Genomic DNA, 144,179 nt, shown 5'->3' on the forward strand with positions numbered 1-144,179 from the left:
TGAATTCAGTATTGTCAAAGAATGGAGGAAAGTGTTTTCAGATAGCAGTAAGACAGCACATTATGGTCAATCCCTCACAGCTGCTAACAGAAGATAAATAATATTTAATCATTTGTATTGTGTTTTTATAGTTACAGAACATTTGTTGTCTATATATTACAAGTGAAGTGACCACATATTGACAGATCTCCCACTAAAGGATATACCCATCTATCAAATCATGCACCATGATGACTTCTCTGCTTGCAGAGCATTCATGACAAAGGTAATATTTACTTTCCTGTGAACAAAAAAATATGACCTCCTGCCATGCTGCCATGCCAGAAGCTGATGCAAACACTGTAAATTTTGCAAACATGTAAATGCCAAAAAGGATTTGGATCAGTGACAGAAATCCCTAAACACACTTTTAAATGTCCAAACATATTGCTGTATAATATAATTGATGAGTACTGTACACTTCCCAAAAGGCAGGCACCATGTTTGTTCAAGTAGTATCCAGGGTTAGAAGCCATCCTCCCAACTGTTGGTTTAGAGATTACATTGTTTTCAGCTCTCTGTTTAAAAATGTCAGAAACAATTTAGTTTCCTATATACCAAGTCACAATATTACCGTGATCATTGATCAATAATTCAATTTACAGCCCAATTTACCAGCGGGGAGGGGATCTAATTTCTTTTATCTTCCTGGATGCTAAAAAAGGTATTTTACAAAAAAGTTGCTGGTTGCTAAAAAAGTTATTTTACTTTCACATAGTTTGGATTGAAGCGTCCCAAAATAGGGTAACATACTTTTGGAAACATGGGAATCCTTCATAGCTATTCAACCACCTCCCATAAAGCAATAGATAATTTGTTCTTTTGAATGAATGTCTTGGTATGATGGATGAACGTTAAATATATGGTCTTTCTCGAGCTGTTCGTTTACCGTTTTGATTTTCTGTTTCTTTTGTTGCTACATTTCTTAGTTTGATAGTTGTCAATCACTTTTGGCTCTAGTGTTTTTATATATTGTATTACTTGAATTGTTTATGCATTCCAATGTTTGCATGCTTGATCGGCTTTAAGGAAGGATAAGTATGACAGCAGCACAGTATCCACCTACAGAAAAAGCCAGCAATATTTGGAGCCACATTTCTAAGCTGCAGGTTCTTTCAACCATGCTGCCCCAAGTAATTACCGTGCATTGGTGAAATGTCTGAAGACAAGGTACATTTCATGATCCTGTGCCATATACTTCCTTACCAAATACAATATATTTCTAAACTTCACAATACCTGGACTGCCTTGTTACAATACATATATCAGACATATATCATAAAACTGTGTCAAGGTTTAATTGGTGAGCCTGAGTAGCCAGTCTAGAATGTATGAAACCCAAAACACAAATAGGTTTAAATTATAAAAATGTCAAGTTAGTATATAAGCAGATTATAGAAAGCATTTATATTGTTTGAACTATAGGAAATGGCAAATATTTTTCAGCAACTGCAAATACAGTGTTCCTTTTCTTAAAGAATTGGCTGCCTGACCTACTTGCGGTCAATAGCCTTTAAGATGAGACTAGCAATAGCTTCAAAAAGGGAAAGATTTTGTTGATGCCTTTAGGATCTTCCTCTTGATAGTGATCTGACATGGCATAATTTTTTTTATTTTTTATAGTGATGCACATTTAACTACCTAATACCTAGTTCCTTCCTATTTAATACTAAGATATGATATGTGGAATACAATATTCATGTTCTGGTACCTGATGTAGCACAAGCCTTTTCTATCAATGAGTTGAAAAATAAAGATTAGCTATATTTTACGGAACACTTGCAAGTGTGATTTTGAGCAAATGATTCTGCAGGCTTTTACCAGGTTATTACCCACTTCTTGCAATCTACAACACAATATACATTTTCCTATGTACAGAGCTATCCTGTAACAGGAGACTGCTGTGATACACAAAAGAACTGATGCATCGAAACTCGCACAGTCAAGGGGTCTGTTACAGCAGGCCATTCCCAGGACATGCACCGTAAACTCCAGCTCCACACTAGCGAAGCAATAGAGATTCACATATAAGTTAAATACTGAAATGCATACTGCTGGAGAGAACATATACAGTGCTGAGTTATTGTCTAAAAAGTATATATAGGAAAAGCATTAGGAAGAGCCACCACAGCAAATTTTGGCTATACATACTCTTTTGTTCGCTGTAGATTCCTGAAAACCCAGGTATGAGTTAGCCTAGAAAATATACATAAGCCAAAACATTCTTTTATATTACGCCATATTATATTATATTATGAAGATAGCATTAGGCCTGTGCTATAGGCTACAAATGCTACAAGTAATTTAAACTGGATGGATCCTAAAGTCATGCTCACCTTTTAAAGGACAGGTACAAGCTGAAACATTATATATATTATTGATGATGGTCCTATTTTTATTATCTATTAGCAGACATGCTTGCGTTGCCTAAAATAGTAAAGGATCTCATGAGTTTCAAAAATGTACATATACAATCATGGTCAAAAATATTATCAGCACCCTTGCATTTGGAAAATGTACCACTTCTCTCGGAAAATTGTTACAATTACAAATGCTTTGATATTGTTATGTTTATTTATTTTGTTAGCGCTGGAAAAACACACAAAAAATCCACACAAAAGAGAAGAAATTCCACACAAAACTTCAAAAATGGCCCAGACAAAATTCTTGGCACCCTCAATTTAACACTTGGTAGCACACCCTTTGGCAGAATTAACTGATGTTAATCGCTTTTTGTAACAATCAGTGAGTCTTTTACATCTTTTTGAACCACTCTTCCTTTGCCAGCTTGCCAGCTGCCCCGGAATTCTCAGATTTGAAGGGTTCCTTCTCCCAACTGCTGTTTTTAGGTCTCTCCATTGGTGCTTTAGATCTGGACACATTGTTGGCTACTTCAGAGCTCTCCAGCGTGTTGTCCTAAACCCATTTCTGGGTGCTTTTTAAAGTATGCTTTGGGTCATTGTCCTGCTGTAAGACCCATGACCTCCTAGCAAAGACCCAGCTTTTTGACACTGGGCCCTACATTGCACCCCAACATTGTTTGGTAGTCTTTAGATTTTATAATAACATGCAGTCAAGGATACCAGTGTAGTCCATGTTCCTTTCTTTGAAGGCTTCTTTTTGTTTTCTGTAAATAGTTGAATGATGTGCGTTAGCAAAAAGCTGTTTTTTTGTCTCATCTGTCCAGAGAACATTCTCTCAGAAGGATTGTGGCTTCCACAGGTGAGTTTTAGCAAACTCCAATATGGCTTCTTTATGTTTTTTTGTCAACAGTGAAGTCCTCCTGGATCTCCTGCCATTGATCCCTTTTCAATCAGATAATAACTGATAGTGCAGGCTGACACCGCTGTACCCTGTGCCTGATGGTGAGCTTAAATTTGTTTGGAAGTGGATTGAGGTTCTTTTTTAATCATTTGAACAATTCTTTGTAACATATTTCATCCACGTCCAGAAAGATTAGCTACAGTGCCATGGGCTGTAGACTTTACAATGTTGTACACTTAAGATTTCTGGGGATAGATTTGTAGCCTTGGGATTATCCTTGTTTTCTATCATTTTGGTTCTCAAATCTTCAGACAATTCTTTGTCTTTCTTTCTTTTTTTCATGCTCAGTGTGTTACACAGACAAAAAACAAGATTGAGTCAGTATTTCTCTATTTTAACTGGTTGCAAGTGGGAATTTCCATATTAACAGCCCCTGTTAACTGCTACAGGGGAGTTGAATTGCAAATTAAAGAAGCATCACATTCTTTAAATACATTTATTTAGTACAGCGTAATTATTTAGTACAGCAGTATTCTGATGCTAAAGGTGCTAAAAATTTTGTCTAGGTCTTTTTTTTGTTTTGTTTGGAATGTCTCAAATTTTTTTCCTCTGCTTTTTAGTGTGCTTCCAGTCCCCTCCCCCCCCCCCCCCAAAAAAAAGAAAAAACATGACATTACCATAGCATTTGTAATTGCTACAATTTTCTGGGAGAAGTGGCTCATTTTCTGACATAAATGCAAGGGTGCTCCTATTTTTGGCCATACCTGTATATGTAAACCCGGAAACATCAATGTGGTTTAACTGTAAACACAAGAATGCGGTTTATGACAGCTGGACAATAAATTAAAAAAATATGGAATTCCCATGAGCACATACATAGCATGTGAATACTTTATCCACTTGAAAATATGATAAAATTTAAAAGAACTCCCCTTCTTAATTCCTGTTGTTTAGAGTCTGATCCAAGAGTTCGTAGGCCTGCTGAACTTCTTTCATTGCTCTGACACTCTCAGCCAGAAAGTTTTTTGTTTCAGGGATTTACGTCTATTTGGCATGTAATCTGCATGCAGAGCGTTCCACAATCTTGTAGAAATATGTTGCTTTTATGTTGTGTATCAGCAGAAATGTTATATAGTTCAAAAGCAGATCAAATTAGCTTGTTTTATGCTTGTAAGAATATATGTGCATTATTATTTTCAAATTATAGCCAATATTTTAACCTAATCTTTACCTGTCACAGTCCTTCAATACCAGTACTCTATAAGGCACACAAAAACCTATATTGTAATGTATGTATTTAACACAAAGCATGCAGAAAAAGATTACAAAAACCACTCCCAGCAATACATATCAGAGTTATCTTTCGGGGGTTACTTCTAGATATTTAAGAGCAAATTAGGTTGCCATGGTACCCTGGTACATGTTTCTATAATGTAAAATTAACAAATAATTTAAAGAATAAGGTGGGAGAAGCTAACACCCTCCTGGGAAGACACTGTGAGGACACCTTACATTTGGAGTCTCAGTACAAATCACTTTGCCTTCTCAAAAACAAATAATAATTGCATGCAGAAAGAGCCTTTATTAATCAAGTATATAGGCATACTTGGGCCCTCATGAGTCCTCAGCTCGCTAAGCATACACCTTAATGTCTGGTATATACCTGTCGATACTTCTTTTCCAGAATTAGGTACTAATAGTAATAGGCACTTTATATCTTTCAACCTTACATAATTTTTTTAAAGACAATACATTGAGCATAATATAAGCCTTTCCTACGCTGTGACCCCCCTTGAACTGGCCATATCCATTGCTAGTTGAGTTTGCTATGGCTATGCTCTGTACATACCAACACAGTAAGAGTACAGAATAATAGAGATTAATACAGATTAATAGAGATCCAGAAGAAACACACAAAGCACACCAAGACTCAAAAATAAATATACTCTTGTATTAAGCCTATCCCAGAGTTTAGTTTTAAAATAACACATTAACACATTTTTAGAACAACCAGAACTTTATTAGATGATATTGTCTTACAATTTTTTATTTTAATTTTTAGAAATTCATAGACACAACAACATAACATAGCTTTAATCAATTGAAATCATTAATAAATGTTACTGTAGATAATAATTTACATTTTATTATGGAGTTTATAACAAACAAAATAAACTGCTTTATTCAATTTGTGCTTTTTCAGTACATAAAAAAAATGTGCAGGAAAATAATTGCAATAGCAAAAAGAGGAGAAGAAGAAGGATTTGATTGGAAAATTATGGTTGATAATAGTCAACTAAGTGTAAACGAGGGTTTAAATGGGAACAAAACCAAAAAAACAACTTCTCAGGTTGCTTTAATGAACATCAGATACAAAAGAAGCTCATCATCTTGATCTGCAGATGAATGAAACAGAGTACATACAATGTTACTTTGTATTTCTTAATTACCTTAACAGTATATTCAAACACTATGTCACAAGGTTTTTATAATAACAATTGACAGTTTTTTGGGCCAGTGTTCCATGGGTAGTATTTCCTTTGTCCACAACTGGTTATTACTGCAGGTACTGTTTGGATTATTTTTAAAAAATTAGAAGGCATTGAGAAAATGACCCACTTTTGGTTTATGTTAGGTGGAATTTATTATGGAATTTTTTTATGTTTTCATAGGAAAGGCGTGTTCATTTATAAACCACACCAGCCAAAAGTGAATAAAGCTAAAGTGCAGCAAGACTACAAAGTTATTAGGCAAACCAGTGTAATGTAAAGTTTGATTTTGCTTACTATACAAATGTGTGTAATTAATTGTGGAAACCAGTCATTTAGCACCTTCTATTTTAATCTGCCCAGAGTTGAGAGCTCTTGACATTGCTCCAAGTCTGTACAATGCAAATATTAATGCACTTTTGTCACAGTCAGAGATAATTTTGAATCATACTCAAACATTAATTAGATTAGTTTGGAAACGTTGCTTTAACTGTGGCATATCCAAGTGTTCTATTCCTCAAGGCACATTGCATTTTTGGACAAATGTAATGGAAATTTTGATATAATATATATATAAATGCAATGCAAGCATTTGTAATGTAATGCTTTCAAAAAGCCCCTTTTGTATTTAATTATGAAGTGGCTGCAAATTTCTAAAATGTAAGATGTTGCTTTTCTAAGCTGTCAGTCTAAGGCTTTAATGCCAGAAATTTTATTTATTGCTTGAGTGATTTCATCATTGCTTCCCGAAAGTCTGTGCTGAGATCCAAGTCAAATGTCAGGCATCACCTGTACTGTGAGTTTTATTTTTGGTCAGACACGTTTAAGGCTTGTCTGCTTTGAAAGAAATTTGTGGGGACACACTAGAGGCCTTCAGCTGCCACTGAGCTGGACTTTTGGTGGTTCTCCGTACCTTTAAAGAGGAATGGGTCTCCAGACATATCTGACTCATTGGGCCTGATTTATTACAATTCTCCAAGGCTGGAGAGGATATACTTTCATCAGTGAAGCTGGGTGAGCAGGCTAAGCTGCAATGGGGAAGTGGGCAGAGTTATTCCATCATGGCGTCACTATGGGGGAGGTTTCTCCCCCTTTAGGTGACTCCCAGTTCCCCGCGCATGTGCGATCAGGAGCAGGTTATTTTAGTGGTCCGTGGGACCAAAAAGGTTGGCAACCACTATTTTAAAGGAATGCAGGCACTCCAGATTTTAACATTATGTTAGATTGTGACCTCCTTTGAGTTGGTAACATTTGTAAAGTGCTGTGTAAAGAGCTAAATAGTTGAGACATGAAATGGCTTAAAATACAACTCAAAATCCCCGGACCCATACCTAGGCATTTGTAAATGTCTTTAAAGCAGAACTAATGCACATTTATACTCCATTGTCCCTGTCTTTATCTCGGCATGTGCAGAAGGAGCTTTTGCTCTTCAATGGGGAAAAAAGAAAATGCTGATCGCGCACATGCGCAGTAAGATTTGCACTCTTTTTTTCCCCATCTACCACAGGCTATATCACCTGATCTCAAGCCTGCGCAGTGGGAGATTAGGTGATATAGGCATATAGACATTTACATTTTGTTTTCTGCTTGCAATTTAACACTCGTACAGTGCTGTAAATATATATGTATGAACACACGTAAGTACACGCATGAGTTTATTTTTCCCCTCTCACCCCTCTCATACTCATTCTTTTCCTCTCACCAGTATGTTCATTAGTACTGCGAAAGACATCTGAAGCACTGAGCAAACATAAAGAGAATGTTCAAACTCTATGTAGAATTGCTCTTATTCAAACAGATATTCAAATCTTTGTCATATTGACTCAAAGACCGGCCCATTTATAGATCACAGCAACAATGTTAAAGTGTTTGAAGGTCAAAAGTTTTTCTTTAGATATAGAGTGGGGAAGAGTTAACCCCCTCCAAAGTTTTTTTTGGGGGGGCGGTGGTGCTACCTCTCTCCTGCTAGCGTGATTTCACTTCACTTCTTGTCAAAGAGAAACCAAGAGAAATCAAAGAAAAATGGGGCAGGAGATGTCTTTAAAGTAAACAAAAATCCTTCTACTGTATGTATAGGTCTCTCATCTCATGTCACCTGAGATGAAATCTGGTGTATGTACAGTGCTTCCCTGATGTCATTCATCAATCTACCACCGTGTTTTTCAATGGAGGAAAGCACAGAGAGTTGTGGTTTGCTAGTTTCCCTCCCCATCTCTATAGAACAGAATAGCACTGTGTGTAAATGGTCATGAAAGATCATTTCCAGTGACGGTAATCTGATATCTTTACGGGGCTTTAGACGGTTGTAACAGATACGAGTGTCCTAATCAGTGGGTTTTCCATCACATCTTGCTCGGTTACAAGAAAAACTTTTTGATTTCCCTTCCCTTCTGCCCCAGAGACAGCATTTATCAGGGAAAGACATTAGGCAAATAAGGAGGGGACACAGACAGCATTAAAACCATTCTACTCAGATGTTGGCTTTGCAATGTTTGTGGCATCTTCGTGAAAATCTTTACTATTGGATCCAGGTCCTCCAATTCATAGCACTTCCACCTCCATTCATCTACACTGTATTTCTAAATTCCCAAAACATTAATTACCAAGTTTTTGAGTTTAGAAGTACAGAAGGAAATGATTAGGAAGCACCACTATGCATTCTCTTTAGAGAACAAAATGACTTTATTTAATTCCAGAAAAAAATGGAGTTTTAAATATAGCTGGGAAAGAATAGAACTTCTATTACGTCTGTATTGCTGTCTTTGGGGTGAATTTCCAGAGGTTGCTAGACACCAATGATCTAATTGACACTAATATACTGACACCAATGATCTATTTGGCTATCTGTAGAGGTGGCATTCTTCCTACTGGCCAGTAACAACCTAGGCTGTATTCTTCCTGCTGATCACCACACCAATACACTGTGAGCTGTGGATATAGTAATCATAGAAGAGGTTCACTGAAAACCTAGAAGTTATTTCAAGGGGTTGCCTCATGTTATAAAGGTCAAGAAACATTGCTCTAGATGGTTGGTGTTTAAATGTAAAAATGAAAAGAAAAAATATAGTTCCTGCATTATGTCAGCCTGTTCTACAATGCTGTAACATGACTTCAGATAAGACAGATAGGCTTTACTGCAGTTGTATCAAGTTTAATCAAAACTAAATCTTTTGAACAAATAATACTCTAGTATTTTATATTAAAAGTTTCATAAACTCATTTTATTTTATGCAAGACCTGTAAATGTCACATTAGTATCCAATAGGAAATGAGAAAGTTTTATTTTCACAATAATGTCCTTGAGATTCTGTAGCACTGATCAATCTTTATTTCTACACTTCAAAATGCTATTTTTTAATATCCTTAATTAGTATTTTGAAGGATAATAAGTAGGTGTACAAATCAATAAATTACACCTTAAGGTTCAAATTAAATCAATTTTTTTCTGAAGTATCTTTTACTTATGTCTTTTATAATCAAATGCTGACATTGGATACCCGGTTTTTAAACCCCCTATAAGTGCTTATATAATTTAGAGCAACCTTCAGAGAAAAATAAAATTATTATATAAACTTGCACATACAGTGAAATTAGTTGATTTTTTTTTAAAGGAAAAGGCATTTTTTGCTGTTTGCTGATCATTGAATAAAGTGAAGCTGTGTCTACTTTGGGTACCTAAAAATGTTCTGTTGCATGTGATTGGGTTTAAGCCAGCACAGCTTTATTGTATTTAATCAATATAAATTTATCTTATTTATTAGGCCAACAGCTTCTTTAGTCAATTACCCCACAAAGACAGGAAAAGTGAGTGTTTATTATTAAATGCAAATTAAGTGAATTTTAATTACAAAAGCTAAACATGTTTTAACTTTGAATACCCAGTTGCATGTGTTAAAAAAAAGTTTCTAGCATATGCTTTTTTTTAATAAAGTGAATATGGTTTCCTTTTATTTACTAAGATCAGTAAACGAACCTTAGCTTAGTGAACAGTCTATATTCCCTTAGTAAATTATCATACTGTATATTATGCAGCATAAGGCGAAGATCCAAACTTGTAGCATTACTGTAATTATTCCAAATGTCCATAAAACCTCCAACTTTTAGATGTAAGGAAGAAAAAGCTACAGCCCCCCTCACTCATGCAGTGCAGTACCTAAACAACAATTTGCCGGTGATGAGTGCAATCATAGGGGTCAGGCTAACACTTAAAAGACAACTCCAGCTCAGCTATAAAATAAACATTTTAATAGGTGTAAAATTAAAGGTTAACTCTTCACCCCAAACCCCCACCAACACACACACTGCCCTTTTGCACTTGTATAAATATCTAGCTGCGTACTTCTAGCAGCGAGAGGCATTGGCTCTCATTCACACGAGGACCCTTGTTTGTATGCCCCTTTCTCTTCTTGGCCAAGTCCAAGGTGCCGTGTAAATGGCCAAGGAGAAAGGTAATCTGTAATAAATAGGAGCTGACTCTTTGTTACAATTTCTACAAATGCACAATAATATCCGTTGTGAAGGGGGGGATGCTGAGAACCCCAGTAGTGATCACATTTTATTTTAAAAAAAAGGATTTATTTTGTGGTTGGAGACTTTTAATCAAACACTGACTTCCATAAAGTCAGAGATTGTAAAAGTTGTTTGCAGTGTTGGGCCAGCACAGAACACCAACACAACAATATTGGTTGTGTGGTTTTTGGTGCAGGCTATACAATGTATCTTTCACTGGCCAGTAACTAGCACTCAGGTACCATCAACACACAAAAAATGTCGAAATGTCCCTACCCTGCACATCCAATAAGTACAGTGCTAGGGGATGCAGTATCAATGTGGCAGGTGGTATCACAATATGTAAGGGGCACCGGACATCGGCCACAAATATCCGATACTTCTAACAACTGAAGTCCTCCATGAGAACAAAGACTGGATCCAGGGCTTATTGTTCTTGTATTATCATATCCTTATCATCTCTTTCACTTCCTCCATCACATGGTTCCTTTACATGTTGATGTAAATGACGTATATCCGCATGTAATGCTTGAGATGCCAGCAGGAGCTTATGTTAGAAATCCAATTTAACATACCACCTTATTAATTAAAGAGAACAGAATGGCAGCTTATTCAAAAACACCCAAAGATTACCAATTCCTCAATGCCACCTGGATCCTCAGACTTCTTTATTTTCCAATTCAGTGACCTGCTAATAAAACATTTACCTGGCCTGTTGTGATGTCCTTCGTTCCTGTTGTGTTATTGTGTTGGAGGATACAAATATGGAGGTGTCGGTGGAAAGCCATGTTATTCACATCCCACCGCTGGAAATTCGGAAAAGTGTGACAGCGCCTTGGCGTGTTTTGTACATTTCTTAGTCATAAGGCTTGGAATACACGGCACTGCAATGCGCTAATACACAGAACACACGTTAACATGCATTGCAGTACATACCACCTACAGCACCACCGCTGTGTACATGCTGCCCGCTCCACACACAGCATAGACTTCCATGGGACCAGTAGGCCCTGGAGCTCTAGTCAGAGACTTGGAGCAGAAGGGCCTCATGACAGGGCGAGGGGGGAGGACTGGTGGGGGATTGTAAGAGGGGGGGATGATAAAAAGTTAATAAAAAAAAGAGAGAGAAAAGTGCGGGAAAAATGTAGGGGGGTTTTGGGGAGGCTAGTCAGAAATTTGACCAGAGTGCTCAGTCCGGTTGGTAGAGGCGGGCTCTGGTCGACTGCTGGGTGGACAGAGGCCTTTTCTGGAAGTGACGAATCGAGAGGAACCCGGAACTTTCGGGTTGCATCGTGGGGCCAGAAGTGATGTTTTTTCTCTGCACCCGGAAGTTGGTGAAGATACTGGAGCTGCGGCTGTTGGTGGGCCCGGTGACAGGGAATCACCATTGTTTCCTTGTGCATGGAATGCCAGCTGCTAGCAGATAAATTGGAGGCTTTGAAGAAGAAGGTTCATATTGCTGGTGGGTTGCGCAAGATCCGGTTGATGGATTTGCAGTTTCTTTTAGGAAAACTGAATTTTGCCAGCCGCATCATGCCCATGGGTAGGATTTTTTGTCGCCGGCTGGCGCCTGCTACGGTTGGTGTGCGGGCCCCTGGGCATCATGTGCGGTTGACCAGGATCTTGCGGGAAGATTTGGGTGTTTGGCAGTCCTTTTTGGCGACGTATAACGGTCGCTCATTGTGGATGGGTGAGGTGGTGGACAACGAATCGCTGGATTTGGTGACAGATGCAGCTGGCGCTTTTGGTTATGGGGCTTACTTTGGAGGGCGGTGGAGCGTGGAGCCTTGGCCAGAGAAGTGGCGGGAAAAGGGGCTGGGTACCAATTTAGCTCTATTGGAATGTTTCCCGATCATTGTGGCCATGGCATTGTGGGGTGAGTTGTTGAGGGATTGCAAGGGGGGTTTTCATTGTGATAACATGGGGGTGGTGGAGGTCATTAACAATAACTTGGCCTCTACTTCCCCTGTGATTTGCTTACTACGTTTTTTGGTGTTAATGTGTTTGCGGTTGAACGTTTCTGTGCGGGCGATTCATGTGCCGGGGTGCAAGAATGTAATTGCGGATTCTCTTTCTCAGTTCCAGTGGTCGCGTTTCCGGAAATTGGCGCCAGCAGTGGACGAGTGTGGAACTCCGGCGAGGCTTTGGCAAGTGGTCTAGGGGTTGTTACTGATTTAATCCGGAGGTCGGTCTGTCCTGGAACGTGGAAAGTGTATGTGGTCACTTGGCAGGAATGGCGTGAGTTGATTAAGGATCTTAAGTTTGATTTCCTGCGCCTGTGTTCCTACTTTCCAGGTACTGTGCTGGTCTGGTCCGAGATTGTGGCTAGGTTAGCTCGGTGGGATGCGCGATCAGTTGACAGTCTGAGCAAGGCAAGGATTAAGGTACATAGGGAGGTAGGGAGGTTCCTGGCGCAGATAGGTGGTTTAGTAGTCAGGCATGGTGAGCTTGAAAAAAATCCTGTTTTGTTTTTGTGCAGTGGTGGAGTGCATCTGAATGCCATGGGGACTGACTTGTGGTGTTTGGGTTTGCAGGAGGGGCTGCAGAGAGCTATGAGGGTGTGGGGTTGCTCACAAGAATAAGGTTTTACTCTTGCAGCAGGTGGTGTTGGGGGGTAGGTCCATGAGACCCGCAATCTGTCCCTGAGTCGGTGGGTGAGCGACTGAGGGCCTGGTTATGGTAGCGGAGTATCATTTTAAAGGATAAAAGCAGGGGATGGTTTTTCATGAACCCATTACTGTACTTGATTTGTCATTCAGTTTGCACTTTAATTGGTTAATGTGATTAATATATGGTTAAAATGTGGTAATGTTATTTGTTAATAAAAGGGGGCTGCTATGGCCAATTTAACCCACAAGATGGCGACAGTGTTTTATTTAAAAGTTAAAAAAAAAAAAAAAAAAAAAAAAAAAAGGGTGGTTGTGGAGTTAAAGAGGATTGGTTATGGCGGGGGTTAAGGCAGTCTTCCTCAACTCTGCCATGGTCATGAGACAAACCACCATGGACACCTCCAGGAACAGCCTGCTCGTATGCTCTCTGCTCTGTACCCTGCACCTTGTTAGCGCCGCCAGGCCGGGGAAACAACACCACCGGAGCTGCCCCAACCCATGTGTGTGTGACCAGGATGGGGTAATGATGAGGGTGGACTGCTCCGACCGGGGGCTCAGTGCCCTGCCTGCCAATCTCAGCATCTTCACTGCTTACCTGTAAGTACCCCTTCACCATATGTCACCGCTACACAGGAGGGCATGGGGGGCACAGACAAGGCTCATTGCATTATACCATATAGGTGCTATGGTGCAGCCAGGTCCTATACACATCCCAAGATTATGATATACATTATTTGGTATTATATGTTATTATATATATGTACATTATATGTTATCTGGAGAGCCCCTGCAATCTGCATTGCTGACGTCTTTGTGTGTGTATATAAATATATTTGTGCAAATTATTTGTATTATTGAAAATGCAAGATTTTGGGATAGTTCAGTGTTTTATTTTTATTACATGAGCAATGAGCTGTTTGTGCCTTTTTTGTCTTTCTGATACATGAGTGGCAATTTTTGTCTATCTGATACATGAGTGACATTCTTCTCACTGGCAAGCAATGTAATAGTTATTCTTCCCACTGATTGTCACACTAATGTGGATTTAGTAATTAAAGCAGTTCACAAGACCCAAAACTTATCTCAATGGTTCGCCCTTGTTAAAGATTGAGAAAAGCTGGTGTAGATTCTTAGATTTCTTTTAGCCTTTATATACTTTGTTATATAAAATTTGCAGAATATATCTAATGCATCCTGAAAGTTAATAAGTTACCAAGTAAAGGGATAATTTGATCTAACATCCTATAAGAATCAATTGCTAACACATTTCAAGACTTTACTTCCCCTGTTCTCTATATATATCTATACATGCTAGGAGCTTATTGCTGCAAAGGTATAGATCTACTAATATTTTTTTATACATCACAATGAGATGTATTGTACAGAAGGACACACGGCTACGGATAAGATTGGTGCTTGCCCATGGCTTGCTTAAAAGAATCGCTGTCTGGGGTAGCTCATGGGCACCTTAAATCCACATTCAAAAAGTGTTGCTAGCTGTTTCTAATAAATTAAACAAGTTAGAAAATAAAGGATTTTTTTCTTTCTTCTGGATCACCTGTGCCCTTATAGTTTTATCTGAGATATGCTGGTTTATTTATTTCCCTAACTATATATATATAAAACTATATTTTTAACCTAACAATATATAATGAACTTGTATGTTTGGTTGGATCTCAGATCATTTATTTTTTTTACAAATATCTATTTAATTGCAGCACTGAGTCAGTAATGTGTCTGCCTTTACACATCATGATGTTCAGACGTATTTCAGTATCTTCTGGTTTACCTATGTGTGAGTGACGGGTATTCTGCAAAACTTAGCATGGACACCAAAGCCATTATTATAAATCAAGGGGGCATATTTACAGCACAACAAATGCCTGCTGTAAGACAAGATTCACAGAGCAGAACCAGTGTGTGTGATTCTACTAGGAACCACAAAGTGTGACTACAGGAGCAGTCTAGTTGTAAATCAGGGATGAGTCAGTAAGATCAGAAGAACACTGCTGCTCTGGGGATGAGCCAGATAAATCAAATCATCATATTAAATAGCAGTAACTAGGTAAGTTATTTTACCGGGGTCAAGTTCAATAGCAGTCCCTGCATAAATAAAAGTCCATGTCTCAGTGCTTCTGAAGGATTCTTTTTTATTCTTCAGCATATTTTGTAAAAGTGACTGGAAAAGGTTTACGAGCTGTACAGCCAGTTTATAATTTACCGTTTATATTTTAGAGAGTTGTTAGGAAACAGCTCTTTCTATGTTATAAAGATCCCAAACATATTCTGTGATAGCCATAACTTTCTTATAGGAGCACACATTGCATCTGTCTTAATGATGTGATTTAAAATTCTCTTTATTCATTCCAAGTGATACATTACAAGGAAGGAAATTAATGACTTTCATGTAAAGCAATGTATGTGAAAATGTAAAGAGCACACACATAATATTCCAGATTCAATATATAATACAAATCAATGACAACAATGGGATGGCTGCCCTTCCATTTCAGCCGGGCGATGGCGGTTTAGCGTACAGTAACCATAGAACTTCTACATGGTGCAAGCAGGTAAAGCCTGGAAGGTTGATATGACAGTGTTTGTTCTAGTAATGTTGATCCATTGTGAAGTTTCCCGATGAGCCGCATTCCCTCCTTGTCAAGACTAATAAAAGCGAGGCGAGTGGAAATATTGATTACAGTTGCAAAAGGTTTATCTGTACCTTTGGTTTATGCGACATGTCTTTGAAGTGTGCGAGTAATCTTTAACTGGAGAAGGAAAACAAAGTATAAAATCAAGGCTCCGCACAAGTGTGCTGGAGTATTTACAAGGAAGAAATGTTGCATGCCACCTCATTCATAAAGTACAGGTGTACAGTGTGTAAAGTGCTTGCTCACAATCAGGTTTTGTTTTAGATTTCATTCTAGATACGATGATCTTCTTTCTTAACAGTGTGAATGTTTACTGAACAAGTAAATCAAGTTCAATGCATTTGTGTGTGCATTGCCTCTTTTGAGCTATATGGATTCTCTTGTCCATGCATTCTGCTGAGTTTGGAAACACATGGCAACACATCCAAGCATAAATGTAGCACTAAATCATAAATTTCAATGGTTATAATTATGTTATATGGAAAACCAACTGTTGTAAAACCACAAGTCCCAGCATTTTTTCAAATCATCACCAAGCTCATAATACATACACTCATTTATACCCTCAGTAATATATGAACCACATGTACATCAGGAATCAGCTTTCATACATAAATCCTCAGCCAAATGCACAGTTCAATGCACAGTGAAATGATGTGAAAAATGCAGTAACCTATAGCAACCCATTCACAAATTATTGTTTCCGACAGTGAAAGAAAAACCTGATTGACTGCGACGTTTGCACTCTTTCATTGCTCTTTTGTGAATAGTTATGTTGTGAGCTTTCACAGCCAAACATCTGACGTTGCCATATATTGTCCAACCAAGAATTTGCAGTATTTCCGACAAAATATATGTTGTTCTGTATCAAGTAGTGATTTTCTGTGGTTTAGGAATAGGATGCAGACCAAATGTTGGGCTTTGGTGTTAAAAGAATATAAAATTCACATTTACAAATACATTTGTGTTATATATTTTCATAACAGAGCTTTTTGCTGTGCTTTGTTTTACTTTTGTACAGATGAAAGCATGGTTATCGGACTCACTTCTGAGGAAATATATTTGCATAAGAAAACTAGAGCCCTTGATTTGGTTAGTAAATAAGACTGGATGTGATTGCATGTGTGATCAGCACAGGTAGAATACATAGAACAAGCTGATCTCTGTACTAAGACTTGTATGTGAAGAAACTTTACAGATTTAGTTTGTTTGTACCAAGAGAAACCCAGTGCAGGGCTTTGTCACAAACCTGGAAATACAACAGCGTAATATTACACATACTATTTCCAGACGTAAAACGATGTGTGTATATACTGTGTAAAATGTATATATATATTTATATATAATTTATATATATACTAGATTGTAAGCTCTTCGGGGCAGGGTCCTTTCCTCCTGTATCACTGTCTGTATTAGTCTGTCATTTGCAATCCCTATTTAATGTACAGCGATGCATAATATGTTGGCTCTATATAAATCCTGTTTATTATTATTAATATTATTATTAATAATAATAATATATATATATATATATATATATATATATATATATATATATTGCTCTTCGGGGCAGGGTCCTTTCCTCCTGTATCACTGTCTGTATTAGTCTGTCATTTGCAATCCCTATTTAATGTACAGCGATGCGTAATATGTTGGCGCTATATAAATCCTGTTTATTATTATTAATATTATTATTAATAATAATAATAATAAAATATATATATATATATATATATATATATTGTCCAAAACAAGTTTTGGTTGTTTGTGTATAGAGCAGTGCTGATGGCTTCTGATACATGGAGAAGCGGACAGCAGGTTATGTGTTAGGTTTACCGGGGCTGTTTATTACATTTCAATCCAATATTTGATAGTTGCATTATTTCACACACTTCCGATGAATACAGCTTCTCTATAGGCAGCCAATTGGTAATGTTAAAAGAAAAGCTTTCATCTCTGTCTCTATGCATGTGTGGTCGCTCCCAACATCCTTTTTAAATGTTATGTGTTTATTTTGATGCTGTAATCCCTGTTTTCTTGTGTGAACAACTTAGAAACCTCCAGATGCACACTGGCTTGCTGTTGACACAAGTTTATTTAATTTCTGTTTGGAATTCTTCTCCACAGATGAGGTGCTATTAAAGCTGTGCAGGGTTTTCATTTGTTAGCAGAAAAACAACAAGGACTTGAGTAAATATGATACCTTTTTGGCTGGTTACTTCTATTTAGATCAAAGCGTCTAAGGCTACTAAGGTGTCTCCTTAGAAATTCTGCTTCACAATTTTATCCTGCTCAACAATGATTGCATTGTCTAAATGGATCTTTCTGTACTGACACTTTTCTAAATGAATGGCCCATATCTTTTTTATGTAATAGAATATATTTATTGCTAATGTGTCCTTCTTGGAGCGTAATCTTTTAGGTGTAATCCTGCAGCTTGTACAAATTAATTTTTGGTGCCTGGAGCGATTTGAGACAGAGTGATTTGCCAAAGATGACAAAAAGCTGAGTGGGATTGTAAAACTTGTTTAAAGTGAAATAATCCTCACAATAGACATCTAGTTTCATGCGTCTTACTATATTGTTCCTTTTTTTTATTTTGTCTCATGGTTAAAGCCTACGGACCTGGGAGCTTGTTTATGTTGTAAGAAAACTCTGATGGCTTGATTTGGTTTCTTTAGCACTTCAGGTTTTGACTAGATCCATTCAGAGGATATTGTGGATATTTCTCATATGCTGCATGCCTTTTTCAGAAGGGGAACCTTGGAAAAAATGTAGCTGTGCTGCGTAGAATTTAGCAGCAAACCTAAAGAAAAATTATTGAGAGCATTGTGTGACTTTCAAACAAAACAACATAAACAGCGACAATAATATAAAAGAAAAAAAAAAACACCAAATCTTTATTTACTTACATTTTTATTATGTAAAGTATTTGAAGCATTGCACTGTTATGTCTTCCACAAACAAATCATTCATAATATGTGACAGGTAACTATTCCGGAAGGTTAGATCAATGTATGTTTCAGTGCTTTACTGTCAAGTATCTGTGAATAATAGAATCACATAACTTACCATGTAGGTGGAACATTTTGCAAGGATGAAATCACTGACCTATATAAGTTTAATCAGGAAGGCAGCGTAGGGAGGACAACGTGCTAAGTGTAATAACATACTGCAACCGATAAGCTTTAAATTGGCCATTGATATGCCTCAAAGCTTGCTAACAAGCTTGATATTCTTAAAGTTTTTGAGTTAAAATGTATGCCGAAATAAAATTTTGTTCCAGATTTGTATAGAGTATAAAAAATGTGAATGTCTGGGTATTACTGGTTGCTGGGGCTCCAAAGATTTCCCTTTACTTCCTTTTCTGAGTGTTTGGTGATGTTCTAACCAGGGAGAGATTATGGAGAAATCTGCAACAGAGAGACAGACAATACAAATCTGAACAGGGTTATTGCTTTCACCTACTTTTCTAAAGAAAAGCAATTTGATTTTTGTCTGTTTGGAGTTACTCTCATTAATTTACTGATCAACTAGAAAATCTCTAATCTAACAGTGCCAGATAGTAGTAAAGCCTGACAGTGGTTCTTGTCCTTTCCATACTCTTTCTGAAACTCTAATCAACTTCTAAGTGAATTATTTTCCCTTTCCTATCAACTCTAGTATACTTTTTACATTCTTTGCATTGAAAGGGTTGTTAGTTTGCACATACCGTATTACATGTTACAACAGTATATTGTGCAAAGTTACAATTCCCTGTTTATCATATGCTAAGTAAGAATTATTAAAATGTGGAAATGTTGGTGCATGTTTAGCACTGCTAATCAGCCTTTGTCTCTTCCATAGTTTTACTTTGTTCCTAATTCTAATAATTCTATGTAATATGAATTTATCAAATGCACTAAACATTATCTCAGTAAATTGAATTGCAGGTTAATATTATCCTAAATATAATGATCTGACTTTAAGATGGAGCACTTCTATAAAATCCCATGATAGGTTTAGACAATAAAATGCTGCAAGACTCCCCTTCACATGTGGCTTTAGCAGTCATCTCACAAGCTCAAAGCACATACTTGTTGCATTAATGTCAGCGCTGGCATTTTTATGGTAAACATTCTTGTAATATATCAATGTCTTTTCTCCACAATGTTCAGTGGATTAACTTACTTACTTTAAATGGACTCAGGTTCAGAGGAGAAAACCTCCATTTTACTTTCTCATACTGTAAGGAGGCAGAAAAGGTTAGAACGTAGCAGGAACAATGCAATCCAACATTAATGATATGTGATATTACTTCAAAGAAGGTAAAATAGGAAGTCTCAGTGTGACAGCTATTGTACTGTGCCCACACCTTTTTAGCAGCACTTTTCTTCCGGCTACTCCATACAAATGCCTTTTACTAGCAGAGTCGGCTGCTCTATTTATTTATTTTTCTGAGCAACTGTTGGTGCTCATAGTAAAAAGTTGCATAATCATTTACTTTGTAGTATTTTCATGTGGCTGTCTGCAGAAAGGAGAGGCTGTACACAGTTAATAGAGCCAAAGAGATTCATGTTAATGGATGACAGTTTATTACTCTGTATTAAGATTATTTTTTATATGGTCTTACAATAGTAGAATCCAGTTTAGTTTTTCCACATGCGACTGAGCGTCCTAGTGATTGGGTAAACATGATTAAAAAAGCTTGGGTATATTCTTTAGAACCTGGAAATAGTAATATTGCTGGGCAGATATAATAACTTTTATTTACCTTTATATCTTTGTTGAGCAGTTTCTTTAAAACTGAACTCCAGGCAGATAAAAATACACATTAAAGAAGATCTGTGGTCAGTAAAAAAATCGTTGAATGTGTTTTTTCAAAAGCAAGCAGTGTACACATTTAAATTGTCATCATCCATTTACAGTATCTGTACAGCAGGGTTCAGAAAGAAAGAAGAAGCATGAGGTGCCAATCAGTTGTTGAAATTAGAGAGCAAAGGGACGAAGCTCATCATTTTGCTGCTTCTCCTTTCACTATCCATTCCTTCTAATTATTTGCAGCAGAAATAAATCCAGTATCCTGTACTGCTAGACAGGGCTATGCTGTGTGAAAGAGCTGTGTAAGTTAGGTGTGACATGGGCAGAAATACAAATTCCTTGCCAGGTAAACCAACTCTCAGGTGTGAAGCTCTGTTTATCTTGAGTTCAGCAGTAACTGCCTCAACCATCTCTTTATTGGCTTAGCTTTGTGATCGGCTGCTTTACTGACCAATAGGAAAGTCAGGGTGATAGGACAGTGCAAAGGACCTGATTTTATTAAAGCTCTTCAAGACTGAAGAAGATAGACTATTGTGGGAGAACCTGGGTAATCCAGCAACCATGGAATAGAGTTCTTAAGTAATTTGCAGTTAGTTGGTAAATGATTTCAATGCTGGCTCAGATCCATTTCAGGTTTGCTGGATCGCCCAGGTTAACTTATTAATATCATTATTGATAATGATAATATAATAATAAACTGTATTTGTATTGTTCAAACATATTTATTTCTTCTACACACATTTATATATATTTGTGTGATCACCTAAAAACATAATAAATATTTATAGTATTATAAACTTTGTTACTATATCAGTTAGATTTTATTTCTACATTAGGAATGGTTATAGTTGCTTATGCTTGCTGTACTTCTTCCATATTAGTACATTGTAATGATACATTCTCTTTTTGCTTCATTGCTTCATTGCTTTTCCTATATATGTACTAGAGGGGGAACTGACAAATCTTTATACAAAATAAAAATTCCACCGTTATTCAAAGTATCACATTTAATAACCAAATGTTTAATTCTACTATACTGGAATATAATTGCCATTTATTACCTACATAATAATATTCAAAAATTCAAAGTACAATTTTGAACCTAAACCTTTGCAAGCAGGTTTTTTACATAAAATATAAATAAATGATATCTGATGTTTGTTATATCTATGAAATCTAATAGCTAAGTTGGGGCTACTAGTTTGTTTTTTATACAGAAAAAAAACTGTTAGTTTTGCAAGAAATCCAGTGTCCTTGTAACTTAATGTTCAATGAACTGAAGTATTAAACAATATCTCAAGCTGTTTTACATGAATCACAATGCCTCTATTTTAGGATGAGGAGGTGCCTGTAATCTGAACCAGAAAAAAATGGCCTGGGGGTCAATGCTGCTTCTCTATACATCCAGTACAGTGAGTGTTGTCACCTAGAGCCAGTGTGTTACTGGCAGGATCACTAGATGAGCAAAAGGGAAAATGCCTGAAAGACTTGCATACATACGTACATGTACATGTCTAAGAATTAGAAAGCTGCAATACAATAAATGTTTGCTTTTGGGTTCAGATACACTTTATTACATTAGAAATGTTGGTATTTAAGACAGAAGGACTCCTTACAGTGTACATTTCAATTTACCAACTTGGCATTCTTTGGCTTTATCAATTAACATTAATCTATAAGAATGTGGGTGTTATTATGGGTCCATATTGGATCACTCTTTAACCCTTTCAAATTGGACAAATTTCAAAGTTTTTGTTTTCACTTGAAAACAAATCCTACGTTGACTGAAATTTAGCATCATTAATAAAGATTCTGGAAACATCACAAATGTTACATATAAAGTCATCTATACCAAGTGCAATCTCCATAAAATTGTACTTTTTCAGAGTCATACGAATACAATGAAAAAAGTCACCAACGCACAATATAAGTAAAGGATAATAGAAAACTTACTCTAGCACATGGAATTCAAGTTTCAGTATTTTAGATGACAAAAGTATCTCCAAGTCAGTTTTGAGGCCTGAAGTGCGGATGACAATTGTCTTGGCATTGGGAGTCTGCTTCCAGCTGCTAACGCGTGCACCAAGCTGACCTTTTCAGTTTACATGCCAAACTAGATTAAACTCTTTTTTTGAAATGTTCCTCGTTAACCTAGCATCACTTCCCTATGGTAAGCTTGTCTTTGACATCTTCACTTCTTTTCTTGTATGAGTGTTCTGCTGGGGATTTACACCTGCTGTGGAAGGATGCATTGTGTTTTAGGACCTTTTCTTCCCTCTGCCTCTGAAGCCATCGCTGCATCAAAGAAGAGGAGGAAGAAATTAAAAGATATCTATTTCTAACCTTCTGTTTCATTTAGACATTGGGGTTAAAACTGCAATTTTTTTTATTTGTCTTATTAGGGTAATTTCCTTTTACATCTTCTCTAGTAGACCAAACAGTAAATAAGGTAAATCCTCTCAAGACATTTGTCCCCATTGACAAATTTGTTTCTTGTTCTGGTGGCATCACTAAACTTTGGATTTACCCTTACTATAATTCCGTCACATTGGTAATCAAGACAATTAGATAGTAAATCTCCCCAATGGGGACACATAATAATAAAAACATGACTAGAGTTCCTCACCATGCTATCCAAATCTAAAAAAAAGTTTAGACTTTAAAAAATTCACAGTATATTTATAAGATTTTGTTTTATTTTCTTGATCAAGGAATACTATATTTCCCATGTAAAGTTTAAGAAATTTTTAGTTGTGTCATAGCACATAGTACAGCTGCCCTTTGTTTATGAGGGTTTGTAGTGAAGATGGCTTGGACAACATAAATTGCCTAGTTCTAAAGTGATTGGTTTGTTTGCACCTTTGTTTGGTCTGTTCATTTTGCTTCAGCCTAATGATGACAATCTCTGTGAATTATCAGGTAACTGCTTTCCCTTGATCATTGATACTCAACGGTTTATTTTGATTTTGGAAAATTATTGTTTGTTTAGCCCCAGGGTCATCCACTAGTGCCATGATAGTAAATGGGGGAGAAGATTTGCTCCCTTAGACCCGAGGCTAATGGATTGCACAAAACTGTCCGACCTTTACCTTTTGATGCCAGCTCCTATATCTGATTGAAAATAAATCACTTGGAGGTCAGAGCTGTGCCACATTACAAAAGTAGAGTGAGAAAACGGCAGAAGCCTTGGGAACGTCTATTAAACAGCCTTGTAACTGCTGGTCAGGGACAGTCTGAGAAGGGCAGTTGTGCCATTCAGCAACAGAGCACCAGTAAAGAGGTTCCATATGTTGTTGTTAAAAAGAGAAAAACATTAGGATTAGGTATTGTATATTCCATTAGTATTACATGTCGCTGCCAGTTTTGTCATTGAAACATCCCAAATATCCTTAATCTGATTTCCAAGTTAAAGAAATAAATGACATTCAGAGGTTGATGCTACAAAGGCGACATCTGTACTCAAAATATTAAAAATTTTAGTTTGTGCTTTCCGTAGAAAAAAAAATGAATCTGCACGGTTCAAAAGTAAATCTCTCTTTAATAGGCTTAGTGTTTGATCAGTTTTGACAGAGCAGTGTGCTATACATGTGGATGTAATATAATGATACAGTATTCTGCTTTCTTAGTCCACCAACACTCACCATTGAGGGTGGCAGGAGGCTTTGTAGAAGCTGACAAGTGTAAAGAGAATATTTTAAGTACAGCGACTTGTAGAAAAATAGTAATTTTCAGTTCAAAAATAAATTCACAAATACTATAATTTATCTCCAAATATAACCAGACTTGCTAGACACTGGATACTTTTCCTACTTGGGTTTCTCCCTAATGCTCTCTAGCAAAACTATTTTTTTCCACTGGAGAAAGTACGGCTCACTCTTTTTTACCTAGCTGTGTCCGGTTTTTCCTGGCCATTTTTATTGCTCTCTGTTAGTATGTAATAAGTAGTTTTGGAGTCAAGGGAAAACTTTGTGATTCATATTTTTTATTCGTTATAATGTTATTATACATAAAGGGCCTTCATCTTCCAAGGAGCTGTACAGAGTACAGTACAGACAATTGCTGGTACCATACATACTGTACTTACATAATTCATTGACAGTACATTATGAAGAATTCTTTTTCTGTTATTCAGGTAATTACATCTATACGTGCAAAGCTAGAGGAGCAAGAGGAGAATAGTGCCTAAACTTTATTGCATTGATGCTCTTATTTTGTTGCCTTAAGTATTGATTTAGAAATGACACAGCAGCAAGGTTCTGCTTGTGTAAATGAGCTGTAAGTAATGAATATCATGGCTAGTACTTCTTGGCTAATTACCTTTTATTTTCAAATGCATTGTCACTAATTCTCTTTTATTGCCATTGTTTGCTTTAGAAAACACACAAAGTGAACTAATGAGGCACAGTTTAACAGAACTGACAAATTGCCCTCTATGCCCTCCATGTTACAGAGTGTGAGTGACACTGTTAATGCTGCTTAGTCAATCTTGCCAGAAGCACTTTATATTGGGTAACAGAAACCAGCAATGATTTTTAGTAGGAGTGGTACTGACTACAGTTAGAACATTTTCAATGTACGCACACATTTTCCTTTTTATAGTGGTAGAGTATTTGGAACAAATAGGAATTGTTTGGAACTCCTTGTTAAAGATTTCTTTTCAAGAATTAGTAGAAGGAATCTTGCAAGTAAATCATTCGGAGTAACATTAACCGCAGAATGTGTTTACAACTGCCTTATTAGCAAGTAGAACTGGAACGGAAGTGCAATGTGTTTTACTTTTTCATCAGAAAACCTTCAATAACAATGTCACATTAAGTTATGGCAATATTACAGAGATCAGACATTATATGCATAAAACAAATTGCCTGATTGATGACTGTTGGTAATAGAGCTAGAATGCCTGATATTTCTGTAATTTGTTGTAGTTTCTGCAGTCACGGGCACTGCAATAAAACTATGGACCAATTTAAACTGGTGCATTGTATAAAGCAGTGACAAAAAAAATTGCTATGCCGAGGATCTGTGTTTCATAGCTGTCAGTCATGGAAGGATTAGTTTCAGCTGCTGGAAGACTTTGCCCACTGTCAAGATCTAAAAGTTGTTACTTGTTGTAAAGTGTTACCAAAGTTATTCTTCATACAGGTTACTTAAAAGAAAAATGTGATGCTTTGGGCTACTTTTGAATGTTTTAAATTGGTTGGATTTGGGTTGAATTTTTATAGAATCTTTCTTTAAAATTAATTTTTTTTAGTGTGCATCCATTACACTGTTGGATAATATTAGAGAGATCGCAGCAGTCTCTGAAGCATTTTGCTTTCAGACCTTTACATTGATTTAAAGTCTTTATGAAGCTGTAGATAACAGAAGTGTTTTTGGTGGTTACAGAAGATTTGGTTCACAATACAGGTGCCACCACCCACCTACGATTTCTTCCCAATTGGCTTTAAAGTTAATCATGATGAAATAAGCAATGTCCTCTTGATTATATCAGCTCCCTGCAGTAAAGAAAAAAACAAAAACTGGGGCAAGGATTTCAAAACAATCTTATTTTCAAACAACTGCTGACGTGGGCAACTGTGGTGATAATACAGTTTGGGGACCTTACAACCCCATATGGAACTCAAGCCCTAAAATCGTGTGGACTGCAGTAAACTGGAGCTAATATATAGGATTTATTTAATAGAAAGTGGATCATCTGTCCCTCTAATAAAATACAACCAGATCTTTGCCTTTGTCCCAATGCCAAATGCTGACCCCTGAGGGAACTAGTATAACCACACCCTGACATATGTGATGGTTGTGTAAACCTGTTTATACAGATTAGTGATCTGCATCAAATTTTGCTGGCTGTTAAATAGTGGAAAAATACAACAATTGAAAACATATTGCTGTAGTCTGCCATCATATTTCCCAAAATGAGAAGAAAGACATAAGCCAGACATATTGCTCAGTTCCCAAGTTGGTGTTAACATAAAATTACAAAAACTTGGGAAAACAAGCTTAGCATGTGTGGTCCTTTTCATCTCTCCTCGTGGGTCAGCCAAGGAGTTAACAAAGGATCAACAGGTGACAAAAGCAAGGACAGAAGAAATGACTGAAAGCAGCTCTGCTTCTCGCTGGTGCAGAGGATCATGTAAAGGAATGTTACTGCAATTAGCCCTTATCATTATTGTGCTACAGATGGTAGAGATGCAAAAGATTACTTGTCCTAGTGCAATATGTGAAATCACTGGTGAATTGATCCTTGAGTAATGTTATTTATGTCTATTTAACCTTGCCTTCTAGGCATTTTTTACTGTACTCGTAACAGTCAGTGTCACTGTACAAACGAAAACTTACTAGAATATTAATACTATACTAACATGTTTGCTGCAAAAACAGCGTTTATAAGTTTTACAGCAGGTGCCTCTAAGAATATGTACATTTCCAAGTGAATCAATTTAACTTTGAAATACATATGTATTACATAACTTACACACATATTATTACACAATATTTATGCAGCACCAACATATTACACAGCGCTTTAAAAAGTCCATAGTCATATCACTAGCTGTTCCTCAAGGTTGTCACAATCTAATGTCCCTACCATAGTCATATGTCTTTAATACAGTTTAAGGTCAATTTTGGGAGGGAAACCAATTACCTTACTGCGTGGTTTTGGAATGTGGAAGAAAACCGGAGTACCTGGAGGAAATCCACGCAAACGAGCGTAGAACCTGCAAACTCCATGCAGATAGTGCCCTGGCCGAGATGCAAACCTGAAACCCAATGCTGCAAAGGCCAGAGTGCTAACCTCTGAGCCACCGTGCTGCCGGTATGAGGGCTGATTTACTAAATTGTGAAGTGAAGCAAAGTGAACTTTGTTCATTTAAACATGATTGAGTTAAAAAGAACACTTGGCTTTCACTTTATCCTCCCTTTACCTCACACTAAACTGGTAAATTACATCTATTATATTTAGTATGTCATACATATCAATGGCATACCAGTGATCTACTAGATTAATTTATAACCTGATCAGCTATTTCAGTGAGAGCTGGTACCTTAATCTGTTAATACTGTAACAAATCACATTAGCTTCAATAGATTTTTAAGTTGTAGAAAGAGACACCTTTATATATAGAAGAGAAGGAGGTATGCTTGTAATTGCTAAGTAAACAAACCAGGAAGACTTTAACAGATGAACTGACAGTCAGCAGCAAAAGTTTATTCTCACTTGTACAGCTCTCTCTCTGAAAAGCATATGACCCATTACAAATGGCTGCTCCCACAAGACGTTACTTTGGAATAGGGGCAGGTAGGAAGGGGGTAAGGTTTTATGGTATGCCAGATTGTATTCCTTTTTAAAATCAGACATTAAGGTAAATCCGTCACTGAGCTAAATAATTAAGGAAAAGCACCACATGCAGGAAAAGCCTTAATACTCTCCTATCCTAACACGTATCCCTCTGATCTCAGAAGTGTGTTGGAGTCCATTTGCTGTTCCAGAGGGAGAAGACTAGAGGAAAAGGCTGCATGACAGCTTGGGATAAAGCCTCATCTTTGCAATTGCTGCTTTGTACAAGTTTTTTTTATTCTTTGACATAGCTACTTTGAACAAGTTTTTCCTTGGGCTTTGAGCAAGCCTCAGTTGCAGCTTACTAAGGCCTACCAGCTACCAGATGAATGTAAAAAGTACTCTCATCAATGTCTACATTTAACCTGGAATTGATCTGGTTCAGGAGAGAAAACATTTCCCAACAAAAAGCAAATTACTTTTAGGAAATATATTCCAAGTTTGCTGAATCACCGAGGTTCATTGATGAAGGTGTAACTTCTCTAGCTTTGGGGAACTTTAATAAAGCGAGAAAAAGCAAGAAGAAATTGAGGGTTATGAACTGGTCTAGTTGATGTCCTTATTAGAATTTCATTAAAGTCCAGCAGGGAATCAAAAACAGGCAAACCAACAAACTTTTTTGTATGAAGGAGTTGTCCATGTCACTGAATCAATGTACTGGTAGGCAGTTATGAAGACAATTTAGCTAAAGAGTTTTTATATGTGCCTAGAGTCCAAGGATGAACTCACCTTTTCCATTAAATCTATTAATATTTTTGTTGACTAATTGATGGAAAGGAAATCATTTTGTTTAAGTATATCCCCATCATCTGTAGGCATTGTGTGAATAAAGATCTATGAGTCTGTTTATAAGATAGTGTTTGTCTCTATATAGTTCAATTTAAGAACCATAGTAAAACCCAGTTGTACATATATTTTCATTGGACATTTCTCTTCCTAGTGACTGTCATTCATTTAAGTTACATAAAATACATCTCCAGATTGCTCTAGATTACACCATTATATTTGTTTGTACAGAGAAAACATACACGTAAGACATTCAATCATGGTCTTATCATTATATTATAACTATATCAATGTTTAAATCATTGTTAAGATTACAATATTTCTAGTGTGACATATAATGTTATGAAAAAAGAACATTTATGCTTTTCATTTATGGAATACTTTATTTTTTGCGTGTTATTATTTATATTTTTGACAGTTATTCAAAAAGACTTAATGTGTTTTTTCATCTCCAATACTCTGCAGGTAGCCTTAGATGTCTATTCGGTTTGTTAACATTAAATCAACAATTTCTAAGCTCCTTACAGGCTGGAGTAATGGGCTTTGGCAGCTCTGTTGCAGTGTGCAGTACAACCGCTCACTGGGAAAGCGAGCAGGCTTGACTAATTCCCAGCGGTGATAACTTCATAACTTTATCTTCTGCTTTCAAGTTTAAAGGTAATGGCTTCATGCTGTTACCTTTGGTTGTATGATACTACAGAGAGGGATCAAATATTACTTACGTATGCATAAATAAACAGATCCGATTAAAAGTGTTCATTCAGCAAGACTTTCATCAGATGAAGCCCGTCTTTTTGAGGTGAGGAAACCTCTAGGAATATATTACCTAGCAATCAAAATACAGAATGGCTCTTTTGTACATTTAATGAATGCATATACACAGTTTTTACATTTTAAAGCAATTTAAGTGTTTTTCTGTTAGTATCGTTTATAAGTATTTGTAAAATTTCTAAAATAAAGTTCATCCAGTTAAAAGGAAATACATACAAATATAATTTTATTTGTTACATAATGGCAGTACCGATTGATGTCATGTTTATTGCTTTTAATTGAGATTTTTTTAGATGAGAATGATGGAAAGTTTTTATGAATTGCTGTATATAACTGTGCACAAGATCGATCATTTAATGTTAATTTTTTTGTCTTTTGTATTATGTATATTAAAAATATTAAAACATTTAAATAGAACTTCATTTTAAAAAAGTGACCCATTTTTTCTCTTTTACATAACAGTATATACAGCATTTTCCTAATGTACAATTAGTGGGAAACAGACTGCATGGAATCTGATTCTAAAGCATTTCAGACCCAAGTGGCTGGCCTCTGAGTTAGTCACTTCTCTCCATAGACTATAATTTCATTTTGTTGCCTTCCTTCTTGTCTTCACAAAAATGTATTGTATTGGTATCATTACCAAAGACAAGATATTGGACAACCAGCATGTTGACTTGAATATGATTGTTGTTTCAGATTGGTAATAAAAAATATACATATCAACAAAAGTAATGACAATACATGGTTTACCCAAATATTCAATGACATACTACCCCAAATAACATTACAATGATTTATTCCTACCGAGTAGACATAAGCAACAATAACAACACACATAAAACAAAAGATCAAAGAAGGAAACAAAATGAGATAAAGAGACAGTAAAAGAGCAATTAATTCAGTATCTCAATCCGTTCAAAAATCTATCTCATGAAGCTCAAAGTGAGATTAGTTCACTTGTATATGGGGACATTTCATTGCAAGGTTGCAGGCACATATATGTGACAACATTTTTACACCTGCTGTGTGCAAGGAGGCTGCTAATGTGTTACTTACTGAGCAGCATGATAAAAAGTTTTTACAGAGTTTCTGTGCTGTATACGGCTAGTCGGAAGGATCCTCCTGCATTGCCTGGTTACCATATTTCATGTTTATTATAACAATTTTATGATGCTGACATATTACACAGTATTGCACAGAGCATATAGAAACATTGACATCAGCTCCAGCCTCAAAAAAAGCATATGCTCGCCATAATTGCCATGGTTAGCTGATTTATGTCTGTCCATCATGTCCATCAGTGACCCTGTCTATCTTAATAGAACTCAGTGAGTACCACCACTGGTAAAGAGGTATAGTAAGCTTCAAATGCATTTCACGGCGCACTGCCCACTTTTATGCACAAAAATACTCCAACACACAGCAAATTACAGGGTTTAACCTCACAGGGGATCAGTGTCATTACAGTCCTTCACAACATAAACTCAAACCTCCTGGCCCTCTCCTTCTCTTTAGAGGTATTGGTTCCACAGATCTAAACTTTGGGAGACCTCCCAGGCTCCCCCAGCATACATACTGCAACACAGCCTGTCCACCTGAGCCATGTGGCCTCAGGCTGCAACTTCCTCAGTCTCAACTGCTTCCTTTTATTATTATTGGCTGGGTGCTCCAGAGTCATCCTCAATTTCTGACCTGGAAATAGGGATGAAGTATCGGGCCCACCCAGGTACCCTCCGGGCCTGGATACCAAATAAAATGCTGCAATTCTGCAGTGACACAATTATACATGGCTCTATCCTGGTCCTTTAATCCTTTTTCCAGGCGAAACTTGGGTAGATGATGCCAAATATCATATGAATTTGGCATCACACATTTTCTTCTTCACAAATATATATACTGTATGTCTACGTGTGTGTTTTCAGTGTAAAGTTTCTTTACACAGATAAAAATTCATAGATCAAAGTGTTGTGACAATTGCCATTTTGACAAGAAAACCTTCCCTGTAAAATCTGACGAAACCAGTAAAAGAAATCTTGGCAGGCCTCTATTCTTTGATTCCTAATTAACACCTTTAGTCTAGGAAGAAGAATAACAGAAATACCATAAAATGTTGCAGCTGCATTGTTATTCCGCTTGGTTGGTTTGTTAAAAGTCGGCAGCTGAAGTAGAAAAGAACTCTCAATAGATGTTTTGTGTTTTTCCCAAGGAGGTGGAAAAAGGCAAGCATTTTATATCCAAATAGGCAGCTGGCAAGATTGTGTTAAACACGGTTAAATGTAAGATTTGCTATTAATTTCTAGTAATTGATAATAAATAAAGATTGGGTTAAGCTAGCTTACTACCTCAAAGTCATTGCACACATTCTTTGGCACTGATATTTCTGCAGAGGGCAACTATTTTTGTGGGTGTTTTATTGCATGAAATTCTGATGGCAAGGGGAAAATTCTTCACTTATAAAATTATAAGGGTCCTGTGGGTCTCACATAGTAAAGCCAATCATTGCAAATGCATCGCTTAGAAAGGTACAACGAAATAATTGTTTTTTCCAGCCTCATGTCTGATCACCTCACACAAATTTTTACTGAAGAAAGGAAATAGATTTGTAGGAAGCTTCTATGAGAAGTTACAAACTCTTTCAGCTAGTGCACTTGAGTGAGAGAAGAAAGGGAGCTTTTAACTCTGAGCAGATAAATCTTACTCACATTCAAAAAATGCAATTAGAGAAATATGTAAATCTAGATGGCTCATGAAATGCTGGCTAAGGGGTTACCAGTTCTTTGCTCATACAATGACTGAACTATAGAACCTTAGTGTCTGTGTAAGCACCATTGTCTCAAAGGCAAGGCTTGCTGGAAGCAGAGTCCGCTTTGGCCGTGGGAAATACCTATATATTTGACACAAGGCCTGTTTCTAGGAGAAAAGCTAGCAGAGCCCAAAAAAAGTATGGAGATTTTTACTGTTACGTTCTAATCAGCCATGATCTGTGTCATTTGCTTTGATCAGGAAGATAAACTAATTTTCCTATGTGCAAGATCAAAGTAATTAGCAATCCAATGCTTTTCTGCAACTTGAAGAAGAAGTGCTTAAAAAGAGAAAAGAGATTGAACTGACAAGAGTAAAGTACATGGTTTTGGTGCAACAGAGGTCATTGATGGCTGGGAAACACACGCGGATAAAAAAAGAGGCAGCAGACGGTTTTAAAAGGAGGTTCTAAAAATAGCCCAGCTTTCATTGAACATTTTTTTAATGTGGTTTTGGATATCATTTTAATCCTTACACTGTCATGGACCTAAAAGAAAGTCCATGACTTCCTCTCCTAGTCATTGTAATAGTAATTGGTATTAGTACTTTATTATAGAATTATTTTTCAGTTCACAGTCCTACTAGTAGTTTCAATTTGGGCTCAGTAATTTACAAGTAGTTAGAATTGAAAGACAAATCCCTATTATGCTATTGTTGGAAATAACGGTATAATGGTTTAGTAATACTTTCATGAATGGTGGTGGGGAAATTTTGTGAAGAAAAGGACAACATAGTTAAGTACTATTAGTTAAGTCACGACAAGCTTTTGTGGGTTGTGGTAGGGACATTTGGTGTCCTACATCCCATGTAAAATTGACATATGTTTATGAATCCCCACAGTTTTGTAATTTCAATTTACAAATTTTAGGATATATATATATACACTGTTGGTGTGGGGGTCCTATGGGCACACCAGTTTCATCCCAAAAACATGGAACTTGGTTCCCCCTCCAAATTGGCCTTAGGCTATGTTTATGACATGTGAGTATAGTAGGGATTTTAGATTGTGATTGAGGGACAGTTATGGGCTGTGTAAAGTGCTGTGTAAAAGGCTGGTGCTTGATAAGTACACATAATATTAGTAATGATAAAAATAATAAATGAAAGAGACTAAAAATTTGAGTTGTCGCCATAAGTAGAATCTAGGCAATGGGCCTGATTTATTAAAGCTCTCAGAGACTGATGATACACTTTCATCAGTGAAGCTGGGTGATCCAGCAAACCTGCAATGGATTTCTTCAAATATGGTGATTGTGAGACATTTCCTCGTCTATCCAAAACTAAAAAAAAAATTAAAAAAGGCTTTAGAATTAGTTTAATTTCAGTCTGATGCCATACTGAACCTTTTGTTGTATTTAAAAAATCCTTTAGTTGGCTTTGCATTATAGTTGTAAAACCGGTTATAAGTATGAATGACTTATCGTGCTATATTCTGATTAGAGTATTTACACAATCCTGGTGTGCCTATTTACTATTAGAAATACTAATACAACATACTTTTTCATTCTGTGCTTTTAATAGTAATTGTGGCTGGATTTATTGTATTTTTATATTTGTGAAAGAATATGTATTTACATCTCATCCAAGTTGTTGTAAACACAGCGCGAAAGTCTATAGAGTGGGTAAAGTTTAAAACTCTCTTTTTGTGTTCACTGCTATTAGGGATTCTTTTTGACATGATGTTTCCCTTTTTCTGTCCTGCTGATAATCTTTCATCTGACAGGAATTAAAGGGAAATTTACAAAAGCAACACAGACCGAAATAAAATCATTTTTAAGAAGCGGAAGACTTAGTATCTGTGTCATATTTTTATTGATTCATAATAACCACTGTCACTAGTGTGATCTACTGCAAATACTGGAAAACTATCATCCTAATGTAATTCTTACACAATTGCTCAATTATAAAGTTAGTGACATGACTATGGACTTTGTAAGATACTGCGTAATAAGTGTAATACGCTATTGTGTAATAATAATAATAATAATAATGATTCTGCATTACTGCATCAAGCTCCATAAAAAACAGTTCTTTGTACACAAACTTAGTTTAGGAATATCAGCTATAGAACGTTCTTTAAAAGTAATATTGTTTTTCCTATTTTCTTTGTATTAATAATATATATATATATATATATATATATATAATATGAGTTCTGCAAAGTACAGAAACACTTTAACTCCTTCACAAGTTTAAAGTCACCACACAATGATGACATTCTGTGAAACAAGTTGCAAGCTCTTACATCTGTATTTGTGCCTAAACCTATTTAGTGTGGAGGATCCAATAAAGCTTTGTTCCCAAATACACTGTCAGATCCTGCCATTCCACAAATAGGCATTGTCCTTTATTACTAGCCAACATTGAGATGTCCATCAACTGTTAATTCCCCATTGGGCCAAGTGTGGCTGAATCTTCATTTGGCTGTTAGTAATAGATACAATGAACCATGGTAACCTGCCTCCCTATTTCAATCTGTGTGTTTGTTTTTCTCCTCTTTTTAAATCAGATTTCCTTATTTTGTAAACAGTACAGAAGCCATGGCATACTTATATAAGGCTAGCGATGAATTGTTTTTAACCGACTAGCAATGCTAGTCAGTAATTTATGTTAGACTTTTAGATATATAGATAGTTAGATATTAGTCCAGTTGATTTTAATGCACTGCATGACATTGTGCCACACAGTGCAAAATGTCTTCTTTACATGTATATGTGAGATAGATTTTTTTTATACCTTTATTATTGTTGAACTCAATTGTTGTGTTTTTATTTTTCAGCCTTAGTAGCTTTGTTACTTCTATACATACCTGTAAATAGATACAGGCTTATATCAATAAGAAGGACAAATCTAGGCAGGGAAGCAATGTCCTTATGCAGACAGTATCCATTCTTTTGGTTAGATTTACAATGATTCAATGAAGCAAAAAGAATGCTGAGGTCAGAGCTCTTGGCTGGTGGCAGTGCCCTACTTACATTTCGACCCACAATTTTCTCTTTATGAATCCATAACATGTTTCTACATTTTTTTTCTTAGTGGAACAGTGTCTATATACAAAGTGTCCATTTAGATTTACAGACCTGTTATTTTAAGTAAAATATGCTTAGAATCCTAGATGCCACTGTGCACCCCTTTCCCTCTTTGTTGAATGTTTTGAAACAAAAATAATTTTAAAGGATTGTTGGGATTTATTTGAAAACATAATAAATTTGCATGTTCTATAGCACATCATGAATAAATAAAGACCTTTCGTATCATATTGTATTCATATCAGAACATTATTTGATAAAAATAAAGGTACAGATTAAATTCAAACTAAATCTTTTTATTTCAAGATCTTGTTTCAATTCCTTGCCTGTGAGTTAAAAATAAAAACATAAGAGATGACAAATGGGGAGGCCAGGTTTTACCAATTCACAAGAGAATGGTCCTTCCATGCCTTTGTAGCTGAGTATCTTGTTTGCAACTAGGCCTTCAGTTGAAATAACAGCCCATGGATGGCACTGGTGAAATGGCTATGTACACAAGACGAATGCAAAAGTGCTCATGCTGAATGGTCCTATTAATCCAGGCATTATTCTAGCTTTGAAAAACTTTGCAGTGGCCCTATGTACAGATTAATGGGAAATGCCAAAGCTCAAAGTTGAGCTGTTTGCTGAAACAGGTTAAAAGATCCACTGATGGTTGACGAATGCTGGTTGGCTTTCAATGCCATCAATATCCCACTGAAAAGAATTTGATGGGATGTCCTCCCACTGTTGAAAAACTGCTATTTTCTTTTTTTGCTGGCTATCATCCTAGTGCAGGCATTGAAGCACAAAGCTTAGAAAAAGAGAAAGGCAAAAATTTTAGGAATTTAGGTTTTTCTGTACTATTTAAAATAACACTATATGTTTTGGGCAGTGCTAGAACTTTAATACTATGTTTTAAAAAAAAAAAAATCCCAACTATTCCGCAATTTTTTTTCTTTTTAATACTATCATATCAAAACAGGATGCACATTGTCAACAATGCAAACAAATTATCTTACTTGCCACTCCTCGGGTAAATATTCTGTTTATGGTCTTGTAAAATGCATTAGTAAGATATGATGGATTTAACTCTAAAAATCTTTTTAAAGGCCACCAAAGAAGTTTTTTTAGTTAGCTTAGTAATGTCATGAAACATGTTATCAGAACTGGACAAGTTCAAAAGGAAAAAAGCCAGTGACAAAACAAGTTGTGCGGATATTTCCAGGACAAGGATATGTGTTTTCAAATAGTACAGTATAGCACACAATGAACAAGTGCTAAGAACTGTGATATGTAACCAGTGGAGCAATATATCCTTTACAAACTCCTACTTTGTCATAGCACATTTATATAGCCTGGAAATAGCCATGTTTTTGTCCTCTTACAAATGCCAACCTGCATGATGGGACTTTCTGATAAATAAATAGTTTGTCTTCCCTTGCATATAATTGTAAATTCTAAATACTGATCTGTTGATCCTCATAGTAGGTGCAAGTAGCTGTATATTTAAGCAAAGTTTAGGACACCAGAAACATTAATAAAAAGGATCCAAAGGGGAGGGGAGGGCATAAAGAAACTCTCCTGCTCCTGCAAAGAAAATATGCTGAATAGATGCGGTTACTCACTGCTGGGTTGGAAAGTTACATAGCAACCAGTTTTTAGTGTGCGTTACAGAAGAATAGAAAGACTTTTGTGTTTAGGGTTGTAAGGCCAGCCGTTGTTCTTGCCTCTCACTAGTGATGTAGATTTTTCTAAACCGATTTGGAGCGGGTGGGGAAAGGTTACCCTTAGTCAGGATTTTATTGCTGTCTGTGTCATTGTTAGGGATATTTCCCTCACTTCTGTCATGCTATAATTTGTGAGCAGAGTAGGGAGTTTTAAATGCATTGTTAAGGGAATATTCACCTCGCTTACTTGCAAAAGTTTAGTGGGATAAAAAGTGGGTAAAATCCTTCAAATGGGATCACAGATTTTTTTCCTAAAGCGTACCTAAACTCAGAAATTTCACTTTACGTAAAAGTGTACACAACTCTTTTAGGTAAGGTAAAAATTCTGTTTGTTTAGGTTTTTTTTAGGTACAACGCCCTTTTTTTTAATAAAAAAGGTGCAGCACCAGCCCCTAATTCTCGATTGCCTAGGCGATCAAGAATGAATGGGAGCGCAAAGCCTCCCGGTATACCTACGTCACGCATCCCAGAAGGCTCTTGGGTGCTCCTTCTGCGCATGTCCGAGCATCTCAGGCATGCGCAGAAGGAGCCTTTTAGTGAAAAGAGAACAACGCATGCACAGTGAGATCGGCAAGTTTTTTTTTTCAACCTACGTCACCCGATCTCGCGCCTGTGTCGGTTGACGGAGGAAGAAGAACCAGAAAAAAGAGGCAAAGATGGCGGCACCTGGAGCGCCGTCTCGGATACGAATGTCGGGACGACGCAGGACCCGATGGTAAACACCAGGATCAGACTACCCAGTGGGATTGAAGGTAAGTGTATTTTTTTTTTTTTTGTTTTAGGCACTTTTCAGTTTAGTTCCTCTTTTTAATTGCTAAACTTACTATTTATAACATCTAGTGGCCCAAGTTTTATACTTACCTTTCTGAAATTTTGAGAGATCTATGCTGCGTGAATGGGAACAAGTCTTTTGACAGAAAAAATGATTATTATATTTGTATTTCAAACTGTCTGTTTGTAGACATATGAAATACAGATATGTCTTTTAGTAGTAGTTTTCTTTTTAGGCTTTTTCTATAGAGTTGCTTTCGCCTGGTGTTTATGCCACTAACACATTTCCTTTCCTGGCAACACTTACCCTATTGTTTCAGGACTACATGAACAGGACTACAGAAACTCCTCTCTACCCAGAAATAACTAGTAACATTTTAACAGATCACAAAGGGACCAGATAAGCTAATCGTTAGTTTGCATACCTTTTAACTGAAATTTCAGTTTTCTTGTTTAAAATTCACTTATATGCATCTTAAATACATTTTCTTTCTTATGTGTCATACATATGTTTCTATTATATGCATTTGAATCCATGTAAGTAAATGTCTCTAGTGTAAGTATAACTGTCTATAGTTTGAAGAAAAAACATTTCTTTATTTGCTCTTTTTTAGTGTCTTGTGTTCCATTCTATAATATGCACTGTCCTATTTGGCCAGTAAATATCTGTGATAGGTCTGAATCTAATAGTTGGATATATTATACTTGTCATAGTGTGCTGTGTACATATGTTCTACCACACAGGGGCTATCTTTGTGAAGTTCATTAACAACAAAGCAAGTGATGACTGATCAGGTCCAGGAATGGAAATGATAAAGGTATATGTTGGGAAGCCAATATTTTGTTGATGAGACATTACACTGACTTGTGTAATCTTTCCCTGAGCTTTCATGTGTGCTGTGTGAGAGTAAAATGCCTCAAGGGTTTGCATATGTCAAGGATCTGGCAATCTAAAGATAGATGATCTTAGGAAATGGAGTTAGAATATGTGTGTGCCTGATTTGCTAGGGTTGAACATTTTGATCTATTACCCTTTGCTGTTTATGGTACACAAAAAAACTCAATTATCCTCCATATAACTGTTGAACTGAGAAACATGAAAAGACTTTTGTATGATTTTTTCATAACATAGGAAAAATGCTGCTGTGTGTAAAAGAAATGTTTTGGACCAGTCAGTTCATGCCCAAGCCACCCATACAGTCCATCTATAGTGTACAGCTGACATGGATTCCCTTGTCTGATCACATGATGTGACTTCATTATCACATTTGAGGGTGTTATCATTTTTACCATTTTATTTAAGAACTGTAACTAACTTCAGGAAATAAGTTTTCTTTCTGCGATATTCCTGTAGCTTTCCTCCATTCATTAGCTAAAGTCCCCTATCACAAAAGATAACTGGTGATCATCTTCACAAGACAAAATTACTGGCAGAATTGGGAAGAGCTGAAAAAAAAACTTGTACTAAGTGTACGTGAAGGCTACCAGTGCTGAACTCCCTTGATCAAAATGCTTGTTTCCCGATTAAAATGCCTCTCTAATGGTTGTAATGCTTTCAGAGACACAGATATGGAACAGGTATGCAGATCAGAAGTTCGCTCTGACTTTCTTACATACAAGCTTGTTCTGTGTCTTGGAACACTCTGAAGCCAGAGATAAGCAATTAGCATTTAAAGAAGGTCAGCAATAACAGCTGTTGTATTTCTCCTCATACAGGTTTCCTTTAAAACGTGCAAGTGTTTATTGGTATTGTTGTTTTTTTTTGTTAGTGGTCAACTTACTACCTGTATTACTAATAGAGCAGAATTCAGCCCAAAAGCTGTGAGCAACCCTCATAGTATTTATACTACAATTTCCGGCATCACTCGCGTCTATAGACCTGCCTATGCGTAGCCCCGCACTGGACTGTAAATAATGCCAGGAATTTTAGTAGCAGCGCTATTTCAATGAAGAGGGAGTTTCAGCAGTGGGCCACACATAAGATTTAGCTCCGCATTGGCCGCGTCTGGCATCTCTAGCGCTCCCCCTCAGTTGTACTTTTCCTTGCTAATCCAAGGCATGGACTTGCATTGTTGGATTTTCATAGACGAATTTTGGTATTATTGTTAGCCTGTGCAAAAAAGGTTACCATTGAAATTTAACTCAGAAGGCTACAAATAGAGAAAGAGGCATAAGATTTTTTCTTAAATAAAATTAAAATTTTTTTTTATGCCTCTTTCTCTATTATAAGCTTGTTCCAGATTGAATGTGAAACCTCCTTGTTTCCATATGAAAATGATTTATATCTAATGAGAAGAAAAAATGTCCTCAATTTTTTTTCAGTAAATTTCAAGGTTGGTCCGCGACTTTGTCTAAGTTTTTAATTTTGGCCCTCTGTGTAATTGAGTTTGACACCCCTGATTTAGGGGTTACATTTATGAAAAAAAGTTTAAAACGTTTAAATCTATTAGACATTGGACACCAATTGCAACTACCTGCCAATCAGGTTTACATACATGCATCAGGTTAGGCAAACCTGTCCAACCCTGACACACAGCATGGGTACCAAACACTAGTTTGACTAGGATTAAACAAACGTAATAATATTAATCTTCAATGCCAGACATTCACTATCCATGCAGATGTCTGTCATTTTTAAAAGTCAGGGATGTCAATACACAAACATAGGCAAAAGCAACCTTACTCTTTGATGATATTCACATGAAATTGTTTGGGTATTTGGGTTCCTGTCAAGTTCTAAAATGTTTTTTTGAAATGGGATGTTTAATAATTTTCAAAACATGATCAAGAGAATTCATGCATTGAGGTACCAGGAATATATTGAATGTAATCTTCATTTTGGTGTGTAATAAATATTGGCTTTGCAGGTCACATATACTGTATGACACTGAATGATACTAAACATAGAACATACAAGATATTTTGTTTTACCAGTGGTTAAAACGAAGTTGCCTGTAAATCTCAATGCATATATGATCACTAGTATTGGTGCTTGTCTTTTTTCTCTGAAACCATTTAATACATGGTGAATAGTGCAGCTAGTATCAACTGTACAGTACAATAAAAGTGTATTTAAACCCAAACATTTAAACCATATTTTTGCATGTGTTTCTTTAATGCTATAAGGAATTTTGTTCTTTGAATTTAATCATATTAGCAGGCACTGTCCTGGGGTACCGATCTGTGTTCACCTGCAGCATCTTCACACTGTTCTGCCCACTTACAGGCGGACTACAAGCCATGCCAATATACAGTGCTTCAATACATTCTATAGTAATCAGCAAGTAGAATCGAGATGGTCGGTTGTCAGCGGTTGGTGCAGATTCACAAGAAATACATACAAAGTGTGTGCAGAACGTGCGCAGTGCAAAGGGAGAAATTTTACAAGCCTCATGTAATGGAAATGGACAGAGAGGTGTTCTCAGGATTATTAGGTGACAAAATCAAGGAAAAATAAAGTATAAACAAAGCAAACAGCAGCCACTTCATCTAAGAACTGGCAAGCTGCAATGTATTACTTTTTTTTGGGGGGGGGGGGGATTTGAAATACACTGAATAATGTTGCATTTGCAATTCTGTCAGAAAAAAAATGGTAAATAAGAAATTGGTAAATCTGGTAAATCTGCCACTAAAGGTGCGTACACACTTCCAATTTTTATCGTTCAAAACGAACGACGAACGATCGATTGGGCAAAAATCGTTCGTAAAAAAAGTAACCAACGACGCCGACGAACGAGGAAAGTCGTTGGAAACGAACGACCGGACCGGCGGATTGGACGACGATCGTTGAACATCGTTCGTGTGTACGATCGTTCGTTGATCGTCCATGGTCTGAGCATGCGTAATGAACGAACGTTCGTTCACTTTCCTGTCGTGCACATAGTTCCTCTATCGCTCAAACGATCGTATCTATTGTGTGTACAATATCTACGAACGATCGTGTCGTTATCTCTATGTGCAGGATCGGTGCTATACGATCGTTCGTAGATATCGTGCAGGAACGTTCGTCGTTCGTTTTCCAACGATAATAATTGGAAGTGTGTACGTAGCTTTAGCCTGGCATTTGCCTTAGTGATGAACGACTAGTTCTTTGTTTTACAGATAAGGCAAACATGTGGTATGGTTAATGAGATCTTTTTTTTAACTACATTCTGTTTAATTTACTTTTGTAATCTTTTATTTCTTTTTATAACTGTTTGCTGGCTCCCTCTGCTGGAGTCCTGGCTTAACTGAAAGAAAGTTTTATAAAGATTAACCAGTTCGGTAGTGTTTGCTTTGCAAACAGATCACACGTCTGCTGAGCCCTACAAGTTCTTTGATGCAAATAGTCTTTCATGTTCAAAGGAAGTGTTTTTTTTCTTTCCTTTTTCTTTATAATGGATTTTACAAAAGGTAACCTGAGCAATCCTCTGCACAGGCAGACAGTTTTACTAGACGTCTTTGGATATGCCGTTTCTATCAAAGTCTAGAAAACATTAAATATATGCCAAGTGGAAGGAATTCAGGCTCAGTCCAAAAGTCTTATGCTAGAAAAAGCATTAAGGTGCAGCCACTTGGATTTAGTGTAAAAGTAATCTTTTGTTTGCATTCCAAAAGTGAAGATCACATTTTACAGGCAATTTATTGCTGCCCATTTGTAAGCTGAATAAATGTAAGCCCCTTTTCATGAGTGTATGTCAATCACATGCTGTATGTGTATGTGAAAAAGTGTTCAAATTATTTATACCCAGAAAATGTTCTCTGTAAAACTATAGTATGTGTCTTGTATATTGGGGGTATCCATTAAGGTCTGCTTATTGTTAGCATAACCCAAGCCCATGGGAGCCAGGGATAGCAGGATGCTTATGGTTACCTTCTGGTATGACATATTACTTCTAATGTTTTTTGAGGCCAACCTTAAACTGGTGGTTAAGGAGTCACTACATAGCTTTGTTCCTTAAGTTAAAACCAGCTAGAAGGCTGAGGAGCTTCTGGTCATCACCATTAAAGTTGGTCAAATTGATCACTGATAATGAAAAGTGAAAATTATTTATAAAACTTACCTTTACTGCAAGCTCACTTTTACCAGAACATCTCAGTATGGCCCTAATTAAAATAAACATATATAAATCCAAGAAGAAAATTGCATTTAATAGAGCATAAAGTTCAAATAAAGCCCCACTTTGGACCTAAGCGATTCAGGCAGGTGGTTATTGCAGAAAGGGACAGTCCATGCTCAGCAACATTAACTTTGGTTGCTGGGAAAAGCTAGGATTCCAGGCTTCCATTGCATGTTCAGGGATGGATGGATAGGAGTTACATAACCCCATTACACCTAATTAAAAGAAAGTGCAGAAAAGGAAAGTGCATGTAATTCCCATATATATAAATATATATTAATTTAAGTCTAAACAATACACTTAAATTAATTTTAATGCACACAACCCCATTTCTATAAACTATAGTCTCACTTCAGTGTTCATGGTGACGTTTAATATATTATGTTTACAGTATTCAATAAAAAGTAACAACATATCTAGGAGTGTAACCTAATTTTGCGCATCTTTGCAGTATATGTATATTTTTTTATGTTTAGCCATTTAAACATGAGGTACAGAAAAATAACTGTTCATGTGCCAGCAATATGGTATGCTCCTTCCTTCCTTTTAGACAAGACAGCACAGTGTATTTTTACCATTGTATTCCATAGCACATTGTCGGCCAGGCCTATTAATTGCTTATACATTATAAATACAGACCTTATGTCATCTCCTTACCCCTCAGTATACAAAAAATACTTATCAGCTCACAAGAGCTGGCAAAATCAGGTATTTTATAAACTTATGAAAAATAAAAACACTTTCAATTGTATACCAAGCACTTCAGGAGACAAAAAAAGATAAAAATCATTGTTAGATTTATATACACCTGTATACAGAAAGTGTACATGACCTTTCCTATACAAGAATGCCTTGGGAAGATGACCTGTTCTTACACATGCCACATAATAAACTCTTGTTCACAAACCTGGATTGCAGGTGTGTACCTAAAGAAGTGACATCTTATGATACTGTGCTAATTCTCACTGTTGTTCTATTTGTTCATTTTCCGATGTATTGTTTTAGTTTGAATTAAGTGAGAAGGAAAGCATGAACAAGATGTGGAATGAACAGCCCTGCTTCTCTGTTTAGCTAGGGTGGGAATATCATCTCGAACCATTGTCATATTAGGGTGTGAGACTATTATTTCCTATTATTCTCAAATGAGAATGTGCAGTCTATCTGAAAAGCACAGCAACCTGGTTCTCATAGAACACACAAAATGTTTCCTTTTGTAAAAGGTAAAATAGGATGGAGAAAATGCCCTCTCCTCCGGATGTGCCTACGTATTGCTGTTGTATTAGATTTCGTAATGAAGAAAGACAACGTATATTACTAGGTGGTGGGAGTGCAATGATATGATGCTTACTTTGTTTAGGATATTGTTTTCAGTGAGACCCAGGGCATTTTAAAGGCTTATACTGACACCGCCTAAAGTACATCCTTTTCAGTGAATAGGAACTTCCAGAAATAAAGCGGAAAGTGTATGTATAACTTGTAGTGCTCAGAGGTATTGTAGTGCCAATGACATCCATTCTTCTATTTGAATCGATTCTCATTTAAATACATCTGCTGGATAATCTTATTATATTACCTGTTCTGAAAAACAATACTTTAACTACATGCACAATATATAGTAAATCTGTTATCTTTGTACTCCCCCATTAACTTGTATGAAAACATATCTGTAATGGCAAGAGAATGAAGGTAATACAATATATCACCTATTTACTAACCTTTGTGTGTGAATGGTTTATAATACACACGGCAATGCTTACTAATGTGTTTCTTTAGTGCTAGCATTATAGGAATACACTTTTTTAGAGTAAGTAGTTATTATTGGCCTTCTGTAATGCCCATTGACTGCCACAACACAAGAAGTACTAACAATTTCAATCAGTTATTCCTTGGCAGACTGAATTGGCAACAAATCATGCATAAAAGCTATTATATCTTGTTATTTGGTTGTAACCATGGATGTATGGTTCTGTACCCTGGTCCACCAAACACAAGCAGATGATCATGACTTTGCTGCAACTGCTCAGGCTTTTCAGCTCAGTATGACATTTCATGTTCCTCAGTTGGGAGTTTATTTTTGAAATCTGTAGCCTGATTTGTGTTTTTGTGTTTAGGGAACAGGGAATCAGAAATTGTCACTAATAGACAGGTAAATAGATATGCAATATATTTATAGACCTGTTCCAGAGATGAATCGGGGGTTGTATTGATGGATTCTTTTTTTTTTCCGAATGCTACTTTCTGTCTCTTGCTTCATTACTTTGATAACTCCAAACTGGTGTGCGTATTAGAAAGTAAACTGAAGTCAGATCTGCATGCTTTAGAAAGTACTAAAGCCATCAGAGGTTAATGGCAGTCAAGTATTTCCAAAATAAGTGTCAGAAATAACAGCCCCTATATGGCTCAGATGCTTCTACTGTCCAAAACCAACAGAAGTCAACTTTTTTAAAAGGATTTATTACCCTGCTATCAGGTCAAAAAAAACTTGTTTGTTTTTTCTAAACATTCAATGAATTAAAAAACAAGTCATAAGTCATCAAAAAGGTCAGATGTATACACATTGGGCCTGATTTATTAAAGCTTTCCAAGGCTGGAGAGAATACACTTTCACCAGTGAAGATGGGTGATCCAGCAAACCTGGAATGGTTTGTGTCATTTGCTATTTGCTAGCAAATGCTTTGAATTCAGGACCAGATCCATCCCAGGTTTGTTGGATCACCCAGCTCCACTGGTGAAAGTGTATTCTCTCCAGCCTTGGAGAGCTTTATTAAATCATGGCCATAAAGTCAGGTTTCATTAAAATAATACCAGGTAATCCTGCCATGAAGGTCTTTGCTTTCTATAAAATAGGTTTCACCCTTGTGTGCCTCCTTTTTTAATTTTCTTATTGTTTAAATAACACAATATTAACATTTTAACATCTTTGTCATATTGTAAAACCTGGAAGGTTGAAGTGTTACAATGGATGGTGCCCTACCAAATTGTTTTTTTTTCAACTAATGTATACCAAAATAAACAAGCCTGTAGTTTAAAGAATATTTGCAACATCAGCTAAAAAATATAAAATTCACATAACTTTAATATTAAAATCTTTAGCCTCTATTACCAGCACACTCTGTGCCGGAGGGATGTAGATATATTATGCACAAAAATGTGCTCATGTGATGCTGCTTTCACCTACCATGCCATGCCAATCAGTTGCAGCTGGAGACACAATTCCATGCAACCCCGGGACACTTTAGTTTGCTATCTACTTTTATAAAGAAATCTTTTTATTATGGTATTTCATAAAAAAATAAGTGAACCAACTAACTGCACACTAATGACGTGTGCTACTTGCCTAATAAGTTACATTTAGTAACCTGTTTGGAAAGAGGAGTTCACATATTTTATACAATTTCCTCACAAAAACAGAATGTTTCTAAGTAAAGCTATCACGAAAATACAACCTGACATGCCACTATAAAGCTCATTTCCTGCTACAGCCCTGACTGATATAGAAGGATTTGGAGTTTTTGGCAGGCACTTGTCAGTATATATTATTAGACACAGACGGATATCAAACCCTGTGCATTATCTAATCTGCATTATTCACCTGAGCTCATCATGTTCCTCCACACATACCCTTACCTATCATTGTGACAAATTAAAATGGATCTAAGCCCTAAAAAAATGGGAGTCTTCAGTGTAAACAATGCTAAATAGACCCCTAGATTTATGTGTCAATGTTTTCCTTTTATTAAATAAAAACATGTAATTTTCTATAAATGAAAGTTGAAATATAGTTAAAAAAACAGATTTGTATGAAAAAACTATATCATTTATTTTTTCCACTTATACCAACATGCCTCCCCGCAATTCTGTTCAATTACCATTTGTCAGGAAGCCTTAGAAATACTGCTTTCCTGTCCATATTTTTACTTGGATTTATTTTCTCTTTTGACACCTTGACCCCAACCCCTGAGCAATTTAGGTGATGATACTATTAGTGGTTTAGCTGTTACCATGATATCCTGAAATGGTGAAAATTAGCATTATTTTCTCAAGATTCCAAATATTTTCTCCACAATCAAATTTTTTATGGCAAAAGTAACTTCTGCCTTTTCCTAGTCCCAAGTCTTCTCTTTGTGTACAGGAGCCAGGGTCCATCTTTGAATGTGTAAAACACTTCCTATTGGCTTTCCAGCAGTGGGATCTTCTGGAATACTAAGCCTTAGTAATGATGTCAGCATGCAAGGACTGCTAATGACTGTGTAGCATGAGTACATTTGCAGTATTTTGCTTACTTGCTGCATTTTTAATTTCCATAAACAACTTTTATTGGTTTACAATGTACCTCTGAATTTGTTGGGCAATTGACACTCCAGAAAGTCAGTTCCCTAGCACAGCCTTTGCCACCATGGTCCTTCCCTTTAATTTGCTCTAATAAGTGCAGATTATTTTCAGATCATGGCCTTAAGAAGACCCCCATTACATTAATGTTCACACACTTACCTGTAAGTTATCTGGTCAGAATACCACTAAACTATGCGTAAACATACATAAAGATATTGCATACAGTTTTTTACCATACAAATTATTTTCACATCTTTATATAATATGGTGGGAAGAACTTGATTGTAGCTAGTAATATCTGTAGCTACCATTATACAGTACTGGTAATTTCTTTTTATCTAAATCTGCTTAGTTTTCTGTTGGGAATGTCATCACATGGGAAATGGAAAGCCTATAGAAACTTGTATGAAATATATACACCCAATTTTGAAATACAAGGGATGGTTCAATGGTCAGAACTTTTGCCAAATAAATAGTCTTACTATATATGGCAACCTTAACCAGAAGAGTTTATTCTTCTCTATTATGTGGTGCAAAACCATGACATGGCTGCCAAGCTTCTATGTTTAGATCATAAAGACTTCATAAAGGGTAGCAGTTTAATCTCAGTTACAAATTAACTTTCTTTTGTTTGAGGCTTCCTCCTTTCTTCTAGTGAAATGTTACCTGGTCAATTCCTTCCCCTGTCTTTTGTAAGAAAAGGTGTTGCTCAAAGAACTTAATTTTTCATTAGTTACCTATTAACAAAGATTTTGTTATGTCTGTAGCCAGTGCACATGACTGTTTCCGAATATACACAGCAAGTGTTTAATAAAGGAAGCAGCTCAGTTTAAGCAGTACATTTTGCTTAGGTTTATCACAACGGATTGTGTGAGCCGTAAAGTTATTGCTTATGTTACAAGGCAAACACTGTGGGAAACTTTCCAATAAATCAGGAAAGGACTGAGATCTTTGTTCGTGGAACCAAGTCAAACCCCGAAGTTGATTGAGCCCTGTAGTCTCTTGGCTTCCTCTGCCAGGAACTACTGTGCAGCCCCATTAGGAAATGTTCTCCACTGAAATATCTCATTACACTGCTATTTTATGGGTCATTTCACATATTTAATGTGTTTAAAAACCTTCAGAAAGGTGAAAGTAGAAATATGTTTTATTATACTTTTAATACTTTTCTTTTTTACACATACGTATATTTTTATTTAATGGGCCACTTGCAGGGGCAAAAAACAATCTTTAAAATATGCAAAGTGAAGTCAGTATGTAGAGTAGAATTGAGTGTGCCAATAATTTTACAACTACGATAATGGATAGGCTTCTGCTTTTACTGGTGGACTGTAAAAACGTTTAACCTTCTGGCTACCAATTGAAGGACTGGACAGTGGGTTTCTTTTGTTCAACTAAAGCATGGAATTTCCATTATGAATATTGCACGTGCTGCTGTCACAATGTTGAAAAAAAATATATATAATATCAGTTGCAAGTTTAAATCTTTTTACTCCTGTTTTTCTAATGGGATAATTAATCATCATAGTTTCCATTTTTATGCAAAGCTAACTTCTGCTGAACTATAAAGTGTATTTTATTGATGACGAATAGGTATTACAGAGTCTGTATATGGCCCTGTTGTATACTCAGTTACCTGACCAGAAGGTAAATAACATTTTGTTGTGTTATTACTACAAAAGAAGATGTAGCTTGTTTGTTGTGGATTATTTTGAGCATACTTGATGATGGATGGCTCTCCATTGGTCTGGATGGTAATCGAATCACCAGTTCTGCTCAGTGGGCAAGATCACGCCTAATTGGAGCTGCCAAATATTACATTATGTTCTTGGGTTTTTTATATATTTTGAAAAAAAATTACCTACTGGATGTCATTATGTTGACCTTTTTGAACTAATTTGCTTCAGTGACCTGTAAAAAGTAAAAAAAATGAGGATTAACGTATCCAACAACTGGCTTTTTTTTAAAGGCAGTAGTAGTCGAAGCCTTTGCATTACTACTATGTTTGAGTTGACCATATTGTAAAGACTATACTTTTACTTTAAAAATGCAGATAGTCTTTTGGATTAGACTGTCTGGTTTCTGTAATCTCCATGAATTTATCCAACTTCTGCTTTAAATATTAAAGGATGATGGAAGTTTTAATTACTATAGTATAGTGAGCTAATGTAATGTGTTCCTTTGGATCCACTGGCAATATATATGTGAATTTTGATGTTGAATTATATTGTGAATTTTTTGTAATGCCCATCACCATGATAGAATTGCTTTAAAACCTGACCTCATTCTTTACAACCATTTCCAAACACTAATTCCCCATATGTTATATATTCTGTGGTATCTGGGAAAGACATCAGACACAGGAAAACATTTAACTTGTATAGTCAGATAGCTATAACAATAAGAATCTTCTATGGCAGTAATAATTTGTTAGCAAAATATCTATGACGTGTTACATTTCAGAACCAAAGCATATGTCTCAGAAAAGCGTCTGAAAGAGTTTTGTTTGACAGTTCTATTTTTGTTATTCTTATTTAGGGCAAACATCAATGACTCCTTTGCCTCCATGGTGAAACTGAGCAGTATAAAAGGAAATTATTTTTATGATATCCATTTAAATGAGGTCTATATGCCAGTATGAATTAAGTGCTGTCAGATGTTAAAGTAGACCTGAATTTAAAAAGTGAAGTTTTGCGTTGTTGTAGGGAGCATCCATAAATGTAAAATGTTCCTAGGAAGTACACTAAAAATACACCTTTTGTAGGGAACTCTTTCTAATTATTAGCACTCCTGGTATAAGAGGATACTTACATATAGCTGTATCTGCAGTGTGAGATCTAAGGCATTGCTGCTTTATCATTGAGTTGAAATCTTTTGCAGTCGTACAAAGCAGCTTCATTGAAGGGCACAAACATGATGGAGCTATGCAAAGGTTACAAAACAAAGGGACAACCATGTTACCATTTTTGTATGTTAGAAATTGCTGACTGTGTTTCCTTTTTATACTTACAGTGATCTCAGCATGAACAATATTACCAAGCTACCCTCGGGTGCCTTCCATAACCTGCACTACCTTGAGGAATTGTAAGTATGTTCTTTAGTGATACTGTCTAGTGAGAGCCCTTGCTCTTGTCTTTGCTGTGGGAATCAGATAGAACTTTTCATAAACTATCAGCACTGACAGATTTATATGACTAGTGGGAAGCATTCCTTTAAAAATAATAATTTCTAGTGATTTGTAAGGAAAAAATATGGAATGGACCAGGATATAGATTTTTTTTGCAAAGAGCTCAATGATACAAATATAAAGTTAAACTTAAGCTGGAAAGCTTCTTGGAAATACTTAAGCAGCAGGATATTAAAAATTTCAGTGCTTGGTCATGTTTATTACAATGGACAGTTAAGCTATAATGAAAAACGGTTGTTCGGGTTTGATTGTGTCAGAAACTATGAAGAGCAGGTTTTATGACAGCATTACTCAAAGTAATTGCTTTTAATAAAGACTTTTCTCTCCATAAACATAATTTCAGTAGAGCCCCACGCTAATTTTATATAGATGTGTGCACTTTTTAAATTTATACATTTCTTTTGAGTAAATATCGGTAAGTTTAACCTATTGAAACAGAATAATATTAAAATCCTTAAAAAATATCTAACAAATGTATACTACAGTATATTGTTCTTCTCATCATTTGCAAAGTGTTTCAATATTATTATGTATTGTACTATTATAGTAGTATATATTTCATTTTAAACCATCCGTATTTACATTTTTTATTTGAAGAAATGTTTATTTGAAAAAAATGTTAGGTTTCAGAGAAAAAAAACCCTGGTAAAGTTTAATGACTGTTAACTTAAAAAATAAATAGTTAACAAAGGACTATTAACATTTTATTCATGCCGTTGAATACAATCAGCTGTGTGTGTCTGTTGGGGAGGGGGGTCCTGTATTCGTTACTGCTTCTACCAGGTATGTCTAAATGACCAATGAAGGGCAAGGTAATGACAGGCAGAATCGGTGGCTTTCCTTAATGTTTGCATCACTGTATAGAAGTATAGGAACTCCAGCCAAATGCAAAGGGGAATTTGCTTACCCAATTGCAGGAAATGTTCTATTATTGCTACTATATATAAAATGCATAAATAATTAGTAAAATATACTGATTGTATCTGTGTGTTAAAGAAATAGCATTCTGAGCATAGTTTTCTCAAGTTTTAGAAAAGTAAAACACATTCACATCATCTAATGTATTTAGTTTGTATCTGCGGTTAACCTTTTCAATATGAGAGTGATGTCTTTTAGATAATGTTCATATTATTGTTTTATGTAAGAAATATCCTTGAGACTTGTTCCTCCCCTGTCAAGTTTTTGAGAAATGATAGCACATAAGGTTGAATAAACACACCATTATAGATGAAACCATGACTTATTTTCTGCTGCACTGATAGAGATTATGTGCCTGTAGCATGTAGATCAACAGATGTGTCCAATTTGGAATGCTTATAACTTTTCTTTAACTAGGTACCAGAAATAATACACATGCTTGTGTTAGCTCATGAAACTATATTAAAAGTAAGTTGTTAAAATATCCAAGAATTGTGCTTTATCCAATATTATTTTGACTATTATTTTCTTGTTTGGACTTGGTACAAGTCAGAGAAGCTGGAAAAAAGCTGTAAAGGCTGAAAAAAGAAATAATAGACAGCTATTAGAGGAAAAAAATGTATGACCCAGAATACAAGAACTGTTAGCACTTTTAGCAATGAGTTTACCCAGTAAGCTGTAAACCTTATTTAGAAATTTCCTGGCTATGAATGCGGGCATATTCACAATGTCATGCAGTCTTCTCTTTATGGTAGACTTGGATATTGATACGCCTACTTCCTGGAAAGTGTTGTTCACTTGGTTGGCTGTTGTGAAGGGGTTTCTCTTCACCATGGAAATGATTCTGCCATCACCACCACTGTTGTCTTCCGTGGAGGTCCAGGTCTTTTGGCATTGCTGAGTTCACCAGCGCTTTGTTTCTTTCTCATGATGTACCAAACTGTAGATTTTGCCACTCCTAATATTGTAGCAATTTCTCAGATAGGTTTTTTTGTTTTTGCAGTTTAAGAATGGCTTGTTTCACCTGCATGGAGAGCTCCTTTTCCCGATCTCCAGGCATTTTATCTGCTTAATTGATAATGACATAATGAAAAAGCCTTTGAGTCAATTGTCCTATTACTTTTGAGCCCCTAAAATGAAGTGATTGTGTAAAAAAAAGGCTTTAGTTCCTCACATTTTTTTGCAATCTTTTTGTTCAACCCACTGAACTATGTTATTTATGGACCTAACTGTATTTATTGTATTCCTTATGCCTGTTGCAGTCAGAATAGGCAGGGTTTCTGCAGAGGGCTGCAAATTCTTCCCAGTGCGCCTTGTACATTGATCCAACCTCCTATGAAAGTCCTCTTGAACACTGAAATGGCAAAATGGCAAATGAGAGGTGTTCATTATTTCTGATTGCATGGTCAGATCCCAAGACACATAAGTTTTAAATAGGTTAAATATTACGATACATATAGGTAAAAAGGGCAGTTTAGGAACAGTATGAATTTATAGAATGGTAAGCCTAGAAATCACATTCTAAGAATTAGAGACACTGTTACAGATTTAATTCCCAAAGCCTTTGCATATGGATCTGGACCTCTATTTTCAGCCACATGATTGTAGATTTTAGGTTTCATGTTCTTGCACTTTTGTAGTGTACATGTACTACTAAGTTTTATGTTGCATTCAGACATGATATTCAGTATTGTCCAACAAGGAGACAATAAACTGTTTTGCCCTTATTATGAGGACATTTAAATATAGGTATGAGCAGTTACGGTGCCATTTGTACTTGGTCTTGTTGAGTTTGCTGACCTACATGATAATGGTGCTGCTTTCCTCCTAGAAAATCATGCTTTGAGTAGCAAGAAACTAATTCCTGAACTGACATTTGACGACGGTGCAAAATTAGTCTGCTACTCCAGGTGGTGATTATAGATATCAGTGTTACCTGGCTCACATTACACAGGAGACATCTGTTTGATCTCAGACCAGGCAAAATAATTTTTGTGCTATGCGCTTTTATGACACCTTTTATTTAGAGTTTCATGTTACTTTACTTAATGTATATATAAATGTAACTAGTAAATGTACCTTGGCTATCTGCATACATAATAGGTAGAGTAAAACAGAAAAAGTGCCCTGAAGTTTAGTTATTCTGGCTCTAGCACATTAAAGGATAATCTTACTTTAAGAAAACATTGCTGTGATGAATTAAATATGATACGTTTTGCATTAAAGGGTTTGTTCACCTGTAGAAAATACCTTGGGAACTCATTAGCAAGAGTAAAATCCATTCAAAATGGCCATAGCAGGTGGGAGATTCCACCTGTAAGGATATTATGATAATTGAATTGGTCTTTTTGATACTCTGAAAGGAAATTAAGGGATGAAAGTATAAACTCTGCCTTTGTAGGGTGTTTCTGGGTTTACAGAAAGTAGAAAATGCTTGCTTAATGTTCCTGTTGGAGACAGGCCTGTCTTTGTGATGTTGCATGGGGACTATTTGGAAATAATTTCAAACAGGAGCAAATACATTTTGTTACACCAGTTAAATGCTGGACTTATCTGGAAATTGTTCAGAGTAAATGGTAAATACAAAATCATTGATAGCTGTTTTATTTTCCTGTTCATTAAATGACGGTATACATTAGGTATGCAATTATCCTTAAGGCAGTGTGTTGCAGTCTCTAGAGCCAACGAGAGGGTATCTATGTGAATCTCAGATTCTATACAAATCTGTGTTTCCTGTGTTTAATCAAAGCGTAGATATCCTGCCCGATAAGAAAAGCATTGAGAGAAAATGGCTGTGGAAACAGGCAAGGAGTGTTTCTGATAGTAGTAACTCAAGCTTTCAAATGGTGAAAAACTTAACTAGGTGAATAAGAGTATCTGTGAAGCCAGTGAAGAAAGCCAAAAGAATATGCTGCCAAAAACAGTCAATCATTGTTCATAGCGGGACATATCCACTTTCTTTGAGATATTGAAGAGTTTGTTCTGCGCACACAAAGGTAGGGCAGAGCTGGCAGCACACCAAGCCATTCTGCGTTCCTCATCTCCATTGTGCAGCCAGTGGGAGCAGGTGCTTTCACAAAACAAAGGGGAAAAAGTGAAAACACATGCTTGTAGTGGCTCTAATAGGTAGGTGTTATGGATGATCCTAGTACAAATTAGCTTTAGGTCCACAAGTCTTCCTCTAAATTAAAGGAGACGAGAGGCCTTACACTTACTCTGTACAGAATGCAGGTGCAGAGCAATCAATTTTTTCATGTATTGTTTAATGGAACATATTGTTTCCAGGAATATTTTGGAGATTATGTATATGCTTGCTCTCAAAGATCTGATCTCAATGTATTTGTTTTCTACACTGACTGGCCCCTTAGCTTCACAAGTCACTTAGGAAACTCGGTAGTTGGACAATGCGTCACACAAGAAATGGTTCATCTTCTAGGTAACTGAAATGTCCATCTTCATCTTTAGCACAGACCTGCTATTATATTGACAAAAGACAATTTGTAAATAAATTGCATTTCCACATTGATTCAATGTTCTGTGTATGATAAAAAGTGTGAAAATGTCAAATGGGGTGAATACTTTGTATAGATTTTCTATCTTGCATTCTGTTTTTAGTAGTAGTAAGTAGTGAATCGGACATTCACTAAAACATTCTGTGCTGGAAAATTTTCCAGCTCTATGTATTTCAATGGTAGTGATTGTTTCTCCACCAGGGAATATTTTAGTAAATGTATGACTTACTGCATTATAAATAGACCCCTAGGGTTTTTTTATTCTGTACTGTTATACCCTGAGTATGGTAGAAGTTGCTTGGATTTGTGGACGGACAGGCTGAGTATCTTTCTAATAAATGTCCTCTCTTCTAGAGCCTTTGTAAGCATTCTGCCTACCTCCTGAAACCACTCCATAGCTACTCACTGGTCTCCGGGCCGGTCCTTTTCTCAGGACTGTCTGTTTATTCAAGTAACCCGGAAGCAATTGTAGTTTCTACGATTGCCAATCTCAATAGGAAATCCATTTTTCTCTTAGCTGTTTCAACATTTTCCTACAGGAGAAGTGTCTATCTTATTGTTTTACTAGTCATTGTGCTCCAAATATTGCAAGCAGTATTGGACTCTGGAGGATCCTGTGCAAATAATACTCTGGTATTTCTTTAAATTTTAATGTTAAATGTTTGATGATCTCTTTTTTTACTAAAACCCACAAACAATGGGGAACATAAATATGATTTAGGATATATATATCATTGATACCTATTATAAACAAATCTTTTGTATAATGGATAGTTGACCAAAGCCTAGTTACAGTTTTGTAGTTTGTTGCAATACTTGAATTTTGCTTTGTCTTACCAGGAAGTGATTATTCCATACTGTGTCATCCTTCTTCAGATTTTCATTTGCTTTTTTCTATAAAGTTTCATATAGTGTTCGAATCATTAGGATGTATCTAAACTAAATTACTTAAATCTTAAGATTTATGATTTTAGAGTACTTTCAAAACTTGTTTTTTAATAAGCAACAAATGTCTAACAATCAAGTTTCTACCTTGTCACCTTGTCACATGCTGCCGGTTAGGATGACACGTACTTTCAAAACTTGTTTTTTAATAAGCAACAAATGTCTAACAATCAAGTTTCTACCTTGTCACCTTGTCACATGCTGCCGGTTAGGATGACACACACTGTGCAGACCATCCATCATTGGGCCTGATTTATTAAAGCTCTCCAAGGCTAGAGAAAATACACTCTCATCAGTAAAGCTGGGTAATCCGGAAAACCTGGATTGGATCTGGCCCAGGATTCGAAACATTTGCAAAATACTTTGAAGAAATCTATTCCAGGTTTGCTGGATCACCCAGAGCTTTAATAGAAAGAGCTTTAATAAATCAGGCCCACTGTCACTATCAGGATAGCGGGGCCCAGGGCACTGATGCAGAGACTTCAATGGAGTAGGTGCAAGCAGAAAGTGGTAAAAAAGGGGGAGGAGATCAGCAGTACTTACATATAAACTAGGAGGAAAAGTATTTTTACAGAAGAAAGTATTACTGTGTTTTTTTACTCCACAGTCCAAGTCCAAAGGTATTACACATGTAAATATCAAACATTGTTTTTCATATCTTAGAGATGCAGTCACAGCACCACAAAGCCTTATTCTTTATACATATTCATATTTTTTTCTATATACAATATCGCCAGATAGGATATATGAGGTGTCACAAGAGAAGCCATCATCTTGAAATGACACATCAAGGGCTTTTTATGTCAAGAATCTTGCAGGGCTGTTGGACGCTGAAAAATATGTTCCAGATAGTTGGTGGAAGATGAATGAAGCACTTTGGATTCCAGTGTATGACTTCATCTTTTCAAGCCAGCATAGAACGAGCAGATAATATCTCACACTTAGTGATGATAAGTGCTGCGTTTAGGATGTCCACAGCTTTATCCAGCTGGATGTGACCTTTTTTCCCATCGCAATTATTCTTTGTCAGTTTGTAATGCAATTACGGGAGGATTATTTTCAAGTGCAGCCCTTGCACTATAGAAAGATTTGAGAGACTGGAGGACTACACATGTTACATGAGGCATTGATCACTTTGTAATAGTTAACGTCTTAATTCACTCCATCAACTCCTAAAATCACAGCATAAAAAACCATAAAGGCATTTCAATCCTAAATTTTACATAATAGTTTTACTAAAAACTTTGGTAAAAAAGTTTGTAAACCCTAACAATATTTTTGGCCTCCTTTCGTCCTGTTTAATTTGGAAGCATTGTGGTATACCTGATTGATAAATTTAAAAAAAAATCAGCTGGTCTTGGCAGAAAGTCAGAAATTCAGAACTGTCCTGTGTCCTTTCCACACTTCTTGTCTTATCCTAAAGAGCCTTTCCAGTTCTTGTCTTGGATTACAGAATAATTAGTTTTATGTTGCATAGATCTGCAAGTGGGGAAGTTTGAATAGTTTCAGACAACACTCAGCCCATATAAGAGCTTAGGAACTGGGTGTTTTTTTTAGTAGATTCATATTTGTTCTGTACCTGCAGAGTTTTTACAGGGATAAAACACCTGGAAATAATCACATATTGTATTCTATTTTTTCACCCTCTAATACATTTCAATGTTGCAATATTTTAATCCAACATTATTTAATTTGTTTTGCTTCATCTCTCCCTTTGACTCTATAAACATGAATGTTTGTGCTGCTGGCTGCCTGGATGTATTTATTGCCCATCTTTAGAGAGGTACAGTCACCTTTATCATTTAAAGTGGTAGTGGCTAATCTATGAACATTCAATAAAGAAGAGTATTCAATACTAAATTCAGCCAGTTACTAATGTCAAATGTAGTATTGCAGCAGGAATTGGCATTGGGTTGCATTAGGCCAATAATGGGTGGCTTTAGTGGATCTTTGCAGGCACTGTCACTGTTACTGTGTGAGTATAATCCTGTAGAATAAAACCTCTTCAGAATATGTGCCTTGATAAGCCACATGGCACAGCTACATAGCAGGCAATAAGCCAGACTCACATCGTAAATACTTTAGTATGGTGATGATGCAAGGGCTGCTAGTGCCTGTTTTTAAACAGCGAACCTTCTGTAGGCATTCATATCTTCTGACAACAAACAGTTCTTTAGAGTTTTATGGAGGCTTCTTTTGTAATGAGAGATCACTTTCAATTATTACAGTCTTTTAAGTGTATGTCAAGGCAAAATAATAAAAGTATTTAGTACATCCATTTTGCATATGCACGTTTCCCCATTTAAATACACTCAAGTACAGAAAAAAAAAACTGTTACGATGGATTATGTAAAACACAGACCCATTCCCCAAAAATGTATCCTCATTGTGCACAGGTGGAGAGCACAGTAAGATTACAGCCACAGGTTATTTTCCTTTTATTCAATAATACTTCATTTGCCTAGAAAAGTGAAGGGAAGCAGCTCTGTGTAAGTGCCAAGTTGCTTTTTTAGGGCTGGAACTTGTGCAAGGCTTGGAACTATCTCCAACCTTGTGTGACAACACTTGGATGCCCAGCAGCCAACCTCCAAGCACTAGTTTTATTGCATGGAAGAAAGGACAGTAAAGTCACGTCCTTCCCCATACCTGGATGTAGTAGGATGTCACCTAACTTCTCACAGACCTGTGGGAGAGTAAAGGGAATGTTGCATAGCATTATAGTGATATATACCTCGCTGGTCTGGAATCTGTATGTATTCTGTGATGTAAAGCAAGATAATCAATTTGTTTATACAGATATTTAGATTTTCTGTAGGACATCAAAGAAATGAACTTGTCTGTTGGTGTAGTTACAGATTGTTGGTCTTTTATGGCATGTCTGGTTGTTTTGTTTCAGTTTATGACCCATCTTGCTTATGGTTTTCATAAGGCCATTATCCTAATTTAACGAGTAGTTAGTATTGTAGCAGCAGCTGAAAAGATGTATGGCATCAATCACTGCTTAGTTCAATAAAAGCCTATCACTTTGATATTTTGTGTTATGAAATCCAAGATGATGGTTGTAAGTTGTCTGGAAGAGGACTGGAATATGTGTGTATATATATCCATGGCCCTGAGACATAAATACATTGAGACATTGAGCAGTATGGGGCAAGGTGCTGTAAACATCCAAGCATTTGTACAACATTTTTTTAAACATTTTAGTCAGCATTTCTACAAAAAAATACTATATGCTATATTAATCAACTATTGACCGCACTGCATTAGTTCTAATAACCCAGCCAATATTTAAAATGATCACTTTGTTCTCCATTCACCTTTTGGTGATGTGACTGTGACAGGCTGTAATCTTATTATTTGCCTTTTGATATTTCATTTCTTTCTACTGCCACAACTTTTTTTACTGCTTTAAATTAATGTTCAAACATAGGTAAGCCGGTTTTCATCTGGATGACACAGTGCACCTTAAAACTAAATCATCACTTGTATAAGTACATAAAAGAAAAAAAAAACTTCCAGAACTTGGTGCGTATGTTTTCTTATTAGGCGGATTGACACAGTACAGATGTATATTCAGTAAAGTGTTTTCTTTGATTAGAAATGTAAAACAATGAAAGTGGATTACAGCATAGGTCCACATGGGTGCTGCAACCTTTGCTTCTGTAAGTACCTTCAGGAAATACATCTGTCCTGTTTTAATGACTACTAGCAGCCATTGTTTACTGGCATGAGGTGTGTAACACTGTGACAATCAAATTGCAGGCTTTTGACAGTTTTATTTACTCCACTGTTAACCACCAGGCTGAAACAGCTTGAGAATGCACAGAAGCAAGGATGATTGATCTCTCACCATCCAACCCTTGGAAATATATTACTATATATTACTAACAGACTTCAGGAAGGCAGGGGGTGCTTCAGAGGTGCCAATGGAATCCTAATATAACTGTATATAAAACATGTTATGTTCATCCAGTTTTATTTGTGATCCTGACCTTTAGGACCTTTCTTTCCTGAAAATAAAAGGGTTAGAACAGACTCTTGGTCTATGATTGTTCATTTTTCATCATTTGTAACTTTTATATTCTGTCACTATAGCATGGATGCACTAAAGTGAGCAGCTGTTTCGTCCAGTCTTCCCTCCTATTAGCTAAGGTCATTTTAGGTTGAAGAAAACAAGATGTTTGGTCTAGTTCCAAATTACCCTGTGTCAAAACCACTGGAATTTTATAAGCAATCCATGTGGCACCAAAGGATTTTTTTCTCCTCTGTATTCATCTTTTTGGTCTTTGGTCTATCCCATTTTGAAAATCAAACTGTCATTCAAAGTGATGAAGAGGGATTGAGGAGAACGATAAAGTATGTGGAATGGTGAAATCCCTCAAGTAGCAGACAGCTCCTACGCTGCTTTCCCACACTGCTTTGACAATGCACATCAGTAACTGACCATCAAGACCTCAGCAGCACACCAGCAGAGAATGCCCACTACCAACTACATGCCTTCCTAAAATGTGCTGGAAAAAAAACAATGCTTGTGAAATGATTTTACCATTCAATAAGGTACTGTGAGTCATTCAGAGAATGTCTTTCATTCTGAGAGATTCTGGAAGACTAAATACTTTCATGGGGATGTCATTATATAAAATGTTTTCATTACAAATGAATGCCAGCTATTGTAATTATTATTTCCAAAATCATTAAGCATACTTCTATACCTTTAGTAAAAGGCACAAAGGTGCTTTCAGTGAAAAACTTCTAATAACAACTTCTATGTATATTTTAGATAGGTAAAAGGTACCGTATGTAGTCCTAATGATATTATCATGTGTGCTTGTGTTGGGCAAAAAAAACTTTTATCTGGGTATAGTTTGAGATTGTATTGTACATTGGGCCAGCTAATTAACCCCTAACATTCACAAATTCTGCTTGCTGTATTGCAGTACTGCTCAGAATTTGCACAGCTCATAGTCAGCCCATTAAAATCATTACATTTCTTGTCTGGCAGATAGGATATCCTAACATTGTCATGATTATTTTAATTTGAATGTCTGCCCCATCCAGTGGTTAATTTAGAAATCGCTATTCTAATAAAAAAAATACATAAGAGAGGAAGTGCAAGCAAGAAAAAAGTTGAAAGTGATATGAGAAAATATTGTACTGTAAAATCTGAAATACTAATTTAAAAAAATAGAAAATAGATTATACTTGTCCTTTGAGAAGCCGTGGCTTTTCAAGGAATTAAACTATTCAACCTTGCTGGATCTCCGCTGTTTTGTCTCTCTAAGTTCAAGTGTTTGTAATGGCTTTATGAACTGCCAGGACCGTCATTGCCGTCAGTGACCATTGAATCCATGTTTCAGGATTATTGAAGTTGTCATTCCTCTGCAAAGTCTCTGCAAATAGTTTGTTCAGTGGTGAAAGTGACTTAAATATAAATTACACAGTTCTTGTCCAAGTCACAAGTAAAATCAATAGTCAATTTATAATACAGTAGGTGTTTTTCCATTTTCATTGTGTAGAAAATTACTAAAATAAAAATCAAGCATGTTGTTTTAAAAAAGAGAGTAAAGACAGAATGATATAACTCAGTTGTGAGGGTCTGATACCTTGGTACCTTCCTGAAGTATATGGAGCAAAGTTCTCACCTCTTTTCTCTGTGTCTCCTTGAATTTGCTACATTAAGGGCTACATTAATAAATTTGTACTTTGTATTTTGCTTTTACAACCAGTGTGCAGAAAGTCCAACCTGTGTACATAAAGTGCCAAAATGCTACTGATGTGACCTAAATATTTATGTAGCACAACAGGACTTCATCTTTTGGAATGGCTGTAACACAAGAATCAGGTCTGCGTTTATATTGTATAAAAGGCAGTGATGCGTAAACTTCTTTTACATCTTGAAAAGGTGTGTGCTGTTCACTTAGCTCTAATTGTTTAGTGATGTGGCTAAAGCTTGTACTCTTCATTATTTAGTTGAAAAGAAAATGTTTACCAGTTTCTGTACACAATAGCTGTATTACCTCAGCATTCCTGAGTTATCTCTTGCAGCTGCATGTCTCAATTCTCCTCTGGCACCATGTCATGGCAATCACTGTGCTAAATGTAGTTCAAAATGAATTGGAGCTGTGCATTATGCGGGTCGTCGCCACCTGGTCTGGTATAAAACTTCTGCCTAATAAAGTATATAGAGGATGTAAGGACACTTAGGAGATTGAACATAAAACTTTGATCACTCTTTTGGCTATAAACCCAGAAAAAAATATTTTTACAGACCAAAACAAGCCAATTGTTCTGCAAACAATCTATGGTTATATCCCTGAAAGTATTAACTTAATAAGCTCATAGTCTAGTTATGTAAGTTTATTATTATGTCATCCAGAGGATACATACTTTTTTCTATTTGTGATATTACTGTTTCTGCTGGTGTTTTCACATTGCCTGCTTCTAGCATCAGCTGTAGAAGGGGTGAACTGTCCTGGTGCCACTATAAAATGTGCAGTGTTGGTGAACTGGGTCTGTGCACTAGACCAGTGTTCTCAAAGCAGTTTTACAACTTTGCATAAATATCCATAAATCTTTGGACAGAGACAAACTTTTTTCTAATTTTGGTTCTGTACATTACCACAATAAATTTAAAATCAAACAACTCAGATGCAGTTGAACTGCAGACTTTCAGCTTTAATTCAGTGGGTTGAACAAAAAGATTGGATAAAAATGTGAGGATCTAATTCACACCTCACTCCTCTGCCACTTTTTCCCCTCTTTCCTTCTATTGACTAAAAACATGCCTACACAGGGGGACTCAATAAACTTTTTAGTTATGGGGTAACTCAGCAAGTAAATAATGCTTCTCTATGATGGGAAAGCACATCTCATCGAACAGTTGGCTTGATCTAATGTTTCACTCACGAGAAGATCTTGCTCCTCACCTCATCCGACTTCTTCCTGATTACTTTCCCTTTCTCCCAATTAAGAGCTCCTACGTAACCATATTATAGGCTTCTGCTACCATATTATAGGCTTCTGCTAAGCCACATGGTGGGTAAGGAAGAACCCATTTATTGTTAATGACAACTTGAAAGTGCAACCTAGGTTATGTATTTCATACGTTTTTTTCCAAACTAAGTAACTAAGTTAGGATTAATCTGTTTAGAAAACATATGTCACCTGTGCTATTGTCTACTTGCACTTTGCACAATAATCATTGATCATTAAAGTGCTTTATGTATATGCATGCATATATTTAGTGCTTTAGTAATTTATGGCTACCAAATTACAACCTGAGTTTTTTCTAGTCTAGTTTTGTTTATTAAAAACATTGAAATAGATTATTGTATTTTTTAGATAATTATAGATAATTATATCTTTACTATGAGATAATTAGAATATAAAATGAGAGTCTGGATCCTAGTATTGGCCATTCATCTGGGAGACTATTGTGTGGTGACTTACTGATGTCAACTTCTCAGTTGGCAGATAAATTGTGCAAGTTGCTGCATATGTTAAGATTGAAACATTTACTTTCTTCAGTTGTTGCTTTTATTAAAGGGGATTATTTCTATTTATTTACTTTGCGGTGTAATAGTAAGATGTGAAAACTATGCTTGGCATGTCTACTGAAGCAATAGATCTGAAGCACTTTGATGAACCTTGTTTAAATGTGATGAATATGAATAGGAGAAAGATTTACTTGTGTATTTTTTTTCTCTGCAGACGTCTTGCAGGAAATGATTTGACATACATCCCCAAGGGAGCTTTTGCTGGACTCAACAGTCTCAAAGTTTTGTAAGTAGAATGAGCATGTGGAGTATATATTTCCAATTACTGTTCTCAACTCCTTCTAACTACTCTGTTGCATCTGAAATTGTCTTAACATTGAGAACATTGATTATTACACAAGCAGGTACATGGTGGTCACAGAAGGGTCCTTTGGATGAAGTCCAACTAATTTTTAGCCTCTGTGCCATAATAACAGCATCTAAAGCACCACATGTTCCAAAATCAACACATACTGCAATTAGCAAGCAAATGAAAATAAAGAGCAAAGTTCCAGGGCTTAATTCTACAAGGTCATACTTGATGCATAGCATCCATTTTACGGCGATTATTCAGAAGAAAGAAGAAGAAACCTTCCATGCATTTCCAAAAATATGTTTTGCTAAATGCAACCCAATAATTCTCCTCATTTCCCATACTGAAGACTTAACAGTTTGTGATGGAAAATCTTTAAAATGGAAATGCAAACAACTCTTTTAAACTCTAATTGGCATATTAGGTATTTAGTGACTGTCATTAAAGCCAATCTCCAGACAAAACTATTGTTTTAGAAGTTTTGGAGAACGTGGGGAAGGGTGAGAACTTCTTTTAAATTTTAATTGCATTCTGTCCCTTTATTTGCATTATTTTCCTTTACTTTCTGTCTATTTAATGGGTGTTAAAGGAACACAAATGAGGGAAAATTTCCCCAACAATGATGCATGTATGTATTTTTCTAAATGGTTTTAAAAGCAATTTTAATTAAATTTTTTTGTGCTGGTATTAAGTTGATATTTTCTAATTTCCCGTACATGTGACAGATATTAAACTGAACTGAAAGAAATCTCCTCTATATGGAAAGACAGTTTATTAAAAAGTATGACGTGCCTTTCTGGGGCTGGGCACTTAGGGTACTGGTATGCAGATGAACGGAGAACAATTTTAATATAATTCCAGGCTGTAACTTCAGATACATTACACATTATTTGCAAACAAATGGTACAATAACACTGGGACACAGACTGGGAAATTGCTATTATGCAGCAGTTACTTAAGAATATTCTGCTTTGAAAATGCAGCTGAGTAAATATGTCTATATGGTGTGTTGTCTTTGCCATTGTGCTTCTGGCATGAGCTCCTAAACACATCTTCTAAACAGGTGAGTGCCTGCTAAACTACAGGAATCTGCCTGTTAATGCACCCTCCTACAGTTTATCTTTAGCTTCCAGGACCTTACAGAGAGTTCACAGACTGCTGTTTAAACAATTAAAGCTGGGAATGATCCTATTGTTAGCTTATTGTTCTGACCTAAATATCATGGTTTGGATAATGAACATAAAGAAAGCTACAAAGGCTTCTGTTTGCATTATTGTATAGTAATTTAGGTAAATGCTTTTTTTTCTTTTACAGGATGTTACAGAATAACCAGTTAAAACAGGTCCCAAGTGATGCATTTCATAATCTCCGTAGTCTCCAGTCTCTGTAAGTATAACATGATTCATACTCTGTAAAATGGATAACAATTAAAATACTTCTCTAAATTTCTGGTTTTTGTTCCCCGTTGCTTATCACATATTTTGGCATCCAGAGCAGACATTTTAAAGACATTTTAACACTGCTGTCTACATTTATTTATAATGATAATGTAATGATAATCTACTTATTTATAGAAATGGTGCCTTATAAATTCCCCCTTATTACATTATGTGTTGTACAGCACCATGGATGATGGCGCTATAATAAAACGGAACTAAACCCAGACTCACCTGTTCCATTGCGGACACTACTGTCTCCTTTTCTATCTTCCTCATTCAGATCCTTTGCCATCCTATTTGGGCAGGCCAGGATAACATAAGGGAGTTTATTCAGTCTCAGCACCAACAGGAAAAGCCTAGATGTGCCGGTTATCCTGTCAACCAACAAGACATACCCAGCTCTGTGAATTTTGACAGCTGGAATGGCGATCAGGGAGATAAGAATTCTTATTGCAGAAGAAGTATCAACTGTTTCTTTCTGCAATAAAACCCTACAATATGCCAAATTTTTTAGGTGGAACTTTAGTTCCACTTTAAGAATTGTATTACAAATATAAATTTAAAAAAAATCATGTTATATTTTTAGAATTTATTCACTATGTTTTACTGATTGTACTCCTTGCCTCAATGGCACTAGCCACCCAGAAGAAGGTGGAAGAAACAGCCCCAACTTTAATAGTGAACTTCTTTTACTTCCTCCTTTTTAGTCTGGCAAATATTTCAACATATCATATGAGATTGTTTTACTGTTCATCCTCCCAGAAATCCAGTTAGTGTGTAAAAGTACGATACAGTGGTATCAGCACTGTCCATTCAACCTCTGTAATATACGGAACACCGTTCATCCTTGTGATGGAGGAGAGGGGATGGTATGTAGTCTTTACCACTTCTTGTCCAAGTGTGACAACTTTTTGCTCTTCCACAGCACAGTATGGTAAGTATATGTTGTTCATGGGATAAAAAGTGTTTCATTGGCATGTGCACATATAAAAATAAAGGAAGAAAATTGTAGTCACCACATTTATGGACAAGTAAGCTGAATTATATTTCATTCTTGTTGTTGCTTTTAAATTCAGTTTACATCTGTTTTTGCTTTTTTTAATTAGAAGAGCTGAATATACTTGCATATATAGTTTCAATTATATATTCTAAACCTACTGTATAAATTAACAATTTAAACATCATAGAATTCTTAGTAAACCTCAGTAGAATGTATTCCTGTAAATAGTGTGCTCTTGTTTTTACAAAAGATTACATCTGCTTTTTTTCCCCAAAGTCCAAGGGTGTGTAGTGGTGAAAATCAGTAGGGATGGTTAAGGTCTCTTATTAAAGGTAATTTAATATATCTTAGGTTTAGCAATCCAAATGCCATAAAGATCCCATGCCTGGAAATCCACACCTCCCAAGACTCTTTCACCAGATTTTCTGATTACTTAGGGTTCCTTACACAGAGTTGTATCATATCTCTATATCACTAAATGAAGACTCACCATTGGTGGCATAAAAAGCATGGTGTCCAATAACTGCATTACGGAAGAATGACAGCCATCAGTGGGAATGTTAAACAGCTGGGGAACAGCCGTGAGATGGAACGATAAGGCTTAGAACAGAAAAGGCACTATGGCAGAGAAGGAATATTGGTTAATTCAAGTTGGACAGTGCCCCGCACATAAAGGTGTGTGATTTTTAGTTTCTTGTTTCATGCTGTTCACCAGGTGTCTTTTGCATTACAGATTTGCACAAGGAATGCAATTTCTGGAACAAGTTAAACAATTAGTAGGACAGTGGATGGGGTTAAGAGCTTTAAGGCAACAAAGTAACCTTCACAAAACTTCCGCCCAAATGGATGCTTTTGTTAGATTGTGCATTTGAAGTTGGCATGGTTTTGTGTCCATTGTGTAGTAGGATAGGAGGAGATCAGGTAACTCCCATTTAAAGACAAGAGCAGCTGTGAAATGGTAAATGGTAAATGGCATTTAACTCACTATCTCCTCTGCTATCTTGTCTTTTGTTGCTCTGAGAAGTTAGCTGCATTTCTCCATTATAGAAACATTCCTTAGTGCCACTGAGCTCTGAACTTTCCAGATACATTGTAGCCTAGAGAGAAACAAGTGTAAGTGATACAGCAAAGATATTTTCCTGTTTGCCTTCATAGGTTTGACTTGCTACCCAGCAGCCTCTTGTCAATTTATGTACACATCAATATGTTGTTTATAATAAATATTTTCAGTAACAGCAGAAATATGTTTGTATTGTATCCCTATTTAATGTACAGCGCTGCGTAATATGTTGGCGCTATATAAATCCTGTTTAATAATAATAATAATAATTGTTACATTGATTTTAAACAAAGCTAGTTTACATGTAGAAACAATACCCATAAAGGACAGGTCCATCTGAAATGTGTTACTTCAGTCAGTCTGTGGTTCAGGAATTTTATCAGTTTGCAAGAAAAACATTAGTGACTTCAATATCTGCCATATTTGTTGCAATAACAATTAAACAAATAAATTAACCCTTAATTGTTTATCTGCTACATAGCACCCACCAGTAATATTTCCTCTGTCCTTTTTATGTACTCACTAGGCCAGTAAACGAGCAGAGTATTTTTAGTGCAGGCAAAGGCAAACAGATGATTTCCCCTATGTTTCTTTGTAGCAAGTTATGTGAATTTATTTTTCATGCTTCTAACATTTCACTGTGTGCAAGGGCTGCTTTCTTTTGACGTTCCACATAGGGATTGTTGTTACTGGGAGCTTTTGTAGGTGTTGCAGGTTTAAAATGGTGTGAAACTACAGCAATTCATATATATATATATATATATATATATATATATATAGATATAAAGCACTGGTGTTCACATAAGATTCATGGTGGATGAAAAGCAGGTATCCACTCTGAACATTTAGAAGCAGATTCTTACATTTGCACATACAAAAGTAAGTTCTATAGTTATCTATCGCTGAAAAGCTTGGTAAAATATTATTCAGTTTCTAGGATTGATACACAAAGCTAAAGTTTTTCATGGTAGCATGTGCAAATGGAAAACTCTCAATGCTCAATCCACTGATCCAAGGTTCATCTGATGGAAACATTTAAACATTTCAGTCTGTCCTTGAGCATTTGTTGAAAGAACATTGACTTGTTTGGATTTATAATCTGCCATTTCACAGCAAACTCATGTCAAATTTTTGACACCTGATGTTTTAACTGTTACAGAGACCGACTGTCATTCCTTTAGGAGTGTATTATGTGAGCTCTCTTACCAGATAGGTTTTGTGCATTCATAAGTGCTTGGACCACAGTTCTGAATCAATTAGTTGCTGTTTCAATTACAGTTTTAAAAACCTCTATGATATGTTCAGATTATACAATATGGCTGTTTTACATAGATATATAGTAAGTAAATTGAGTATTTTTGTAAAATATTGTAGAGGCAGAAAATATATATAAACATTATTTAGTGGGCTTCACTAATAAAATTTATTTCTTTATATTTGCTGTTTAACAGCTGTTGCTGAAACAAATCTTCAAACCTTATGGATTAAGAACATATGTTTCAGCCATTCCTAAACTAGAAAAAAAGTGACCAGGACAACCTGTCCTAAATCCTGTAACCACTTTGCAGCCCATCATCTCCCTGTTCTGGCTTTGTAACCATAGACCCTCCATACAAACCTAAAATACTTATACATTACATGTTTTATGTAAGCTTCTAAAAAAGGGGAAGCTGGGGGGAGCTCAGTCCCAACATTCCGTTCCATGCCTTGTGCTTGAGTATATATGAATGGCAACTTAACAGTCTCTGCTGGGAAGAATCCCCCCTATTTGTCCTGGGGATCATTCCAATACATTCAAACTCTTATCCTATTTACCCCATATTCTGGAGGAAACTTCTCAGAATTCAGGTTAGGGTAAATTAAGTGAACTGTCTTAGCTCCAGTATGTACTTAATCTAGCTTTTCAGCAACATTCTCCAGCGGGTCTAGGATGAGGATTGGCTTCTATGAAATGGATCATTTAACCTGGAAGAAGACTTACTCTGGATTTATTAGTGGATTAGTCTATGGGGATATCTACAGAAATAGGGTAAGTATTGCAGACAGAGTTGCTTTTTTATTTTATTCATTTTTATTTAATTTAAGTGCTTTTTTGCCCAATCTGGACTTGGGCTTTAAGCCCAAATAAAACAGTAGTTATCCCTTGAGCAGCTTGAAGTAAAAGTGCATTTTGATGAAAGAAAACACATGTCTATAAATGTGGATAAGGTGGAATGCACATTTAAACATTGTATGGTCTTCCTCGCTGCTTCTAAACAAATAGGCAGTTAAGCATCTGCCCACGTTTGAAGCTGTAATCCTATTCATTTTGTTTGCTATTCTCCTTGGCCCCCCGGTAAGATAACATCAAACCATGGGCTGTGTTGGGGAGTCAAAATGTTTTTGTCAGCTTTGGAAAATGTCTTAACTAATTGGCTTCTTTACTTTTATATTGTCTTTTACTCACAGAGACCTATAGTGGGTACTTATTATTACAGATTACTCCATGCAAACAGAAATTTCATGAGTAAACAATTATTCTGCCATGTGTCAGTGTTTATAGGTACATATTTGCAATTTAAAGTCTCAGTGGCCAGAACACTGTGTGGGTGTGTACATTTTGACTATTTTCAATTCCTAGCTTCAATGATTACTACACTAAGAAAATAGTTTTACCAAGAGACTGACAGAATTCTGGAGCTACTATTGATAATGCATACAGAAAATGGACGTATGTATGAAGCTGTTCAATCACCACATTTGTTACCATAGTTTGTGGCTTACTGTTGTCTTTTAGTGTCTCATTAGCTTTACCTGCTTTTAGGGTATGGTATTTAGCAATGTAACCAAACTCAAAGCAAATCCTTCGTTCTGATAATATTTATGCCAACAAATCATAATATTGCTTTAGTCTTTTTTTAATGACATTTGAAATACTTTTTGTCTCTGTAGGCGCCTGGATGCAAACCACATTAATTATGTGCCACCCAACAGTTTTAATGGTCTTCTTTCTCTCCGTCACCTGTGGCTGGATGACAATGCTCTGACTGAGATTCCAGTGAAGGCTTTGGAAAGTCTGTCAGCTTTGCAGGCAATGACCCTGGCATTAAACAAGATTCACCACTTACCAGACCATGCCTTCAGAAACCTATCAAGCCTTGTAGTCCTGTGAGTTTGTTTCATCCTGTTTCGGATTAAAAAATAAATACTGAACTCTAATGCTCAAAAGAATTTGTTATACCAATATAATGTTGCTGTCTGATCTTCAAAATGACTGAAAGATTACAACTAAATCACTGTCATTAGGTGTCTAGAATACCATTGGTATTATACTCACAATACTATTAAAATAAGAAATATTACATATGAGATGTCTTTCAAAACACTATTTAATTTCTGTTTATTTTTGCCTGTGTGCCTCAATTCCTGCCCAGCGACTCTTTTCGCCAGGATCTTTTCATGTTTAGGCATACACATTTTGGCTGACTATATGACAGGTAAAGTTTTAAAAGTGATACCAATCAGTTGCCTTTTCCTCATATAATTTGAAAGCACTAGATAAAGACACATTCTCTTTTTGTTATTTTATTTTATTTAATTATGTTTAAAGAAAAGGAGAAAACCTTGGCAACAGCTAACAAGATGTAAATCCGAAACAGAAATTTATTCCAAAGGGGCAAGTCCTTTGTTACACCACCAAAATCAACATAGACCTATCAGATCCATACTAAAAGCTTATCAAGAAGAAGGGAGTATTGGCCTATAACAACTGCAGTCTCATATACATTGTTATCCAATGTTAAACATTCTTTAATAAGGAAATACAAAGACTCTTAGCCCTATGTCTCTGTAATTTGTTGTTAAGTAGAGAACTCCTTCCGTATCCTTATTAGCTTCAAGGAAGGTCATCTCACGAGTGGTCTCTGACCTTGTAATACCAAGGCCTTGAGTTCAGATCTTGTAGGTAATATTAATCTTCAATCCAGATATTTCATCCACAGTATCTTTTCTGCTTATAGATGTTTTTAGTTTGATTGTTGGTATCATTCACCCATTTCTTATAAGCTCAGTTTGTACTAGATGCCCCAGCCTGTTACTGTCACTGAAAGTGAGGCAGCACAGAGATAAGCTCACCTCTAATGTATTCACGTCAGATGATTCTCGGCTAATAATGAGAATCTAACATGCACAGAGGCTGTCTAACGTCATTCATGGATCTATCCCTGGCGGCCAGGACGAATTCATGAATGACAGAAGATGAGCGAAATGAGAGCGCAACGTTGTCCACTTGCTTGATCCCCCCCCCCCATAAAACAGAATGCTTTATGTATGGTGCTCGTTCCTTCATTTTTGTCGTGAAATATCGTTTCCAATGACAATAGTGAAACACACTGCTTTCCCTTCTGCTTGATACCTGAGGTGCTATCATTTAAAAAAATAAATTTAATAATGTATTATAATTACATTGGCCAAAAAATAGAATAAAATGTACTTTTTGTGTACACTAATCAAAATAGAAAAAAGTGTCTTATTTTAGTTTTTCTATGCATAAAAATACAGTCATGTCTGCAAGACGGATGTCCTCAAAATGAAACCTTATTTTTTGTAAATTTATATATATACATTTATATTTATGCATCACATTATTTTATTGCTGAAAGAGGATCTGTTTTGACATCTTAAATCACAATTCAAAATTTATGCTTTTTCCAAGCAAGATTTTATGTACCATGGAGTACCAGTAGTGTGAAAATTATACATTCAGGAGACTTTCAGGCAGTAAAAAGCTGTAATATTGAGTGAAAGGCTGGAAACCATAGAAAACAATCATATCTTTTGGTAGTATGAAGCTGTTAGAACAAGAACACTTGTAATTGTGTCACTGAAGTGTTGCTTTATTACATGCACCCTTAGTTTCTTTTCTCTATATATGTTAAAAGTATTACTGGTTTTAGAACAAAGAATAAGCTGTTTGACTGTAATTATTGGATTATCTTACAAAATGGCTGCCAGTTTACAGGTGCTCTTACAAATAACACTTAATATTAATACTACGTACTTTGTATTCAAGTATTAATTTTCCTTTTTCCTTTTTTAAAATGACTTTTAAAAGGCAGAATCCATCCTGTTTGGAACATGTATGATTTCACATTATACTTTTTGTATTTTTAATACAACCTTCAGGAAATTGTGTGGCAGCAGGAATTTCCATCCTTCTCTGGCGGAAATATTTGCTTAAGTAAAATGTGCCGCAGGCAGACGTTACATTGTTTTTCTTGTTGCAAGAAGCCTCAAGAGACACATAAGACCATGTCGCTTATTAACATTCACTTACAAAGTTTCTTCTATATGTCCTCGACTTATTGAGTTTTTTTTTTTTACTTTCAAATTTAATAAGTTACTGGTAATATACATGGAATTTTTAAGACTGACCTAGTTTTATGGGTTTATGGTTAAATTTAAACTTGAAGACAGTTTACATTGAAAGGGTAATGGCTCTAACATATTTTCCTGTCACAATTTACTCATATTAAAAAACACCTGTCAGTATTATTGTAGCAGAGGACATGTAGGGGTATTTTTTTAAAGAACGATTGGGAACAATCAGATTCTTTGTTTTTTAAAGAGACCCTGTCATCAGACCATCCTGTTTAATACCATTCTTCTCATGAGAAAATAATGTGTATTTAACATGTTATGCATTATTAATTTAACAGCTAATAAGTTTAAAATCACATTACATGTGATTACAAAATCATTTAGGATCAGGAATTATTTTTTCAAGTAAGCATTTCAAGCCTTTACTTGTTCCCTTTACCCATAAAAGTGTAGGGCTGGCCATACATAGGCTAGTTTTTCTGTTTGATGCAGCAGTTCATGTATTGCTTTACACAAGCTACAATAAATCGATTCTTTACTTCTGAATTTGATTTAGTGTCCCATATTGAGCGAAAAATAAAATGAACCTCAAATAGGTTGGAAAATTTCCACTAGTCTTTGCCTGACAGGTTTTGGAGTCCTCACATTTCTATTTGAAATAATTTTGTAGCATGAACACATAAAAGATACTTCATTAGATGTGGGATCGATTGAAAATATAGTTTTAAAGAATCAACACTAAAAAAATGACTTTTTACCAATTGAAATGTGATAGTATGGTCTATTGTTGACATTTGTATTAAAGAAGAACATAATGCATCAAATTAAGTAATATATTATTACTTTAGGTCTCATTGGTAAAACAGTCCTTGGAACCTTTTGTTTCTAAATATTTTGAGCCATGATTGATCCCTTGTATTTTACAATGTGTTTTTTTTTTTAGTTTGTGCTCAAGGTAATAAAATGTGTGTGCCTCATAAACTAGCAATGTATGGAGGCCCCGGGAAAATTGATGCAAAACAAAGTACAAATAAAACAGCACATCTTCAGTACTCATTTGGGCTTCTAAAACAGCTGCCAATCTTTTTTGAAGGAAGAAAGTGAAAGCTTCAGGAGCATGCCCTCCAATAAATTCCTTGGCACTGCTTGACTTGTATACAATAAGTGCATGCTCAAAAACACGTTTCTTTAGAAGCGCTTATTGAAGAAGTTTGCCTAGGTTCACTGTGCGCAGTGTGTTGTCCTGACTGTGCTTTTAATGTTCCCCTGCAGACATCTCCATAACAATAGGATCTACTCCCTGGGAAAGAAATGCTTTGATGGGCTCCACAGTCTGGAGACTTTGTGAGTTGACCTCCTATTTGTTTCAGTCTTTTCACTGTTTTCATTGATATTCTAAAACGAATAAAAATAGCTGAAAAGCCAAACATGCTTTTTGGCTTGCCTAATTGCCAAGTGTTTGGCGCAATTGTTCTTATGATGACTGTATAAAACAGATACTGTATGTAGGAGAAAAACTCTGAAATATGCTTTTTGGATCTATTTAAACCATGATTAGTGCTTAAAAAGACCCTGGAAAAAGTTTATACTAATTTATCACTTAGAATGATTTATAATTCTTCATATGTGGCTTTTATGTATGTAATTCTCCATATCTGACATTTTAGATTATCTTTAAGTCTGTGTAAACCCTTACAATGATGATATCCTATTTGGTCCCTTTCAGTCTATAGAAAATATTTTGTACTACCTGTTGAAAAAATGCAAAAATTACTTCATTTCAGAATTCTCATCAGTGGATCCCTTCCTGTACTTCCTGTTTTCCTCCTATCAGTTACTCCCAGTTATCTCTGAGGACTAGTGAATCTCATCCCTCTGTAGACCTGACCTATGCTGACAACACTGCTTCCATTGATATGGTTTTGTGAGTGTTGTTACCTAGGTGCAGGAACTGTAGTACTGTAATATTAAGGGAAAAAATCCTGAAAATATGAATGCTACATTACATAGAAGGACCAGTAAACTGCTATATATTTAATTTTTTTGTTAGGTTTAGATATACTTTCAATGCATGTGTTGAACTTTTTGCAGTTATTTTACATGTTAAGCATCGTATAAGAAAATAGATACATACATCTATCAACAGCATTTTATTTGGGGTGTTTCAGAATGGATGTATTGTTGTATGTTCCCCTATTGGAAAGATTTTCAATCACTTGCTCACACCTAACAGATCTGTCTTAGGAAAATGTGGATTGGTTGAGTTTGCTTTAATTACTTCCCAGAAATGTTGTATGTCCATACATACATCTATCATCTATCAAGTCACTTCTGATATTCTTTCAATTTTCCTTTTTGCAGTTGCAATATCTCTTATAATGCAAATTATTTTATTACATAAGTATGTGTTTATTTACAGTGCAAAATCATTATTCTTCCTATATAACTTGTACTGGTAACCCAACCAGGCAATATTTCTACTTTTAAAGCTAAATTGCAAAAATTGTTACTTAGAGTATTTAAAATAATTAGAGCCTGTCCAATTTCCCCAAATCTTACTATAATTGACTTAATGGTTAACTTAACTCTAGGGAGGAACTCATAAACATACTAAGCTACAGGCGATTGCTGAGCATTGTCTTTCAATGAACAGTATTTTCCTGTTCTTTCTAGCAGACTGATAGCAATAAAACACCTTCTACCGGGATTGTGTGACATGGAATTTATCTGCCTTTTCTCTCTTCTAGAGATCTAAACTACAACAACCTAGATGAATTTCCCACTGCTGTCAAAACACTCAGGAACCTTAAAGAACTGTAAGTTAAGCAAATGCTGCAATATGTGTCTAGAAGTGAACCTTAAAAATGTAGTTCAATTTTAGGGGGCATGAAGCTTATATTTCTTAAGTCATAAATAGGTATTTTCTAGTTTAATAAATGTATTAAACAATATTGCCTTTGTTATTTCAATATACGCAATGGAGCGCTAAATTCAATCCTAAATGACGTTGGTGAGTGACAGCTCACCTTTGCAAAGCTAATACTGAGGACCTCAGCATAACTAACAGCAAAAAAGTATTGTAGGGTTACAATATAAGTAAAAAAAAATGTATAGAAATAAAATTTTTATATAGCCAGCCAGTAAGGATGAAAGATGCAGTACATACAGCTCTGATCTGCTGTATGGACAAAGGAAGCGAGAAGTAACTGAGCGTCACCCCGCTGTGCTCTCTCCCATTCACTTGCTTTGCGGTTGCTTTTACATTCCCCTAATTTTGGTTTGGTAAAGGTTGTATTTGATGTTAGCTGAACAAGTTTGATAGTAATATAATAATATGCAGAGCAGAAATTTATGCTCAAGAATGCAAAAGGGTTTTATAAACTCTGTTGCACTAATTTTTGCAGTACCACAGTTTTTTTTTTATTTGTTTTTTTTATTGACAGAATTTGTATATTTATTTTTATTAACATCTTTAACCTACACATATAACAAATAAAAACAATAGCATGAGAGATGAAAAAGACCCTGTCACTTACAGTCCAAAAATGTTAAAAATCTAAAACTGTGTAAAAACTAATCTCCATACAGATTTATTTTACACTTACAGGTAACATGCATAAAAATGCTGCTTTCTAAAATGCTTTGGGTTTTAACACAGTAAAAGAAGACAAAGAAGACATATACAATTAAGATATCTAAAGTTTTCTTAGATACTTTCTACTATATAGTAATATTATTATACAGTATTTATATAGCGCCATCATATTACGCAGCGCTGTACAAAGTCCATAGTTGTGTCACTAAATGTCTCTCAAAGGAGCTCACAATCTAATTTCCCTACCATAGTCATATGTGATTAATGTAGTCTAAGGTCAATTGTTAGGGAGAAGCCAATTAACCTAACTGCATGTTTTTGGGATGTGGGAGGAAACCAGAGTACTCGGAGGAAACCCACGCAGACATGGGGAGAACCTGCAAACTCCATGCAGATAATGTCCTAGCTGGGAATCGAACCTGGGACCAAGAGCTGCAAAGGCTGGAGTGCTAACCCCTGAGCCACCGTGCTGCCCATGGTGGCTGATAATAATATTAATAATAATACTTCTACTACTACTACTACTACTATATAGTATGGGTTCAAAATTTAGCCAGCATGTAATAACTTTAGGAGATTATACTGCAGTAAAAAATAAAATGTTTTTAAAATAATTTGTATCCAGATTTTTATGATTATTTTTATTTTATTTTTTAATTTTAGGGGATTCCATAGCAACAACATCAGGTCAATCCCAGACCATGCATTCATTGGTAACCCTTCACTTATCACCATGTAAGTTTACAATTCTTTTAGAAATGTGAATATTTCTAATTACTTTACTCAAGCATCACTAAAATCTTTTGAACATTGCACCATCTGTATTCTACCAGCAATTGTATACATATTTTATGGCTGATATTTTTTTTATATAGTTGTAAATGGTTGTGAGGGAATTGGCCTGCAAAATTGGAGGATTCAAAATACATGCATCAGATTTGCTTTATCCTTAAAGATCTACAACACATAATTGTATGTTTTACTAATTGTCATTAATACTTACAGATCAGGCACGTCTACATGCAAATATTCAGGAAAACAAATGATAATTCCACAATATTTCTGGTTCTGTTTGTTTCTAATTATAAAATGTACAAGTGTTGCTTTTAGGGATGGATCACAGCTTAGGAAGGCAATTGATTTATGCTACTAAAATGTAACAAGTAAAGTAATACATATAAAATACCAATTAATAAATATAAATAACAAAGTAAGTTTGCTATGTAACATTTTGCTGCTGTAAAGATCTTACCTGGTGGCTTGATCAAAAAATCTAAAATTTGAAGCTTTTGCATTGATTGCAGTAGAGTATAGTAAAAATGGAAATGCATAAGAAAATTGACATGTTCCAGCCTGACATAATCTCATTATATACAAGCCTTATACTAAGAATGATGAGAACTAAGTGTTGTTCCAAATGTTAGGAATCATTAAATGACAAAAACAAAGTGTTACCAAAGTGTGGCTCTGTAATCTTGTAACCAAAACCACATTCCACAATGGAATGATTAGACAATTGAACAAGACATAAAACAGTTCACAGGGCTGGTAAATCAAAGAAAACTGTTACAATTCACATGCCAAATACACAAAATGTTAAACATCTAACCCGTGGGTCAGAACACCCAAAATATACAGTTTATCCCCTTTGGTAATATAAACATTCCCTACAAAAATTGTATTTGGCTTTGATTAAATGACAGCAAGTTCTGGGCATTACCTCTAACAAATTTCATTTTTCAATTAACACCTAGTGAATGTCTGTTTTCTGCAAAGGGTAATCACATGAATAAAGCCAATTATGGTTAGTCACATCATAATGGGGTATAGTGGTTTTTCTGATGTTTCTCTGGTGAATGGTGATTATGTTACTTAATTAACCACAGACATTGCTGTTCTCATGCATATAACACAATAAAGGTACCTTGAATATGCATAAGTACAACTGCACAGGAAAAACTATTATATGGTAACATTTTCTTTCAGTGTTTTTTATAGTTACCATTATAGTGATTCACTATATGTTTTTCCCTTTATCTAGCAAACCCATCTACTGCGTAAATATAGTGTCATTACTTATAGTTGTTTATTCTTTAACATATTCAGTTCATATGTGCAGCGAAAGTTGAACTTTTATTGCTGTTTATTGCACAGATACATTCCATAGGTATGTAGTGAACTAATTTTTTTGAGGTAAATGTATACTGTATGATAAATGATGCAGCAGGAGCCATGTTTATAGTTCCACCTATAGCCTTACTTGTTGGTACTAAATATGCTTTTATAATTCATGATAATCTAAAGCGATGTCTGAACCTACCGAAGGAATACTTAAACTTTATTAATGTGACATGAATGTTTTGCAGTGAAAAGGGGATTTACTATAATTATGAATATGATTACTCATGTGATTTTAATGGTGTTTCATTCTGTTTTTTGCAGACATTTCTATGACAACCCAATTCAGCACGTTGGGAGATCTGCATTTCAGCACTTGCCTGAGCTCAGAACTCTGTGAGTTTTTTATCAAAACATTAAATAAAAAGACTGTAAATGTAGCACATAAGTTTGTCAGAAATGTATTTCCTTAGACAAGGCTGACCTCCCACATACCCAGGATGTCCTTGTATAGATAACAAGTATAATGAATAAGGTTTGCTCACTGTTGTCTGAAAAAAGAAAAAAGGTGAATGAAAAACTCCAGGCATTGAATTCTAAAATACGTTTTAGGATGTTTTTCCTACATACTGTAAACACATTACCTTATTTTTCTGTTCTAAAAGCTCAATTCATTTAGGAAGTTTACCTGCAGCCATTTATTAAATGGACATAACTTTTACAGCTAGTTCTTTTTTCTTTTTTTTTTAAGGAGGGGGAGTTACAAAGGTCTGTGTAATTTGTTAAAAAGAGCATCATGAATGTCTGAAAAAAGTTTTGAAAATAATACAAATAAAGTGTATTACCTTTGCAGAAATTGTTTCTGGTAGGAATAAGTTTAGTGTTGCAGTGAAATCTGGTATATATTATGTTATCCAACATCCATTCTGTCTGTGTTTAATCTTTGCCTCTAAGAATAAGTTAACCTTTAAACAAATTTTGTACTTTCCAACCCCCAATCCCTTCACTTTACCAACTGAAAGTACCCCACTTTTTCCCTCCTCAGATATATATGTATTTCTACCCAATCGCTGTGGCGTAACAAATGTATACATCCTCCAAAAAATCTTGTTTGTGCTGGCTGTGCTTGTACTGGTTATCACCACAGATTTCATGAAATGATATAAATATTGCCACAGACCTTAGGCAGGGAAATTAGGTATGTATATATCTAGGAAGGTGTAGGTTTTATTCTTATTCATATTCTTGAAACCTCTGTTGCAGACAACTGCCTCTTTTGACATATTCCATTGATCTCAGGGTGATAATAGTTTTCCTTCTATGTTTTAAGAGGCAGCACGGTGGCTCAGGGGTTAGCACTCTGGCCTTTGCAGCGCTAGGTCCCAGGTTCGGTCCCCAGCCAGGACACTATCTGCATGGATGTTTGCAGGTTCTCCCCGTGTCTGCGTGGGTTTCCTCCGGGTACTCCGGTTTCATCCCAAAAACATGCAGTTAGGTTAACTGGCTTCTCCCTAACAATTGACCTTAGACTATAATAATCACATATGACTATGGTAGGGATATTAGATTGTGAGCTCCTTTGAGGGACAGTTAGTGACTCAACTAAGGACTATGTACAGCACTGTGTAATATGATGGTGCTATATAAATACTGTATAATAATAATAGTAACTTGGAATATCTCTTGACTTTTGGAAATTTGATGCAAGCCTAAGGATATATAAGCCTAAGGATATATAAGGTGATAGCCTAAGGATATATACACACAAAAATCACTGTAGTGCACACCAGTCACTCCTGGTTGGTCCTTCATCAATCTACTGTGGTGGACTAATAAAAGACCTTAGGAGACCGCTGTACACGTCATATTATTGCTTGAGACAAGCACCAGTGGTTCATCTTGAGCAGCATTCATGTGACGTGTGTATGTGGCCTAATTTGAATGTACTTCTGTGTAAAGCTAATATATAGTGGAACACCGGTTTATATTCACATTCTGAAATCATTCAAGACTGATGTTTTCACTCAACATGTGTATTCATTCATATTGCGAATTCTCAAAAATATATTACAGTTTATAGCATAAATAATGTGTCCTTAGGAGTTTATTTTTACATACATAATATAGTGCCCAAAAAATTATTGAATATAGCAATTTCTAGATTGTCTTTATTTGCATTACGGTCAATTGGCATTTGAATTGATATAATTTTTCTTCCATGTAGAATTCTTAATGGAGCCTCTCAAATCACTGAGTTTCCTGATCTCACTGGAACCACAAGCTTGGAAAGTCTGTAAGTGCTTAGTAACTGTGTTCAGTATTAATGCCACTTTAGTTTTTATTTAGTGTGATTGAAATGCATTTACTTTATCTGTTGTTTTTTTACAGAACTTTGACAGGAGCCCAACTTGTCAGTCTTCCCAGTGTTATCTGTGATCAGTTGCCCAATCTTCAAGTGCTGTAAGTGTTGCTGTTTACTACTTTATTACTGTATGACTTTGTATGAGAATAAATGGTTATATTGCAATTTACACATGGGCAGATTTCACTTTTCAACACATCCTTGTTCAGTGGTTGCTTTGTGATTGATGTTGCTAACTACAGTGGTTTCAGAAAGCATTCAGACCCCTTCCCTTTTTTCAATTGTGTTATGTTGCAGCCTGATGCTACAATCTTTTAATTTTTTTTCTCTCATTAATCTACACTCTCCACCTCATAATGACAAATTGAAAACAGAAATTTAGACAATTTAGTTAATTTATTAAAAAGAATAAAAACTGAAATATCACAGTAACATTAGTATTCAGACCCTTGAGGTCTAGGTGCAACAACACCTAAAATTTAGCTCAGGTGCCTCCCATTTTTCTTGATCGTTGCCATGATGTTTCTGCATCTTTATTGGAGTACACGTGGTAAAAAAAACTAATTGGACATGATTTGGAAAGGCATACACCTCTCTATAGACGGCCTCATAGCAGTCATTGCATATCAAAGCAAAAAACAGGCCATGAGCCTGCAGAGGTCACAGACAGAATTGTTGAAGGCACAGATCTGGGAAAGTATACAAAACAATTTATGCTGCACTGAAGGTTCCCAATAGCACAATGGCCTCAATCATTCCCAAATGGAAGAAGTTTAGCACAACCAGGACTCCCAACAGCTGGTCGCCTGTCCAAACTTAGCAATCGAGGTGAAAGGGCCTTGATTTTGTCACCAAACCCCATATTTAGTAGTTTTTATTTGTTAGTATGTTTTCCTTTTGGAGAGACTCTGTCAACTTTACTTCCTGATGAAGCTCCCCAAAGAGAAGACAGACAACAACTATCAACAAAACTTGTCTCCAAAGCAAAAACCTAGAAATACACTTTAAACCCAAGTAACAGGATGCATGAACAATAGCAGCTGGACTATTTAGCAATATTGGATGGTAGTTTGGAAGATACATGGTAGATACAGGAAATAGCACAGTGTGCAAAGTGTTGCACAGTTTTGACCATAATATTACCACTACAACAACAGGTCATTAGCCTTTTCTTTGACTTTAGTGTAAATATCAGATATCTAGAAGACTGGGCCAGATGCATTGGCTAGTCCAATCTCATATTGGCTATAATATATAACTTACAGGATATGTACAATTAAAATATAGTGGCTCTCTCTTTAGCACTTTCCTCATCAACTCTTTCTGCAGATTTCACTGATGTCAGTTATTACACAGCTACACAAATCCCTTCTCCCTTGTTTGCTTTTATTCAAATATTTTTTGCCTAAAGCAAAGATCAAAAAATTGTCTTAGATTAGCCACAACTCTACATGATCATTATAATGCATGCAGAAATTCATTACTAAAGGAAAAGTATTTGCTACCAATAAAAACAATAAATCATGAGAACCAGAGCAGAGTTTGCCACGAATATGACACTTGGTTTGATCTCATTGTTGGCTTGGCAGTTCACGTTGTGCGCACAAAGTCTAATGGGAGAGAGAAAGAATCAGATTTCAGTGCACATTATCTGTACACTTTACAAAAGAATTTAGCAGTTTTTATTTTGCTGGAATATCTGTCCTACATTAAATCCTTCATCCAGCTCGGAACATGCAATGTTTTACCAAAGGGAGGGAGATATTTTTTTTTATGGAATCTGTCTGAGCTTGTTAAGTTACGGTTCAAAGGTAGTGAATGGTCCAAGGAATATTGAGTGCAGCCATGAAAGGACAAAGCTTACTCTATCTTCCCATTAATTAGAAAAAGGAAAGGCAGCAGCACTGTAGGCAGAGAACTGAACTGCTGCTCATTTGCTGGAGGCATATTGTTTGTCTATGGCTCATTGTTTATTAAAATCATTGACTGCAACAGTGTTTTCTACATACCATAACTTTTTCTGTATGCGGTGCAGTCATGTTGTTGGCTGTTCACATTTACCAATTAGTATTCACTAAGGACAAAGATTCACAGCTGCACTCTGCCCAGGAATCTGGGCACGTCGTCTCCCAGTATGTTCCCAGGCTCAGGTCATGGCATTTCTTGCCATCCAAAACTGAGATGGTATTCCTCTTCCTTAGCTGCAGCCGCAGACTTGTTACATATTCTTTTATGCAAGTGGTAAGCTTTGTATTGGATTGGATTTTATACTGAATATTTTTCTAACAATAAGTGCACTTTTTTATTGGTATTAATGCCAGTGGAGTAATATAGGCCAATGACTATACCAAATAAAACCACTTGGTCTGTTAACTGGTAAAAATCAATATAAAAAATAATAAAATATACACTTTTTTAAGTATACAGTTTTCTAAAAAGACAAAAACACAGCTCCACACTGATTAGGAATTTGAACGTTTGGTCCCTGTAATCTGTCATCTAAACCAGTGATCCCCAACCTTTTGGACGTCACAGACCACTAAATTTATGGACACCGAACCACGCATGCAGTGTGTCACTCCAAGGGGAAGTAACTTCCCCCCAAAGTGATGTCATGATGCCAAAACCCGCCCACTCTCCCATCGCAGGTCTGAGCCTGTGTCCAGAGACACAACCCACCCACCGCCCTGAGCCTGGGAGGCATACGGGAGACATGATCCACAGCTCTGGCCTGTGTGACCCCCCCATGTGGTCCTGACCACCAAAATTTGCAGACCACAGGTTGGGGACTGTTGATCTAAAGTAGTCCATTTTATAATCCATCATGACCCATAAGTGGATCTTAGCTTGTCTAGTACTCATCCTGTGGTGTCCTGTAACTTACATGTCATATTTTCTGTATTATCTACTGACAAAAAATTTCTAGTCAAAAAACTTTTTGGGATTTGGATAAAGGGGGGCATCCAGTTCCAGGACAAGACACTCAAGTGCAAAGACCAAAGTGTTTCCTTTTTCTTTATTAGGGTATGAACTACTTAATTGGCAAAGGTTTCAGGTCCTGCCACAAATACCTCTCTCCTTTTAGCTTAAGCTCCCAGCATGCCGATTTCTTGTGCCTATTCCTAAGGCTGACCCTGAGATTTTCTGTAAATGTGTTATTTCCATGTCCCTATTGGGAAAGTCATCTTCTCTATTTATCTTCATTGCCATCACAACAGACTGTAATATCAAAGTCCTATTGTTCATTTAAATGGAAAAGAATCTAAAACATCAGTTAAGAAGGGAGCTGATTGTTTTAAAGTTTACAGAATTATGCTGAGCTTTAAAGATGCATGGCATGAGCCATATGACTCATCATATTGGGCCTTAGCAGATATAATAACCAGAGTTTCCTGAGAAGGGTCCAGATTGAAATTCTGGGGTCGGTCAAAGTTTAGGTAAACAAGTGGGCATCAGAACGTGTCTAATTTTAACACTACATTGGCAGTCTATATGCAATTTTTGGCTGGTCAAGGTTTAGCAGTTTTTATTTTTTACTCATCTGAATTAAATACTAAAACAATTTAAAACAGAAACTGTTTTCTGATCTTATAGGTAACCCTGTTACTAGGAGTAAAAACTATAAAGTATAGACATGTAACTATTTACTTTGTATATTCATCTATCATTGCATGAATTTGATAAAAATGAGACAAGCATAGGTTAGCAGTAAAATTCTCATTCTGTGCACTGATTTATATTCTTCAAAAATGCTCTAAAGAAAAAACATTTATGGCGAAAGCTTTTATGAAGATCATGGTGTATGTATTTAACATTTCTTCATCTTACATATATTGTAATACCACTGATAGCAATGTATTGCTTTATTTTCCTTTTGAGTGCTGTAAAACATCTACAGATATTCCATCCATATTTGTTTAAAGGGGATAAAAGTAGTAGTTATAGAATCTTCATGTTGTTTGGTCTATAAACTTTAATGTATGTCCAATGAGCAGAATCTAAGACCATGTTCTAAATAAAAAACAAACGTTCACACTAAAATATTGGGCACATTGTGATATTACTTTAGCCAACAATGTGGAGCATTTACAAGGGGAAAATTATTAGGTGCAGATTCTGACTATATTTATTATATTCATTATTTTACTTTGTTATTAGCATTTGGAATTTTACCATCACTCTATTGATAGAAGTTTGTCTTCCATAAACACTTAGCAAGATTAGTGAAAAATACAGACCGGATAACTATATCAGAAGATTTTATTTCTTTCCAGTGTTTGTCTACCATCCAGATGTCATGTTTTATGCACATGCCTTGTTATTCCCTAATGTCCCTTTTTATAGTATTGGATAAGGAAAAGCCAAACACTTCCAAAAGCATTGTATTTTGAAGTACATACAAATACGTAACAGACTGAGCTAAAGCTGGCCCTAGACAGGCAGATTTCACAGGAGACTTAATAGCAAAGTTTTATTGAAATAGTCAACAATCATTAGATGTTTAAAAACTTTTCCTTCTGGTCTCTGTCATGCCTGATACATGGGCAAAGGAAGAATTCATTTTATTTTGGAAAAAGTATTGATTAAACGATTGGAAGGGGAAATTTCTAGTCGTGCTGTAAAACCTATTTAAGGTTCTTGGCATTACTTCATCTTCTGATTTGCCCAAATAACTCCATAAAGCCCAGACTGATCACATTGCGATATTTGGCACGCTAAAGTCAATTACTAGTCAAGTACAAGTAGAACTTTGATAATTTACAATGTGTTAGATTTTTATCAGTGCGGACCAGTGGTTTGAGAAGCCCCATTTAAGGCAAAAGAAACATTTTAGGGGTTCAATTACCCAGAAACAATAACCATTCGTAAGAATTGTTTAATACAGTGCAGCTATACAGGGCAGTATGAGTGGTGTTTGCAATGGTTTATTCCGAGATTGAACCTGTGACACCTCATGTCTAATACATTAATCTGAGACTTCCTTGGTCCCACTTTGTTGTTGTGCTTGCATGGGCTACAGAAAGCGATCACTATGATCATTATTCATGGAAAGTCTGTATCCAGCAATTTAGTCCACACATTTAAAATGATGCTATCATCATACCACAGCTGATAAGAAAAAGGAATATACAATGACACAAAATCCTTTAGATGCTTATTACACAAAATAAAATATAGGTCTATGTTTGAATTAAAAATATGGTAAATATAAACCATGACAATGGCACTCTTTTTTGCATTGTGCACCTGAACCCACCCGCTAATATGACATCTGAGAAGCCAGCAATGTGTTTTTTTAGCAGGTTCAATGTAAAGCAATCCAGATGTGCGCTAAATTGTTACTTGGCTCATGACCAGTTTTCTAGAACTGTGATTAATTGGGAATAATAATATTTATTTATCTGCTATAGTAAATTTTCTGCTATGCTAGGTAGCATAAGAGCACTTAAGTGGAAATGTAATACTCTTTGAAGATGCTGTAGAAGCACAGAATGCTTTTCAACTAAGTCAGTGGGAGTTTCTGTTGGATGAGATTTCATTGGCTGCTTTTCATTTCTCAATATTAAATTACCAATTTGAATTTCACCTTTCTTCTTCATAGATGGGTTTCAAAAGACACAGTTTACCATAATATTTATCTAAATTTTAGTAACAGCTTTATATATCATAAATATTCTATATTTTAAATGATTGTGAACCTTTAATGCTCAAAATAATGTATGAACACACCAAATGTACAGTAGTTATGTATGAGAAGGAAGCACTAATTAAATGTCCTGAAACATGTATGTTTGAGCAGGACAAAACAATTAAAGCAGGTGATTATTCCAATTAATCCAGCAAGATAAGTTTGTGAAAAACATTGTATGCACATTTTAGGGAAGAAATGTGTTTTTTTAAATGTAAATTTAATTGTATATTATAATTGCAGATATCTGGTCCACATTATAAATATTTTATAGATATAATCTTTTTATGAAAGGCTTATATATGATTACTTTTTATATATCAGTGTTCAGCATAAAGTCTGGTGTTAAGGGTAAAAGTCAGTTGGGCATGATAGAAAAAAAATTGAATTGATCACTACTCTTCCCCACTGATAACCTAGACATAGATCCTACTACAAAATACTCCCTTTCCACCATTTCTCCTCCAAGAGAACCTGTTTTTAAACTCAGCCAAGCCATAAAATACTCTGTGGGGTTCTGCGGAATTAGTGCATGAATGCATTAAAATCATGTCTGCACATCCAAGTGCCCTTTGATGTTTATGTACTAGCTTATTTTTTGGAGATGGTCACATCAACATACTTTTCTTTAGTACTAATGTTGCAGTTTGCTCAGTCATAATACTTCCACATTTCTTGAGGCATCCAACTACTTATGTCAGCCCAGGGCTTTTTCTTTATCAGTATTCTGTTTCTATGTTGAAAAGCATAGTTCCTCTTTAGATTAAAAGAAGCTCATTGATCAGTTTGTTAAATTGACAACTCTCCTTGCTCATGATAATGTTCAAAGCCGCTGACTTCCATTAAGTCCATTATTGGCATGTTTTTGCTTTGCATTAGTTTCAAAATTATCCAGTTATGCTCTCTTTTTTGTACCTCAACACACCGTTTATTATTTCAGAGACTTGTCATATAATCGTATCCAGGACTTGCCAAGCTTCTCCGGGTGTCAGAGACTTCAGAAGATGTAAGTATTTATTACATATGCAGGTGTTTTATGCCTAAGCTTTCTACACCATATCACTTAAAACCTAAAGTTCTTAACCCCATTAACTGCAGTGCTTAAAGGTGATCTGATGGTAGAGAAAGGTTTGTTATGGAATTTCATGCTTCTGCTATCCACTTATAATTTTTGTGTCTTTTCAGAGACCTTCGTCATAATGAAATCTATGAAATTAGATCCAGCACCTTTCAGCAGCTGATTGTCTTGCGATCCCTGTAAGTGCTCTGCAAATCTCTTGCTTGTTTGATCCTATTTTACTGTTCTGTTTAATGAACTATAATTAAGAAGTAAACCAAAAGCCCTGTACAGTGAAATCCCTTTCTATGTTGTTCAAGAGACCAATTCATTGGTGTAACCTGGGCTGTACAAAATGAGAGAAAAGAAAAATCATATGGAAAAGTTTACTAATCTGCTGTTATGCAGTTTAGATGCCTCTAAATATCATACATTAACATAAAATATAAAAATGTTGTAAGAAAAATGTTTGAAACTCGAGAAATAATTTCCCTCTATCCTACACATAAACTCACAGTCACGGTGCCAATTGTTATCACTAAATGTAGAATAAAATGTTTGTGTCAGATTTCTGTTATATTCACACACACACACACACACATATATATATATATATATATATATATATATATACTTTTATCCTTTTGCTTTTGTGAAGTAATTGAAATTTTGGATTACTGTTCAAGTATAGAATGATGTAAAAGTTAATGATGAATACTTAACTTTTTGTGGTGATATATTACTTGTTTGGTGCATCATCAAATCACAATCTGCTACCTGTTTGTAGAAGCTATGCCTATTTAATGTTACATTTCAGTAAAGTTTTTGAACATTTTATCTTAAATGTCACTATTAGCAATCATAGAAAGCTTAAGCAACACAAATATTAATCCTAATACCATGCACATTGGCTGAGTTTTTTATTTTTTTTGCAGAGACTTGGCATGGAACAAAATAACCTACATTCACCCTACATCATTTTCTTCTTTGCCGTCTCTCATCAAGCTGTAAGTCATTTATAAATACATTGTAATATTCTGTAACAGTTTTGTCTGTAGTAATTTTGGTTCACACCTGCAGTTAGGTTGCAGTGCTTCCTTATGCCAGGAACTGCTGTCTATTTATTAGACGCCACATGTAACATCTCCCTGCAGCAGTTCCATAGTGAATAGATAGTGGTAGCAGTGAGTGGTACCAGTACCACTGGTTGCCATCAGCTCTTAAATGTGCTGTTGCTGATTCTTTAAGTCCCAGCTCTGTCAAGCGAGTGTTCGATTCGCTGGCGCAATGCTAACCACAGGGAGCCATGCAGGATCATTTGATTTAGAGGTAGGTGTGAACCTTCCTGTAAGTATTCTTATCTATTTATAAAAGCTTAAAGGGTCACCAAAGGTTGATATTATACTGCTGATTCCTTCTGCTACCATCACTATATTCACTGCCACAGAGCCAGAGTCAGACTACTGTAAGAAAAAATAGGAAATACTATGGAACACTTCTTGGTCCTTTAAACCTTGTCCTGTAATTTTTCTTCTCCTTCTAATATAATTGAGAAATTGAGAGAACTTGGTCTGGCCTTTACTGGTACAAGTGCCTTTTAACGACAAAAGTCAGGAAACCTTTATGTATCTACAGTTGTTGCTGGTTGTGTGAATAAGTGTGGACACTGGCTGTAAGGCTTGTCTTGTTCTTGTTATTGCTTGTCTGGTTCTGCTATTATTGTAAACCAACACAGTTGTCCAAGGTGATTTAGTCCAGGGTCTTAACTAGTCCACTTGGTTAATCAAAAAAGCAAAAGTTCTTACAAGCGTGGCAGTTCCTATCACAGATAGTACAATTTGTTTTATACTTAATAGAAATGAGGGAGATTGTCTGGGTTTTGTGAAATGGATATTTTTTTATTATAAAATCATATAAACAGGTACTTGCAAAGATAAAAATATATATTTGAATTGAATTCATGTATTTCCGTTGGAAATAGCAGAACTGTAAACATCAAAGTTCTGAGTGACAGGTATAGGTACCTGGAGTCAAGTGGTCATTTTCTGCCTTGGAATTCTTCAATAACATGAATACATACACTTCATGGGGAGTGCAGCCTATTGTAGTCGCTGTATGCTTATTTTAAATCTTAGAAGTGGTGTATGCTCCCCTACATGATGTTTACCACCAAAGTGATGAACTACGTGACTTTAAAAAGTGTAGTAAACAACAAAATCAACAAAAGAAAAACTTCCCAAAGGAGTGACTTTTTCATGAGGGTCATGCAAGGCCAGCTATTTGGCACTAGTTTGCAAAAATGTGAAAGTCCATTCAGCCCAGTAAGTTTCTATAGGCAATAATTCAAAGTAAATTGACTCCAGTCATGCTTAAATTTCACACAAGCTCTCTGCTGTAATCATGCCATTTTTGTTTGGCTTACGCAGATGTAAAAGTACAATAGGTACATGTTTCAAAAAACTGTCAGTTGTAAAGACAAAGACAAGGTATGCCAACCACATTCATTATCTGAGCAGCATGAGTTGTTATAAACCCGTAGACAAGTGCTAGGCTCACAATGATTTCTTGGGAACCCACATGCAAAACATTATTTGACTTGAGAAAAAAAGAACAAACAAGTTTGTAAAATTGTAGTAGAATTGCAACCTTCTAAATTTCGTATTTCATTTAGAAAAAATTATACTTTATACAGGTAGATGCATCTACATAGCATGGCATCAAAACAATTCTACCTTCTAGCAATGTTTTCAATTAATTCTGTATGTTGCTTTGATAAACAATATCTGTAAAAGCATGAGCAGTGTATTACTTTACTGTAGCTAGGTACCTGTGGACAACCTAGCAGGCTATGTTGGCAGTGAAACCAAGTAATTTATAAAGTGCAGCTATGATACAAGTCCTGATTTCACATTTCTCTCTGTGTATACAGAAGCCATGTGGGTGAAAGAAGTAGACAAAACACTTATACATAACACTTGTATACTTTAACTTGGCTAAGAGGGACTGTTTTTTGGCAGGATTTTACTACTACCCTGACATGCTTTTACCGACATTAGATGTCAGCTGTCACTTACTTTGTGGCATAACATTTCTTTATTGCAAAATATACAAACATTAAATAATTGGGGTGCCCTGAAGGAGAAATGACATCTGTAACTCAGTGACTTCTAACAACAATTTATTTTAAACTGATGTGTGTATATTAATTACATCTACAGTCCAGAATATTCTTCTAATAAAACAGAACATCATAACAACACATAGTTGGTGTTTGTTACTGAGAAGTAACATTCACATTTTTACAATCACTATAAATTGTTTAAATAGTTTTTACAAGAGAAAAAATTAGGATGGAAAACTAAAACTTTTGTTTTGATCCAGCAAGGGGGTTTACCTTAAATGTGGTTTTAATATCTAGACTCATTGTTGTAATTTTATTTAAATGGAGAAGTAGCCTAAAAAAGTAAGGGCTGTGTGCCTAAATGAATTTATTCTGAATGAGCAGGAATTTTTGGAGTTTTAATGTAGCAGGCTTTCTGAACCCTATTCAATGGGGACTAACAAATTACTTTTTTATGCTTTCAAGTTGTGGCACAAGTAGCATTACTTCCCAAATATTTTAACTGTTAGCTTCGGAAGGTGATCTGGACTATGATGGTCCTTGAGGGTTGACTGAGCAAATACTGTCCTGTAGAAATGACAGGTGACATGGTTTTTACTTCTCTTCCCCAGAGATCTCTCATCCAACCAGCTGACGTCCTTTCCTGTCACTGGGCTAAATGGATTGACTCATTTAAAACTGACGGGAAATTCTGCCCTTCAAGAACTGATCCTATCCGAGCATTTTCCAAAACTCAGGTAAGCACTTATTCTTTATTTTTTTTATTCATAGAAGAAAAAAGACCAACAAGAGATGTTCATCTTCACTTTTGTCCTTTTGAAAGATTTAACAAATGTTATCACTTTCATTTATTTGATTGCTGTTTATTTCTTAAACATAGTACTTGAAAGAATAAATGTGATAAACCTATAAAAAAATAACGTATAGAATTACCTGATATGTGGAAGATGAACTCATTAGAAGTGTAAAATTTGCCAAACTCCTTATCTTTTTTAATAAAACTAAAAGCACAAAGACACCTTTGAAACATGAATGAACTCAGGTGGCTCAGAGGTTAGCACTTTGGCCTTTGCAGCGCTAGGTCCCATGGCCTGCATTGAGTTAGCAGGTTCTCCCCGTGTTTACGTGGGTTTCCTCCGGGTACCCTGGCTTCTTTCCACGTTCCAAAAACATGCAGTGGCAAAAAACATGCTTGACTATATGGATAAAAATAAATGATGACATAATAAAAACAATCATCTGGTTCCTAACATGTTAAAAAATTATGCAAATCTAACCGTAGGTGTAAAACAACAAACAACACATTCTACGGTGTAATTTTTTTTTATTTTTCAAAAATGAAGCCAAAATAGAGAAGTAATGTGTAATGTGTGTAAATTACACCTCCTGATTTAACAGCTTGTAGAACTTCCCAGCATCATGAATTTGAAGTCATTATTTTCTGTATGAACATCATTATCTTTTGACTATCTTACATCACTGTGGAGGAATTTTGGCCCATGCTTCATTACAGCATTTATTCATTCATTGAGGTTTCCGATCATTTGTTTATGCAGTGGTCTCCTAAGGTCCCACCAAAGCATTTTGAATTAGTTAATGTCTTGTCTTTGACTGGGCCACTGCAACACCTTGGTTCTTTTCCTTTTTAGGTTAATCTACTGTAGATTTGCAGGTATGCTTGGGATTGTTGTCCTGTTGCCTGATCCAATATCATCAGCCAAGCTTTAGTTATTGCATAGATAGTCTTACATTTGACTCTGAAAATACTTAGGTATTCAGTTGTGTTCATAGTCGATTTATTGACTGCAAAGTGCTTAGCTCCGGTGGCAGCAGAACAGGCCCAATAATCACCCCTCCACCACCATGCTTGACAGCTGGTATGAGGTTTTTTTGCTCATATGCTTTGTTTGGTTTCAACCAAAGGTGGAGCTTTGCACTACGGCCAGACATCTCCATTTTGGTCTCGTCTGTCTAAAGGTCTTTTTTCCAGAAGTCTTAGGGTTTGTTCAGATGCAGTTTTGCAAACCTAAGCCTTGCTGCCATGTTCTTTTTAGGGAGAAGATGCTTTCTCCCGGCAACCCTCCCAAAAATACTAAATTATTCTCACTGTAGATTAATGAACTTCAAATTGCTTTAAAATGGCATTATAACCCCTCCTAGATTGATGGGCAGCAGCAATTGCTTCTGTAAGGTCATTGCTGATGTCTTCCTAAATGCTCTAGACTAGGAAACTGCCAAAACCCCAAGTGTATTTCATTGGCAGCACCTGATTGCTACTCACCCTCCTAATTCATATGAAAGTTGTATACATATTTCACACACTGCTTCTTAATTTTAGATTTGTCTTTGTTAAATAATGATACAGTGTAATATAACATGTGGTCTGTTTTTTGTATTTACCTAAATTTTAAACCTTCCAAAGACCTAATGAATTATTACTTTGCCTAATACATAAAGTTTATCAACCTTTTAAACAAGGGGGAACCCCTTGATATAACATTCAGGTCTTCCGGGACCCTCTGCTATAATTACTATATCCAAAACTCACAGTATATTTGTGTGGTGGTCAGAAGGAAAAATGCCTCTGAAATTGCTGGCCAGGGTGAAGACTGCCATCCTTACAGATAGCCAAAAAGATCATTGGTATTTGTTGAACTGACCTGAGAGGCACAAATTGCTCAAGGAACCCCTAGTAACCTCAGGAGGAACCCTAGTTGAGAAACCCAGCCTTAGGTGTGTACTTTCTTTTCTATATTAAGGTTTATTACCTTTCTGGATTTATTTTGTTCTCTCCCATTTATTATATTTCTCCACACCATCTGTCCCTTAGATACAACAGGAAGCAAAACAAAATATCTTCAAATTTAAAGAAATTCCTCCTGGGACAGTAGTCACAGTCTCTTTTAAAAATTTAGCATCAATTCCCTTTCTGGCGATAATTAAACATTTTTGATCTTCTTTTAATTTTACTTAGTAAATTAAAGGCCTAAACAAATCTGCAATTTCTGTGTTTTCCCCTTTAATATATTTGATATAATTATTTAAGGAGTTGACCACTAAATATTTTTCCAGACAATTGAATTCATTCTCTTTTCTTTCCCTTTATACCTTGATAATTTATTTTACAATACTCATGTATCTGGTGTTTTTTTTATCTATACATCTGTGACCATATATTAATGATTAAGTGTAATTAATCATAAATTTCATGGACTTAAAACTGTGTTAGAGCACTGTTAACACAGATGTAACAAATTGTGAACTGTTGAGAGTAAGTTGTTATAATAGACCTGCTGAAAAGTCTGCATTCCATAGAAAGGTGTAGGTGGAATATTAGGGTGGAAGTGTTGCAGCATTAAGAATCAAACAGATACCTAACAGGAATGGATTTTCTATAGAGAACCCTACAGCTACAAAAAGTTAAGGTTTTAAGTTTACCCTACAGCCACAAAAAGTATTAAGTTTTGGAAATTTAGTTCAGTTGGCATTTTTGTAGCTAAAGTGTTAGATGGGATTTTGATAATTGCCTGTTTCGTTCATGTGTTTTACAGCCAGCACTGTGGTTTGAGCTTCTCAGGTTTTATTAGCCTAAACTAGTACAAAATGGAATTGTACAAAAAACAACAGTTTATTTCATTATATTAGGCTTGTCAATACGTGACTTAGGAAAATCCTATATATGATACATATCATTGTAACTGTATAAATTGGCTCCTTTTGGTCTTCCTTAATTCATTGTATGAGAAACAATATTATATCTAAGTTTAACCTACCAAACAATTTCTGTTCACATTGCCCATGATGTTACACCAATTTCCATGTATAAATAATGTTATAAAAAGGAGGCTTACAAAAGGGAGAGGGGAGTGCTTGTTAAAGCAGAATAATTGTTTCCTGTGTTCATTCATTGCAATTATCTGATTCTCCCATAATTCAGAATGGGAATGCATTGCTTGACACATCCCTTCTGTTCCTTTGTATATCTAAATAAATAATAGGGCTCTAAATCAGCCACTTGCTGAAAACATGTAATAGATAAGCCAAGAGATTTATATGAGTATGGAGCTATAATTACAGGAGTTCTTAAAAGAAAAGATTACATAAAATAACTGCAATTAGAGAGGGCAAATAAAAGTCACATAGCCCGGAAGATTCAAAGAGGAGGCAGTAAAGAATTGGTTTGGAAGACACAAACACTATATGCCTAGAGTTAGAAAGCCACATTCCATGTAGCCATTTACTTTAAACTCCCATTGGTGAAGAAAGAAAATTTTCTATTCAGCTTTTAGCATTGGCATATATAACGGCCGTCTGAACTTCCACAGATAGGTTAGGGCAACGAACTAGCTGGCGGCACACTAGCTCTGCATTTTGTAGTTTTCAATGTTAATGCATCATAGCATTCATAATTACACTCAAATATATTTCTAGCTTATATCAGTGCTTCACTTCACCAGAGTATAATGGGTTTCAATGGCTAATAATTATAAAGTATACAAAGTAGATTTTGCTACATGTATACACATAGGTGAAAAGCATGCTATCAGCATATTATTTTACTAGCATTATAACAAGGATAATTTTGCCCAAATTAATATTTTTTGTGAATTTGTGACAGAGTAAATTAGTTGAGAAACCTCATATGAGGTTGCCATTCTTTTGACTCCTAAGATGCATACTTAATTCAGTACCGCGAAACCACATATATTTTCTGATTCCTTTTGTAACATACATGGGTCTGCCTACCTTGCAGGCAGAACAAATATGCACTCTATGAATTAGAGAGTGGTAGGCTTTTTGTCAAGGATCTCACAAACGTTCTACTCATCCCATTCCACCACATACCCAAAGGTGCTGTATTGGATTGAGATCTGGTGACTATGGAGACCATTGATTACTGTGAACTCATGAATTGAGCTTTGTGACATGGCAGAGTATCCTGCTGGAAATAGCGATCAGAACATGGGTAGACTTTGGTCATAAAGTGATAGACATGGGTAGCAACAATAAGGTAGATTGTAGTATTTATTAAATGCCTAACTGGTACTAAGGGGCCCATAATGAGCCAAAACTTATCACCCACACCATTACACCACCACCACCAGTCTTTACTGTTACAATGCAGGATAGATACATGCTTTCATGTTCTTTTTGACAACCTTTGTCCCTATCCTTTAAATGTTGCAGTAGAAATAAAGACTCACCACAGCAGGCAACAACCGTCTCTTGCTTCATTTTGGTGAGCCTGTGCAAATTGTAATCTCAGGTGCCTGTTCATGCATAAAATTGCTACCATGAGACCGACTGATTAAATATTTATAGAAAAACTGAAGAGTTGTGAGTGAATATGTATTAATCTCCTTTACTAAAAAATCCATAAATAAGTTTAAGTCCAACAATTAGGTTTCACATATTTGGTTGATTAGTGTACATCTGTGTGCAATCAGTCAGGTTGTCAAGTGTTACAAGTGGATATATGGCACAATTACAAACCTGACAGATGCCCACCAAAACTCATAATTATTATTATTATTATTATTATTAATAATAATAATAATAATAATAAACAGTATTTGTTGGCGCTATATAAATCCTGTTTAATAATAATAATAATAATAATTTATATAGCACCAACATAATATGCAGCTCTGTACATTAAATAGAGGTTGCAAATGACAGACAGACCATAACACAGGAGGAGGGGAGGACCCTGACCTGATGAGCTTACAATCTAGGATATCTAATTCATGCACTTCTTTATGATCTCCAACACTCCATAGGGCAGGGCTTTATGGAAGAGTAGCTAGAAAAAAAATCCATTGCCTAAAGTAAAAATGAAAGAAGATGCTTGTAGAGTGATGGAAGAAGGTTCTTTGGTCAGAGGATACTAAAATTGACCTTTTTGTATGAAAAATGTATTGTGCAAACACAATATTTACCATCACTATGAGAACACCATACTCACAACGAAGCTTGGTGTTGGTGGCAGCATCATGCTGTGGCATTTTCTTTTTTTTTATTTGACAACAGGAAAACTGGTCAGGATTGAAGAAAAGATGACACTAAATATATTGCAATTCTTAAGGAAAACGTGTTTCAGTCCAAAGAGATTAAAAGTTCACCTTCCAACAGGACAATATCCATAAACATACTGCTAAAGTTTCACTAGAGTTATGTAAAGGGAAACTTTAAATGTCTTTAAATTACATGCGACCCATGTAAATTTAACAAGTTGAATCAGTTTTGCTTTGGTTAATAATCCAAATACCAGAAGCTAGGTGTGCAAACCTAATAGAGACCTACCTCAGGAGTGTGCATGTGTTTTTTTTAAATGCCTATAAATTCCTATACTTCCTTTCAATGTGATTTTTATGCTTTTTTTTAATAAAAAGCCAAAAGCCAAAAATTATGGGTTAAAGGAAGTGTTTATAAATACTTATAAACGCCTGTAAATGCTTCCTTATTTTTAATGAAAACATTTACAAACGCTGGCAAATGCCCCAGTTGAAGCATTTTTAGGTGGCTAAATGTGTTAAAAAGGTTTTACAAGCAATTAAATTTGGAACGCAACAAGGAGCGTTTTCTTTAGTGCTCAAAAATGTGCCATCCGTAGTTGCTCTGGTGTGGACTGGCCTATTGGAATGAATGGAAATTTCAAATATGAGTGTTTGAACGCTGGGGGAAACAGTCCGTGTAGGCTTAGCCTTACTTTGGGAGTGAATACCTGTCACAAATGATTTTTGTATTTTTCTGAGGTAATTATTGTTTGTGTCACAATCAAAAGTATTTTTCACCTACAAAGTAGTAGGTATGTTGTGTAAATCAGTTGGTGCCCCCGCCATACTTTCTTAAGGTATTGTACATTTTTTGCTTTATGTGGATTTAACACCCTATTATTTTGTTTCACTTACCCTATTTGATTGCTGCATGGCAGGCTTAATTTTAATGTAAGATTTTGAATTAAATTTATACTGAAAAGAACTTGTTACATTTAATGAACCCTGAAAATCTTCCAAAGAAGACAGTGGAATTTGATCCAGTATCTAACACATTCCTCATTCCTTCAGCAAACTATTATTTTACTTGCATTTCAAAAAGTGTTTATGGCTTGATTGTCTTCTCTGCACTCATAAAATGTCTGCAGATATCTGATGAGTACATTGAAAAGGTCTTCCAGATTTTCCATAAATTTGTTGATGGGTAACAGGAATAAGTGATGTGTCATGTCAGAAAAACAGATGTGTATCCTTTCATGAAGAGCCTCTTTATAGCATAGTCCTTTACAATGCCTGGCTGTTTGGACATAGTAGTAATGAAATGGTATGGACGGACAATTTTACCTTTGGCACGGTTGTCATATAAGTAATACCCCTACCCTTTTAAGTGCATCGTACCTAGTCAAATAATTACAGTTTTTCCCAAATTCAGTGGTATTCACTATATGACCCTACCAGGCACCACATGGGTTCAAGCCAAAGTGTCCCAGTGTCTTCTAATTTTGTAAATCTGCACTACTGCGTAAATAGTTCCATTAGAGGACCAATATTCATGAGAGCCTCCAGTGGTTCAGTGGAGTAGGGTGTTCCTATACAATTAAATAGGGTCATAGGCAGGTAGGAGCAACATAATGAATATCAATGGTATAAGAAGGAAGGTTAGTAATATTAAGTTGCAATACTATGGCTGCATACATATAGGGGTGGTGGTTTTAATTTATGGACAACTGTTGCAAAGATACAGGGCTACTGAGGGGTGTATTAAAAAGGGGTTCTAATATGTTTTTGAGAGGCTTCATTTAGCCTTTAATGGCCCCTAAAGAAAACACAGAGAGCAAATCATTAAACAACTGGAATTAAATTAAGTTATGTAATTAGAACGCAAAGGTTTTATTCATAGGGAAGGTGCAATGTAAGCAGATCAAACCTCATTTATTTATTTTTGGGGGTTTTTTTTTGTTTTTTATGGAACATCTTTGGATCCAACATTTTATTGATTTCCATAATTTCAATACAAAAGAAACAACATATAAAGGAAAAAAAGTATAAAGAGAAAGAAAATACAAAAAGAAAAGTACTCACATAATACGAACAAAAAATTATAATATTGTGACCTTACATTTCAATTTCTATTACAATAATAAATATATATAAAAAAACATATCTAAAATAAACACCGTGTATCAACTTTTCTTATCTACCCAATAACTTCCAATAAACCACCAAATATCAATAATTTACCTCCACCTATTTAATTATTTTCCATTTTCTATCACCCACGTTGAATTTTTCAAGTGATTATATATATTCATTTTTCAACATTATTTAACACTTTATCAATAAAAATGTGCCATATCTTAAAACCGTGTTACTTGTTTATCTTCCAAACTTTCTTCTTCAAACCTTTCAGTGTCAAACACTTTTTTAAGAACAGTGATTACATTTTGTACTGTTGGAATATTTGACTGAATCTGTTCCGTCAATATAATTCGACTAGCTGCTAGCAAGCAGATAGTTATCCACTCCTTATTTTCCAATCTCTTTTTTGGGGCTATCACATTCCCCCAATATCCAAACAGGCACAGAATAGGAGATAATGGTATATTTTCTTCTGTAATATCATTATTAAAATTAACCATCTCCTGCCAAAAATCTATAAATTGTGTAAAAAAGTAATACCTTCTTTCTGAAATTTCATACAACAAGATCTGAATACTTTCCCAGTATTTAATGTAGGAACTCTGGTGACCTTATATGCTCGATGTATCAATTTAAATTGAGTTTCCCTCCAAATTTTATTAGTCACATATTTCCTTACCAATATATACCCCTGTAATATGTAATCAACTAGTTCCGGGACTGGAAAATCTTTTTGCCAGTAGTTTATGTTTGTTAAAGACAATGGTTTCAAAAACACTTCTTGGCAAAACTGATAGTATAAAGATATCGATTGAGGGGACTTAGTAAGCAATATATCAGGAGGATGTGATTGCAAGTATGGTGTTATCAATGAATTATAATAATGACATATTTGCAAAGAATATATTGGATGTATCATCCAAGATAGAAGATCATATTTACGCTGTACAACCTCTCTAGGGTAAAGTCGAAATGTATCCTCTTCGACTTTATCCATCGAAGTTTCAATGCCCTTATCTCTCCCTTTATGAAATACCCAATTCATTTGCGCTGGTAAAAAACTAGGGTTTCCCACAATAGGTATGAATCTAGAAACACTGGTAGATAAATTCAGCCTACGGCCAATTTCTCGCCAAGTTAGTATCATATCTCTTATTTCTCATTAATACAATTATTCAGTTCTCTGTACATGGAGCTGGAGGAGTTAGTAAAGGCTTGTTCCATTGGACTTTTACCACTTGATATGCAAAATCTGTCTTTTGTTTGAGTATAGGTGCACCTTAGGTTAATGTCATCATGAATCCATGATCCATAGAATCTAGAACTTTATCATCAGAAAAGTATGCAACAAAAATATACTGGTAGGTAGTGTTGATTGAACCAGCCTCTGTTCATTTTTAGCCAAATTAAATGTTTACCAGTCAGGGATGGGGCCATTTGCTGGTGGTGTTAGGGGCAGTCCTGCCCATTGATGACTCCCAACCAATTAAAATCCTCACCGCCATTTTATTGACAGCAGGTTTATAGCAGCACATTGTCTACTAAATGTTGTAGTCGCAGTGAGCAATTGTACACAGTTTGTAGTTGGCCTCTGTGTTCACTTAGCTAACTTCAAGGAAAATGTTCTGTTGTATTAGAACCAAACCGAATGTCAGATGTGCATTCTCAATCTGAACTACAACACAATTTGTAGCTTCTTTCTCTATTGGCCTTATTGTGCACAGTTGTGTTGCAAACACTTGTTTGTGCATTTTTTAAACAGGTACTGACATGAATTATTTCAGGTACTTTGTAAAGTGCTGCTTAACAGTTATATGTTGCATAAAAAAAATGAAACAAAATATTTACCATTTGCAAAGGTTCTTACTGCTTTGAAATTACATCTAAAAAAAAAAATAACCCCTATTATATTGTGATTATCATAGGGTCATGGAAATGCCTTACGCCTACCAGTGCTGTGCTTTTGCCAGTTGTGAAAATGCTGTTAAGCAATCGAACCAATGGAGCAAAGAGGACAACAGCAGCACTGATGAGTTTTTCCGAAAAGAAGCAAGCATGTTACATCTACAAGGTAAGAATCAACTGTCTGAGAATCCAAAGCAGACATTCCCTATTGTGGGCAGACATGTTATCAATGTGCAGAACCAGAGTATTACTTTAAGTCCAGAAAAGCTCAGTAGGTTGTAATAACAGTCACTGGAAACTATTTATTTTGTTGCTGTAGGTTCTTGCTTGTTTTCCACACAGGAGATCATCCCATACTATGGGTTGTGTAATTTTGTCAAATTGTGATGATAATTGAAATTGAGGGGTGATTAGAGTTGTACATAAGGATTTTTATTAAAGTTTATTAACAAAAATCGTTAACCTACAGATGATCGTGACTTTGAAGATTTCCTTCTGGACTTTGAAGAAGACCTAAAAGTTCTTCACACTGTACAGTGTACACCACCCCCAGGTAAATGGTAAAGTTTTATTACACTTATGTAATTTACATTTATGTAAATAACTCATCCCAAATCTGCTGTCACTATAGGTATAGGTGTTTGTTTTTTTCTGCTAATTTCATATGAATGTTTGAAATGTGTTTTATGAAAAGACTCATAAAGAAATAAAAATGTATATTTTACACAATTATATAGATTGAATTTTGCAAAGGTAAAGTTAACATATTGCTAATTTACTGTCCCCTCTGTTTACTACAGGACCCTTCAAACCTTGTGACCACTTGTTTGGAAGCTGGCTCATCCGTATTGGCGTGTGGCTGATAGTTTTCTTAGCTTTTATCTGCAATGGTTTAGTTATTACAACCATCTTCCGTCATCTCTCATACATTCCGTCCATAAAACTTCTAATTGGTCTGATTGCCATCATGAACACTCTAATGGGCCTATCAAGTGGTGTGTTGGCCACAGTTGATGCTTTGACCTTTGGAAACTTTGCTCAATATGGGGCTTGGTGGGAAAGTGGAATAGGCTGTCAAATAACAGGTTTTCTGTCAGTTTTTGCTGCAGAATCCTCCATCTTTCTTCTAACAGTGGCTGCTCTTGAGAGAGGACTGTCAGTGAAATGTACTACTAAGTTTGAATCAAAATCCTCATTTATTAGTGTGAAACTCTCTGTTGTCTTTTGCTTCATTCTTTCATTGGTCATTGCAGTGTCACCTCTGCTAAGTGGTAGTGCTTATGGGACATCTCCATTGTGTTTTCCTTTATTTTTTGGCGACCCTTCCTCAATGGGTTTTATGGTTGCTTTGGTCCTTCTGAACTCATTCTGCTTTCTTGTCATGACTGTTGCTTATACAAAACTCTACTGCACTCTGGAGAAAGGTGAACTAGAAAACGTATGGGACTGCTCAATGGTGAAGCATATAGCTCTGCTGCTCTTCACTAACTGCATCCTCTACTGCCCAGTGGCCTTCTTGTCATTCTCCTCACTTTTAAATCTTACATTCATTAGTCCAGAAGTGATTAAGTCAATACTCCTGCTAATTATCCCTTTACCTGCATGTCTAAATCCTCTCCTCTACATCCTATTCAATCCTCATTTCAAGGAAGACATTGGCAGCCTAAAAAATACAGACATGTTGTGGAACAGATCTCATCAAACAAGTCTGGCTTCCATCAATTCTGAAGACGCAGAAAAACAGTCTTGTGATTCCACTCAAGCCTTGGTAACCTTTGCAAGTTCCAGTATACCCTTTGAGCTACCAGTCAGTTCCTCTTCCTCATATCGAGTGACTGAAAACTGTACGCTATCATCTGCAGCATATGTGCCTTGTCACTGATGATGCAATTGATGTTACCAATGGTTTTTCTTTATTTACAATGACCACAAGTCTCTTTATATTTGCTGTCATTGGGAGAATGTCAAATGCCTTTATTTAAAAAGGCTAACCATAAAGCTCAGTAAGCTATAGCATCAGTCAAACATTATCTAGTATTGTTCTGACTATATGAAATGACAAAAATGTTTAAATCTGGTTAAAGAATACAGTTCTGAACAGTATGTTCTCTTTTCCAGCTGCATCTTGTTAATAATGTGATACAAAAATAGTAATGTGCAGTAAACGGTGCCAGCCAATTGCAGATACGTTTTCCAAAGTTCATTGTAGTGAAATTTAAGAAAAGGTTATTTATAAATGGTTGAGGTGGGTACAACTTGTACATTCCTCTACACACTTATCAAAAACAGTCAAATACCTTTTTTTTAATTGGAACCATAACAATCAGTGCTATTTTAGCTGGACATTCTTTAAAGGATGAAGCTCTGGAATTAGATATAATATTACATACAGTTTTCTTGTATTCCAATCAAAATGATCTCCTTTATTAGATCCAAAAGAGCCCTGACTGAATGCCTAGGAAATACATTGTCAGTTCCCAAGTTATCTACAATTGTAAAAAGCTTTCATATGAGGCAATTTACAATATTAACCATAATCCAGAACAAAATGTATACACAGTGTTTGTGTAGAATGTTTCATGTTAAGAGATATTGTCTGCTACTACAGCTATAGTATAATGGAAGTGTATCATGAATAGTTCTATACAGATTAGTCTAGTGGGTTACATCTGCCCTGATTTATTAAAGTTCTCCTAGGCTGGAGAGGATACACTTTCATAAGTGAATCTGGGTAGCCCAGCAAACCTGGAATGAATCTGTTCCAGGCTTTGAAACATTTGCTAGCAAATGACTTTAAGAAATCCATTTCAGGATTGCTGGATAACACAGCTTCACTGATGAAATGGTATCCTCTCCAGCCTTGGAGAGCTTTATTAAATCCGGCTCATTGTCTTAGCCTCTGTCATATGTGTACATAGAAGTCCAAATAACTGTTTCTTCCATTACAGCAGTCTCTCTCAACCTTGAAATAACTTTTAGGTTATAAGGAACCCCTGGTATAATTACTATACCTACAGCACATAGTATATTCGAGTGGGGTTGTTAGCGGGAAGAATGCTTTATTTACCTTACCAATTAGTGTCAGTGGTAACTGACCTGAGAGGCACAAATTGCTCATTGCTCAAGGAACCCCTAGCATCCTCTTGGGTTCCATGAAATCCCTGTTGAGAAACACTACATTACATGAGACAGTTGTGTTTTCAAGTTCTGAAAGTCACCAATTTTTTTTTAAGTTTTCTGCCTTGTAGATTGCTACCTCTTTTATACAAGCCAAGGAGGAGTAAACCTAATATGGTTTGTAAACTGGCTGTGAAAATATGCTTACAGTTGTGTTATCCCCGCTGTGCTGATTTGTGGGAGGTCAGGAATGTCTGAACTAGAGATTACAAAAATAATTTCATACAGTCATTTATTGCTTTAGCATATCCCCTTTATACTTGAATGGGCATATTCTAATTGTGTGAGAGCAAGCTGAATCCTTTTCATTTGTTTTGGCTCACCTGGATGACCTCAAAGTATGAACACAGAGATAAATGGGAATATTAAAGCCAGCTCAGTGGTTATCTTAATCCTATATCTATGGCAGCTCCCTCAACTAGGGTAGCATGCCTTCCAAGCAGGATTCCATAAACAATTTTAGATTAAGTAAAGGCTCAGTAGAGCATTTTACAAATGTATTACTGTTTATTTAGATTGATTTTAACTGGCTTCATGTGTAGAGTAATGCTCAGTATAGATTCTGTTTTTGTTCAAGTTTCAAGTGACTCATATATATTTATATATAGTTAAGGCTGCAGCATTGCTTTTCTCCTTTTTTTCAACTGCTACTGTACATGGGTACATGAAACCCTCCATGGTATTTAAAGGTATAATTTATCCCACAAGAGTCTGATCATCCGGAACCACACAAATCTAATTTCCAAAAGTTCCATAGAATCTGTAAAATATTTAGAAGCTAGTTTCAGCAGTCCTTTATTTATTTAGGAATTTGCACTGAAGATCAGAGCTAAATAATTAGTTTTACAGCAGAGAGCCATCCTTCAATTAATGGTTAACACATGAAGCCCAGGACTGGCCAAGACACTTTTAGAGAAAGCCACAGATAGAAAAACAAGTTATACTGAGACGCTGGATTATGGCTATTAAGTTGTAACACAACCTTTCCAACAGCAGCTAAAGCATAACAGAGAATGGCATTCACTAAGTCAGTGCTGGCAGAGACAAATGTAATTTTACCGACTGCATTGGGAAATCCTGTTTTATTAACTTAGATATAAGGCAAAATGGACAGTTTTAGCCATTAGAAAAATGATTTTCACAAATGTGAAAACTGTGCAACATTTCCTGTGAATGATTGCAATCATTTTAAGAAGCATTTCATTTTGGCACCAAGACTAAGCTCTGAGCTTTAACAAGTTAGGCCAACCTATTACTTTGCCTAACATTGGCAGTGCTACTTTGAGCAGTCATACAAGTGGATCTTACACTTTGTAAAGTCATAAGTGTCTGTAAAGAATAAACAATACACTAAATATGTGTGTTTGTATATATATATATATATATAGATATACAAAGGAATTACTTTGCTTATATTAGTGTTTCTCAACCAGGGTTCCATGGTTCCTCCATAGGCTGATAGAGGTTCCTTGAGCAATGAGCAGTTTGTGACTCTCAGGTCAGTTTAAGTGGCATCAATGATTTTTTTGGATATCTGTAGGGGTGACATTCTTCCTACTGACCTCCCTGCTAATGTACTGTGAGTTGTGGATATAGTAGGGTTCCCTGACAACCTGAAAGTTATTTCAAGGCTTCCCCAATGATAGAAAGGTAGGAATGATAGAAAGGTCGGAAAATACATTTACATATTTACTACCCAATTCTGTTATTTTGGTCAAAAATACATACAATAGGTTGGCCTATCCAACATCTGTGTATTTAAAAACCAAATCTCCAACAGTCCATATTGATGGGTAAATCTGATCAATACCAAATGTCTATAGGACATGTTGGAGAACCACGTATTTAATGATGTAGCCTTTGTATGGCTGTACTTTACTTCTGAAGGGCCAAAAATGATAAGGACTGTTCTTGGTATATATTAAGATGATGTAGCATTGGTATATATGAATACATATAAGGTATTAGTATAAGAGTTACAATCCTGTATGTAGCCTGGCTTGTCATTTCCCAGTAGCCTGTATGTTCATGCATTTAAATTGACATATCACTCATCCATCAAGCTGATGTTTTTGTTTTTTGTTTTTTTGTCTTACCATATAAAGGGTGCCTTGGCAAAGTAAATATTGAAAATGTGGCAATTTACGAAAAAAATGAAGTAATATATTTATTGTCAAAGAATTATTTCACAGTCTTAATTTAGACTTAAAAGTGAAATTGTTCCAGTTTCTATATCAGGAACTACACACTAACACAACTTCACCAGGTTTTACAGGTGCATTCATTAAACAATTGACCTTTAGGAAAAATGTTACAAGTCAATGATAATTCTCAATGAATATATATTCTGGCTATTTATTTTAATAGTCAGACCGGTTATAATAAATATTGTTGGTCTCCTTAGTTTAAAGTATCTGAAGAACTGTTTTTGTCCATGGAAAACAATCATTGTTTTCCATATGCACAGGGGTTTGTATAAAATATCATTGCAATCTCAATAAGAGACCCAGAGGTCGAGCTGTAACCAAAAGTCAACACTTTTAGTAAGAGTGCTGCTTACCCACCTTTTGGGTACAAGCGGTAGCAAGGAGAGAAGGGGTGGGGGGTTGTAAGGACAGCTTTAGTGGTGTGTACAGGGGACCTGCATGGCATCCATGGGCTTTGGTGGGTAAACTCCACCAATACTTCCAATCATGAACCCAGTGCAGTGTGGAGGGATTGAAAAATATTCTGGTTGCATCAGCCAACAAGAATACTTTTTCCTTTAGATATTTCCAACAGGAGATTGGCAAATTAAAATATTAAAATGATGAGGTAAGAAAAAAAAATCTACCCATCAAATATATTTTTTTAATAAATTCTCACGTCACAGCTTGAAATTCTTATTTCATCATAGCTGAGTGGGAATGGTTCCTTGTCTGCAATGAAGTAGTTGTAGCCCCACATGTTGTCTGATGACCTGCCATTGACAATACTCAGTACTGACATACAATTACCCAATACAATACATGTTTAAAGCACATAGAACAAATCATGACCACAAATCATTTTACTTTTCTATAATCATGTCAAATTCAATGCAGATATTTGATTATTTGAAATTAGGGCAATCCTGTACTAGTAGTACATTGTATAAAATAGCTACTTGCAAGCTGTCATATAAATAGACACAAGGTTTTATTTTTATAAGCATGTTTAAAATATTGTGATTACGGTAGATGTTTGTAACATTGAAATAAAATGCATAATTTTTTATGAGATTTGTAAATATAGAGCTGTATTTATTATGATGGTTAAAGTAAAAACAAGAAATGACAAGTTGAAACGCTTCCAAATATGTATTCTGCTCACTTGTACTGAGGATACTATGTGTATATACTGTATATAAAATCTAGTGCCTGTATATAGGTGATGCCTGCCTGCTTTTTTATTGGTGTAACAAATATATGCAGTTTGTAATAAAATTTGCAATGAAATAGATGTCTGTTTTCTGATTACCTTATAATATGCATAAAGTCTGTACACAGGAGCACCTAACAATCTTATTCTGTATATGTGCATACCATTTTGTTTTGGTGCATAGACATTGAACGTACCAAATCATAGATTCTCACTCAGTCCACTTCTCTTGGGCTTTATTTTAATAAAACAACACAAATCTGCATTGAATTGGCCAGTGTACAAAAGTAGTGTTGTGTCATCACAAGGTTTTCTGTACTGGGGTGGTAGCTTTACAAAATACTAAATTGTGGGATTTGTGTGCTCTGTAATACAAATATTAAAAAAATGATCTTCTGAGGAATTTGTAAAGCAAGTCAGACTTTATCATGGGTCTGAATAGCTGGCCAAACCACGAATCTGCCTTTTTATGACCCGCCTGAAGGGTTTGTAGCACAGCATATGCTTAGAGATTACCTTAATGAATACCACTGCACAGTGACAATAAATACTTATTAAAATAAATTTCTTTATGGCTGGGGAAAAAGACAATTCAGTTTAGTGAAACCACACATCTGCAAAGCATTGATGATGTTACACACTGACATCACAGACATCTGGATGACAGCAGACCTTCAAAATTATGAATTGCTGTGGTGGGTTAACCAGATGATTGACACATTATGATTAAACTCATTGGTTAATTACTTCAGGCTTTTTCTTGTTTGTTTTCAGATTTTCTGACACCAGAGTTGACTTTAAACAGCTACAGTCCCAGTCTAGTACCTATTTGATAGATTAAACATTGAGCTAATCATCTTTGTGTTATTTTGTAGTCTTTATGTTATTGTGTTGGTTGTATTGTTGTAGTGTTAAAACACTGCTTGTTTTTTTTCACACATTAAAGCACGCATCTACTTACTTCTATACACTAACAACATAGAAGTTGAAACAACAACACTTTAACCAATGAACTGTGGTCTAAAAATTCCTAAAGAGGAGAAGAACAAAATATTATTGGGACCTAATAATTATTCCTCTTTATTATTCTACCCTAATAACCTCCTCCTGATAGAAATAGAATAACAGATTTATACATAAAGTGAAACTGCAGATAGAATGAAGAAAGGTAAGGTTAAGTTTTATTGCTGTGATTATAGTGAGACTATTTTTCTCCACTTCTCTTCTTGCAGGAGATCTCTCTAACAATAAAATAGTTAGCTTTTTTTAGTACATTGGAATAAGGCTAGAACTAATGTCAGATTGTGATTGCCTCGTCCCTGTCAATTATTTTCTCAACAGGATAGAAAGTGATGGAAAATTTCTCCAATGAGGACACATTGGATTTACACTTAAGATGTCATTTATTGTGGCTGATCACAAACTTCTAAGTCTTGTTCTTATTAGTAGAGTCATAGGTGGCTGTCCATAGGTGCTCCTAGAAGGTGATGATCACTAATCAACTTACATGGCTGATACTGTATTAACCATTTACTGAAAATGACACATTTACTGAAAAAGATGAACAAAATATGAACACACTCTACTGATCTACATGATGTGTGAATTCTATTAAAAGGTTAAACATAAGGGAACGAGAGTCTATTTTATGTTACAAAAGTATCATAACAGTCCAAGTTTCATTACTTGTAGGTTGCTTTAAACAGATATACATATGTTGCTACAGACTAATGAATATAAATGCTGTAAGATAAATAATTTTAATATACATTTGTCTATTAAGGATATTGTTATAAACTGCAGAATAGTCAGAAAATGTATTCTGTATGTATATATTTTGTATGGCAGTACCTTGACATTATAAAACTCGCCTGTGATGTACACAAAGCTTGTCACTAAGACTTAACTCAAACAGGAAAAGAATCTGCTGTGAAAACATAAATAACAATTTTCCTTGTTTTGATCTATTTCACAGAGATAGTAATCTAGATGTTCCTGTTGTCAGTGATTCTTGCCCTGGAGCACAATTTGCATTACTATGGAATTTAAAAAGGAAGTGGAAAAATGGAGCTTGTCAGGATATATAATACTTTCTACAAGCATGTACAAAGCCAAAGCTGTCTCTGACCATAGGAATAGCAGATCTTCTTTTTCCAAACATCAAGGTTGTGATCACTGAAATGTATGATATCAAAGGATGGATCACTAAGCAGATCAGTGGATTCATAAAGTGGCCAGTGTAATTTGAATGTTCTTGGCACAGGGAATTGCATAGTTATCCCCCACCCACTGTATAAAGTCATGAGCCCTAGTGTGTACTTTGGAGCATTTATAGGAATAAATGTGTAATTATAAAAATATAAAAAAACATTTTTTTTTAAAATCCAAATGATGCTATTTATGGAATGTGGTAATTCCTGTACTGGAGAAAAGAAAGGAGTCAGCACTTTTATTGTAATTTTTAAATTAGGCAAGGTGCCATTCGTAATATTATCCCAGCATTGCCAGGCTTGGATTATGAAAAGCTCCAACACACATTATCTCACTTGTGTGTTTATGACCAAACAATGCTATATCTTTACTGATTATGTACTGGTACCATGCCTGGCTCAGTGTGCCATTGGGTTATTGATATGCAACGTCTTTACACTAATATGACAGAACTCATGTTAAACTTCTCAAGAAAGCTAACACCAGCTCTTCTGAAAAATGTTGGAGTTGCCAGATTTTTAGTCTGGCTCCATTGTCCAATCTACCTAAAGAATGGTCATGCTGAGGAACCTGCAAGGTAAATTCAGGATATGGGCTACTGACCTGATAATAGTTCCACATACAATGACAATACAAAGTATGTGCCACATATCCATCAGCTAACAAAAATCTGTGACCATAAACTACAAAACAAAACCCCCACTATATATTATGTATTCAGCTTATCAGGGACCTTTGCAGCTTTTCAAATGACTTTACATTATGTATAAATTTATGAGACAACCTACGGTACTTTTGTATTGTGTATATGCTGTAATTACACAGATAGTTACTGTGACAGCTATTTGCCTTTAGAAACCTCCATCAGTATTTTTATAGTAACTTCTACAATAGTAAAATTCAATGTTGTCCGCATATTGGGTTTTTACTAAAACACTGGCATTACAGGATTGTCAGACAGCTCCTTTGGAGGTCTTAAGGTTCATTGCTAAACTTAAACACTTAGATCATCCAAGACAGAGGTGTCAAACTCAAATACACAGTGGGCCAAAATTAAAAACTTAGACAAAGTCGGGGGCCAAACTTGAAACTGAAAAAGCACGGCTTCTACAATTCCCTGCATCTATAAAACAGTCCAATGCGGGCCACGCATAGACAAAGAGGCCGCTGGTCTATAGACGCGAGTGATGCCGCTACTACAATTTCTGGCATTACTTGCGTCTATAAAACAGTGCAATGCGGGGCCACACATAGACAGAGAGGCCGCTGGTCTATAGGTGCGAGTGATGCCGGGAATCGTAGTAATGGTGCTATTTCAATGCAGCGGCGGGCAAGCTGCAATTCATGTTTAGGATTCCTTTGGTGGCCCGCAGGCAAGAGTTTGACACCCCTGATCTAAAAAGAAATTATGCTTTGGTTTGGAAGATAGTTCCATATGGACACTGCTGTCTTATCTTGAAGAATAGAATTAGCAGTACCTAATCTGGATCGCTCTTTATCCTGGTTGAAATATAATGACCTTGTTGTCTGGAAGACTATATTCAGCTCCAGGATACCCAATTAAAATAATATGCCATGTTATTAGGAATATTAACCCCTACTAGTTTCATATTATGTGATTTATATCAAATAGTTTTGACTCTAGTCTGATCTGAGAGTAGAAAATGTCTTACATTACATGTGATTTTAAAGGTTATTCTCTGACATAAACAGACAAGGACTAGTCTATGTAAAAGATTTTATTAGGAGTCACAAGTGGATGAAATGATTAAGTTTGACTCCCCCTGTATCACCACAGCCTGCCATTATAACAATGATTGTAAGCTCTTGGGGGCAGGGTCCTCTCCTCCTGTATCACTGTCTGTATTAGTCTGTCATTTGCAATGCCTATTTAATGTACAGCGCTGCGTAATATGTTGGCGCTATATAAATCCTGTTTATTAATAATAATAATAATAATAATATATTGATAACACGACCTGGCTCAGTGTTCATGTTAGGTATACATACATACATATGAATTCAAGTAAACTCCTGCAGATGACCTCTCACAGGTATCTCATACCTTTCATTTAGTTGTAGTACAGACACTTTCCTTCACCAATCTCTTCTATATAAATGTGACAAGGATACACACACAAATCATTTCATTTTGTTAGATAATTGAACATGATCCTTTTTATAAGGCAAATTATTATCTGTGAGATTGGTCTGATTCTTCTCCACCGGACCAAACACAAGTTGGGTAGGGAGCTTGCACACTCATTCCTGAAGGGATTTTAAATTCAATTAAGAAAGCAGTAAAGTCAGGTTTCACAATCCAGCAGCAATATACAGCAGTTACTTATTGGCACAATTTAGTGTTTTTTGAGAATTTGTTAATGTATTGTTATAAATATTACGTACTCCTGTGGTACGGACAGCAAAATCAACATAAAACACTGCATCACAGAAATTCTAAAAATAACATTAAAATAATTTTATTTGAAGCTGTAATACTGTGCAAGCGACACGTGATAATATTTAGGTGTCTACATAGTAGCCTGATTGAGTAAAAAGGGGGCACTAAGGAGATTTATTTATTTTTTCCACATACAAAATAAGAACCATCTGGAAGGTATTTGGTCATCTTTAAAGGATTTGTTTTTAGTCGAGATTCAGTTTTAAATTGACAGCTGTCCATGTCATCAAATTGCAGCTGCAGATGGAACCTATTTTCTTTTCTATATAACTGGTAGGAAAAAAAAGCGCAGAATGTTAACGTGAACCTGTGCTCAGTGTTCTAGTAACACCCACCATCTTCATCTTATGACCCCATTTTATACATATGTAATAAAAGAGCAATTTTTTTACCACCTGCTACAGGAACCCCCCTACCTGACCTGAAAGGAGAACATAAAGGTAGAACCAGCCAATCTCCAGAGTCTGAACCTCACAAAATGGTCATGACAATACTAGCGTTTGCTAAACCTGTAGGACAGAACCTCTGTCACTAGAAGTAACACTTCTCTTCCAGAAATTATTGGTTACAGTAAGCATATTCCTGATTTACTTGTCCCAATATGGTTCTCCAAGCTCTCCAACACTGGAGAACATAGACTGTCATGGGAGAACCTGGGTGATACAGCAAACCTGGAACGGGCCTTATCAAGGATTAAAAAAATATACCAGCTATTGGCAAAAAAAATTTTTGAAACTCATTGCAGGTTTGTAGGATAACCCAGGTTCTCCTATGATAGTCTATCTTATGAAGTCCTGGAGAGCTTTATTAAATCAGGTCCTATTGTGTATAAACAAACTGATGGGATCATTGCATTGCTATTATTGATAGGAGGAAAATATCAATAATATTATTTTGCATTCTTTATTAATAAATAACTTTACAGGAAATTTGTCTTTTATAGACAACCATCTACTGTGAAAGATGTGTGTGTAATATCCATTATATGTATATGTAACATGGAAATATGGTATAGTAGGCATGAAAAATGGCATAACTATAGCCATAGTAGACTATGCAACAACTATAGGCCTGAAACTATCTGGCTAGAGATTAATTTAAGCATGTTGAAATATCTGGACAAATACATTTAAAAGAAATAAATGTAGTACATTGCTTAAAGAGGAACTAAACTTAAAAATGCTAAAAAAAACGCACCTTCAATGCCGCAGGGCAGTTCGATCCATCCAGGGGTGTTTTCCATCGGGTCCCGCGTCGTCCTGGAGCCAGCGCCGCCATCTTTTCCTCTTCTTCCTACGTCATATGATCTAGCGTCTGGGTCGGGTGACGTAGGAAGAAGTTGAAAAAGAAACTTGCAGATGGTTCTGCATATAGAAAAATAAAGGGTATATATGAACACTGGAGATCTACTAAACATTGATAGCTGCATATATATATATATATATATATATATATATATATATATATATATATATATATATATATATATATATATATATATGATGTGGCACATTGGCAGATTTCCTTTGTAAATTACTAGTCCAGAAATCCATCATATTATGGAGGTGAACATTGGCACAATAAAGTCCAGACTGTATGAGAACCATGTAAAGACAGAAGTTATTCACATCTTTGCTATACAAAAAAAAAAGGCGAGGAAAATGCAGCCTTCAGGACTGGTAATCTGCAATGTTACATAATTAAATACCATAACAGGAGGTTTTCAGAGCTGTTATGTCTGATTAATAGGGAAAAAAGAATTTCTTTAAGGAACGATTGTTCTTACTTGATGCTCCAAGCTTCTCCTTGCATTCTCAGATATGCCGACAAAGTAGGTCATATTTAAGTGGATATTTGGTTGTTAAATGAGGCTTTTTACAGGCCAGAGAGGTTTTTAGTGTCTTGGAGCAAAGAAAATATGTGTTAGTGTGGATGAAATGGGTAACTTTCCATTTGAAAGCTTGCCGTCAGCTGCCAGAAGATAATGGCTTTATACAGTCCTATCAAAATTCTTGGTTCTGTGCCGCACGGCTCAATTACCTATTCAGCCAGGGTTTTTACAATTGGTCCAGATGTCTTTTTAACTTTATCACATTCAGGTGGAGTAGCCAGTATCATAATGCACTTTGTTCAGTGTTAAACCTAAATTTGTCATTTTTTAACCTTTTAGAATTATTATGTCACTGAATACACCATTTCCTTTTTACCACCAAAAGCCATTAAGCCAATACCAAAAGATCCAATGCCTCGCACTTGATGTTTGCAGATAATCCATATTCATGGGAAATAGGCAGGGCTGGATTCATATCTCAGAAGACTTTAACACAGAACCTAGAGCTAGTTTACCATCTATTGCAGTGTTCTCAGCATTTTAAAGAGCCATGAGCAGCTACTGGTATCTTGCAAACACTGCAGTAGGGCTAAAGACAAAATAATTTCATGTATATAGTATGAATCAAACAGTATTCTGAGAGTGGTTCTGTAAATCTTTGGATATGTAAGGAGCTCCTAGAATATCAAACCCAGCTCATAGAGCTCACTGACTCCAAGCTAGGCAACTTGAAATGATTGTAGGCAGCTTGAAATGATTGTACTCAGAAGCTGACGCTTCAACAACAGATGATGAACTTAAGAACTTGGTAACCTTTAAGCAAAACACTTTTTGTTGCAACCTTTGTACTGCAGATATGGAGGATTGGTGTTGTCACACTTAGGACTACTAAACAATTTCTCCTCTCCTTCATATAAGTGAAGTTTTACAGCCCCAAGAGAATTAGAATGGCTGCCAAGTTCAGTAAAAAGAAACAAGTAGGTTGCAGTAATATATACAGTACACTTCCCCAACATATTGCATATCTTATCTTAACCATGTGTACACGTTAAGATTGTAGATTTCCCTTTGTGTTTTTATTGGTGTGTGTATCAGCACTAACCATCACATGCACAGTCCATTTGACCATTTTCTCATTTGGTATCAAGAGTCATACAGTCTTCAGAGAAGCTTCATCATATCTTCCCAGATGTTTCAGACCAATGCTGGAGGTGTCAGACAGAGAAAAGGTTCACTTCTCTATATATTTTGGAGTTGCCCCCCTCATGAGGAATTTCTGGGTTACTGTCGGATCCATTGTTCGGTAAATGAAGGCATACAAAAGTTCAGTTGTTAGGCACCTCATCATGGCCGCTATCTTCTGTATAGCAGGCAGCTGGGGGGACCCTAATCCACCTACAATTTGTTTATGGCTGTGGAGAGTCAATGACATTCACTGCATGTAAGATCTTACATCCTCCACTCGAGGCACTGGCAGGAAGTTGGCCAATACTTGGTTTTACTGGTCGCAATTCATGACATCCAATGAGTACCATAATTACTTTGATCTCCCTTGAGTCCTTGCTTTCCTACCTAATCCACTCTCGCAGCAGCCCCTGTGTTTGGTAGGCTTTTAAGGGCTATGCCTATATGGATCGCCTATAGGAGCAACCCCTCCACATTAGAAATCTTTTCACCCCTCCCCACACCACCCTTCGAATTTTCTGTTCCCCCTGATCCTTTTTGTTTTTCTTTTTATTTAAATGTTTTCCAGAATCATTTTGCATGTTCATTTAGTTTTGGACCTGCATATTATGTCTAATATAACTGTTCTTGAGTACTTCACTACCTAATGCAAAGTCTACACATTTATGTTCTCTCATGATGCTGCTCGCTCATGATCTTGTTTCCCCTTCTCTTTCTTTTTCTGTACCCCCCTGAAGTTTTAAATAAATAAAGAATGTTTAAAATAAAAAAAAAGTCATATACAAAAAAATCTCTATTGAGTAAGAAAAAAAAAGTCAGACAAAAATTTTTTTTTAAAAAGTTTAATTATATTTAAAATATTTCTATAAACAGTTTTCATACTACACAAGGTAGTACCACAATACAAAACATACGTTTCCATGATATACTGTTTAACTTTATTATAAATTAAACTTAACAAAGAAAAATTGCACATATTTTGACCACTCTTAGGTTCTGATGCTCTGGCATTTTGCAATAGTATCTTTTTGTCTTCAAGTTTTAAACAGTCTCCACTTTAGAGTCCAAAACTCGATAAAGGGGGAGAAATAAAATTAAAAAAAAAAAAAAAAAAAAAAAAAAAACCAGAAATTGAAAAGGGGGGGGGCCCTCAAATGCACTTAGCAGACTGATGGCCTTGCTTCCGCTGAGGACCTGCTGCTGCTTTTTGACTTAGCTATAGAAATGAGTCGGTTCCCAAGAGATCTCTTTAAAAGGAGAAGAAATTAGGTAAAGATTAAGAAGACTGAAGAGAGACTGAGTGTTCCTAAACCGATTGTAAACAGCAGTCTCCATAGCTAAACACAGGTTCTCACAGGCATCAGTGAGAGAGTCAAGCAAGTTAGAAACAACACAACAAATGGGGATTGCAAAATAAAATCGAGGGTGAGAGGAGAATAAACACAAAAACAGACAGAAACAATAAAACAGCAGTCACTTTAACTATACTTACGGACAAGAGAATCTTGTTGGGCCTAGAAGCAGGCCAGAGTTTGGAATTCAACTCTTCAGTTGATGGGCAGTAAATTTTGTATTCCCAGTTACAGAAAGCATTGCCGACTCAGAGTAGGTCTGGCTTTCACAGGCTAATCTGAATCAGAATTTTCAGGACCATTTTGGCAATTTAGTATAGGACTTTGGCATTATTGCAACCAACCAGTGTTCAGTGATTCTTGCTTTCTGTTTTTAAATTTAGGAGCTCATCTAGGCTGACTCCAATCTCTTGGCACTTGGAAACTAGTTTTCTCAGGTTATCAGTTTTACCTCCTCCTGATGCTTCAAACAAGAGTTGCTGCAAAAGACGGGGGAAGCACAAGTGGTAAGTCGTATGTACTGCACACATCTACAGGCATGGTAAGCACAAATCAAATAGTTATAACCCCAACAAATAAAAATCAGATGAAAACATTACATCTTTCCAGAGTTCAGCACACAGAGGCAACTTCTGAACTGCTCGTTCATACAAATGATGGGCCTGCAGAAAAGGTACATTTAGGAAAGAAAGGGAAGAGAAAATAAAGATGGGTCACTAATAATTACATACTTCAGAAAAGTCATCACACACATACACTAGCTGGCCAATTCTCTGTGGGTGGAAACCGCTAGATTCTATGTGAAGGCAAGTGTATGTAATGGAAATTTATCTTTAAATATGTATATAGTGAGGAAGGGATCCTCTGTTAGGTCTGTGGTTCTAAAAAAAGAGATTCACCATCATAGTGATCATTGTCAACCAGACAGAAATGTGAATGAAATCAAGTGTGGGATAAAAACTTTGTACACTATCGATTTCCTTATTTTCTGTGCATCTTACGAACAAAAAGTGAATTCTCCCTAACATGATATGGGTTTTAACTGATCCCTGCTCAATTTGCAGAATACACAATACAATATCATGAAACCAAACTAATACCGGTAATATCTGCCTGCTCAATCGATAGCAATTTATAGTTACATTTACCTCTTTCTGTCCTTTCAGGAAAGTTTCCGCAGCAATGGCTCTAAGAGGATCAAACAAATGGATTATAATTAGATTGAAAGGGATTATATGTACAGCAAAAATTTCTGTCAAAGGGTTAAAAAAAACATTACACATGTCTCTCATATAAAACAATTGAATATTACAAGGAAGCCAACATAAAAAGCAGCCTAAAGATCAAGAAATGAATAAGTGGTGCCCACAGGCACTTCCTGTAGAAAGTCTCAGAACATAATATGATGTCATTAAATAGGTCTCCTTATGGTCACTATTTTTCTTGACTTAGAACATACTACTAATATTCAAACAACAAATCATATAAAAAGGTACCATTTACCTGCACATTACATAAAAACACAAAAATATTTGTACATTACATTTTCCAGATGGGCAGGCACATTGGGAAGTTATACGTAAACATCTTCGACTGCATTTTCACAGTTTGCATATTGTTGTCCTCCAATTCTTGCTTAAGTACCCTATGGATGGAAAATTACAACATACACACTGACTGCAAATGTGACAGCAATACAATATAAAGCTGCTTGTATAGCTTCATCTATAAGTGCACAATCCAGTTTGTATTGCCACTTCTAGAATTTATAATTGGATCTGTTTATGCACTTAAGATATAGTTTTCACAGTCCAAGTTTTGGAGATGCCTGGAGCTTTAGGAACAACATTTACAATTTTGTAAAGTACAGTAAAGAGAATCCGAATTTGTGGTAATTCAGCCTTGCTTACTAGAAATACATGCACCAATACTTGCTGTCAGAACAATGTCAGCTCAGTGACCTGTCTGAAAGCACAGCCCCGAGTTCATAAAACACCCAACTACAATTACATGACAGACTACGACAATTCTAAGAAGCAGACATGAGACTGCACAAACTTTCATTCTTTCTGTTCTGTCATGGAGAATACAATTAAAAATAAAATGTAAGTAATCACCAAGTAATATTTTAAAAACGTGCTTGCGGCAATTTAATAATATTGCCATATGTAAGTGGGGGGGGAAAAATCCAACTGGCTGCTAATGACAAAACATCTCACTTATAAATTACAACAGGAGATAAATACACCATGTAAAGGTTTCCAATTACTGAGTTTGTGAAGGGGAAAAACAAAACAAACAAAACATTTAGCTAACCTGAGTGCAAGTCCAAGATTTGCAGGCATCATGGAAGAAAAGCGCTCCATAATCTTAGAATGCTGTGCCTTGGGAACACAGCTCAAATAAAAGTAAATAACCTGAAAACGCAAACAAATAACTTAATCGGAATTAATATATTGTGTATAAAGTAAAAGTCTGCAGCTTGTTTAACAACACACAGGAAATCACCGCAAAGAAAGCAGCTCGGGGTAGGTGCATGCTGGAGGTCACAGTGGCACCCATTCTATGCTGCTTTATTCACCAATCAAGATGAAACTTTTGAGTATATCTGACCAGAAGCTGTAAGGCAACACTGAACAGTTCTCACTATTATTAATACTTGAGGGAAACTGAGCCAGTCATGCTGCACTGATGTCAATGGGTTCAAGCTGAGCACCATAAATCAGACAACCCTCACCAACACAGTTTAGTTACTGCACTACTGACCGTGAACATGCATTTATAATGAGGTTACATTTGCCAAAGCCCTAGACTTTCTTCTGGAAATGTTTAACTTTTTATAGACATGGAGGTCATACTAAATAAGGTTTCAGGTAGAATGCCCAAGTCAACTGGCATAAAACTTGCTATATGGAAAAAAAAATATCGAAAAAAGCTTACTTTAAACATATTACAGAAATTAAAATGAAAACTTACTGAATTGTGAAATTCATAGTTGGTCCAATAATCAGCAGTGCTAAAAGGAGTCAGGTGGCGTGTAGGAACAGTCATTAGACATCTGTTAACTAAATCTGTAAAATGCTTACTATCTTGGACTTTATTTCTGGATCCCACAAGTTTGCTGTTAGTAAAGACAAGATAACTGAAAAGAAAAGAGTCAATAAATATAATGACAACTATATCTGTGAAATGTTTCCTGTGAATCAATAAAACAATATTTCTACTTACTCCATCCAAAGCTTCTGCAGAATATTCTGTTGCATCACAGCACCCAATGCAGCTTCATATGCATCAATTGCCTCTGCTGTGCCAGCGTGAAGAGACTGCCATAGACTGCAAATAAAACATAAGAGCATGACATAGTAGCATTCGCTGGTTATAAAGCGATAGAATATAAAAACATTATGTACACTTATAGTTGGAGACAAGGCAAAAGTTGAAGGTACACTGTACTTTAACTTTATGCCCTGATATAGTCTTAAAGAGACATAAAGCTGCACCCAGAAAAGGAAGCAGTGGGACCAGTGCTAGTCACCACTGTTGCCCGTGGGTTCCTGTAGTCAATCTTTTGCCCTTACCTAATATACTTTATTCTGCATGGTCTTCATAAGAAGGTGGCCATCTTGGTAAAAGGAAGGATTTTGCTTTCTTATGATGACATATCAAGTGGAAAGAATAAAGAGCAGCACAAAACCAGCACCACCACATCTCACTTATGAGACAAGCAATCAGTGCTTGCGATCTCGCACTGCACAATGTTTTATGTACAGAAGTGTGTAGACATCTTCACATAGCACTTCTAAATTTTCCGAGGAAGAGATGTTTTGGAATACAATAGCACAACCTCACTTTTTGAGTTCAGCTTTACTTTAATGCTTTTTCAGGTAGGTATGAAGCTGACAGCACTAAACAGCTCACCTAGTAAACCTATTTTATCCAGCAGAAACGATTAAAGAGTAGCAGGAGGAATAACTTACCAGAAAACAAGCCAGAGATATGAGGTCTGCAAATCCGAAGCATTAAAACGTTCTTCTCCTTTGCATTCTGGTGCTTTGAAATCCATTGGTACTGAGAAATTCAGTAGATACCTGAGAAGGAAAAGTAGCATTCTAAATAACTTGGATTTACAAGTATCACAAACAAATCACGGGACTTTTTAGGCACAGAATTTTAAAAAAAATGAAACTAACTTATTTTAGAAAGTTTAACACACAGGTAAAAGGTTAACAATAATTACTACACACTATATATAAATACAAATATATTTACACATTATGGCAAGGTCTCATATAAGTCGGATGGGGTCTACACGTTTTGCAGATTTAAACCCGCTTCATCAGAAAATTATTGAGACCTGACAACATATACGAATTTACAGAATCTGGTTTACAAATATTTCTATACAATAATAAATGTTTTCAAACAGGTATTTTACATACCAATTCTTGGAAAATGTTGACAACAACACTCTAAGGAGGGTATCTGCTCCAAACAAAAAGAGCACTGATTTCAAGCCAGGCAGAAGAGTGTCATAGGCTAGCAAGCAAGGATTATCTCATATCTTCTTAACAAGTCACCTAAAATTGTTTACAAACAGTTTTTAGAGTATTCACATTTAATCTCTAAAAGTAGGAATTACAAAACTTGGTCATTATATTACTATTTTCTTTCATATTAGGTAATATTTCAAGATGTACATAGGTGCTTTTATCAATTTACTAAATAATCAATTAGACATTTCAATAAGAGAGCTGGTAAGCACCAAACCAATATATGATTAAATAGTTTGTATTTGCTTATGATTGAAGTCACTATTATTATGTAGCTTCTTAATTAATGTTTTGAAACAGACAAATTTATTCTAAAGTCAACTCTATTAATATAACATAAGCTGTCACTACTTTATAATATTCCAAAAAAGTAGCTGGTGATTTATATCCGTTGTGAATACATATTTCTAAAATAATCCCTCATATATGAAATATACTAAATTACTTATGTCATCATCATTAACTACAGCCATCCACAGTTTATTGAAACGTCTAATTTTTTAGGAAGTTTCTAAGAGCACCTATATAAATCTTGAAATATTAACTAAGATGAAAGACAATGGTAATATAATGACCAAGCTTTGTAATTCCTACTTTTGGAGATTACCGTATTTTTCGCCATATAAGACGCTCCAGAATAACAGACGCACCCAATTTTAAAGGAGGAAAATCTAGAAAAAAAGATTCTGAAAGATTATTCCCCTTCTGATCACTCACGTGCCATTCATACCGATATTCCCCTTCTGATCACTCATGTGCCATTCAAATTCCCTTTCTGATCACTCTGTGCCATTCAAATTCCCCTTCTGATCGGCAGATTTTCGCCCGATAATTGGCCGATGCCGATTATCGGGCGATAAAAATCTGATGTGTGTACGTAGCTTAAGACCTTGCCATGATGTGAAAATATATTTGTTTTTATATATAGTGTGTAGTAATTATTGTTAACCTTTTACCTGTGTGTTAAACTTTCTAAAACAAAAGAAATGAAATGTCCGTCCTGTGGTTTGGAACCACACATTCTATGTATGTGCTTTACTTTGAAATAAAAACACAGCAGTGGCTCCCTCCAGCAGTACAAAAAAGTTCAAGTTCAAAAAAAAAGGTGTACAGAGAAAATCTTGTTAGCCAAGCAGAGAAAGGTAATTAGGAAGAGCACAGTCAAATTGTTAATAGCAATAACAAAATAGAGAAAGGTGGGAGGTGAAAATATTCACAAAACTCTGGGTAAAAATACACACATTGTTTAAATAAACCCCTGGGCAAAAGATTTTTCTGGAAAAAGTAACTGGCAAACTGCAGAAATCAAAATTTATCCCCAAACACAATGCATAGAATTCACCAGAATTGTTAATACAGAATAGTATATTTTCACTGTCGCTTTTTGAAAGCTGTAAGCGATTTCTTATACGGCCAATTTTTTCAGCTACGCCACAAAAATTTATATCTGACAAAAAAACAAAACAATTCTGAGTCTTTAGAAAGTTTTTGCAGCTCAGTAACCCAATGTATTGAAGCCAGAAATCAGCAGGATCACTTACAGCAAGAAGATTTTATAGAAAAAGAGGTCAGAAATGCCAGAATATCAACTGTCATAGGATATTGTACGTGAATGCACATTAACGCTGACCATATCAGTTACCTATTTTACAGAAAGGATGACTATATATGAAGAGAACATGTATGAAGAGTGTGGGAAAGTAACACAAACAATTTATATTTACATACAGTAATATACAAATATAGCTTGCCTCAGAAGATCTGCTGGACTGTATTGATCATTGACATTTTCAAAGAAGGACTTAATGAATTCATCCATTAACACTGGAATATTCTCAAACCATCCCTGCAAGATACAAGATTTTCTTGGGACCATAAAATAGAAAATGAAGAACAATCCTTTTTCAGGGTCCTGAATAAATATCCCAGTACATTACAACTTACAAAAGCTGGAGATAAATAAACTTTTTAAAAAGATGAAATAATTACCTCTTTTAAAATTGTGCGTATCTTTTGCTAACAAGGCTGGCAGTTAATTTAGGCCATATATAAAAAGATACATTGAAATACAAGAAACAACTAATTTCTTATGCAAACAATACCATAGTAGTTACTGAACTAAGAAGCAGTATGCAGAATACTAACATACTAGGAAGCTCTTGACACCAAAAAATGAGAGAGGTTTACCTGCTGTACTAAAAACCTGCAGACATTATAAAAGATTTGTGTGTTTCCAGGGTAATTTCTGAATGCAGTCATCCAGACTTCCATGCCATCTTCTGGTTGCCCAATCTTAAGGTATACAGAACATAATGCCTCTAGGATGTCACAGTTATCACTCCAACCATCAAGCAGCTGTTTGCATATGTTTACTGCTACAGAAGTCCTACAAAAAAAAATCTGCAATGTCAAAAGGTGTACTATGGGAAGCACTTGCAGTACAATATAGTGTAAAATTCTTACCTGCTTAACATAAGATTTATTAGAACCATATTTTTATAAAGTGGTAGGCAAACTTCAGTACTTTCTTTAGTGCTCAGGTTTTCATCGGAGCAAGAAAAGACAGCAGCTAAGGGTGTAAAAAAAAAAAAAAAAAAGAAAGAAAAACAAAAGTAGTGTAAATATTCCAATATTCAAGCACCATTTATGCAATGAATAAAACATGGAACTTTCTTTTTTCCGGGTTATTTTTTTTAGCTGAACACAATGATGGCAAAAACTTGGCATTATAGTAATATACACCCCAGTGCAGGTAATCTATCAATCTTTTTGCCATATTCTAGGCATTTCATTTCCTGGGTTAATCCCAATTTAAATCCTCCTCTAACAGTCTGGTATATATCAATTTACAATTAAACAACTAAACAAATTGTAGCCCATACAAATGTAGTGAACAAAGGCATTGCACAAGTTTCCAAAAGACATTTATGTAATCAGCACAATACACACATTGCTAATATATATAAAACGCATTTCTAAGTGATAGGGAAATGTCTACCATAAGATTGTGTCTTTTTTGTTGGCCTGTATGGATACAGCTTATGAATTCTGTCTTTCCACAGGGAACTTTTGCCACAACAAACACCCCTAATTCCAATCTAATTTTATTTCTGCCTTGAGACTTTGGTATTTTTCCTTTTTCTCTTTGCCACAGGGCACCTCTCTTTTAGCACCGAGGTAATATCTGTCCACATTGAATGAGATAACATAACTTATCCACTTATGTGGGAGATGGAGAGCGTAGTTACATGTAGGCAGGCATGGCATCTAGACTATTGGCTTCTATAACATGATGAATGTTTATATACAATGATAATGTAATAACTTCCACTTATATACAGACTAATACTACTGTAATAAACAATCTGGCAAAACCTTTGCAGTACACTGGAAAAGTTACAGAAACAATGCAAGAAGAAAACATGCAAAATTTGAACTCTGACACACCTTCAAATAGAGCAAGCAGCATGACAGGATCAGTCTTTACACTTTGAGAAATCAGACATTGCATAATAAATGGCTCCTTGTTAACTATCCTGGAAGGGTTTGAAACTGTTGGGTCATAGAAATGTTCAGGTAAAGTATTGTACTCCATAAGGTGAATGTAAGAAAGCCATGCTAAGCAGCGGTCCTGGGGAGTAAGGTGATCTGCTACACTCTTCTCACAAGGAGACTTTAAAGCATTCTGTGAAGCATATTAAAAAAAAAAAATTATTAAATCAAGTTAGAGCCTGAAAAATACAACTGTTTCATGGTAGCTATACATTTTAAATCACAGAGCTAAACTTCAGGTTCAAAAATGCAGCTATCATAAGCACCCGATTTTGTCCTGAAATCAGCCTCTTGTAAACCCCTAAGCAGGACACAGACTGGGAAGGGAAGAGGAAGAACGGACAGCCAGTCAGGTGTGACATAAAAAATATGCTGACAAAGAATATGGTGATTAGAGGAGAGACTCCCATTAATCTCTAAAAAGCCTGTAGTTGTACCTGCTCTCTCCAGAAAAGGGGCCTGGAGGTGAAAAACAGATGTAAATATTGTCTGCTGCATTTGACAGCTACATTTGGATAAAATACTTAGTAGAAATAAGGGAAAATCTGTGCAGGGCTTTTCAGTTTTCTAAAATTCAGACTGCATTGGCTTTTTAACAGTCTGGGATCTCATTTAACCCCTAAACTGGCTAAGGGCTATACAAAAGGAACAAGGGGCAGCATGCAGACAAAAAAAAGATTTACATGGCTGCCCCAGAGCAAGCGCATATTTGTTATCTAGAAACTATTCCTAAGGTTTAATTCATGTCACATTCAAAAAGTACTTGTACCCATTTAACACTTTTATAGGTCACTGAAAATATAAAAATATATATGCACATTTGCTACATTCTTCCATGGTCTTTACACTCCTAAGAGAAATGTCAGCTTTAGTAAATAAGAAATCTGCTCCAAGGCTCACATCACTTGACTTGACAGAGTTTTTGAAGAACACAATATAAAAAATATTGGGTGCATTACCTGTAAAATAGCATTGGCATTTTGAAGTCTTCCTGTGATCAGGTTTAGATGCACACGGTACAGCAAAATTTCTAAGCACTGCAATGACAGCAATTCAGATTGCTGATCTTCCTGTATTCGCTGCATAAGGTACTGTAAGGCACGGCTGCACACCTGGTCCTTCCCATCAAAGGAAATCTCCAAATTCAAGAACTGGAAGGTAAAATTAGGCAAGAAAAAGAATTACGAAAACACATCCACACAAGTGTTCTATGCTTAAAAATTTGTTACATGCCAAAGTTAGTCCCCTGCATGCAGATCATTTATCATTAGATGTGAATAGGCTACAAGGCTAGGTTTTCTTTATTTTACCAAAAAGCTTTTCTGTTGGCTTTATTATGTACTTGTATATTTAGTGAAGTGGTTGTCCTGTTATCAGTGTAACATTTGTAATCAATATACAGTCATTTTCTTTGAGTCCACTGATTAACTCCACCTACAACTGGATATTGGCAAAATGTAAAACAGTCCATGATGACCCTCTGCTGTACCAAGTATGTCTCAGATCAGTTTCAAAGCATTCCCATAAACATGATTCTAAGAACAGAGGGGTGGGACCTATGTTTCTGCAAAACAAGGATTATATGTATATTTTATATGTATACTTTGTCTACTAAAGGACAGAGGCAGTCTTAAAATTTTGCGGTGTCCAAAAGCAATCCAACTAAAGGGTTGATGACAGCCAGTTGCCAACAGTCTTACACGAACAAGCACTAATAAAGCTGAGCTCTGTCCTCCGCAGCAACTAACAGTGACAAAACTTCAATAAAAATTAGATTACAAACACTTACACTCCACCAAATCTGAAAAGAAGGAGCATACTCCACTGCCGTCTCACACATTTCTTGTATTTCTTCTGCTGTCCCTCTTTTTGAAAATAATTTAAGGTAGTGACCCCAAATTTCTTGATTGTCTCTGTTTTGTTCCAATGCTCGGGACAATACATTCAGAGAGGAGTCCAAACGTTCAGAGGTAGTCCTGCACAAATATATAGAAAAATTTACATATACAAAAAAAACTTCTTGTCCTAATACATAATGTAGGGACATGCTCTCTCTAAGATTACACACATATTTATAATATATATATATATATATATATATATATATATATATATATATATATATATATATAATCTCAAATAATTTTCCAATGATTTAAAACATTTTCTATAGTTTAATTTTTTTTAAAGTATAGATACAGATATAAAATAGTTAGTTACTATGTGTTCTTAAACAATAAGTTGCGTGTTTTTAATAAAAGAAGCTAGCAGGAGGAGGGGTTAAATTGGAATTTTAGTAAATGAAACAAAATGCCACTTCCTGCAAGAATAAAATGTTACATTTCCAGACAACAAAAGCCACTTACCCCTCATTTTGATTCAAGCACTTGTATGCCAACTTGATCCAAAGCTGTATATCTTGAGGGTTATCAAGCACACTTGCCTCCAGGTTGGATATGTCATCTGTATCATTTGTGAAATACCTGACATCATCTGTTGTGACAACACCATCCTGAATAGGAACCTTTGTTTTGAGCTCTGAGGAGTGTGCTGGAACTGTAGGAAAAAGCAAAGCAGTTTCATAGAACAGGGGCAAGAGACATCAGTTCTACTACTGCCAAACTCTAAGAGGTATTGGTTAGGGAGTAATGATAACAAAAGCATGTCCTAGCTTTTAACCCACATGAATGAGACATGCAGAGTTTTTCTTTGTCATTGATGAGTATACATATTAAGCACGAAAATTTAGTCAGAAAAAAATGGAATATGCACAAAAAACACTGGTAAGTGGAAAGCTACTATAATCTCTGTGAATGCGGAAAAGTAAACTGTGTTAAACAATGTACCTGAAGTATTAAAAGTTGACAAATGGTCCAGGAAAACACTCCATGTATGCAGCTAAAGATACTTTTATGCAAAGCTTACAATACATCACAACATTAGATAAATTTAGTCTAACTTAGAACATGTTGACTGTAGTATATTTGCTATTTTTTAGAAACCTTACCACAGGTCGCTGCTTTTGTAGCCTCTTCTTCATCACTGCTGCTACTTTCTGAAACAGGTTTTTTCCAGTACATAGGCTTCCATTTTCTCTTATCTTTACAAGTAGTGTGCGGAGGGGCTGGGAAACAAAAAAACAAAATTACACTTAGAGAAGTCACCAGTATCATGCAGATTAGACCCAATCAAGCTATGCTGTGACTGATCCCCAAAATGATTCCAGCCAAGGTAAAGAAAGAGCAGTTAGTTATTGGTCACTAAAACTCCTCCAGTTACCACTCCCACCATTTATGAATTCACAAAAACAGTAAATCAGCTCCAGCTCTATGATTCAGAAACAAATTACATGTTAGGCATTAATACAGTAAGTACATTTAGGTGGCATGATTATTGGAATCCTTTTTCTATATGGATAAAGTTATTAAAAAAAGAATGTTCTTTATGTTGCCTTAGGGCTTATCTTTAATATCCTTTTGGACTTCAAGGCTAACAATAAGGGCCATGCCATGTTGGAAATCCGACACATCCGACACATAACATCACCTTCTCAACAGTAGTAAAACTAAACACAGAAGTCTTTACAATGCTCTACGTAGAACAACTAACCAACACCTTGCTGGTTGGCCCAATAGAAATAGGATTTTTTGTTTTTTTTGGATGCCCCTTTATTTGTAGCCAGTAACATTAAAGGCTTTAGATTGGTAATTTAATTGCTGCACAGGAATGCCCAAAAAACAGTTACAGAAAACAACATTCCCTACAGGGTTTGAAAAGCAGACAAACTTACTGTGATTTAAACTTTGATTGACATGACTCACAAGAAGAACCGACATCAGATCCATTAACATACCATCTCTGTTAAAACCAAAGAGCTTGTCGACGTATTTTTCTGTAAAAAGGTTGCAAATGAAACTTAAAACAGACATCATTTATCAACAAATCTGAGTTTGCCTTAGGAAAGATATCTGAAATAATGGTCCTATTCTAAATGGATGCAGTGGGAAATATACAGAAAAGTTAGTAGCTCAAATATTTTAATACCTATGCTCAATACGGTCAAATGAAGGCCGGTGAGTAAGTACCAATAAAACATATTTTTGCCAAAGGCAAAGACAAATGGGGTTTACATTCCAACCCTAGAAGGCAGGTTATAAGGCTGAAAAAATGTTCTGTGGTAAAATAATGTCAAGAAGGGACCTGGAGATGTGTCTCTCTATGTGTTTAAAAAAAAAAAAAAAAAACATGCCCCAATATAGTTGACTACCCATCTTGTTACTTTACACCTGATATGACCACATTCACAGTTTTAGCTTTATTGGATATAATACACTTTGAAGCTTATATCTGTGCAAATATTGGAAATTCCATAAATAAGGCAAACTGCCTTTCTAGAAAATACTTTCAATTCCTGAATCTAAAATTCGAAGGTACTGCGACTACTGCTGGGACTGAAAAAAAACCCCACAAAACTATTTGATAAGTGCAATTAAAGATTGCGATCAGGCAGGTAAGATTATATTATTGCAGAAGGGATATTGCTTGTGCCTTCTGCAATAAAGACCTGCCTGGTTGCAGTTTTTACATTTTTGGGGTTTATTTTTACTTTAATGCTTTGATTGAGCAGTTTTCAGGCTTCTATAGTAAACTGTGGCATAGTTACAGATAATTCCCTCTTCATCTACATGTTGACACAGCAGGCCATGTATCACCTATGAATGTGACTTAGAAAAGAAAAGGGACTAGTGAAAAAAAACACTGGCAAAATTTGGGTCACTATGGAAAACCAAATATGGGTATGAAAAGGGAGTGTATCTCTACAGAACAATGGTGTAACGGACCATTTTTAGCAAAAACTGCACGATATCTAGTAAAAAATGACTCTTTCCAACGTTACCAGTAGCAGCTATAATTTCCTCATCAGTACTTTTCTCAGAGCATCCAATCAAGTCCAAGTCATAGGACAGGATGTCTTGAAAAAGCTGTTTACGGCTGAGAGTGCAATCACGCATATGTTGCCTGGAAAATGGACAAAATGTGAAAAAGTAGCATTTTTAGTAGTTTTCACAACTGCTGTTGAAAAAGGAAACCTTGCTAAATGTTCAAACTTACCACTGACAGTCATCATCATTGCATGTGCCTGTGAGGTCAAAACGACAAAAAAACGTCTTGGGTTCAATCATGTTGCTATAAGATACAGAGCTCAGAGTCAGCTTCTCCTTTGTGCGAAAATATGGACTGAACCTGCAAAATAAAATAAGGTAAACCATTAAAATCTTGACCTCGGAATATATACACACACTATATATATATATATATATATATATATATACACACATACATACATATACACACACACACTTGGTATACATTCTTTGTGCTAGAACTTGTATGTAACTTGAGTCATAACACCGCTCGCTACCCTTATTTACCTGTCTCGAGAAGCCACGACTGACTACGAGCATCAGTACGCCAGTTGCTACCATTCGGTGAACAACCCGTGCTATAACTCTCTGTGATTTACAGAACGTCTCCTCCTCTTCAGCACCATCCTAGTAAGCACTCGACTCTTCTCAGCAAGGTAAAGGGAGGTTAAATTTTCATTTATTTTATCTGTATTTGTGTATTTTAGTATTAAGCAGACTTATACTAAAGTACCACTGTATGTATGTATAAATATATATATACCTACATCTTCACCTACATATACACACACACACACACACACACACACCTGTGCACGTTTTCCCCGACTAAAATGGACCTAAATATCCCTATCTAGAAACAGCCGTGCCATCGATTTGTAAAGTAATTATTACTGTTGTTGGACAGATATCAAATATGAATTACTTTTAGTAGTCCTAATAAAAGACCAAGTCTAAAGATTACACACAACATAAGGCATTTAAAGCACTGCAGACGTATGTGTACATTGTGCAGACCTTGTGTATATATCAATTGTGTCACAGCTTCCTTATTACACAAATACAATGGACTTAAAGTAAAACTGAAATGTGAACAAATAGATGCTACTAAAGGTATCATTTTGAAAATGTATTTTCTTACCTATAGGACTTAAAAACAAGAAGTGGGCTACGATATGCCTCAATCGGGAAAGGTGTTGCATCTGCCTGTTTTAAGTTTTGAGCAGTAATCAAATCCATATCCACAGGCACCACCTAAAAACAAACATTATATAAAGAATCAGTCTGTGTAAATTAATTGTATCACTCTCATCACGACAAGGTTTTTCCACATTAACACAAAAAAGACCCACATCCCTTCTAGAAATACTCCAGATTGCATAATGCAGTACCTTTTTTTTCATAAAATTATGATCAGACAGGTCCTTTATTGAAGAAGAGACAATAAAACATTAACTGCCTGATCACAATTTTTAATAGTTTTGCATTCCTACACATGTATTTGGGAGGTGATGCATTCAAATGAAAAAGATTGTGTTTGACAACAACAATTTTATTAAGCCCCTGATTACAAGTATTGCTGGACAAGTATTACAAGTATTGCTGGACCATATGCTACTTGTACCCCACTACAACACATGGTAATTTACTACTGTTGAGTTGTGGTGCACCAAGCTGTAAAAAAAACAAAAAGATGTCGCATGCTCATTTTATTTTCTGCATTCGTTTGAATCGAGTGCATTACAAAATGCACAGTAAAGCAGAACTGCATTTTCTCTGTAGCCAGTAAAGCAACACTCACTGGATACAATGCCAGTAGTAAGGAATAGCAATAAACCAGGAATAGGAATAAACCAGGTTCCGGTTAAAAGTATTTTTAACCAAAGTAGATAGTGGGCAAAGGCAGAATTTTTCAAATACAGTGTTCTGCCCAGCCTCTTTTAGCTGGGCGCACCACCTGGTAAATTTTCAGTAACCACCCAGTTGTTTTTAGGTGGTTACTGAAGAGTTGGGTCATACAACAGCTTAAAAAATATTTCTGGATTGAACATTGAAACGTATTAAAATGACGTAAAATGAAGTGTTCTCTTTAATTTTAGATCTGACAAAGGATTAGGGATCCCTAGGATCCCATGAGTGCCACATCAATATAGAGATTGATTTGAAGAGCACTACAAAGCGTGGTTTAGTTAGCTTAGTCACAGTTTCTCAGAAACATTTGAGAACATTCCCTTTCTGATAGAAAATAGGTTAGAGAGCCACACTTACCTTTCCCGAAGAAAGTTTGTCCTGTGATACTAGTAGTGAATCACCCTTTAAAAGAAGCTCTGTTAACAAGTCAGAGCTAGAGGATTGGAGACTTCGGAGTTCATCAATATTTAGTCCCATAAACAGTTCTGGTCCTTCTGGAGACATTTTTAAAGATTTACTATTACCATCCTTATAAGGTGTAAGCTCTGTGTGCTTTAAGTTAGGTTTAGTAAAAGAATTCATGTCACGGAATGATCTCCGTCTTTCTTTAGTAGAGGTAGTTACATCCTCATCTTCTAGCTCATTTTCCTCTGTGTCAAGTGTTATTATGTCCTGGGAAAGGTCATGAAGGGATGGTTGTGGCAGTACAAATTCTGGCTGTTCCTCTATAACTGGTGGATAGTTAGCAGTGTGTTCCTTCATTTTTCTAGCTTGCATTTCTTTTAGTTTTTGAATTTTCAGAGCATATTCTTTTTCAAGTTCTTGCAGTCTTTTTTTCTCAAGTGCAATAGCTTCTGCAGACTGTTTTCTGGGGCTGTCTACACCTGTATTTGGTTTGAAGATTTTATTTGCCTAAGAAAAAAAATGTATACATAAATATTATATATAATTCATTTATAGTTAATACACACACACTCGCCTGACTTTAAAGCCATGTTGCTGAGATAATCTTCATAAATACCCTTTTTGTAGCTGTTATATGAGACAGTAACTTTAAGAAAAAGTGTTTACAGAGTAAACGTTTATGGAGTTTGCAGCAAAACAGTAAGAATCCATGTATTTGCAGTGTTTACTGGATGTTTTGGTTATGTGATTGAAGCTCATTAATCCCCCTTCACTTCCACTTCTATGGTGAAAATGTTATATCAATGATTTCCAATATTACTCAGACTGTATCTCAAAGTCTGACAATGGCCACTGCATATCCTAGGTTAATTAACCTCCTGGGTACCACAAAAATCAGCTTAAACAAGAATACATAAATAAATCAAAAATACTGAAAATGCAATAATTCGGTATACTGTATAGTAATAGATTTTTTCTAAAACACCTCCATAGTGTGGTAAATTTTAAAACAGAGTCCAATGTCACATACCTATAGACAAAACCACATAAATATATTTTGTATTAGATTGGACACAGGACTTTGTATTGAATCCAATACAAAATATTTGAATTTCCCGCTACGACCCCTTTCGACGGGCGCATGCACGGACATCAACAGGAATCGCTGAGGGACGCGTACGCGAACGCCGGGTATTTCTTTCCAAACTTCTGTACTTGCAAAAAGTGTTATTGCATGGAAATTTATTTTAGATTGTAGGCTATAATTCACCGAATTACTCAATAATTACTTATAATTCATCGAATTACCGCATAACCCACCGAAATATGTCCAAAATTTTATGAATTTAATAAAAAAAATTTATAAAACATATAAATTATATATAATAAAAAAAAATCTTTAAAAAAATATTGTATAATGTAATGTAATTGTACAGTAGCTTATATAATATATATAATACAATTATATATATATATATTATATAAAGATTTATTTGTATTGGACTCAATACAGCTTTTTTGTATTGAGTTCAATGAAAAGTTATTTGAATTTCCCGCCCCGCCTCCCGCCATCGCCGAGGGACACCTACACGCAATGCGAACAGAGAAGAGAAGAAGAAGCCGGCGGAGAAGACAGGCACCTGAGGCTGGAGAGGGAGATCGACGCTGGAACAACAGAACACGGGATGATCACAGCAGGACCAGGTAAGAGATGGCTTTTAACCACCTGAGAAAAGTTGGGGTTTAACACTTTCTGCAAGTGTTTTTACCCCAAACCCAGTGTTTTTACCCCAAACCAAGGTCAGGTTTAACGGCCAGGTGGTTAAAAGATAAATTGTTTATTAGTTTACACTTACATCAGAAATGCTAGGTTCCCGCTTCCTTTTTCCCAACTCTTGACTAACCAATGCTTTAGCCCGAGCAAGTTCTTCTCCAGATTTAAGTGCAAGACTTCTTTTTTCTTTAACTCTGAGCTGTACTTTGGCAATCTAGAGAAAAAAAAACACACACAAATATACTTGCTCATTTGACTTTAATAAAACTTAGAACCATGAGCTCTATAGCTCAGCCAGTGAGGGAATAACATTGTAGGAGTAAAAAAAAAAAAAAGTGTCTCCTGTGTACTTAACTAATGAGTCGCTGCCAGAGATAGAACCAGCAGTGATGTGCGAGTGATCAATTTTCCTGTCCTTCCAGACAGGCAGATAAAACATTTTAGTATTAAATATTCACCTGGAGTTCAGCTTTAGGCAGGAAAGACAATATAATGGACACAAATATTTTTTAGGTACATGTATATATGTGCAACTTTGTAATAATTGTAGACTAAATATTGTCTGGTTACTCCAAACTGGGGAGTGTACATTATCTGTTTAAAAAAATAACATTAACTTCCTAATTACCAGACATCTGATAAGAGATTTTCCAACATGTCATCAGTGGTTAAAATACTGCAATAAGTAATACTGTAAATATTAGGAATGTCAAAGCAAAAAAAATAAATAAATGTTTTTCAAAATTTTTACCTGTTCCTGTAACTTTTTGAGGAATACCCTGCTGGCATTCAGAAATTTTTCTGTTGCTTGCAGTTGTTCAGAAAGTTTGGTCATTTTTAACTCTGCAGTTTTGATTGATTCCTTCTTTTTCTCCTCCTGTTGTAACAGATTCTTTAGGAGAGACTCATCCTTAACCAAGAGCATTCTGTATAAAACACAAAGAAAAAGTAACCACTGCTCCCACACCTATAGCCCCCTTTATAGACCACAACAATTTTATATATCTCTTATGTGCCAATTTATTTTGCAAGCAATTTGGCAAAACATAAAAAATTAGGCAAATACATTTTATTCTTATAATTTGCCATTTTAAAATTACACTAATTATGACTCTAGTACAAAGCATTGCAAGATCAATTAAAAAAATAAAAGATGGAACACAATTCACTCTATTCTATATAGGGTTGGTTTGTTAGCCTGGTGGGGAATGTTTTGTACAATATTTTCTTAACAAACGAATCACATCCCACCCATGCTTAAAAAAAAAAGGGAGGGCAAGGGTTTGATAGGTTGAAAGTGATGAGGTTATGATCAGAGAGGGGGAATGGTGAGTTGTCAAGGAGGGTGAGGTTGCAGAGTTTAGAAAATACCAGGTCTAATGTATGTCCGGCTATGTGTGTGGGGCCATTGATGTGCTGTGTGAGTAATAAGCTCATCAGAGTATATCAAATCCAATTCAATACACTGAGAGAATATATTTTAATAAAAAGGAAAATGTAATGAATGAAAAAAATGTTTAAGTTTTAATTATGCAAAACTAAACAATTTATAAAGTCAGGTAGCATTACAAACTTACTTTTGCTTTGAATGCTTTGATTCAGCCTCTGCCACCTTTGGATCCTTGACAGGCTTACGGCTGCCATCTACTTCTATATCGGAATTTGCTGGAGACAGACTTGTTACTGTTTGCTCTGTTTTTAGAAGTTTTTGCTTTTCCCGGCTGCAACAAAAAATAAAAGATGGGAGTTTTGCCTTAAATGTAATTAAGGAATACCATATTATATGAACAGCATAAAGTTACCTAGAAATCTCCTCCCGCAGAAGTCTATATTCAACCTTCTTATCATCTGGTAAGGATTCTGGGGTCCTTAGAGGATCATTTTCTTTTTCACATTTAGAAGGTGCTTTTGGTTTGGATGCCTAATTAAAACAAATATAAATACATTATAACAGTACTGAGAATATAACTTGTAAATATATGCTTTAAAACAACATGTTACAAGGAATCTGATATGCTCAAAAAAAACATTTAACATTTAAACCAGTGTAGTTCTGCAATAAAATGTAGTTGTACTACCTAAAAATAATTAAATGACAGATGCCCAAGAAGAGTATAAACAAAACATGGACTTTGTGTCTAATGTATAAAATATTTTTACAAAGCTATATACTCACCTCTGCAGTTCTTCTGGCTTCTTTAATCATAGATTCCAACCCTCCAAAAACACCAAGGCTTGGACTGGGTGGCTCTGGATCTGAATCATCAGAGTCAGAAGCATTCAGTGTTACAACTACTGACTTGTGCTTTGGAAGCTGTGGTAAACAAACAAAATATATTAGACTTCGTGTCTTTTGTTGCCAATTATGTCACTATTTTTCATGGATAATTCAAGCGTAGGTAAGTAACTTTCTTTAACATCCTCACTTGAATTCACACAACAAATCATGCAAACTTTTAATATTGTAGACCTTTTCAGTGGTTAAAATATTCTTGAATGATGTTACAATAATCTGAGGTTCTTATCCAGTTTTCCAGAAAGACATTTTTAAGAATGAAATATCATAATGCATTACCTTTATCATTCGTCTAATAGGTCTTAAGACTCTGACAATCTGATTATTGTTCTTGCGATGAGTTGTAGAGTTTACAGCGCTTGTTAAAGTTATCCGTGGCACAGGCATAATATGGTTGACAACAGGAGGTGATGGAGGCTGACTATTCGTTGGCTTCTGGAAAAATGACAAGAAAATAAGTATAAAATAATGTTTATCTAGTATTCACACTTGACTTCAATTACACTGCCCACTGTCCTATTAGACCATGGAGACACTATATTAAAACAATGCTTTAATACAAATAATTGGGCCTTTGGAAACTGAATTTGTACAGAAAACATTAAGCCTGAATTTCAGGCAACAATGAAATAAAAGTACTGTACACTGTCAAAGCATTTGAAATTGTGTGCGTCCTGTTAACCAGGCACAACTGCCGGACTACATAGTTTGGTAACCTCACAATATTACCTTTGTAAACACAATCAGCTCTTCAAACCCAGCGTGCCCCAACATGTGACTGGACAACGCTGGAAAATAACATTTGTTTGGGAGGAAGGGAGGTCCTTAATATACTTTCTCATTCATGGTATATAATTTCTTAAAGCGTACCTAAACTCAGAATTTTCACTTTACATAAAAGGGTGGAGAACCCTCAGAACGGATGCTGAAACGATGCGGGACACAATGTGATCTGACTATTCTGCGGGATTAAAAGTGTGTTTTTATTTTTTGGAATTTTGAGTATAGTTGCTCTTTAACAAGCATTAAGGAAAACCTGCCCTTACCTATCCCAGTCTAACTTCAGTATAAGGATCAGTATCCAGAATACGGTATTTATAGAGCTCTATGTTTGAATATGGTAAGGTATAGCACTTGAAAGTCTGGTTTTATGAATTTTAAATAAATTTACACCTGGAAAGCAGACTACTTCTTCAGTCCAATGTATAGCAGATCTCCCAGCTTCAAAATTTACCTCACCCCCCATTGATGGGTGGTAAGAATTAAGCTAGGTAATGCTGTTGCAAGTAGAATTTATCTTGAGTGAACATTTTACATTGTTAGCATGGTATTACATTTTCTAACAATTACAATACGCTTCTGCATTCCTATGTATCTCCTAAACAGGATTATAAATAGGGAAGCATAACAGTTAAATGTAACCATGATTATTTCCTAGTTAAGATTTCACAAATGATTTGTGCACAGCCGTTAACCGATGCTAAGATGTCCAATACATGCATATTGAAAGTTATCTCTAAGGTTGCAGTGTGTTTCCTAGAGTTGTAACAGATTTTTGTTTTATGATGTTACAACACAATAGAGGGACAGTGGCAGGACACTTCTAACACAATAATCTTAGGTCAAACAAATATTACCTCTGGTCTGACAGCCCTCTTGTTAGCCAAGGATTTTAAAAGCTCTTCACGAAGCAGCATCTCCTCCTCCTCTTCTTCATCTGCAAAAGGAGGCTTAGGTGGCTGCTCTGGCTCTTCAGGTGGAAGTGGTGGAGGTGGTACTGGCATTTCTGAAGCACCACCAGAGATTACAGAGCCATACATTGAGGCATCACAGTGATGAGGCTAAAAAAAGAACAATAAAACCTCAGAAAACCTACTACTACTACTGTAATCAATTGTCACTGAACCACAACATCTGTCACCATCCCCAAAACTACTGTATTTTGACAACTGTATGCTATTTATATACATATAGTATTCAATGCATGTAAACAATTGTCATAATATAGGCATTAATATTTTATTTTTATATTATTTACAAGGATACCAAGTTGTATTGCAAAAGTAAAGCAGTCTTAACCCCCCTAGCGGTAATCCTGAGTGTAACTTGGGGTGGAAAAAACTTGCAAAAAGTTACCCCATTGGGGGCCGGGAAATTTGAAAGCAGATTACAGAGTAATCTGAAGCAGCATTTTTTGCTAAATTTTTTTATGCAAACATGTAGGCTGCTTTGTGTTTGCTAACTTTTTTTTTTATGCCAACATGTGTGCTGCTCTGTGTTTGCTAACTTTTTGAAATTTTTTGCTAATGTTTTTTGCCAACATGTGTGCTGCTCTGTGTTTGCTAACTTTTTGAAAATTTTTTTTTATGCAAACATATATGCTGCTGTGTTTGCTAACATATTACTTGCAACCTTCACACTATAAAAGAACATATCCTAAAATACATTTTTTATTTTGTTTTATGCAGGTACGCTGGACAACAACACGGTGCTCCACTCCTGAGGTTTGCAAGAAGCAGAAAGTAGGAACCTGTGACCAAGGATGACATTTGGCTGTTTTTGGGCTTGGTGATCCTGCAGGGACTGGTACTGGTCCAAGAATAAAATGATTGCCACTCCATTCTTTGGCACAGTCATGCCAGAATACTGCTTTTCCCCCATCATGAAGTACCTGCATTTTGCAAACAATGAAGAATTTGATGAGACTACCCATCCTGCACCAAAACTGAAGAAAATTTCGGAAGTGTCTCAGATGATTCTACAAAATTTCCAGCAAACCTATGTGCCAGAAAGATGTCAGCATTGACGAAAGTCTAATGGTCTACAAGGGGAGGCTCAGCTGGGTGCAGTACATTGCGTCAAAGAGGGCATGATTTGACGTGAAAGCGTATACGCTGTGTGAATCCTCATCTGGCTACATTTGGAATATGGTACTGTACACTGGAAAAGGGACACCGTTTAACCCCAGATACATCCATTATGGATTGGCAACATCTTCAGTGCTATCCCTCATTGAGCCATCGCTAGATCAGGGCTATTGTGTCACAACTGACAACTCCTACACATCTCCTGAGCTTTATGAGTTCCTTCTGCAACACGGAACAGATGCCTATGGAACCGTTAAGGCTAACCGGCGCAACCTGCCAGCACTGTTTGCAAAAGGGAAGCTGAAGACAGGAGAAATAGTTGCCTGGCAGAAAGGAAAGATGATGGTCCTGAGATGAAGTGACAAGAAAGATGTGTGTCTAATGAGTACTGTCCATGATGCCTCCACCGTTCTGGTGGGAAAGAAGTGATGAAGCCACAGGTGGTGATTCACTACAACAACACCATGGGAGGTGTCGACCAAGCTATGACATTCTACCCAGCGATGAGGAAACAGCAAAGGAAGTACTACAAGAAGATTTTCAAGCATCTTGTTGAGCAGTGCCTATGGAATGCCTACATTCTTTACAAAAAAAAAAAAAAGTCAGAGGCCTGTGAATCATTCAAACTTCAGTTTGCAAGTTTCCGAATCCATAGTCAAGAACCACCAAACACCATCGGTGGCTATGAATAGACCTGGACGTCATGCTTCCACCATTGTCGGACCGATGACAGAGGAAGGAAAAATTGCAAAGAAACCAGGTTCTCCTGTCCTGACTGTGATGTTGGACTTTGTGCAGCACCCTGCTTCAAAATCTACCACATCCGGGATGTCTACTAAAAAATGCAAATTTTTTTTTTTCTAAAATCTGCATTTCATTTATATTATTATTTATCAATAATATTGCACCATTGTTTGGAAAATTTCAGTGAGAAATTTTTGATAAAATGATAAAATGCGGGAATCTCTATTTAAATTATGCAGGTCAACTTCCTGACAGCAAAAACAAAAAAAAAAAAAGACATTCAAGATGCAATTGTCAATAAACCATGGCCAGCTAAATAATTTTAACATGCCTACTGGTGACACCAATGTATACAGCAACAAAGAACTTACCCATATATCAGAAGAATATTGATCTGTTACACACAATGCTGATGGTACCAGTGATAGTCCCATGGGGGTAGAAGTAGAATAAGGTAATCTTGTTGGAGATGCCCCTGAAAAAAAAAAAGTTACAGTATTTAGGCACTATTTTCTGATAATTACAAATTCACCCACAATACCTTCATTACAGTTAAACCACCCAAATGGATACAGATATTTGTAGTATGTATCAGGTTAAAAAACTAAAACAGAACCATAAGCTACCTCATCTTCCAGGTATCCTTCACTGTAAACCTGGCCTTAGATCCTAAAGTGATGTCAGGCAAATAAATCTGCAATACACACACTTTCTATATGTGAAAACTTTAGGCTCGTGCAAATACAGAATACCAATTGATCTGCAAGAAATGCATTAGGCTGCTGTTGTGATCTGACAAAACCTTTTTGTGGTGTAAAGCCTGCCCTGTGTTTTACGGAAATACTCAAGCTTTTGAAGAACTGTGATTGTGTTTTGCGAAACAATAAAAGCGTTCACAGTATGTTGTATATCTAGGCCCAAGCACAAAAAAAATCATATATATGATTTTTTTGGTGCTTGGGCCTAGAACCAGAGGTTGACCACCAGGACACAATTTAGGGAAACTTCTCACCCCAGTAGTGCAGCATTTTAAAATTAGTTTGCTGCAGTGCCATTTAGAATACCTGAACTGGTCTGGTAGTCTAATTAAAATGATATGCAAATGGTCACACACCACAAAGCTTTGAAGGTGTCCTCAAGGATTAAAGTAGCTACTTTCAAGCATTATTAGAAAACTGTACTCCAGATTTAATGGTAAAGTCAAAGTTCAACTGAAACATTTTATTCTGTTTTTAATAAAGCAAAAATGGCTTAAGTTCTCTGTTCTGTTTGTATTGCAATGTGCTGCCCCATTGTAAAGATACTGCTGTTCTTCTTGTTAGAATAGGATGAAAAAACTCTCTACTGGCGTCACAGGAAAAGACAATCTTAATTCAAAGGTCTTTACCATTATGACCTCTTTTCGTGGTTTTATGGTTCAATTAATCAACAGTGTGAAAGATAGCAACTAACAAGACTTGCCACTAGATTTATCCAATTTACTTTGTTTCATGGAACATTTTTGCAGACATTGGACACATATGGATCACAAATAGTTTGATGACTCAGAATTGTATGAAAAAACTATTTCGAAACATGAGGGCGTAACAATGCCCCTTTCTTACTTTTTGTTCAGTGTCCAACAGGCTGCAAGAACAGAACGTATGGGAGCCAATATTTACCTGGGGAGTTTGTCTCACTGTCTGTGTCCATTGCAACCTCTTCATAGTTGTCGTACTGGTAAACACATCCAGAGCTCTCTATAGTCAACTTGTCGGATCGTTTCTGATCTGTGTCAAATACCTAGTGAAAAAAAATAAAAAAAACACACAAGTTATCGTCAGATGTCATCCACCAAGAAAAAAAATTCATAATACCATTAATACTTGAAAACTACAAGGAAATATGCTGAACACACCACTATGTAAAGGGCCAAGCCAGAACATTCCATTTCAAACTACCCCATAAACACACCTTAGTACGTTTAGTCTTATCTCCTACAAGCTTCATGAACCGGTTATACTGTTCCTCCTGGTTGGAAAGATCTCTAATTTTTCTGATTTCCTCTTCTCTTTTTCGTTTCTCTTCTTCTTCCTGCTTCTTTTTCTCCTCCTCTTTGCGCTTTTCTTCAGCTTTCTGTTGTTGCAACTTTTTCCATGCTTTTGTTTGTTGTCTTCTGAGAGCCTGTTTTGCTATAGTAGAACAAGATATTTAGTGTGTAGCTGTAATACACCTACTAAGAATTTTACTAGCCTGTAGACCAGCATTTCTCAACCAGGGATCCGCCACAGGTTGCTAGGGGCTCTTAAGCAAGCAATGAGCAGTTTGTAATGCTCAGGTCGGTTTTACAGATACCAAAGATCTTTTTGGCTATCTGTAAAGGAACATTTCTCTCACGATTTTACCACCACACATGTACGTTGTGTTGTGGATATAGTATTTATAATAGGGGTTCCCTAAAAACCTAAACAATATTTCAGGGGGTTCCCCTATGTTAAAAAATTTGAGAAACACTGCTGTAGACTATAAGGCATAAGTCAGGCACAATTTCAATTTCTGAATTACCTGCATAAGCAGCACTGTTAACTTTACGGGGTGTAGTGGAATTGGGAGCTCCCTTCTCATTCTGAGTCTCTGCTTTGCCCTTTTCTTTCTGAGATTCTGTCTTGCCCTTTGATAGCTTTTCCTTGCCCTCTTTCATTACCATTTGCTCCTTTTGCTGCCATTTTTTACTTGCAGACTGCAAAGCCAAGAGACGCAAATGAAGCTCCGATAGCTCCTCCTCCTCTTTGACAGGTTTCTGAAAAATAATGAAGCTTTGTTAAGCACTACTACTATTTTTCCTAAAAAAAAAAACTTTTTATCATTCCAAGCATTTAAACCATTACTTATAGCAAGTACTTGATCCAACTAATATATTTAAAGCATATTAGAATAAAGCAACACCACTGGGGTGCCAAGTTATTTTAGCCAATACCAGCCATTGTTAGATCACAATATCAATGTGCCACTTATTCCTGAAAGCACACTCCAAAAAATATTTAGAGGGGGTGGGGGGTGAGGTTGGAGAGAAACCAAAAATGACCATAAGAAAGATTCATGCAAGAGGAGAACAAACAAAGGTACAAATCGAAAAATCTTACAAAAAAAAAGTGAACAATAACCACAATACTAAAATAACAAAAACTACAAGATACTCTAATGTAAACAAAAAAAAAAAATAAGGACAACCAGACCATAATTACATTACAGGAAGAACTACAGGTCACCACAGTAGCATACCATTTTCCCAATTCTTAATGGTCTACGTGTGTGCCTCACATTTTCCCATTTTAATTATGGTTCATCCTTAGAATTACTTATACCTCCAGTATTTTATACTTTATTTTTTTATATTAATATTGTTGATCTTAATATGATCTGAATATAAGGATAACTATTGCCTCCTGAAAAGCAGACTAAAAACACCATTGTTTGTTAAGATACATATCCTGAGACAACATCAATGGTTTTCTGAAATGAGACAATGAGGGATCTTTAATGAGTGGATTCCTGAGGATCATTAACACATTGGTCAGATTGACCACCTAGTGGTATTTCCTGCCCAAACCTAATTACTACTGTTTCAGTTCTCCAGGAGGGGGCAGGGGTCTGTGATAATCTCAAGCCTAGAAAAATGTGAACTTTCCAACCACTTGAGCAAGACTTCATCAATGATGGATTTTCTCTGGACTTTCAGAGGAGTGTGGTTCAAGGGGAGAAAACTTGTGTGGTTTTGTGTGTCCACACGCTAGGTAGAGAGCTAGAACCCTTTTCTTCTCACACCCTTTACCTTTTTCTCCCTTTCCTGTAAATTAGTGGTCCTTCATTGAAACTAAGACACCCCAGAGCACATTCTACAAATATTAAAGATTTTACTTGTGTGCCTGCTGACATTTATTGGGCTACGTACATATGTGCAATGGTTATGGTCCAATAATTGGCTATTAGCTGATATCGGACAGGAATCTTGTGTGTGTACAGTGCTTGTCGTCCAATCGTCTGAACGACCGTCCTGGAGGATCCACGGACGATGGACGATCGTAATCCACAGAAGATGGACAATCCTAATGCATGTGAATAGGAGAGAGCACAGTGGGGTGCCGCTCCATCGTTCTGTATGTACAGCACTGGTTCATGCATCGTGCAGTTGTTTGTCATTGGAAAGGATCTGGATCGTGAAAGATCCTTTTCAACGACAACAACAACAACAACAACAACGTAGCCTTAGTCAATCTTGGCTTGGGTATAGCAATATAATAATGTGATCAGCACTGTAGGAGTATCAAGTGTATACCTGAGATACCTATACATCCACTGAGCACCCACGGAAGCTTCATACTAGGGATCCCCTGTGGCTAATCCAGCTCTAAGTTAGAACATGTTCAAAACAGCAACATGCAAGAAGAGAGCTGCCACACTATATGAAGATACTGACTGAAAAACTGCAGAAAAAGTAGTCTGGATACTGATGAAGAAACAACGTATTCCGGTTAAGACATTACCGAAACTAGCAAATCTAACCAAGTATAACTGGGAATTAACCCCGCTTGGTATGTACTAGAGATTGATCACAGTGACAGTGAAAACCTTGAAAGGGGGACCTGATGGTGGTGCATTCACTCTCCATATTAGCTAGCTGGGAAATAATCTACCCTATCACCTAAAAAAAAAAAGAAGAACATGGTCACTTGTATGGTTTATGTAAACCTTTTTTTTCTTCCAATAATACAAAGTCTAAACATCATCAGAAAAACGAAATAAATAAATTGTGGTGTTTAAAAACAAAGAAACTTTAAGATACTTGTTTGATACTTTGTTTAGCTTCACCAGCATTCTTTGGCACATGTAACTGGAAAATGTCATGATTAATCAGTTATTGGGTTTATATGAGATACCATAATGTACAAGATGAAAAAAAATGTTTGTGGTTCCATTTAAATTATCTGATAAAATAATGTAATCTTTGGGAGTGAACATTTTAAGCAATTTTATATTCTTTGTATGATTATTCTGTTCACAAATGTTATATCATGGATATATAATAAAGAATAACTTACATACCTCATTTGTGTCACCTGAAGCATTGCTCTCAGAAATCTGATTAACTTCATCAGGTTCTGTTAAAAAAAAAAAAAAAAGTACACAAACAACTTAATCAAGCAGAAAATCTGAGCATTTACAATCAACTGAAATACACATTATTAGTAATAAATTGCCTTAATTCAGAGCGAAGTTTTCATATTTGAATTTGCTAGATAACTGATAAG

General features: G+C 35.8%; 2 protein-coding genes across 2 annotated transcripts in view; one reads left to right on the plus strand and one right to left on the minus strand.

The window, feature by feature from the left end:
• Positions 1-13,301: 13,301 nt before the first annotated feature.
• Positions 13,302-106,908, plus strand: LGR5 (leucine rich repeat containing G protein-coupled receptor 5). Its single transcript, XM_072401368.1, has 18 exons — positions 13,302-13,507; positions 50,015-50,086; positions 63,275-63,346; positions 64,727-64,798; positions 69,843-70,058; positions 73,542-73,613; positions 75,017-75,085; positions 76,528-76,599; positions 78,307-78,378; positions 80,207-80,275; positions 80,371-80,442; positions 86,974-87,039; positions 87,219-87,290; positions 88,026-88,097; positions 90,823-90,948; positions 100,272-100,417; positions 100,721-100,804; positions 101,052-106,908. The coding sequence occupies exons 1-18, from the start codon at positions 13,302-13,304 to the stop codon at positions 102,131-102,133; spliced, it is 2,712 nt and encodes a 903-aa protein (XP_072257469.1). The 3' UTR covers positions 102,134-106,908.
• Positions 106,909-115,328: 8,420 nt separating this feature from the next.
• The window catches only part of ZFC3H1 (zinc finger C3H1-type containing), a 34,313-nt gene continuing 5,462 nt past the window's right edge, over positions 115,329-144,179 (minus strand). Inside the window, exons 3-35 of the mRNA XM_072401369.1 lie at positions 143,974-144,029; positions 141,436-141,670; positions 140,845-141,062; positions 140,553-140,673; positions 139,263-139,366; positions 136,918-137,121; positions 135,560-135,715; positions 135,161-135,298; positions 134,787-134,905; positions 134,562-134,705; positions 133,736-133,910; positions 133,067-133,198; positions 131,163-131,717; positions 130,036-130,148; positions 129,082-129,213; positions 128,867-128,988; positions 127,760-127,861; positions 126,977-127,093; positions 126,336-126,525; positions 125,759-125,945; positions 124,929-125,120; positions 123,865-124,102; positions 122,881-122,986; positions 122,605-122,803; positions 122,169-122,263; positions 119,845-119,955; positions 119,096-119,200; positions 118,844-119,009; positions 118,184-118,284; positions 117,411-117,512; positions 117,016-117,055; positions 116,467-116,529; positions 115,329-116,346 (exon numbers count right to left, since the gene is read on the minus strand). Coding sequence (XP_072257470.1) covers positions 116,218-116,346; positions 116,467-116,529; positions 117,016-117,055; positions 117,411-117,512; positions 118,184-118,284; positions 118,844-119,009; positions 119,096-119,200; positions 119,845-119,955; positions 122,169-122,263; positions 122,605-122,803; positions 122,881-122,986; positions 123,865-124,102; positions 124,929-125,120; positions 125,759-125,945; positions 126,336-126,525; positions 126,977-127,093; positions 127,760-127,861; positions 128,867-128,988; positions 129,082-129,213; positions 130,036-130,148; positions 131,163-131,717; positions 133,067-133,198; positions 133,736-133,910; positions 134,562-134,705; positions 134,787-134,905; positions 135,161-135,298; positions 135,560-135,715; positions 136,918-137,121; positions 139,263-139,366; positions 140,553-140,673; positions 140,845-141,062; positions 141,436-141,670; positions 143,974-144,029 — 4,967 coding nt within the window. The 3' untranslated portion in view covers positions 115,329-116,217. The remainder of the gene's footprint in view (positions 116,347-116,466; positions 116,530-117,015; positions 117,056-117,410; positions 117,513-118,183; positions 118,285-118,843; positions 119,010-119,095; positions 119,201-119,844; positions 119,956-122,168; positions 122,264-122,604; positions 122,804-122,880; positions 122,987-123,864; positions 124,103-124,928; positions 125,121-125,758; positions 125,946-126,335; positions 126,526-126,976; positions 127,094-127,759; positions 127,862-128,866; positions 128,989-129,081; positions 129,214-130,035; positions 130,149-131,162; positions 131,718-133,066; positions 133,199-133,735; positions 133,911-134,561; positions 134,706-134,786; positions 134,906-135,160; positions 135,299-135,559; positions 135,716-136,917; positions 137,122-139,262; positions 139,367-140,552; positions 140,674-140,844; positions 141,063-141,435; positions 141,671-143,973; positions 144,030-144,179) is intronic.

The sequence above is a fragment of the Pyxicephalus adspersus genome, chromosome 2, assembly GCF_032062135.1.
Source record: "Pyxicephalus adspersus chromosome 2, UCB_Pads_2.0, whole genome shotgun sequence".
In the NCBI taxonomy this organism is placed as follows: Eukaryota; Metazoa; Chordata; class Amphibia; order Anura; family Pyxicephalidae; genus Pyxicephalus; species Pyxicephalus adspersus.

Excerpts from the sequence above, each read along its gene's own strand:
- LGR5 (XM_072401368.1), top strand. The coding sequence starts at position 13,302 with ATGGACACCTCCAGGAACAGCCTGCTCGTATGCTCTCTGCTCTGTACC. Across the intron at positions 50,087-63,274 it reads CTGCACTACCTTGAGGAATT|ACGTCTTGCAGGAAATGATT; the intron begins GTAAGTATGTTC and ends TTTTCTCTGCAG. Across the intron at positions 87,291-88,025 it reads CTGATTGTCTTGCGATCCCT|AGACTTGGCATGGAACAAAA; the intron begins GTAAGTGCTCTG and ends TTTTTTTTGCAG.